At 42.1% G+C, this 138,855-nt stretch overlaps 11 protein-coding genes across 23 annotated transcripts in view; 5 read left to right on the plus strand and 6 right to left on the minus strand.

The window, feature by feature from the left end:
* The first annotated feature begins 23,232 nt into the window (after positions 1–23,232).
* On the plus strand, positions 23,233–38,750 carry LOC115106181 (circularly permutated Ras protein 1-like). 2 transcript variants are annotated; one of them, XM_029628744.2, is made up of 21 exons: positions 23,233–23,295; positions 29,670–29,775; positions 30,102–30,224; positions 30,488–30,724; positions 30,918–31,022; positions 31,171–31,245; positions 31,421–31,494; positions 31,732–31,911; positions 32,141–32,182; positions 32,373–32,462; positions 32,748–32,899; positions 33,059–33,140; positions 33,235–33,365; positions 33,565–33,649; positions 33,800–33,906; positions 34,227–34,345; positions 34,454–34,571; positions 34,823–34,963; positions 35,318–35,411; positions 35,538–35,567; positions 35,791–38,750. In XM_029628744.2, the coding sequence occupies exons 2-21, from the start codon at positions 29,685–29,687 to the stop codon at positions 35,875–35,877; spliced, it is 2,163 nt and encodes a 720-aa protein (XP_029484604.1). In that variant the 5' UTR covers positions 23,233–23,295; positions 29,670–29,684; the 3' UTR covers positions 35,878–38,750. The 2 variants fall into 2 exon arrangements, with proteins under 2 accessions (XP_029484604.1, XP_029484606.1); XM_029628746.2 differs by lacking the exons at positions 35,538–35,567; positions 35,791–38,750 and having other exon boundaries at positions 34,852–34,963; positions 35,318–35,407.
* gjz1 (gap junction protein zeta 1) lies at positions 38,349–41,265 on the minus strand. 2 transcript variants are annotated; one of them, XM_029628747.2, is made up of 2 exons: positions 39,807–41,265; positions 38,349–39,560 (listed from the first exon to the last, which is right to left on the minus strand). In XM_029628747.2, exon 2 carries the CDS (start codon positions 39,529–39,531, stop codon positions 38,824–38,826), a length of 708 nt encoding a protein of 235 aa, XP_029484607.1. In that variant the 5' UTR covers positions 39,532–39,560; positions 39,807–41,265; the 3' UTR covers positions 38,349–38,823. The 2 variants fall into 2 exon arrangements, with proteins under 2 accessions (XP_029484607.1, XP_029484608.1); XM_029628748.2 differs by having other exon boundaries at positions 38,349–39,557; positions 39,807–39,887.
* On the minus strand, positions 40,251–44,006 carry znf668 (zinc finger protein 668). Its single transcript, XM_029629388.2, has 2 exons — positions 43,906–44,006; positions 40,251–43,288 (listed from the first exon to the last, which is right to left on the minus strand). The coding sequence occupies exon 2, from the start codon at positions 43,262–43,264 to the stop codon at positions 41,291–41,293; it is 1,974 nt and encodes a 657-aa protein (XP_029485248.1). The 5' UTR covers positions 43,265–43,288; positions 43,906–44,006; the 3' UTR covers positions 40,251–41,290.
* A 92-nt stretch (positions 44,007–44,098) lies between these two features.
* On the plus strand, positions 44,099–53,979 carry znf646 (zinc finger protein 646). Of its 3 annotated transcripts, none has more exons than XM_029629387.2 (4): positions 44,099–44,203; positions 45,830–48,618; positions 49,014–50,141; positions 50,405–53,979. In XM_029629387.2, exons 2-4 carry the CDS (start codon positions 46,034–46,036, stop codon positions 51,303–51,305), a joined length of 4,614 nt encoding a protein of 1,537 aa, XP_029485247.2. In that variant the 5' UTR covers positions 44,099–44,203; positions 45,830–46,033; the 3' UTR covers positions 51,306–53,979. The 3 variants fall into 3 exon arrangements, with proteins under 3 accessions (XP_029485247.2, XP_029485245.2, XP_064864050.1); XM_029629385.2 differs by lacking the exon at positions 44,099–44,203 and adding an exon at positions 44,499–44,607; XM_065007978.1 differs by lacking the exon at positions 44,099–44,203 and adding an exon at positions 44,499–44,607 and having other exon boundaries at positions 49,014–50,172; positions 50,405–50,494.
* A 661-nt stretch (positions 53,980–54,640) lies between these two features.
* si:rp71-1c10.7 (tumor necrosis factor receptor superfamily member 12A) lies at positions 54,641–61,642 on the minus strand. The gene is made up of 5 exons (XM_065007979.1): positions 60,611–61,642; positions 57,561–57,659; positions 57,315–57,458; positions 57,096–57,144; positions 54,641–56,901 (listed from the first exon to the last, which is right to left on the minus strand). Exons 1-4 carry the CDS (start codon positions 60,690–60,692, stop codon positions 57,104–57,106), a joined length of 366 nt encoding a protein of 121 aa, XP_064864051.1. The 5' UTR covers positions 60,693–61,642; the 3' UTR covers positions 54,641–56,901; positions 57,096–57,103.
* Positions 61,643–63,706: 2,064 nt separating this feature from the next.
* rnf40 (ring finger protein 40) lies at positions 63,707–78,151 on the minus strand. Of its 2 annotated transcripts, none has more exons than XM_029629389.2 (20): positions 78,097–78,151; positions 76,866–77,014; positions 76,596–76,763; positions 76,256–76,481; positions 75,807–76,004; positions 75,222–75,343; positions 74,863–75,009; positions 74,417–74,491; positions 74,080–74,199; positions 72,064–72,243; positions 71,251–71,386; positions 70,792–70,913; positions 69,658–69,917; positions 68,547–68,664; positions 68,190–68,339; positions 67,527–67,739; positions 67,130–67,255; positions 66,806–66,946; positions 66,472–66,573; positions 63,707–66,324 (listed from the first exon to the last, which is right to left on the minus strand). In XM_029629389.2, the coding sequence occupies exons 2-20, from the start codon at positions 77,001–77,003 to the stop codon at positions 66,148–66,150; spliced, it is 2,919 nt and encodes a 972-aa protein (XP_029485249.1). In that variant the 5' UTR covers positions 77,004–77,014; positions 78,097–78,151; the 3' UTR covers positions 63,707–66,147. The 2 variants fall into 2 exon arrangements, with proteins under 2 accessions (XP_029485249.1, XP_029485251.1); XM_029629391.2 differs by lacking the exon at positions 78,097–78,151 and adding an exon at positions 77,947–78,087.
* Positions 78,152–78,425: 274 nt separating this feature from the next.
* On the plus strand, positions 78,426–93,619 carry phkg2 (phosphorylase kinase, gamma 2 (testis)). Of its 3 annotated transcripts, none has more exons than XM_029629394.2 (10): positions 78,426–78,644; positions 81,841–81,949; positions 90,661–90,836; positions 90,946–91,000; positions 91,134–91,199; positions 91,305–91,468; positions 91,607–91,697; positions 91,835–91,988; positions 92,169–92,294; positions 92,479–93,619. In XM_029629394.2, exons 2-10 carry the CDS (start codon positions 81,855–81,857, stop codon positions 92,722–92,724), a joined length of 1,173 nt encoding a protein of 390 aa, XP_029485254.1. In that variant the 5' UTR covers positions 78,426–78,644; positions 81,841–81,854; the 3' UTR covers positions 92,725–93,619. The 3 variants fall into 3 exon arrangements, with proteins under 3 accessions (XP_029485254.1, XP_029485252.1, XP_029485253.1); XM_029629392.2 differs by having other exon boundaries at positions 78,426–78,636; XM_029629393.2 differs by lacking the exon at positions 78,426–78,644 and adding an exon at positions 78,651–78,794.
* On the minus strand, positions 93,524–95,713 carry cfap119 (cilia and flagella associated protein 119). Of its 4 annotated transcripts, none has more exons than XM_029629398.2 (9): positions 95,539–95,713; positions 95,289–95,323; positions 95,126–95,186; positions 94,887–95,050; positions 94,705–94,775; positions 94,424–94,540; positions 94,238–94,316; positions 94,055–94,147; positions 93,524–93,916 (listed from the first exon to the last, which is right to left on the minus strand). In XM_029629398.2, the coding sequence occupies exons 3-9, from the start codon at positions 95,167–95,169 to the stop codon at positions 93,756–93,758; spliced, it is 729 nt and encodes a 242-aa protein (XP_029485258.1). In that variant the 5' UTR covers positions 95,170–95,186; positions 95,289–95,323; positions 95,539–95,713; the 3' UTR covers positions 93,524–93,755. The 4 variants fall into 4 exon arrangements, with proteins under 4 accessions (XP_029485258.1, XP_029485256.1, XP_029485257.1 ...); XM_029629396.2 differs by having other exon boundaries at positions 95,126–95,191; XM_029629397.2 differs by having other exon boundaries at positions 94,887–95,186.
* A 445-nt stretch (positions 95,714–96,158) lies between these two features.
* si:dkey-220f10.4 (tubby protein homolog) lies at positions 96,159–106,352 on the plus strand. Of its 2 annotated transcripts, none has more exons than XM_065007981.1 (12): positions 96,159–96,419; positions 96,809–97,014; positions 97,280–97,522; positions 97,807–97,947; positions 98,665–98,811; positions 100,153–100,322; positions 100,549–100,710; positions 100,866–100,978; positions 101,170–101,284; positions 101,404–101,502; positions 101,684–101,855; positions 102,081–106,352. In XM_065007981.1, the coding sequence occupies exons 2-12, from the start codon at positions 96,870–96,872 to the stop codon at positions 102,212–102,214; spliced, it is 1,641 nt and encodes a 546-aa protein (XP_064864053.1). In that variant the 5' UTR covers positions 96,159–96,419; positions 96,809–96,869; the 3' UTR covers positions 102,215–106,352. The 2 variants fall into 2 exon arrangements, with proteins under 2 accessions (XP_064864053.1, XP_064864052.1); XM_065007980.1 differs by having other exon boundaries at positions 96,858–97,014.
* A 12,908-nt stretch (positions 106,353–119,260) lies between these two features.
* LOC115106185 (interleukin-21 receptor) lies at positions 119,261–124,689 on the plus strand. The gene is made up of 7 exons (XM_029628751.2): positions 119,261–119,404; positions 119,750–119,952; positions 121,607–121,767; positions 121,853–122,021; positions 122,133–122,220; positions 122,330–122,408; positions 122,503–124,689. The coding sequence occupies exons 2-7, from the start codon at positions 119,937–119,939 to the stop codon at positions 122,923–122,925; spliced, it is 936 nt and encodes a 311-aa protein (XP_029484611.2). The 5' UTR covers positions 119,261–119,404; positions 119,750–119,936; the 3' UTR covers positions 122,926–124,689.
* Positions 124,690–134,828: 10,139 nt separating this feature from the next.
* Positions 134,829–138,855, minus strand: part of ube2ib (ubiquitin-conjugating enzyme E2Ib) — a 9,869-nt gene continuing 5,842 nt past the window's right edge. For both annotated transcript variants that reach the window (XM_029629401.2, XM_065007982.1), the window contains 6 exons: positions 137,154–137,233; positions 136,887–136,970; positions 136,568–136,640; positions 136,114–136,223; positions 135,945–136,024; positions 134,829–135,820 (listed from right to left, as the gene is read on the minus strand). In XM_029629401.2, coding sequence (XP_029485261.1) covers positions 135,757–135,820; positions 135,945–136,024; positions 136,114–136,223; positions 136,568–136,640; positions 136,887–136,970; positions 137,154–137,219 — 477 coding nt within the window. In that variant the 5' untranslated portion in view covers positions 137,220–137,233 and the 3' untranslated portion in view covers positions 134,829–135,756. The remainder of the gene's footprint in view (positions 135,821–135,944; positions 136,025–136,113; positions 136,224–136,567; positions 136,641–136,886; positions 136,971–137,153; positions 137,234–138,855) is intronic.

Below are 138,855 nucleotides of genomic sequence, written 5' to 3' on the forward strand. Positions count from 1 at the left end.
ATTTGGGGAGTTTCTCCCATTCTTCTCTACAGATCCTCTCAAGCTCTGTCAGGTTGGATGGGGCTATGTTGCTGTATAGCTATTTTCAGGTCTCTCCAGAGATGTTCAATCAGGTTCAAGTCCAGGCTCTGGCTGTGCCACTCAAGGACATTCAGAGACTAGTCCCGAAGCCACTCCTGCGTTGTCCTGGCTGTGTGCTAGGGTCGTTGTCCTGTTGGAAGGTGAACCTTCACCCCAGACTGAGGACCTGAGCACTCTGGAGCAGGTTTTCATCAACAATCTCTCTGTACTTTGCACCGTTCATCTTTCCTTCGATCCTGACTAGTCTCCCTGTCCCTGCTGCTGAAAAACATCCCCACAGCATGATGTTGCCACCACCATGCTTCACCGTAGGGATGGTGCCAGGTTTCCTCCAGACATCATGCTTGGCATTCAGGCCAAAGAGTTCAATCTTGGTTTCATCAGAACAGTTAATCTTGTTTCTCATGAGAGTCTTTAGGTGCCTTTTGACAAACTCCAAGCGGCCTGTCATGTTCATTTCACTGAGGAGTGGCTTCCGTCTGGCCACTCTACCACAACGGCCTGATTGGTGGAGTTCTGCAGAGATGGCTGTCCTTCTGGAAGGTTCTCCCATCGCCACAGACAAACTCTGGAGCTCTGTCAGAGTGACCATCAGGTTCTTAGTCACCTCCCTGACCAAGGCCCTTCTCCACCGATTGCTCAGTTTGGCTGGGCGACCAGCTTTAGGAAGAGTCTTGGGGGTTCCAAACTTCTTCCATTTAAGAATGATGGAGGCCACTGTGTTCTTGGGAACCTTCAATGCTGCAGAAATGTTTTGGTACCCTTCCCCAGATCTGTGCCTCGACACAATGCTGTCTCGGAGCTCTACGACAATTCCCTCGCCTCATGGCTTGGTTTTTGCTCTAACATGCACTGTAAACTGTGGGATCTTCTATAGACAGGTGTGTGCCTTTACAAATCATGTCCAATCAATTGAATTTACCACAGGTGAACTCCAATCAAATTGTAGAAACATCTCAAGGATGATCAATGGAAACAGGATGCACCTGAGCTCAATTTCGAGTCTCATAGCAAAGGGTCTGAATACTTCTGGAAATAAGGTATTGTGTGTAGATATTTTTATTTATTGAATATTAGAATAAGACTGTAACGTAACATGTGGAAAACGTCAAGGGGTCTGAATACTTTCCGAATGCACTGTATAGCAACACAGAACAAGCCATCTCCTATGCACACATTTAGTTCAAATCAAATTGAATTAGTCACATGCGCCGAATACAACAGGTAGACCTTACAGTGAAATTCTTACTTACGAGCCCCTAAGAGGACTGAACACCCCTCAGAGCCTGGTTCCTCGGTCCCCTCTTTGTTGCTATAACAGCCTCCACTCTTTTGGGAAGGCTTTCCACTAGATGTTGGTACATTACTGTGGTGACTTGCTTCCATTCAGCCACAAGAGCATTAGTGAGGTTTGGCGCTGACCCTATTACAGGGGCTGAGTCACTGGCTTACTCATGCTCTTCCATGCCATCCCTAGGAGGGGTGGGTTGAGTCACAGTCGTGGTCTTTCTGTCCGGTTTTACGCCCCCTCGGGCTCATGCGGTGGAGATCTTTGTGGGCTATGTCTCAGGGTAGTAAGTTGGTGGTCTGTGGATATACCTTGAGTGGTGTAGGGGCTGTGCTTTGGCAAAGTGGGTGGGGTTATATTCTGCCTGGTTGGCCCTGTCCGGGGGTATCGTCGGACGGGGCCACAGCGTCCCCAGACCCACTCCTGTCTCAGTCTCAAGTATCTATGCTGCAATGGCTGCGGCTAGGGAACCCTGACCTGTTCAACTGACGTGCTACCTTGTCCCAGACCTGCTGTTTTCGACTCTCTCTCTCTCTCTCTCTCTCTCTCTACCGCACCTGCTGTCTCGACCTCTGAATGCTCGGGCTATGAAAATGCAACTGACATTTACTCCTGAGGTACTGACCTGTTGCACCCTCTACATCCACTGTGATTATTATTTGACCCTGCTGTCATCTATGAACGTTTGAACATCTTGAAGAAAACTTTGTTGTTCCGCTCTAGGTTTCTTCCTAGGTTCTTGCCTTTTTAGGGAGTTTTTCCAAGTCACTGTGCTTCTACATCTGCATTGCTTGTTGTTTGGGGTTTTAGGCTGACTTTCTGTATAGCGCTTTGTGACAGGGAAGGGAATTATAAATACATTTGATTGATTGATGTCGGGCGATAAAGCCTGGCTCGCAATTCGGCGTTCCAATTCATCCCAAAGGTGTTTGATGGGGTTGAGGTCAGGGCTCTGTGCAGACCAGTCAAGTTATTCCACACCGATCTCGACAAACCATTCCTCTATGGACCTCGCTTTCTGCAAAGGGGCATTGTCATGCCACAAAAGTGGAAGCACACCTCAAAGTGTTGCCACAAAGTTGGAAGCACAGAATGATCTAGAATGTCATTGTAGCATTAAGATTTCCCTTCACTGGAACTAAGGGGCCTAGCCTGAACCATGAAAAACAGCCCCAGACCATTATTCCTCCTCCACCAAACGTTACAGTTGGCACTATGCATTGGGGCAGGTATTTATTCATTTCTTTTTTATGTAACCTTTATTTAACTAGGCAAGTCAGTTAAGAACGAATTCTCATTTACAATGACGGCTTACTAAAAGGCAAAAGGCCTCCAGCGGGGACAGGGCCTAGGATTAAAAAACCCATTAAAAATACAATATAAATATAGGACAAAACACACATCACCACAAGAGAGACAACACAACACTGCGTAAAGAGAGACCTAAGACAACAACATAGCAAGGCAGCAACACATAACAACACAACATGGTAGCAACACAACATAACAACAACATGGTAGCAACACAAAATGGTAGCCGCACAAAACATGGTATAAACATTATTGGGCACAGGCAACAGCACAAAGGGCAAGAAGGTAGAGACAACAATACAACACACAAGCAGCCACAACTGTCAGTAAGAATGTCCATGATTGAGTCTTTGAATGAAGAGTTTGAGATAAAAACTGTCCCGTTTTGAGTGTTTGTTGCAGCTCGTTCCAGCCGCTAGCTGCAGTGAACTGAAAAGAGGAGCGACCCAGGGATGTTTGTGCTTTGGGGACCTTTAACAGAATGTGACTGGCAGAACAGGTGTTGTATGTTGAGGATGAGAACTGCAGTAGATATCTCAGATAGGGGGGAGTGAGGCCTAAGAGGGTTTTATAAATAAGCATCAACCAGTGGGTTTTGCGACGGGTATACAGATATGACCAGTTTACAGAGGAGTATGGAGTACAGTGACGTGTCCTATAAGGAGCATTGGTGGCAAATCTGATGGCCGAATGGTAAAGAACTTCTAGCCGCTCGAGAGCACCCTTACCTATCGTTCTATAAATCATGTCTCTGTAATCTAGCTTGGGTAGGATAGTCATCTGAATCAGGGTTAGTTTGGCAGTTGGGGTGAAAGAGGAACGATTACGATAGAGGATACCAAGTCTAGATTTAACTTTAGCCTACAGCTTTGATATGTGCTGAGAGAATGACAGTGCACCGTCGAGCCATATTCCCAAGTACTTGTATGAGTGACTACCTCAAGCTCTAAACCCTCAGAGATAGTAATAACACCTGTGGGAGGAGGGGAATTCTTCTTACCAAACCACATTACATGGTTAAGGGTAGAGAAAGCTTATTGGACACCAATAAATCTTTGTTGTAGAGCATTTAACACAAAATCCAGGGAGGGGCCGGCTGAGTATAAGACTGTATCATCAGCATATGAATGGATGAGAGAGCTTCCTCCTGCCTGAACTATGTTCTTCATGTAAATTGAGAAGAGCGTGGGATCTAGGATCGAGCCTTGGGGTACTCCCTTGGTGACAGGCAGTGGCTGAAACAGCAGATTTTCTGACTTTATACACTGGACTCTTTGAGAGAGGTAGTTAGCAAACGAGCCCAAACACCCCTCAGAGGCACATGTCTTCACTACTATTCTACAATGGAGAAAATACCAAAAAAAATCAGAAAAACTCTGGAATGAGTAGGTGTGTCCAAACTTTTGACTGGTGCTGTATGTGGTAAGTGTCAATGTTCAAACCTGTCTGATCTGTGCTGATACCCTCCCTGAACATAAACTTTTACAAACATGAATATTCACAAGGTGGAACAACGCAATGTCCACTGCAATCTCTACACTGACTGTACTACAGTGCTGTGTGCGTGTGTTTTGTTTCCATTCCATGTTAGATAATGTATACACTGCATTGGACAAACTTGTTAAACAGGTTTTTTATTTTTACATTATAACACAGAGAATGAGTGATGTCATCACTCACTCACTCCTAACACTTCAGACTGGGAGTAACTCAAGTTTGAACTGTCACTGTTCACGAGGCTTTGCATACGTAAGTAAGAATCATTTGTATGACGGAGTAAGCTCGCATTGAATGCAATCTTATCCTGCACTTGACCGTTCTTTCCACAGAGGTGTGTTAACATTAGTTACTGTGTTACCAATATGTCTTCTGGAGCTTGACTGGTACTGCTACATGGACAGTGATAGCATTGTCAGGGACTAATCCTATGGGTGTGTTTGCATCAGTGTTTTAATCTAGTTGTAATTAGCTTGCATCGGATGCAATAAATTAAGATTTATTCAAGATCACAATGACATACAAAGGCTTAGAAATAAGAGTTTGACAATGTGATAGAAGTGTCTACATCCTGGTGACTGGTTTGATGTGTTTTAATGTCCATGTCCTTACCTTAGGTTAGGGTACCCCAACTGGCGGCCCGGTGGCCAAATTTGGCCCGCTATGATTTTATTTGGCACCCCAAGTTTTCTCTATATATAGTACCTTCAGAAAGAATTAACACCTTTTCACTTTCCCTACATTTTGTTGTGTTACAGCCTGAATTTAAAATAGATTAAATTGAGATATTTTGTCACTGGCCTACACACAATACACCATAATATTAAAGCGGAATTATGTTTTTCAAAAGCTTGACAAATTAATAAAAAATGAAAAGCTGAAAGATCTTGAGTCAATAAGTATTCAACCGCTTTGTTATGGCAAGTCTAAATAAGTTCAGGAGTAAAAAATAGATTAACAAGTCACATAATAGGTTGCATGGACTCATTCTGTGTGCAGTAAGAGTAAAAACTTTTCTTACATTTTTTTTACTTTTACCCCTTTTTCTCCCCAATTTCGTAATATCCAATTGGTAGTTACAGTATTGTCCCATCGCTGAGAGAGACGAAGGTCAAGAGCCATGCATTCTCTGAAACACGACCCTGCCAAGCCGCACTGCTTCTTGACACACTGCTCACTTAACCTGGAAGCCAGCCGCACCAATGTGTCAGAGGAAACACCAACCAGCTGGCTACCGGATTCAGCTTGCAGGTGCCTGGCCCGCCACAAGGACTTGCTAGAGCGCAATGGAACAAAGAAATCCCGGCCGTCCAAACCCTCTCCTAACCCGGACGACGCTGGGCCAATTGTGCGACACTTCATGGGTCTCCCGGTCATGGCCGGCTGTGACATAGCCTGGGATCAAACATGGATCTGTAGTGACACCTCAAGCACAGTGCCTTAGACCGCTGAATCACTCGGGAGGCAATAATAGAGTTTAACATGATTTTTTAATCACAACCTCATCCCTGTACCCCACACATACTGTCACGATCGTCGTAAGGAGCGGACCAAAATGCAGCGTGGTATGTGTTCATGATGATTTTTTAATTAAAGAATGCACTGAACACTGAATACAAACTATATAAAACAATAAATGAATAACGACCGTGAAGCTATAATGAGAACTGTGCTGACACAAGCAACTAACATAGACAATCACCCACAACCCACAATGACAAAACAGGCTACCTAAATATGGCTCCCAATCAGAGACAATGACTAACACCTGCCTCTGATTGAGAACCATATCAGGCCAAACACAGAAACAGACAAACTAGACATCCAACATAGAATGGCCACTCAGATCACACCCTGACCAAACAAAACATAGAAACATACCAAGCAAACTATGGTCAGGGTGTGACAGTACAGATCCTGGCTGACTGGCGGCTCTGGCAGAACCTGGCTGACTGGCGGCTCTGGTTTAAAAGGTTGGAGATAGGCTTGGCGATGATAGGGGCAGCAACCTTAAAGAAGAAAGGTTCTAAACCATCTGACCCAGATGGTTTTTGGGGGTCTAGTTTAAATCAAATCAAATCCAATCAAATTTATTTATATAGCCCTTCGTACATCAGCTGATATCTCAAAGTGCTGTACAGAAACCCAGCCTAAAACCCCAAACAGCAAGCAATGCAGGTGTAGAAGCACGGTGGCTAGGAAAAACTCCCTAGAAAGGCCAAAACCTAGGAAGAAACCTAGAGAGGAACAAGGCTATGTGGGGTGGCCAGTCCTCTTCTGGCTGTGACGGGTGGAGATTATAATAGAACATGGCCAAGATGTTCAAATGTTCATAAATGACCAGCATGGTCGAATAATAATAAGGCAGAACAGTTGAAACTGGAGCAGCAGCACGGTCAGGTGGACTGGGGACAGCAAGGAGTCATCATGTCAGGTAGTCCTGTTGCATGGTCCTAGGGCTCAGGTCCTCCGAGAGAGAGAAAGAGAGAATTAGAGAGAGCATATGTGGGGTGGCCAGTCCTCTTCTGGCTGTGCCGGGTCGAGATTATAACAGAACATGGCCAAGATGTTCAAATGTTCATAAATGACCAGCATGGTCGAATAATAATAAGGCAGAACATGTTTTCCAGTACTTCTTGGGGTTAGACCCACAGAGCGAGAACTGCTCCTTAAAGTAACTAACTTTGGCCTTCCGGATAGCCTGAGTGCACTTATTTCTCATTTGCCTGAACGAAAGCCAGTCAGCCATAGTATGCGTGTGCCGAGCCTTTCGCAAAATGCAATTCTTGAGGTGGAGTAACTCTGCAAGATCACGGTCGAACCAGGGGCTGAACCTGTTTATCATTTTCATTTTCTTTATGGGGGCGTTTTTGTTAACAATACCACTGAAAATATAAAAAAAGAAGGTCCAAGCGTCTTCGACAGAGGGGATCAAGCTGATTCTATAACATTTTACAGAGGCCAGTTCATGAAGGAAGGCTTGCTCATGAAAGTTTTTAGCAAGAGTCCATGACAAATCAGGACAGGTCGTTTCACTGAGCAGCCATTACAACACAGGCTGTAAAACAGTGATCATTATGGTCATTACAGAAAACACCAGACTGAAACCTATCAAGATCATTTGTGAGGATAACATCGAGGAGAGTAGCCTTTTCTGGGTGTTTGGAGTCATACCTTGTGGGATTGGTAATAATCTGAGAAGGATTTAGGGAGTACCAGTGCTTTAGGACTTGGCCAGGTGGTTTAAGCATGTCCCAGTTTTGGTCACCAAGCAGGACAAATTCAGACTTAGTGTAAGGGACCAAGAGAGAGCTTAGGGCAGGTAGGGTACAGGACGGTGCTGATGGAGGACGATAGTACCCAGCAACTATCAACAAGGAGCTATTTGAAAGTTTAATGCTTAAAACCAGCAAATCAAATTGTTTGGGGACAGACTTGATGGAGACAACCATGCACTGAAGGTGATCCTTGGTAAAGATTGCCACTCCCCCACCTTTGGAAGATCTGTCTTGCCAAAAAAGGTTATAACCAGAAAGGTTAACATCAGCATTCAAAACACTCTTCCTTAATCACGTCTCAGTAATGACCAACACATCTGGATTGGAGTTGTGAACCCACACTTTCAAATGATCCATTTTAGGTAATAAGCTTCTAGTCTTAACGTGCAGAAAACCCAGGCTTTTACGAGAGCAGATATCAGTGAAGCAGATATCAGAGCACAAGTCAGAATTGGGGCTAGCACAGTAGATGGGCCAGGGTGTACATGCACATTTCCAGATATCATCAACAGTAATACAATCAAGGCACAGCACAGGACAGGGAGAGCTCTGCAGTGTTGATTTATGACATCTGAATGTGCATCAGATGGCAACAAGATCATATTGTACAGCAATTTCATCAGGTAACATGACTTTTTAAAAAGTCTGCAAAATAATAGTCACTTTTTGCTATGTAAAAATTCTAACAAAAGCGATCAAAGTTAATTCAAGTTGCCTTTTCGTTAATTATCCTGCCCCCACAAAAAAGCGTAATGTGAAAAACTTGATGTTATTGGTGTCATTTAGTAGTGGTTTCTTTGCAGCAATTCGACCACGAAGGCCGGATTGATACAGGCTCCTCTGAACAGTTGATGTTGAGATGTGTCAGTTACTTGAACTCTATGAAGCATTTATTTGGGCTGCAATTTCCAAGGCTGGTAACTCTAATGAACTTATCTTCTGCAGCAGAGGTAATTCTGGGTCTTCCTTTCCTGTGGCGGTCCTCATGAGAGCCAGTTTCATCATAGCGCTTGATGGTCATTGCGACTGCACTTGGAGAAACTTTCAAAAATTCCTGACATGTTCCATATTGACTGACCTTCATGTCTTAAAGTAATGATGGACTGTTATTTCTCTTTGCTCATTTGAGCTGTTCTTGCCATAATATGGACTTGGTCTTTTACCAAATAGGGCTATCTTCTGTATACCACTCTACCTTGTCACAACACAACTGATTGGCTCAAACACATTAAGAAGGAAAGAAATTCCACAAATGAACTTTTAACAAGGCACACCTGTTCATTGAAATGCATTCCAGGTGACTACCTCGTGAAGCTGGTTGAGTGAATGCCAAGATTGTGCAAAGCTGTAATCAAAGCAAAGGGTGGCTACTTTGAAGAATCTCAAATATATCATATATTTTGATTTGTGTATTGGTTACTACATGATTCCATATGTGTTATTTCATAGTGTTGATGTTTTCACTATTATTCTACAATGGAGAAAATACTAAAAAAAAATTAAAAACTCTGGAATGAGTAGGTGTGACCAAACTTTTGACTGGTGCTGTATGTGGTAAGTGTCAATGTTCAAACCTGTCTGATCTGTGCTGATACCCTCCCTGAACATAAACTTTTACAAACATGAATATTCACAAGGTGGAACAACGCAATGTCCACTGCAATCTCTACACTGACTGTACTACAGTGCTGTGTGCGTGTGTTTTGTTTCCATTCCATGTTAGATAATGTATACACTGCATTGGACAAACTTGTTAAACAGGTTTTTTTTTTTACATTATAACACAGAGAATGAGTGATGTCATCACTCACTCACTCCTAACACTTCAGACTGGGAGTAACTCAAGTTTGAACTGTCACTGTTCATGAGGCTTTGCATACGTAAGTAAGACTCATTTGTATGACGGAGTAAGCTCTCATTGAATGCAATCTTATCCTGTACTTGACCGTTCTTTCCACAGAGGTGTGTTAACATTAGTTACTGTGTTACCAATATGTCTTCTGGAGCTTGACTGGTACTGCTACATGGACAGTGATAGCATTGTCAGGGACTAATCCTATGGGTGTGTTTGCATCAGTGTTTTAATCTAGTTGTAATTAGCTTGCATCGGATGCAATAAATTAAGATTTATTCAAGATCACAATGACATACAAAGGCTTAGAAATAAGAGTTTGACAATGTGATAGAAGTGTCTACATCCTGGTGACTGGTTTGATGTGTTTTAATGTCCATGTCCTTACCTTAGGTTAGGGTACCCCAACTGGCGGCCCGGTGGCCAAATTTGGCCCGCTATGATTTTATTTGGCACCCCAAGTTTTCTATATATAGTACCTTCAGAAATAATTAACACCTTTTCACTTTCCCTACATTTTGTTGTGTTACAGCCTGAATTTAAAATAGATTAAATTGAGATATTTTGTCACTGGTCCACACACAATACACCATAATATTAAAGCGGAATTATGTTTTTCAAAAGTTTGACAAATTAATAAAAAAATGAAAAGCTGAAAGTTCTTGAGTCAATAAGTATTCAACCGCTTTGTTATGGCAAGTCTAAATAAGTTCAGGAGTAAAAAATAGATTAACAAGTCACATAATAGGTTGCATGGACTCATTCTGTGTGCAGTAAGAGTAAAAACTTTTCTTACATTTTTTTTACTTTTCCCCTTTTTCTCCCCAATTTCGTAATATCCAATTGGTAGTTACAGTCTTGTCCCATCGCTGCATCTCCCCTACGGACTCGGGAGAGACGAAGGTCTAGAGCCATGCATTCTCTGAAACATGACCCTGCCAAGCCACACTGCTTCTTGACACACTGCTCACTTAACCTGGAAGCCAGCCGCACCAATGTGTCTGACCCAGATGGTTTTTGGGGGTCTAGTTTAAATCAAATCAAATCAAATCCAATCAAATTTATTTATATAGCCCTTCGTACATCAGCTGATATCTCAAAGTGCTGTACAGAAACCCAGCCTAAAACCCCAAACAGCAAGCAATGCAGGTGTAGAAGCACGGTGGCTAGGAAAAACTCCTAGAAAGGCCAAAACCTAGGAAGAAACCTAGAGAGGAACCAGGCTATGTGGGGTGGCCAGTCCTCTTCTGGCTGTGCCGGGTGGAGATTATAACAGAACATGGCCAAGATGTTCAAATGTTCATAAATGACAAGCATGGTCGAATAATAATAAGACAGAACAGTTGAAACTGGAGCAGCAGCACGGCCAGGTGGACTGTGGACAGCAAGGAGTCATCATGTCAGGTAGTCCTGGGGCATGATCCTAGGGCTCAGGTCCTCCGAGAGAGAGAAAGAAAGAGAGAAGGAGAGAATTAGAGAACGCACACTTAGATTCACACAGGACACCGAATAGGACAGGAGAAGTACTCCAGATATAACAAACTGACCCTAGCCCCCCGACACATAAACTACTGCAGCATAAATACTGGAGGCTGAGACAGGAGGGGTCAGGAGACACTGTGGCCCCATCCTAGTTTAAGGAGCTCCTTTAGCACATTGGACTCAGTGACTGCCTGCAGGGACAAACTTTGTAGCGGGGCAGGGGAAAAGTGGGAGAAGAATAGGGGATAGTCGCATTAGAAGGGGTGGGAGATGAGGAAATGTTGGACGGGCAAGGAGGCATGGCTGAGTCAAATAGGAATCCTGACTTAATGAAGTGGTGATTAAAGATCTCAGCCATGTGCTACTTGTCAGTAACAACCACATCATCAACATTAAGGGACATGGGCAGCTGTGAGGAGGAGGGTTTATTCTCCAGGTCTTTAACTGTTTTCCAGTACTTCTTTAGACCCACAGAGCGAGAACTGCTCCTTAAAGTAACTAACTTTGGCCTTCCGGATAGCCTGAGTGCACTTATTTCTCATTTGCCTGAACGAAAGCCAGTCAGCCATAGTATGCGTGTGCCGAGCCTTTCGCAAAATGCAATTCTTGAGGTGGAGTAACTCTGCAAGATCACGGTCGAACCAGGGGCTGAACCTGTTTATCATTTTCATTTTCTTCATGGGGGCGTTTTTGTTAACAATACCACTGAAAATATAAAAAAAGAAGGTCCAAGCGTCTTCGACAGAGGGGATCAAGCTGATTCTATAACATTTTACAGAGGCCAGTTCATGAAGGAAGGCTTGCTCATGAAAGTTTTTAGCAAGAGTCCATGACAAATCAGGACAGGTCGTTTCACTGAGCAGCCATTACAACACAGGCTGTAAAACAGTGATCATTATGGTCATTACAGAAAACACCAGACTGAAACCTATCAAGATCATTTGTGAGGATAACATCGAGGAGAGTAGCCTTTTCTGGGTGTTTGGAGTCATACCTTGTGGGATTGGTAATAATCTGAGAAGGATTTAGGGAGTACCAGTGCTTTAGGACTTGGCCAGGTGGTTTAAGCATGTCCCAGTTTTGGTCACCAAGCAGGACAAATTCAGACTTAGTGTAAGGGACCAAGAGAGAGCTTAGGGCAGGTAGGGTACAGGCCGGTGCTGATGGAGGACGATAGTACCCAGCAACTATCAACAAAGAGCAATTTGAAAGTTTAATGCTTAAAACCAGCAAATCAAATTGTTTGGGGACAGACTTGATGGAGACAACCATGCACTGAAGGTGATCCTTCGTAAAGATTGCCACTCCCCCACCTTTGGAAGATCTGTCTTTCCAAAAAAGGTTATAACCAGAAAGGTTAACATCAGCATTCAAAACACTCTTCCTTAATCACGTCTCAGTAATGACCAACACATCTGGATTGGAGTTGTGAACCCACACTTTCAAATGATCCATTTTAGGTAATAAGCTTCTAGTCTTAACGTGAAGAAAACCCAGGCTTTTACGAGAGCAGAAATCAGTGAAGCAGAAATCAGAGCACAAGTCAGAATTGGGGCTAGCACAGTAGATGGGCCAGGGTGTACATGCACATTTCCAGATATCATCAACAGTAATACAATCAAGGCACAGCACAGGACAGGGAGAGCTCTGCAGTGTTGATTTATGACATCTGAATGTGCATCAGATGGCAACAAGATCATATTGTACAGCAATTTCATCAGGTAACATGACTTTTTAAAAAGTCTGCAAAATAATAGTCACTTTTTGCTATGTAAAAATTCTAACAAAAGCGATCAAAGTTAATTCAAGTTGCCTTTTCGTTAATTATCCTGCCCCCACAAAAAAGCGTAATGTGAAAAACTTGATGTTATTGGTGTCATTTAGTAGTTGTTTCTTTGCAGCAATTCGACCACGAAGGCCGGATTGACATAGGCTCCTCTGAACAGTTGATGTTGAGATGTGTCAGTTACTTGAACTCTATGAAGCATTTATTTGGGCTGCAATTTCCAAGGCTGGTAACTCTAATGAACTTATCTTCTGCAGCAGAAGCAACTCTGGGTCTTCCTTTCCTGTGGCGGTCCTCATGAGAGCCAGTTTCATCATAGCACTTGATGGTTTTTGCGACTGCACTTGAAGAAACTGACTGACCTTCATGTTTTGAAGTAATGACGGACTGTCGTTTCTCTTGCTTATTTGAGCTGTTCTTGCTATAATATGGACTTAACAAATAGTGCTGTATACCACTCCTACCTTGTCACAACACAACTGATTGGCTCAAACACATTAAGAAGGAAAGAAATTCCACAAATGAACTTTTAACAAGGCACACCTGTTCATTGAAATGCATTCCAGGTGACTACCTCGTGAAGCTGGTTGAGTGAATGCCAAGATTGTGCAAAGCTGTAATCAATGCAAAGAGTGGCTACTTTGAAGAATCTCAAATATATCATATATTTTGATTTGTGTATTGGTTACTACATGATTCCATATGTGTTATTTCATAGTGTTGATGTTTTCACTATTATTCTACAATGGAGAAAATACTAAAAATTAAGAAAAACTCTGGAATGAGTAGGTGTGTCCAAACTTTTGACTGGTGCTGTATGTGGTAAGTGTCAATGTTCAAACCTGTCTGATCTGTGCTGATACCCTCCCTGAACATAAACTTTTACAAACATGAATATTCACAAGGTGGAACAACGCAATGTCCACTGCAATCTCTACACTGACTGTACTACAGTGCTGTGTGCGTGTGTTTTGTTTCCAATCCATGTTAGATAATGTATACACTGCATTGGACAAACTTGTTAAACAGGTTTTTTTTTACATTATAACACAGAGAATGAGTGATGTCATCACTCACTCACCCTAACACTTCAGACTGGGAGTAACTCAAGTTTGAACTGTCACTGTTCATGAGGCTTTGCATACGTAAGTAAGACTCATTTGTATGACGGAGTAAGCTCTCATTGAATGCAATCTTATCCTGTACTTGACCGTTCTTTCCACAGAGGTGTGTTAACATTAGTTACTGTGTTACCAATATGTCTTCTGGAGCTTGACTGGTACTGCTACATGGACAGTGATAGCATTGTCAGGGACAAATCCTATGGGTGTGTTTGCATCAGTGTTTTAATCTAGTTGTAATTAGCTTGCATCGGATGCAATAAATTAAGATTTATTCAAGATCACAATGACATACAAAGGCTTAGAAATAAGAGTTTGACAATGTGATAGAAGTGTCTACATCCTGGTGACTGGTTTGATGTGTTTTAATGTCCATGTCCTTACCTTAGGTTAGGGTACCCCAACTGGCGGCCCGGTGGCCAAATTTGGCCCGCTATGATTTTATTTGGCACCCCAAGTTTTCTCTATATATAGTACCTTCAGAAATAATTAACACCTTTTCACTTTCCCTACATTTTGTTGTGTTACAGCCTGAATTTAAAATAGATTAAATTGAGATATTTTGTCACTGGTCCACACACAATACACCATAATATTAAAGCGGAATTATGTTTTTCAAAAGTTTGACAAATTAATAAAAAATGAAAAGCTGAAAGTTCTTGAGTCAATAAGTATTCAACCGCTTTGTTATGGCAAGTCTAAATAAGTTCAGGAGTAAAAAATAGATTAACAAGTCACATAATAGGTTGCATGGACTCATTCTGTGTGCAGTAAGAGTAAAAACTTTTCTTACATTTTTTTTACTTTTCCCCTTTTTCTCCCCAATTTCGTAATATCCAATTGGTAGTTACAGTCTTGTCCCATCGCTGCATCTCCCCTACGGACTCGGGAGAGACGAAGGTCTAGAGCCATGCATTCTCTGAAACATGACCCTGCCAAGCCACACTGCTTCTTGACACACTGCTCACTTAACCTGGAAGCCAGCCGCACCAATGTGTCTGACCCAGATGGTTTTTGGGGGTCTAGTTTAAATCAAATCAAATCAAATCCAATCAAATTTATTTATATAGCCCTTCGTACATCAGCTGATATCTCAAAGTGCTGTACAGAAACCCAGCCTAAAACCCCAAACAGCAAGCAATGCAGGTGTAGAAGCACGGTGGCTAGGAAAAACTCCCTAGAAAGGCCAAAACCTAGGAAGAAACCTAGAGAGGAACCAGGCTATGTGGGGTGGCCAGTCCTCTTCTGGCTGTGCCGGGTGGAGATTATAACAGAACATGGCCAAGATGTTCAAATGTTCATAAATGACAAGCATGGTCGAATAATAATAAGACAGAACAGTTGAAACTGGAGCAGCAGCACGGCCAGGTGGACTGTGGACAGCAAGGAGTCATCATGTCAGGTAGTCCTGGGGCATGATCCTAGGGCTCAGGTCCTCCGAGAGAGAGAAAGAAAGAGAGAAGGAGAGAATTAGAGAACGCACACTTAGATTCACACAGGACACCGAATAGGACAGGAGAAGTACTCCAGATATAACAAACTGACCCTAGCCCCCCCACACATAAACTACTGCAGCATAAATACTGGAGGCTGAGACAGGAGGGGTCAGGAGACACTGTGGCCCCATCCTAGTTTAAGGAGCTCCTTTAGCACATTGGACTCAGTGACTGCCTGCAGGGACAAACTTTGTAGCGGGGCAGGGGAAAAGTGGGAGAAGAATAGGGGATAGTCGCATTAGAAGGGGTGGGAGATGAGGAAATGTTGGACGGGCAAGGAGGCATGGCTGAGTCAAATAGGAATCCTGACTTAATGAAGTGGTGATTAAAGATCTCAGCCATGTGCTACTTGTCAGTAACAACCACATCATCAACATTAAGGGACATGGGCAGCTGTGAGGAGGAGGGTTTATTCTCCAGGTCTTTAACTGTTTTCCAGTACTTCTTTAGACCCACAGAGCGAGAACTGCTCCTTAAAGTAACTAACTTTGGCCTTCCGGATAGCCTGAGTGCACTTATTTCTCATTTGCCTGAACGAAAGCCAGTCAGCCATAGTATGCGTGTGCCGAGCCTTTCGCAAAATGCAATTCTTGAGGTGGAGTAACTCTGCAAGATCACGGTCGAACCAGGGGCTGAACCTGTTTATCATTTTCATTTTCTTCATGGGGGCGTTTTTGTTAACAATACCACTGAAAATATAAAAAAAGAAGGTCCAAGCGTCTTCGACAGAGGGGATCAAGCTGATTCTATAACATTTTACAGAGGCCAGTTCATGAAGGAAGGCTTGCTCATGAAAGTTTTTAGCAAGAGTCCATGACAAATCAGGACAGGTCGTTTCACTGAGCAGCCATTACAACACAGGCTGTAAAACAGTGATCATTATGGTCATTACAGAAAACACCAGACTGAAACCTATCAAGATCATTTGTGAGGATAACATCGAGGAGAGTAGCCTTTTCTGGGTGTTTGGAGTCATACCTTGTGGGATTGGTAATAATCTGAGAAGGATTTAGGGAGTACCAGTGCTTTAGGACTTGGCCAGGTGGTTTAAGCATGTCCCAGTTTTGGTCACCAAGCAGGACAAATTCAGACTTAGTGTAAGGGACCAAGAGAGAGCTTAGGGCAGGTAGGGTACAGGCCGGTGCTGATGGAGGACGATAGTACCCAGCAACTATCAACAAAGAGCAATTTGAAAGTTTAATGCTTAAAACCAGCAAATCAAATTGTTTGGGGACAGACTTGATGGAGACAACCATGCACTGAAGGTGATCCTTGGTAAAGATTGCCACTCCCCACCTTTTGGAAGATCTGTCTTGCCAAAAAGGTTATAACCAGAAAGGTTAACATCAGCATTCAAAACACTCTTCCTTAATCACGTCTCAGTAATGACCAACACATCTGGATTGAGTTGTGAACCCACACTTTCAAATGATCCATTTTAGGTAATAAGCTTCTAGTCTTAACGTGAAGAAAACCCAGGCTTTTACGAGAGCAGAAATCAGTGAAGCAGAAATCAGAGCACAAGTCAGAATTGGGGCTAGCACAGTAGATGGGCCAGGGTGTACATGCACATTTCCAGATATCATCAACAGTAATACAATCAAGGCACAGCACAGGACAGGAGAGCTCTGCAGTGTTGATTTATGACATCTGAATGTGCATCAGATGGCAACAAGATCATATTGTACAGCAATTTCATCAGGTAACATGACTTTTTAAAAAGTCTGCAAAATAATAGTCACTTTTTGCTATGTAAAAATTCTAACAAAAGCGATCAAAGTTAATTCAAGTTGCCTTTTCGTTAATTATCCTGCCCCCACAAAAAAGCGTAATGTGAAAAACTTGATGTTATTGGTGTCATTTAGTAGTTGTTTCTTTGCAGCAATTCGACCACGAAGGCCGGATTGACATAGGCTCCTCTGAACAGTTGATGTTGAGATGTGTCAGTTACTTGAACTCTATGAAGCATTTATTTGGGCTGCAATTTCCAAGGCTGGTAACTCTAATGAACTTATCTTCTGCAGCAGAAGCAACTCTGGGTCTTCCTTTCCTGTGGCGGTCCTCATGAGAGCCAGTTTCATCATAGCACTTGATGGTTTTTGCGACTGCACTTGAAGAAACTGACTGACCTTCATGTTTTGAAGTAATGACGGACTGTCGTTTCTCTTTGCTTATTTGAGCTGTTCTTGCTATAATATGGACTTAACAAATAGTGCTGTATACCACTCCTACCTTGTCACAACACAACTGATTGGCTCAAACACATTAAGAAGGAAAGAAATTCCACAAATGAACTTTTAACAAGGCACACCTGTTCATTGAAATGCATTCCAGGTGACTACCTCGTGAAGCTGGTTGAGTGAATGCCAAGATTGTGCAAAGCTGTAATCAATGCAAAGAGTGGCTACTTTGAAGAATCTCAAATATATCATATATTTTGATTTGTGTATTGGTTACTACATGATTCCATATGTGTTATTTCATAGTGTTGATGTTTTCACTATTATTCTACAATGGAGAAAATACTAAAAATTAAGAAAAACTCTGGAATGAGTAGGTGTGTCCAAACTTTTGACTGGTGCTGTATGTGGTAAGTGTCAATGTTCAAACCTGTCTGATCTGTGCTGATACCCTCCCTGAACATAAACTTTTACAAACATGAATATTCACAAGGTGGAACAACGCAATGTCCACTGCAATCTCTACACTGACTGTACTACAGTGCTGTGTGCGTGTGTTTTGTTTCCAATCCATGTTAGATAATGTATACACTGCATTGGACAAACTTGTTAAACAGGTTTTTTTTTACATTATAACACAGAGAATGAGTGATGTCATCACTCACTCACTCCTAACACTTCAGACTGGGAGTAACTCAAGTTTGAACTGTCACTGTTCATGAGGCTTTGCATACGTAAGTAAGACTCATTTGTATGACGGAGTAAGCTCTCATTGAATGCAATCTTATCCTGTACTTGACCGTTCTTTCCACAGAGGTGTGTTAACATTAGTTACTGTGTTACCAATATGTCTTCTGGAGCTTGACTGGTACTGCTACATGGACAGTGATAGCATTGTCAGGGACTAATCCTATGGGTGTGTTTGCATCAGTGTTTTAATCTAGTTGTAATTAGCTTGCATCGGATGCAATAAATTAAGATTTATTCAAGATCACAATGACATACAAAGGCTTAGAAATAAGAGTTTGACAATGTGATAGAAGTGTCTACATCCTGGTGACTGGTTTGATGTGTTTTAATGTCCATGTCCTTACCTTAGGTTAGGGTACCCCAACTGGCGGCCCGGTGGCCAAATTTGGCCCGCTATGATTTTATTTGGCACCCCAAGTTTTCTCTATATATAGTACCTTCAGAAATAATTAACACCTTTTCACTTTCCCTACATTTTGTTGTGTTACAGCCTGAATTTAAAATAGATTAAATTGAGATATTTTGTCACTGGTCCACACACAATACACCATAATATTAAAGCGGAATTATGTTTTTCAAAAGCTTGACAAATTAATAAAAAATGAAAAGCTGAAAGTTCTTGAGTCAATAAGTATTCAACCGCTTTGTTATGGCAAGTCTAAATAAGTTCAGGAGTAAAAAATAGATTAACAAGTCACATAATAGGTTGCATGGACTCATTCTGTGTGCAGTAAGAGTAAAAACTTTTCTTACATTTTTTTTACTTTTACCCCTTTTTCTCCCCAATTTCGTAATATCCAATTGGTAGTTACAGTATTGTCCCATCGCTGAGAGAGACGAAGGTCAAGAGCCATGCATTCTCTGAAACACGACCCTGCCAAGCCGCACTGCTTCTTGACACACTGCTCACTTAACCTGGAAGCCAGCCGCACCAATGTGTCAGAGGAAACACCAACCAGCTGGCTACCGGATTCAGCTTGCAGGTGCCTGGCCCGCCACAAGGACTTGCTAGAGCGCAATGGAACAAAGAAATCCCGGCCGTCCAAACCCTCTCCTAACCCGGACGACGCTGGGCCAATTGTGCGACACTTCATGGGTCTCCCGGTCATGGCCGGCTGTGACATAGCCTGGGATCAAACATGGATCTGTAGTGACACCTCAAGCACAGTGCCTTAGACCGCTGAATCACTCGGGAGGCAATAATAGAGTTTAACATGATTTTTTAATCACAACCTCATCCCTGTACCCCACACATACTGTCACGATCGTCGTAAGGAGCGGACCAAAATGCAGCGTGGTATGTGTTCATGATGATTTTTTAATTAAAGAATGCACTGAACACTGAATACAAACTATATAAAACAATAAATGAATAACGACCGTGAAGCTATAATGAGAACTGTGCTGACACAAGCAACTAACATAGACAATCACCCACAACCCACAATGACAAAACAGGCTACCTAAATATGGCTCCCAATCAGAGACAATGACTAACACCTGCCTCTGATTGAGAACCATATCAGGCCAAACACAGAAACAGACAAACTAGACATCCAACATAGAATGGCCACTCAGATCACACCCTGACCAAACAAAACATAGAAACATACCAAGCAAACTATGGTCAGGGTGTGACAGTACAGATCCTGGCTGACTGGCGGCTCTGGCAGAACCTGGCTGACTGGCGGCTCTGGTTTAAAAGGTTGGAGATAGGCTTGGCGATGATAGGGGCAGCAACCTTAAAGAAGAAAGGTTCTAAACCATCTGACCCAGATGGTTTTTGGGGGTCTAGTTTAAATCAAATCAAATCCAATCAAATTTATTTATATAGCCCTTCGTACATCAGCTGATATCTCAAAGTGCTGTACAGAAACCCAGCCTAAAACCCCAAACAGCAAGCAATGCAGGTGTAGAAGCACGGTGGCTAGGAAAAACTCCCTAGAAAGGCCAAAACCTAGGAAGAAACCTAGAGAGGAACAAGGCTATGTGGGGTGGCCAGTCCTCTTCTGGCTGTGACGGGTGGAGATTATAATAGAACATGGCCAAGATGTTCAAATGTTCATAAATGACCAGCATGGTCGAATAATAATAAGGCAGAACAGTTGAAACTGGAGCAGCAGCACGGTCAGGTGGACTGGGGACAGCAAGGAGTCATCATGTCAGGTAGTCCTGTTGCCTATGGTCCTCCGAGAGAGAGAAAGAAAGAGAGAAGGAGAGAATTAGAGAACGCTTAGATTCACACAGGACACCGAATCAGGAGAAGTACTCCAGATATAACAAACTGACCCTAGCCCCGACACAAAACTACTGCAGCATAAATACTGGAGGCTGAGACAGGAGGGGTCAGGAGACACTGTGGCCCCATCCTAGTTTAAGGAGCTGGCACATTGGACTCTGACTGCCTGCAGGGACAAACTTTAACAGAACGGGGCAGGGGAAAAGAGGGAGAAGAATAGGGATAGTCGCATTAGAAGGGGTGGGAGATGAGGAAATGTTGGACGGGCAAGGAGGCATGGCTGAGTCAAATAGGAATCCTGACTTAATGAAGTGGTGATTAAAGATCTCAGCCATGGCTACTTGTCAGTAACAACCACATCATCAACATTAAGGCAGAACATGTTTTCTCAGGTCTTTAACTGTTTTCCAGTACTTCTTAGACCCACAGAGCGAGAACTGCTCCTTAAAGTAACTAACTTTGGCCTTCCGGATAGCCTGAGTGCACTTATTTCTCATTTGCCTGAACGAAAGCCAGTCAGCCATAGTATGCGTGTGCCGAGCCTTTCGCAAAATGCAATTCTTGAGGTGGAGTAACTCTGCAAGATCACGGTCGAACCAGGGGCTGAACCTGTTTATCATTTTCATTTTCTTTATGGGGGCGTTTTTGTTAACAATACCACTGAAAATGTAAAAAAAGAAGGTCCAAGCGTCTTCGACAGAGGGGATCAAGCTGATTCTATAACATTTTACAGAGGCCAGTTCATGAAGGAAGGCTTGCTCATGAAAGTTTTTAGCAAGAGTCCATGACAAATCAGGACAGGTCGTTTCACTGAGCAGCCATTACAACACAGGCTGTAAAACAGTGATCATTATGGTCATTACAGAAAACACCAGACTGAAACCTATCAAGATCATTTGTGAGGATAACATCGAGGAGAGTAGCCTTTTCTGGGTGTTTGGAGTCATACCTTGTGGGATTGGTAATAATCTGAGAAGGATTTAGGGAGTACCAGTGCTTTAGGACTTGGCCAGGTGGTTTAAGCATGTCCCAGTTTTGGTCACCAAGCAGGACAAATTCAGACTTAGTGTAAGGGACCAAGAGAGAGCTTAGGGCAGGTAGGGTACAGGCCGGTGCTGATGGAGGACGATAGTACCCAGCAACTATCAACAAGGAGCTATTTGAAAGTTTAATGCTTAAAACCAGCAAATCAAATTGTTTGGGGACAGACTTGATGGAGACAACCATGCACTGAAGGTGATCCTTGGTAAAGATTGCCACTCCCCCACCTTTGGAAGATCTGTCTTGCCAAAAAAGGTTATAACCAGAAAGGTTAACATCAGCATTCAAAACACTCTTCCTTAATCACGTCTCAGTAATGACCAACACATCTGGATTGGAGTTGTGAACCCACACTTTCAAATGATCCATTTTAGGTAATAAGCTTCTAGTCTTAACGTGCAGAAAACCCAGGCTTTTACGAGAGCAGATATCAGTGAAGCAGATATCAGAGCACAAGTCAGAATTGGGGCTAGCACAGTAGATGGGCCAGGGTGTACATGCACATTTCCAGATATCATCAACAGTAATACAATCAAGGCACAGCACAGGACAGGGAGAGCTCTGCAGTGTTGATTTATGACATCTGAATGTGCATCAGATGGCAACAAGATCATATTGTACAGCAATTTCATCAGGTAACATGACTTTTTAAAAAGTCTGCAAAATAATAGTCACTTTTTGCTATGTAAAAATTCTAACAAAAGCGATCAAAGTTAATTCAAGTTGCCTTTTCGTTAATTATCCTGCCCCCACAAAAAAGCGTAATGTGAAAAACTTGATGTTATTGGTGTCATTTAGTAGTGGTTTCTTTGCAGCAATTCGACCACGAAGGCCGGATTGACACAGGCTCCTCTGAACAGTTGATGTTGAGATGTGTCAGTTACTTGAACTCTATGAAGCATTTATTTGGGCTGCAATTTCCAAGGCTGGTAACTCTAATGAACTTATCTTCTGCAGCAGAGGTAATTCTGGGTCTTCCTTTCCTGTGACGGTCCTCATGAGAGCCAGTTTCATCATAGCGCTTGATGGTCATTGCGACTGCACTTGGAGAAACTTTCAAAAATTCCTGACATGTTCCATATTGACTGACCTTCATGTCTTAAAGTAATGATGGACTGTTATTTCTCTTTGCTCATTTGAGCTGTTCTTGCCATAATATGGACTTGGTCTTTTACCAAATAGGGCTATCTTCTGTATACCACTCCTACCTTGTCACAACACAACTGATTGGCTCAAACACATTAAGAAGGAAAGAAATTCCACAAATGAACTTTTAACAAGGCACACCTGTTCATTGAAATGCATTCCAGGTGACTACCTCGTGAAGCTGGTTGAGTGAATGCCAAGATTGTGCAAAGCTGTAATCAATGCAAAGGGTGGCTACTTTGAAGAATCTCAAATATATCATATATTTTGATTTGTGTATTGGTTACTACATGATTCCATATGTGTTATTTCATAGTGTTGATGTTTTCACTATTATTCTACAATGGAGAAAATACTAAAAAAAAATTAAAAACTCTGGAATGAGTAGGTGTGACCAAACTTTTGACTGGTGCTGTATGTGGTAAGTGTCAATGTTCAAACCTGTCTGATCTGTGCTGATACCCTCCCTGAACATAAACTTTTACAAACATGAATATTCACAAGGTGGAACAACGCAATGTCCACTGCAATCTCTACACTGACTGTACTACAGTGCTGTGTGCGTGTGTTTTGTTTCCATTCCATGTTAGATAATGTATACACTGCATTGGACAAACTTGTTAAACAGGTTTTTTTTTTTACATTATAACACAGAGAATGAGTGATGTCATCACTCACTCACTCCTAACACTTCAGACTGGGAGTAACTCAAGTTTGAACTGTCACTGTTCATGAGGCTTTGCATACGTAAGTAAGACTCATTTGTATGACGGAGTAAGCTCTCATTGAATGCAATCTTATCCTGTACTTGACCGTTCTTTCCACAGAGGTGTGTTAACATTAGTTACTGTGTTACCAATATGTCTTCTGGAGCTTGACTGGTACTGCTACATGGACAGTGATAGCATTGTCAGAGACTAATTGTGACAATACAGAGGCGGATGCAAGATGCAAGCAACGATGGTTTAATGAATACAGTTTACAGCAGCAACAGGACAGACAGACTGTACTCAGACGGAATCCGACCCAGGGACTAGGGCGCATCTTCCGATGATAGCGTGCTGAGAAATCCAGGGGAGTGTGTCCGGATGGGTAGGAAGGAGCACAGCAGATAATCCACACAAGGGCGGCGAGAGATGAGCACGGACACACGACACAACCTCAGGGAAGTAACAACGATCTGACAACAAGAAACACTGGTTACAGAACATATAAAGGGAAGATAAGTGATTCCAGCTGGCGCAGACAATCAGGCCGAGATTGGGAACCACGCCCACACAAACACGGGAGAGAGAGAGAGAGAGAGAGAGAGAGAGAAAGAGAAAAGGAGGCAGTGGATTCATGAACCGTGACAATACCCCCCCCCCTAGGAACGCCTCTTGGCGTTCCCAGGCGAATTTACCTGTCGATTGAAATCATCGATAAGGGAGTGATCCAGAATGTCCCTAGCAGGTACCCAACTTCTCTCCTCCGGGCCGTAACCCTCCCAGTCCACCAGGTACTGGAATCCGCGTCCCCTCCTTCTAGAGTCCAAAATACGATTGACAGAAAAGGTGGGTTCCCCATCAACAAGTCGTGGCGGCGGGGGAACCGGGACCGGCGGGTTAATGCGTGCCTGAAACACAGGTTTTATTTTAGACACATGAAAGGTAGGATGAATTCTCCTATACGCCGGAGGAAGCTTGAGCCGGACCGCCACCGGACTAATGATCCTGGTGACTTTGAACGGGCCGATAAATTTGGGGGCAAGCTTGTTCGAAACGGATCGGAGTGGAATGTTCTTAGTAGAAAGCCACACTCTTTGGCCAACGACGTATACCGCAGGCTTCGACCGGTGGCGATCGGCCTTAGCCTTGGTGCGCGCCCCCACCCGGAGAAGAGTCTCACGGGCTCTGCTCCATGTGTGACGGCACCTCTGGATGAAAGCGTGAGCGGAGGGAACAGTGACCTCGGACTCCGTACTGGGAAAGATAGGTGGCTGGTAACCTAAACTACACTCAAACGGAGAGAGACCCGTGGCTGCCACTGGCAACGAATTGTGAGCGTACTCAACCATAGAGAGTTGTTGACTCCAGGAAGAGGGATTCTTAGAAACCAAACATCGCAACACTCTCTCCAAATCTTGGTTGGCCCTCTCCGTTTGACCGTTGCTCTGGGGATGAAACCCTGAAGACAGGCTGACACTCGCTCCCAGTAACCTTCAAAACTCTTGCCAAAACTTGGACACAAATTGGGGCCCCCTGTCAGAAACTACATCCATCGGCAGGCCATGTAAGCGAAAGACGTGATCCACGACAGTTACCGCTGTCTCCTTGGCAGATGGTAATTTAGGCAAGGGAATAAAATGAGCCGCCTTCGAGAACCGGTCCACCACGGTCAAAACAACCGTCTTGCCCTGGGAGGGCGGGAGGGCGGTAACAAAATCTAGCGATGTGGGACCAGGGTCTCGAAGGGACCGACAGCGGTTGGAGTAACCCATCTGGGGGTCGATTAGAAGTCTTCCCAGTGGCACAAACCGAGCAAGCCAAGACAAAACTGTGAATGTCACGAGCCATCAGTGGCCACCAAAAGCGTTGCTTAACCAAAAGCTAGTGCGGCTGACTCCTGGATGACACGCTACGTTGGAGCAATGCCCCCACCGAATAACATCGGACCGACACCCTCCGGCACAAACAACCGATTAGGCGGGCAACCGGGCGGAGGCGTTACCCTTCTAAGGCCGTTTTCACCCTCGATTCAACCTCCCATGTGAGTGTGGAGACCACTAGGGTCCCGGGTAGGATGCACTCGGGAGTGGATGGGCGTTCGGAATGGTCAAAAATGCGAGAAAGGGAATCGGGTTTGACATTCTTGGAACCCGGGCGATACAAGAGAGAGAAGTCAAAACGTCCGAAAAGAGTGCCCACCGCGCCTGCCTGGAGTTGAGTCGCTTGGCGGTTCTGATATATTCCAAATTCTTGTGATCGGTCCAAACTATAAAAGGTACCCCGAACCCTCTAACCAATGGCGCCACTCCTCCAGTGCTAACTTCACTGCCAACAACTCTCTGTTGCCAATGTCGAGTTGCGTTCCGCAGGTGATAACCGATGGGAAAGGAACGCGCAAGGGTGCATCTTGTCGTCAGAAGAGGAACGTTGGGAAAGTACCGCACCTACCCCCACCTCTGAAGCGTCCACCTCCACCACGAACTGACGCGAGGGATCGGGAGCTATGAGGATGGGAGCCGAAACAAAGCGGCTCTTGAGTTTGGCGAATGCAGCCTCGGCTGTATCGGACCACCTGAACGTCACTCTGGGGGAGGTTAAGGCGGTAAGAGGAGCGACTATCTGGCTAAAGTTGCGAACGAAACGCCGGTAGAAATTGGCAAATCCCAGAAACCTCTGTAGGGCCTTACGGGAATCTGGGCTTGGCCAATCCACCACAGCCTTAACCTTGTCAGGATCCATGCGAATACCTTCAGTCGAGACGATGTAACCTAGGAATGGAACGGATTGTGCATGAAAAATGCATTTCTCCGCCTTGACAAAAAGTCCATTCTCCAACAACCTCTGAAGCACTCGTCTGACGTGCTGAACGTGTTCCTGGAGAGAAGAAGAAAAATCAGTATGTCATCCAGGTAAACATATATGAACTGATCAATCATATCTCTCAGCACGTCATTGACGAGTGCCTGGAAAACCGCTGGGGAGTTGGATAGCCCAAAAGGCATGACCAAATATTCGAAGTGCCCTCTGGGGGTGTTAAACGCGGTTTTCCATTCGTCCCCCCCCTTATGCGAACCAAATGATATGCATTACGTAAATCCAACTTAGTGAACACGGATGCTCCCTGTAACCTTTCAAAGGCTGAGGACATCAACGGTAAGGGATAGGTATTCTTCACTGTGATGTTATTCAACCCACGGTAATCAATGCAAGGACGCAGAGATCCGTCCTTCTTCCCCACAAAGAAGAACCCCGCCCACGCTGGAGAAGAGGAAGGACGAATGAATCCAGATGCCAGAGAATCAGAGATGTATCTCTCCATAGCCTCCCTCTCAGGAACAGAGAGTGAATATAACTTGCCTTTAGGCGGAGACTCACCTGGCAATAATTCTATTGCACAGTCATAGGGACGATGCGGAGGAAGAGAAGCAGCACGGGACTTACTGAACACCTCCTTCAGGTCGAGGTATTCAACGGGCACGTTAGACAAATCCACTGCCTCCTCTAGAAACACAGAATCAGACACAGACGAACAAGCAGACACTAAACAGGACTCAAGACACTTGTTACTCCACATGGATATAGAGTTATGACCCCAGTCAACTCTGGGGTTGTGTTGGGTGAGCCAAGGGTGGCCTAGAACTAATGGTGCAAGGGGTGAGTCCATGAGTAGAAATGATAGTGTCTCAGTGTGATTGCCAGAAGTGATGAGTGTGATAGGTTCAGTGGTGTGAGAAATGTTGGGGAGTTCTTGACCATTGAGAGCGTTGACGGATATCTTGTGCGTGAGTGAGGTGATAGGAATCTGGAGTTTGTGAGCGAGCTTGAAGTCCATGAAATTACCCTCTGCTCCTGAGTCCAGTAAGGCTTGGGTGTCGTGCGTGGGGTGGCCCATCTTAGTCTTACCGGGAGGAGAGTAGATGATGAGGTCTTCTCTGTGGTGACACCACCCGATAGTAGCCTCATGCTTACTACCGGGCCTAATCTTTTACCGGGCAGGAGTGGATAAAGTGGCCCGCTCTACCACAGTAGAGACAGAGTCCTTGGGATCTCCGCCTCCCCTCTCTTCCCGGGAGAGGCGAGCTCTCCCAGCTGCATGGGTTCGTGAGCGGAGGCTGAACTGGCCGTGTTCCCGCCGCTGGCATGCCAGCCCTCCGTGTCGTTATACGGTCTGTTAGGGCATGCTCGGCGGCCAACACGACTCAGACGAGCGTCGACCCTCAAGGCTAGTTCCACTAGTCCATTTAAACTCTTGGGAAGGTCCAGAACATAAATCTCCTTCTGGATCCGGTCCTCCAGCCCATGCAGGAACATGTCCCACTGCGCCTCCTCGTTCCACTGACACTCTGCGGCCAGAGTGCGGAATTGGATGGAGTATTCCGATACTGAACGGTCTCCTTGGCGAAGGTCAGCGAGTAGTCTGGCCGCCTCCCTACCCGCCACGGCCCGATCGAAGACCCTTCTCATCTCCTCGGAGAGTGTCTGGAAAGAGGTGCAGCATGGGTCCTGGTTCGCCCACACCGCCGTTCCACAAAGAGCCGCTTTGCCTGATAGCAGTGTGAGTACGAATGCTACCTTAGACTGTTCACGGTTGAAGGTCCGTGGCTGCAACGAGAAATGCATGGAACATCTCGTAAGAAAAGCTCTGCAATAGTCAGGATCACCTGAATAACCCTCTGGTGTCGGTAGCCGTGGCTCTAGCTGGGAATCCGGCTCTGGCGGGGCGGGTTGAACTGCCGGTGTAGGTGGCGCAGCGAGACCCCTCAGATGTTGTAATTGTTGGGTCAGCTGGGATACCTGCGTCGCAAGGGCTTGTACTGCCCGACCTGTGCTGGAGATGTTCTCCTCTTGTTGATCCATTCTCGTGATACTGCGGGAAATGAATTCGGTCAGACTCGTTGAACTCGCTGCATCCATGGTCTGGTCAGATCGTTCTGTGACAATACAGAGGCGGATGCAAGATGCAAGCAACGATGGTTTAATGAATACAGTTTACAGCAGCAACAGGACAGACAGACTGTACTCAGACGGAATCCGACCCAGGGACTAGGGCGCATCTTCCGATGATAGCGTGCTGAGAAATCCAGGGGAGTGTGTCCGGATGGGTAGGAAGGAGCACAGCAGATAATCCACACAAGGGTGGCGAGAGATGAGCACGGACACACGACACAACCTCAGGGAAGTAACAACGATCTGACAACAAGAAACACTGGTTACAGAACATATAAAGGGAAGATAAGTGATTCCAGCTGGCGCAGACAATCAGGCCGAGATTGGAAACCACGCCCACACAAACACGGGAGAGAGAGAGAGAGAGAGAGAGAAAGAGAAAAGGAGGCAGTGGATTCATGAACAGTGACACTAATCCTATGGGTGTGTTTGCATCAGTGTTTTAATCTAGTTGTAATTAGCTTGCATCGGATGCAATAAATTTAGATTTATTCAAGATCACAATGACATACAAAGGCTTAGAAATAAGAGTTTGACAATGTGATAGAAGTGTCTACATCCTGGTGACTGGTTTGATGTGTTTTAATGTCCATGTGCTTACCTTAGGTTAGGGTACCCCAACTGGCGGCCCGGTGGCTTGATAGTTTTTGCGACTGCGCTTGAAGTAATGACGGACTGCCGTTTCTCTTTGCTTATTTGAGCTGTTCTTGCTATAATATGGACTTAACAAATAGTGCTGTATACCACCCCTATCTTGTCACAACACAACTGATTGGCTCAAACACATTAAGAAGGAAAGAAATTAAACAAATTCACTTTTGACAAGGCACACCTATTAATTGAAATGCATTTCAGGTGACTACCTCATGATGCTGGTTGAGAGAATGCCAGGAGTGTGCAAAGCTGGCATCAAGGCAATAGTAGGGGGAAAGGGAAGTGAAGGTGTTTTTTATGTGTTTTTGTTTGTTTTTTATAGATGGCTATATTTTGATTTGTTTTAGACTTTTCAACTTTTTTGGTTACTACATGATTCCATATGCGTAATTGTATATAATTTTGATGTCTTCACTATTATTCTACAATATATAAAAACCCTTTAATGAGTAGGTGTACCCGTACGTTTTACTGGAACTGTGTGGATATATATATATATATATATATATATATATATATATATATATATCAGTGAAGGCTGCTGAGGGGATTTTTAAATTATTGTTGGACATAAAAGACTGTAAAAACACCATCAAATCAGCTCCAAGTTCCAAAGTTTTCACACACATAATAGAGAGATGTATGTGATCATATACAAATGTAAGTAAGGTTTGAAATTATTATGTTTTAGTCAAATATCATATCTGTTTGGTCTTCTTGGGGTCAATTTGCAGTGTACAAATGATTTGTAATTATGTTCCTGCGTCCTGACCATTGGCCTGCGGCTGAATCTAGTTGATTATCCCTGTTTAGGTGGTAGGACCACCAATGGAGTTTGCCTGTGGGTTTGTTTATGTCCCTTCATCAACCTATCAGAGGGAAGTCCACACGAAACCACAAATTGCAGTTAAACGTTCAGGTGAGTTATAATTTTTCAGACACACTTCAAATTAAATCTAGCTAACATTGTCCGAATGTCCGTTGCTGCCCAAACACTGTCCTGTCAGTGAATGTCCTCTCAGTGAATGTCCTCTCAGTGAATGTCCTGTCAGTGAATGTCCTCTCAGTGAATGTCCTCTCAGTGAATGTCCTGTTAGTGAATGTCCTGTCAGTGAATGCCCTGTCAGTGAATCCCCATCCTGTCTGAATGCCCGTTGCTGCCCAAACACTGTCCTGCCAGTTCATTAATGAATCCTGTGTAGTAGACATTAACATTAACAATGCTCTGTCTCTCATCTCTCCCAGCTCTCCTTCCTCCCCCAAAGAGAATCCGTCCCCGCAGTCCTCCCCCTCCTCCTCCAGCACAACTACAAAAACAACAACACCACTCTCCAGAACAGAGAATCACTGAGAAATGTTTTAAAAATGGTGAGGTGAAGACAGCTCCCAACCCCTTGCCATTGTATGAGAATTCAGCCTTCCGTATTAGAAGAGGAGGGAATGTTCCAGACTCGCCCCAACAGCTCACATCTCAAACAGCTCAATGGACAGTTTTTCCTAGCATCACTGTACTGGGGAATTCAATGTATAATGTCATTTTTAGGATATACAGTTCAATTTCAGTGTCTCAAAAGTCATGAGTGAACTCTTGAGATTGTGGCTAACATTGTGTCCATTTCCACCTTCCCCAGCTCTGCTCCCCCCATTCATGCGATCTCAATCGCCTGCTTGCGTCCAGCCAATCCCAGGCCCACCTTCCCTTCTCCCTTCCAATAGCCAGAGGCTGACCTATGACCTTCCAAAGAAGGAACCAGACATTGGGAGTCATCCATGGGATCCAGACTACTCATACAATATCACAGAAGGCAGTGGGGAAGAGATGAAGCATCCAAACACCACCGGCAGCAGTGGATCTGCACAGAAGTCAGGTAACTGGTTAATGTCCTGTCAAGAGACATTCATTGTTAGGCTCAAAGCTAGTATTGTCAGACCATACCACCATTCATGCAATTCACATCTTAAGATGCCAACAAAACAAACAGTCTTGCGTGTGATGATAAAGATGTGATGAAGATTATGACTACAACCAGAGTTGAAAAACATGATTCTCTCTACTTCTAGCTCCAGCCTTGCCACCAAGACCTTCCTTTATGAAGTCCTGTCCAGAATACCTAGTTCTGTTGCCTGATTCTTTCTCCTCCTCAAAGTCCTCCTCTTCATCCTCCAGTAAATCCTGTTTCATTATGGACATCCATTAGTATACAGTATCTTCACAGTTCATTAGATAATTCCTCATTGAAAAGAAAAAATGTAGGCGCTCATGAATAAAGATACAAAGCACAATTGCAACTACTAATGGCCATTTACTACACAGGATCAAGGGAACCATTGGTGGGGAATCCAAATGTTATCCTAGTCAGTTTGGGGGAGCTGATATCAGAGGAAAACGGTTAGTGGACTATTCCTGCTATCATTCTGAGATAATGTTTGGTATATGATACTCAATGCCTTTGACCTGACTTTTCACTGTCTCTCTGTGTGATACTCCTGACTTTTATACTGTCTCTCGGTATGTCACAGTCTAACTTGCTTGTCTGTGTTGACCAACGTGTGTCCAATCACAGTGTTCCCCATAGAGGGAGAGCCCACCTGCTGCTCCCAGTGTGGCTCTGTGCTGGACTCCTTCTATGACAATGTGGTAGTTTGACCTTTCACACTCTCTTGAATATGAATCCTACGCAATATGATAAAATAATCACAGTGGTAATCCCTGTTATGATTCTAACTTCATGCCTTCCAAATTATTCAACAATAATGGTAGACCTACAGTAAACCTCAGTGAAGTTACACCTACTACGTATTGTAATTCATGACTACTGAAGGTACAATTTCTCTCAAACAACTGCATTTCCATCATCCCTCTGTTGCTCTACAGGTGAATGTCTGTTATTTTTGCCAGTCATCATTGGAACCACCTACCTCCTCATCTGCCACCTGTCTCGGTTGCCGGGACAGTGTCTTCCTGTTGACCCCTGGTGACAAGGCCCTGGCCCTTACAGACACCCTGCTCCTGTTCTGTATCGACATCTCAGCGTCCATGAGTATCACCTCCCAGGTTTGAACACAAGATCATTAGTGTTATTTGTCAGTGTTTTCCCCAGGCTCTGTACGGTTAGATTAGAATACATGTGATTAGGGATACCTCTATAGTCAATTTTGTTCTGTAAAATCCATATTTTTCTGTTTTAAGTAGCTTCACATTCAGTGCTGGTTGAAGCTGTATTTCTGACCATTTCTACTGGCCACAGTATATACTGTGAAATTCTCTCTTTTTCTTGTGCCAGGTGTTGGAAGGAAAACAGCCAATCTACAGGTCACGTCTTCAGGTCAACCATCTTTGATTATTTAAATGGGCATAAGTGGATACATTTGGGAGATATTGTGATGATCGTAGTAACTACCAGTAAATTAAATATGCAGTGGCAGATTCACAATCATTTGCTTGGCTAGAATTGATAATGGTCTGTGGTTGTGTACATGCTGGTAATGATAACACCAATGCGGATTTTAAACCAGTTTGTTCAGGAAGCAGTGTTACAGAGTGTTCGGAAGCTGAGCGAAACACAACCACACATGCGAGTAGGACTCATCACGTTCAACAATCAGGTTCAATATTACACCCATTTCACATTGACATGATTGACTACTTATGCATGTTGATATCTAATGTAATGGTGTTTTCATGCTCTTTACATTAAAAAAAAATGTTTTTTGGGGGGCGGTGGGGCTGTAGGTATCAAATCTATGTTTTGTGTGTGACATTTCATATTCACTGATTTGGATTCAATATTTGTTTTGATCTGTTGTTGTGATCTGTTGTTTTGATCTGTTGTTGTGATCTGTTGTTTTGATCTGTATCTTAAGATCATCCACTGATGTTTGTCTTGACAGGTGACTCTGCATGGATATGACGACTTCACCTCACGTTTTTTGCGGGGTGCGGAGTTGATTGACAGTGAATACCTTAAGGAAGCAGCGTTCGGCTTCCCCAGCCCACAACCCCTCTCCAGGACCAGGGACTGTCTACAGAGAGAGATTCTAGGGTAATGTTGAAAGGGGCAATAAAAAACAAACTCTACATTTTAATTCAAGGGCCCATGTGGTCCAAGAGCAAATAAGCCATGGACTCATTCAAACTGGTCCAATGAAGTCATAATTGTATTAAATAATGGTATGTTGTCACTTCCTCTTTTCATTAAAAGATTGTCTGAGAGTGGTGCCACGGCTTTAGGTCCTGCTTCTCTTGTAGCCATAGCGATGGCTTCTCGGCAACCAGGGTCAAAGGTCAGTCAGTCCCATAGTTCCAGTGCTCTGAATACATACTGTATCTGTTTTGTTTATGATGTAGTACCAATATAATGTATTGCCCTCTTCCCAGGTGATCATCTGCACAGATGGAAAGGCCAACACAGACCTGGGGAATCTGGAGGTGGAGGGCATTGATGCTCGACCTTGCCTCTCCTCCACTATCTTCTACCACGACCTGGGGGAGTACGCTGCTAGCCAGGGGTCGGTGCAACTCTGTACTGTCTTCACTAGCTACATTTTCACTTCTATTTGAGCATCACAGTGGAGAACCTATTTTACCTTGAAATAGCTCATTTTCTTACAGACTATGTTGATACCCTTTTAGGTGTTGTCATAAGTGATTTTCAGTTATTGAATATTATAAGCAAGCGCTTACAGTATGTAACCCTTTCTCTCCTAGGGTGACGGTGTCAGTGTTGGCTATCGAGGGGACAGACTGCAGACTTGATGAGCTGGGGAGACTAGCAGACTGCACAAGTGGAAAGGTATGTGATACAATAAATCATCTTGTATTACTCTCCTTTGTGCTGTGTATGTCATTGAGCTACAGTCCTATTTGGCCCATATATGATCAGAGTCCATTGTTCAATATGTGTCTTTTAATATGGTACTGTACGTGTCATCCTTCCCCCTAGGTGGTGATAGCAAGTCCACATGAACTATACACTGAATTTGAGGAGATTATTGAGAACAGGACGATAGCGACACACTGTAGTGTCACTTTGCTGCTCCCCACAACACTGTAAGTGTTGAATTAAACATCTGTATATTCATGTGTATTTTCAAATATAGTATATGTGTGTGGGTAGATGTTTGTATACTGTATAATGCATTCGTAATGTGTATGTACGTCACCATCTGTATCTAAAATTAAGTGGTTTAAATGCTTAGGAACCCCAGTTGCATGCTCATCCTCAATCATTTTTGGGGGGGGGTGAATTGACAATCCTAAATTGTGAATGGGAAATCTAGCACTGTCACACCAGCGACACATTTGAACAGAGATCCCTGATTTGACTGGAAAAGGCCTTCATCTCTCGCCCTCATTCGCTCTTCCGCCAGGTGTGTGAAAGGAGAGAGGGAGGCTGGGAACAGGGTGACCAGAGAGGTGGGCAATGTGGCATCAGACACAGAAATCACCTTTCAATTTGGAGCGAGGGAACACGGCTCACAGGGAGAGGGTGAGAACGGTGGGATGAGGAGAAGACCCAGTCAAAGATTTAAGGATTGGGGACCAAGTTCACTGAGGAATACATTTGTAATATTTTTTTTCTTTCTCTGACGTTTAGTGTCAGCCCCAGTGGCAGGTGGCCGTGTGTCTGTTCAGCTGCAGCTGAGATACAGACGGAAGGATGGACACAGTATGCTCAGAGTGCTGACGGCTGATAAAGAGGTGACGGATGACAGGTAATGGGACACGTCCAGAACTCACTCCAGCGTTTTCCAGCATTCATGACATGTGAATTCAGAAATGCCTTTTGTTGCCAGTTTATCTACCAGAAAGACTAGTTCAAGTCAAAGAATTATAGAAATGTGTTTACACATCACAATCCACTCCATTTGCAAAACAATGTGATAGGAGAATAATGATGATGACAACCATGTTAGGAGTCATGATAGTAGCCTAACACTGTATGCCTCTCTCCTCTCCCTCTCAGCTCAGTGGTCCTCTCCTCTCTATTTCTAGCTATAATTCAGCTCAACTCATCCCAGGCCAGCGCCGCTCTAGCTGTCAGGGGCCGCTTCCAAGACGCAAAGAGTGAGGGGGAGACACAGAGGGAACTGATGGAGAGAGCCCTGTGAGTGAATGATTTAGTGAGAAGGTTGACGGACAGCAAAACGTGTGTGTGTGTGTGTGTGTGTGTGTGTGTGTGTGTGTGTGTGTGTGCCTGTGCGTGCACGTGCCTGCATGTGCGTGTATGGAGGCAGAGCCTCAGAATGGGCGCTAATTAGTGAGTGAGACTGACAGCCGGATTCACATGAGTGAACAAGGCCTGTTTTTGTGTGTGTGGGTGAGAGCGAGAGTGCGAATATGTGTATCAGCATGCGCACGTTTGTGCTTGTGTGTTGGCTGGTCATTTCTGCTGTACATGGGCATTTGTCAACTTGTATTCGTGTATACGTGACAACATGCTTGTCTTTTACCTTTTCAGAGAGTATGATAGAAGTGCAGAAGACAAACTGATTTATTCAAAATGGCTTAAAACCATGGACCCTATACACAACAGCCTACAAAACTACACAAGGGTAGGTCTGTGTGTGCAGTATTGAGATGATTGTGAAAGAGAAACTGTGTGAGATGATGGTGCAGTCTTCAATACATTCTGTTTAGTAATTGAAGACTAATTGTCATTGTTTTTTTTCCCGTCTTAGAGACAATCCATACGTTCTGATACACTGCAGGTAATGTATAACATATCCATCGATATAGAACCCTGATATGAACATTACAACATATTTTCGCCCAGACTACAATTGCCTCTATGGTAATATCTAACGTACAATGCAGATGCACAAATCATGCTATTTTACCTTCGCAATCTCATGCTCCTATCCAAATATTACCCCCTAACTTCCTCTAGTCTACCCTGCTAATCTCCCTCCTTCATATCTCTCTCCGCTTCAGTCTCTAACAGACATGGGTGCTGCACTGTTGTACAGCATGAAGAACAGCAACAGGTCTATTTCACTGAAGGAAAAGCACCAACACTGATTGGTGGCTACTGTCTATGCCTGATATCCTTGGAAGTTATTCAAGTCCTACCGACTTCTGAGGAATGTTCTTATCGATGCACACTGTCAGAACGTCATGTCAGAACTGCGATGGCACATAGCAAGTGAAATGGGTTTGTACCTGCAGTGCCTTCAGAATGTAGTCATACCCCTTGACTTATTCCACAATTTGTTGTGTTACAGGCTGCACTCAAAATGTATTCATCTACACACAATACCCCATAATGACAAACTGAAAACATGTTCTTAGAAAATGTTGCAGATGTCTTGAAATTGAAATAAATAAATATCTAATTTACATAAGTATTCACACCCCTGAGTCAATACTTTGTGGAAGCCCCTTTGGCAGCAATTACAGCTGTGAGTCTTTCTGGGTAAGTCTCTTAAGAGCTTTCCATACGTGGATTGCGCAACATTTGCCCACTATTCTTTTCAAAATTATTCAAGCTCTGTCAAATTGGTTGTTGATAATTGCTAGACAACCATTTTCAGGTCTTGTCATAGATTTTCAAGTAGATTTAAGTCAACTGTCACTCGGCCACTCAGGAACATTCACTTTCTTCTTGGTAAACATTTCCAGTGTAGATTTGGTGTTGTTACAGGTTATTGTCCGGCTGTCCTTGTTCCGTTCATCTTTCCATCAAGCCTGACCAGTCTTCCAGTTCCTGCCCCTGAAAAACATCCCCACAGCATGATGCTGCCACCACCATTCTTGACCGTAGGGATGGTGGCAGGTTTCCTCCACGCGTAACAATTGGCACTTAGGCGAAAGTGTTCAATCATGGTTTCATCAAGACCAGAGAATCTTGTTTCTCATGGTCAGAGAGACATTTAGGTGCCTTTTGGCAAACTCTAAGCGGGCTGTCATCTGCCTTTTTTCCAGAGGAGTGGTTTCCGTCTGGCCACTCTACCATAAAGGTCTGATTGGTGGAGTGCTGCAGAGATGGTTGTCCTTCTGGAAAGTTCTCCCATCTCCACAAAGGAACTCTGGAGCTCTGTCAGAGTGACTCTCAGGTTCTTGATCACCTTCCTGACCAAGGCCCTTCTCCCACAAACTTCTTCCATTTAAGAATGATGGAGGCCACTGTGTTCTTGGGGACCTTCAATGCTAGAGAAATGTTTTGGTACCCTTCCCCAGATCTGTGCCTCGACACAATCTTGTCTCGGGGAGCTCTACGGACAATTCCTTTGACCTTATGGCTTGTTTTTTGCTCTGACATGCACTGTCAACTGTGAGACCTTGTATAGACAGGTGTGTGCCTTTCCAAATCATGTTCAATCAATTGAATTTACCACAGGTGGACTCCAAGTTGTAGAAACATCTCAAGATGATTAATGGAAACAGGATGCACCTGAGTTCAATGTTGAGTGGGTCTAAATACTTATGTAAATAAGGTATTTCTGTTTTTAAAAATTTAAATTTTTCTAAATATTCAAAAAGCCTGTTTTCGCTTTGTCATTATGGGGTATTGTGTGTATATTGATGAGAAAATGTTTTGTTTAATCAATTTCAGAATAAAGTTGTAAGGTAACAAAATGTAGAGAAAATTTAAGGGGTCTGAATACGAATGCACTAAAAGTGAATTGCTTTGCCAATTTCTTTTGCAGTATTACGTTAGTGCCTTGTTGCAAACAGGATTTTTATTTTATTTTTTATATTTTTACCTTTATTTAACTAGGCAAGTCAGTTAAGAACAAATTCTTATTTTCAATGACGGCCTAGGAACAGTGGGTTAACTGCCTGTTCAGGGGCAGAACGACAGATTTGTACCTTGTCAGCTTGGGGGTATGAACTTGCAACCTTCCGGTTACTAGGCCTACGCTCTAACCACTAGGCTACCCTGCCGCCCCGTGGATGCATGTTTTTGAAAATTTGTACTCTGTACAGGCTTCCTTCCTCCTTCCTTATTTTCCCTCTGTCAATTAGGGTAGTATTGTGGAGTAACTACAATGTTGTTGATCCATCCTGTTTTCTCCTATCCCAGCCATTCAACTCTGTAACTGTTTGAAAGTCACCTTTGGCCTCATGGTGAAAACCCTGAGCGGTTTCCTTCTTCTCCGGCAACTGAGTTAGGAAGAATGCCTGTATCTTTGTAGTGACTGGGTGTATTGACACCATCCAAAGTGTAATTAACTTTATGCTCAAAGAGATAGTCAATGTCTGCTTTTTTTAAAATTTTGACCCATCTACCAATAGGTGCCCATTTTTGCGAGGCACTGGAAAAGCACTGGTCTTTGTGTTTGAAATTCACTGCTCGACTGAGGGATATTACAGATAATTTAATGTGTGGTGTACAGAGATGAGGTAGTCATTGAAAAACCATGTTAAACACTATTATTGCACACAGAGTGAGTCCATGCAAGTTATGTGACTTGCCAATCAACATTTTACACCTGTACATATTTAGACTTGCCCTAACAAGGGGGTTGAACACTTATTGACTCAAGACATTTCATCTTTAAATGTTTTATTAATTTGTCAAATGTTAAAAACATAATTCCACTTTGATATTATGAGGTATTTTGTTTAGGCCAGTGACAAAAACAATCTACATTTAATTCATTTTAAATTCAAGCTGTAACACAACAAAATGTGGAAAAAGTCAAGTGGTGTGAATACTTTCTGAAGGCGCTGTATCACTCCCTCTCTAGCTTAGCATCACCCTGACCAGAAAGCACTAGAAATGCCTGACTCAGACACACCATCAGATAGGTGTTTCTACACCCATAAACATAGGTTGAACAGTAAAAACTGCTGCCAAGAATGAGAATGTAGGAAACTTGGACAGATTATTTAGCATTATTAGCCTTTTAAGCTGGCACAGACATGACACATGATTTTTTTTTTTTAAACAGTAAATCCAATGTTACACCTACACATTACACATTTATAGTTAAAATGGTGCAGTATGGGTTCCCTGCAGGCTCAACATTTACAGAGGTAGTGGAAAATAGAGTAAAAACAGAACAAGACAGAAGTTACAATGACCAGGCCTGAAACAGAGGCTAAAGCATAGATAGACATACGTTTCTCTGGTGCCGCCCTCACCAAGCAAATATGTATCTCTGGGCAGATACCTGATTTACACTTGAATGGTCCTTCATCTACTTTAGGTAGGTTCCAGGACAGAAGCATATAGACAAACCAGACCTCCACCATAATACGCAGCACGGTGCTGAGCAGGTAGAAGCCCACAGTGCCCCTGTCTTTGTGGAGGTCAATCACCATCTTCCCTGGGGGTTCCAATTCAGGCACACTGACACTCTTCCCCTGGGCCTCCAACTCCCCGGTAGTTTTCCTCTGCCGGGAGCTCCTCTTCTGGGCAGCGGAGCGGAGGTGGGAGGCAAAGAGCTCCATGAGGAGGACAGACATAATGAGGAGGATGAAGAAGAAGTTCCAGGCCACCATGATAGGCTTGTCAAAGTGTTGATTGAAGCAGCTTCGGGTGCACATGTCCTGGGTGGTGTTACAGCTGAAGTCCGAGTCCAGCTTGAACCAGGGCATTTCGGCCACGAACAGAACCACCAGGCGCATGCAGAGGAAGCCAAACCACAGCGAGCGGCACTTGTAGGTGGTGGTGGTGTCCACTGCCGTGCGGAGGATTGGGATGAGCCCTGTTACGATGGCTGCCATTATTTCTGCTCGTCTTTGTTATGAATCTACTGTAGCAGTGATCGAGCAAGAGAAGAAAGGTACCACATCAGGCAATGTATCAAGATAGATGTTCACATATTTGCATTGCAGAGCAATAAATATTTATTTTGTCAACAATAATATTCAACGTTAAAAGAAATGTTGTAAGATTACAGTAAATATTCAAATATGGTTACAACTATACTTTAATTTCAACACTTTTCCCTGGTGTATTTGACATAAAGCTGCTGTAATAATAGGAGATGCCAACTTACCGTTAAAAGGAATTTCCATGAACCTCATAGTATGTCAGTTGAAAACCTTTTATTGGGTTGTAAAATGGCATTGTCATCAGCATCAGTGTTACCATGTCTCACCTTTTATTCTGCTGACTCCAACCCAATGGTACTTCTCTTTTTTCCTCAGTGACCCTCCCTTTTTAAACTATTGTTTGTATAAGTCTGTGTGTAAGGTGTTCTGGTTGAAAATATGGTTCTATTCTCTGTTATCATCATACTTTTGATGATACCATAGGCAACTATTATATGTATTTGAGTCGAACTGTAATATAATGTTATCATATACCCTGAATGTATGTCATATGTAATTGCATATTATTAGGCATAAGACATGATGATTCTTCTCCAACAGTTCAATTTAGGCATTCAGGTTTTTCATAAAAAGAGCCATTTCACAGGAAAGCAACTTCAGTCCATCAATGCTATTAAGTCAATTGTTTACTTACATATTCCATCGCAAAAATGACGAGAAGTGAATAGAAATCAAAATACCCAACAGTCCATGGAAAACAAAAACATGACAATATCATGACTCAAACAATGTTATAGCCTATGTTTAGACATAAATGACCTAACCGTGGAATTAAGATTAGTAGTTTAGCCTACACACTAATCAATATACACTGAGTTCACAAAAAAATAAGAACACCTATGATCCCTTATTGATGTCACTTGTTAAATCCACTTTAAATCAGTGAAGATGGAGGGGAGGAGACAGGTTAAAGAATGACTTTTAAGCCTTGAGACATGGATTGTGTACGTGTGCCATTCAGAGGGTGAATGGGCAAGACAAAATATTTAAGTTGCCTTTGAACAGAGTATGGTAATAGGTGTGAGGTGTACCGGTTTGTGTCAAGAACTGCAACGCTGCTGGGTTTTTCACTCTCAACAGTTTCTCGTTTGTATCAAGAATGGTCCACCACCCAAAGTTCATCCAGCCAACTTGACACAACTGTGGGAAGCATTGGAGTCATCATGGGCCAGCCTCCCCTGTGAAACGCTTTCGACACCTTGTAGAGTCAATGGCTGACAAATTGAGACTGTTCTGAGGGCAAACGGGGGGGGTGCAACTCAATTTAGGAAGGTCTTCCTAATATTTGGTATACTCAGTGTATAGCCTATGACACAAAACAATACATTCTTATGAACAAATCATGACAATGAAATTTGAAATAAGTTGATGACAGATGTCAGGTATCGTATAGTATAAAACATAATGTACGTTATATAGCATAAATAACACATTTTAAATCACAAATACATGTCATCCTACACACAAGACAGTTGAGGGCAATTTAAAGTGAAAAGTCTCATTATTTCAAATTGTTATCAATAGGCTATCAATAACCTTTGTTTAAGGATGGGAACTAAGCTGTTTTATAACCATACTATTGTTAAAAATATTCAAGGCATCTGGCTGTTGAGTCATAATTCATTCAACACAAACAGTTACGGTCTATTCAGAGTCGGTCTTCCTTATCAATATACATAGGCGTGGTCTGAAAGGTTACAGGAACAGTCACAGGAATCGTCACCGGTATAGTCAGACAAATTGCACCAGGTTCAAGAGTGGACGAGGAAACTTCAATGGGTGGAGGTGGCGAGGGAAGAGGCTCCGTGTGTGCAATGTGTGTGTCAGAGAGGGGGAAGGTGGGCAGGGGGTCGCGGTGGGTGCGTAAATGCTTGCGGAGATAGGCGGCAAACAGAAAGGCTTTGCTACAGTGGGGGCAGACGTGGTTGCGGTTGGTCGAGTGGATCCTCTGGTGTTTCCGCAACCCGGCTTTGTTGAGGAAACCTTTGCCGCAGCTGTCGCAGACGTGGGGTCGCGGTTTGGGGTGCATCTTCTCGTGGGCTTGCAGGTCAGACAGCAGTACAAACTCCTCCCGGCAGGTGGCGCACACGTGTGGGCCCATGGGCAGGGGGGCCACGGTGGTGGAAAGAGGGGAAACGGTGTGAAGAGCCTCATGGGCCTGAACCTCCTCCCAGGTCCCAAAGGTGACGTCACAGTGTGAACAGGAGAATTGGGGGAGGGAGGTGTGAGCGAGGAAGACTGCTGCAACTGTCTCGGGTACCGCCTGCTGCGGTAGCAGCGCAGGCCTCTCAGCCAGGTGAGTGCGCTCATGCTTCCGTAGGCTGGAGGAGACCACGAACGACTTGAAGCACAGGTCACATTTGAATGGGCGCTCGCCAGAGTGCACCCTTCGGTGCTTGTTGAGACTGGAGCGCTCGGCAAAGGACTTGCCGCACTCCGTGCAGGAGAAGGGCCGCAGCCCTGTGTGCACCAGCATGTGACGTCGCAGGTCCCAGGACGCCACAAACGCCTTGTCGCAGCTCTGACACTTGTAGGGCCGCTGCCCGGAGTGCACCCGCTGATGTACGGCCAGGTCGGCAGGCTGCCGGAATCTCTTGGCACACTTATCACAGGGGTAGGGCTTGAACCCTGAATGGGCCCTCTGGTGCCGGCGGAAACTGGAGGGGTCTGAGAACATCTTCCCACACTGCGGGCAGAGGAATGGCTTCTCACCCGAGTGAGTGCGCAGGTGAGACTGATAGGAGGAGAGCTGAGTGAAGCCTTTGCCACACTGCTCACACTGGTAGGGTTTGCTCTGGGAGTGAATGCGGAGGTGACAAGCCAGGGAGGAGGAACGGGAGAAGGCCTTGCCGCAGTCTGAACACAGGTAGGGCTTCTCTCCTGTGTGAGACCGTTCATGGTTCTTCAGGTCTTTCAGCTCAGTGTACGTCTTCCCACACTTATCACAGGAGTAGGGCCGGTGGCCCTGGTGGTTGCGCCTGTGCTTCCGGTAAACAGAGGGGTCGGCAAAGCTCTTCCCGCACTCGGCACAAAAATAGGGCTTCTCCCCCGTGTGAGAGCGCAGGTGCACCTTCAACTTGGACAGAGTGGGGTAGCTCTTGGAGCAATGGGGGCAAGAATATGGCCGCTCGCCGCTGTGCTGCGTCATGTGAATACGCAGGCATATGGCCTGCATGAAGGTCTTGCCACATTCGGTGCAGACAAAAGGCTTCTCCCCTGTATGGGAGCGGCTGTGGTTGCGTAGCTCCGTTGGGGTCTTGTAAGCCTTGTGACACTGATCGCACTGAAAGGGGCGCTGAGCAGAGTGAGAGCGCTGATGCTTGGAGAGCTGGGCTCTGCTGGGGAACGTTTTGCTGCACTGAGAGCATGTGTGCTGTTTTTGCTCCTGCTGCTCCTTACTGTGGGCAGACAGCTTATGGCTCCGGAGAGCCAAGGGGCTACTGAAAGCCTCCTGGCAGGCAGAGCATTTGAAAGAATGCTTGGATTTCTTTGGAGGTCTGCCTTTGCCTCTCTTTTTTACAGGGGGCTCCTCTACCTCCAGCTCTTTGCTCTCCTCACTCGGTTCAGCAAGGGGGGTGTCTTGCTCTGTAGGCGGTGGGCTGCCAGGCTGGGGAGAGGCCATCCTTTAAGTTATATGCTTGTGATGCTAAGGAAATTAGAATATAAGGAAAAGACATAAGTGAATCTGAAGATGACACATTCAATCATGCATTTCTTAAACAAGCTTGGGAAATGTTCAGTAGGCAGTAATGATTTTACAATCATATAAAATAGTGAGCAGATTGAAACTCAATCCAAGATCATTTATATCATGTTTTCAAATATAATTTGTACTGGCTGAGAGGACATGACAAAGGCACTTAGGTAGCAGTGGAAAACTAGTGAAGCAACGTTTCATTAATAATGTGGAGGGATACATCTCAAAATGGCTGGCATTAGGACCTCAGGGACAATTAAACTAAACGCTTGTTATAAAAGGAAGTTGGCATGAAAAACACGGATCTCAAATAAATCTAATTTCTTTGAAAAAATAACGTGCGTTTTCCAAGTTAAATTATTACTGGGGCGCATATATCAGGAGACAATAATTCAACAAAAATGGGCAATTGAAGCGATTTTAGCGTACTTGTGCTAAACTCAAAATGGCTGGCTTTAGGACCGGCTGAACAAGCTCATTCGCCCTCTGGGGTCATCCTCGCATGAGATGGCTCCGCATCTGTATTTGGAATAAATGTGTATTATAATATTAAAACGATTGCTTACCTTTTTATCTTCTTTCGGGCATTCAGGATCAGTTAAAATGTCCAGATATGAAGCCCCAATAACTGCGTTTACAGTGAAGCCCTATGATTGGTGTTGGTGGAGGAGGACGGCTTTAGGACCATGACGAGAGCGCTATTCTCGAGCGTGCAACAGTGCAGCACTTGCGTGGGTCACAATTTCATGTAAATATTAAACGTTGGCTTTATGGATTTTCTCATATTTGACCAACTGTAGTGTATTTTACAGTTAGCAAGTTGTCGGAGAACCGCATGAATGGCTTTATTTTGAAGAACTGCAGGTAAGAGGTGTTCTATTGAGAGGGGAAATAATTAAATAGCACGCTCCTGTTTTGCCAAATGTGTGGATGGATGGTTGATGTCGCGCAGATGGGTTGTTAATTTTTGAATGAGCTAGTGCCTAATTGGGATGGAAAACATTTTAGTCACCTAAGAAGTGTTTTAAATTTCAGTTTACGTACCAGTCCATCTTATAATTTTACATGACAAATCCACAAATAGTTTTGTAGACAACGCACAGTTATGTGCGTATGACAGAACGACGAAGGGGGACTTATTTTAGTGGTACACATATCCTGTTTCCTAGCAACAAGAGCAGGAAGAATGTGTAATGGAATGGAATGAAGGAGGAAAAAAAGACAATTGAGGAAGACTTGTCCATTATCAATAACATTTTAGCTTTGTGGTGAGGAAAAACATTGACCTGGATTTAAATGCCATAGGTTACATCAGAAACTACAGAATATATTTGACAGGACGCACGAATCAAATGGATGGTAAAACAGAGTATCGCTTTTTGCTGCAATGTTTGTTTAGCTAGCTAAGCATGATGATGCTACTTGCTAACGTTACCTAGCAGTTATTGTATCCAGCATTGGATTGCTCGCAAAACAACAGCTTTTCCATGGTGGTGCGTGTTTTGACCTAACATATGAAATGTAGCTACTGGAATTCAACCATTTGACATTTTAAGTTGTTTTGACCAAGGCATTGTTTTTCCACATTATTGACATAGCTATGCGGCTGGCTGTCGCGCTAGTCAGGTTATTGTTGTGTGTGCTAGCTAGCTAGCCACTTTCAACTTAGATCGGACAAAATCTTTTTGGGATAGTTTGAGACCGAGCTAGCAAGCAAGTAACAAACACGTTAAATTCCTAAATGTAGTAAACTCGGATATATATACATTTAAATTGCATGTAAATAAGTAAGAATTGGTCATTCAGTTCACGGTAACGTTAACGACATTTTATGTCGCTAGGCCAAACAGGAAAAGTATTGCTGCTGTACACTGCATGTAGCTGCATATGGAGAGTTTGTCATGTTGCGTTACTGAACCGATTAACGATATTTGAGCGGAGTTAAATATATTAAGCCTTGTTTATTAGCCACATTCCAATCTGTGATTAGCTACCCTATGGTTCTTCAAAATTCGTAATAATTATAATAATAATTTTCAAACCACAACTGTCCAGTTTACAGTAATATGGTCTACTTCATCTCTAATGTATCATTGCCTGCTTGAATTGTATACTTCCAGATGAGAGACAACCCTTGTTTCAATATTAAGTCTCACACCAAGCCTTTAACATTTTATCATTTAGCAGATGCTCTTGTCCAGAGCGACTTACAGGAGCAATTAGAGTTAAGTTCCTTGCTCAAAGGGCACATCGACAGATGTTTCACCTAATCGGCACGAGGTTTCGTACCGCTCGTAACCGCTAGGCTACCCACTGACCCCTTTAACATGTTAATAATAATACAGGTGTGGCATCAGTAAACTACATTTTGAATAGAAGTTTGTGCCAATTGCGTTAGTAGGCCATGATTATCCCATTGATAAATAAATAATACATTGACTTTGCATATTATGCCAAATGATCAGATCTGTTTTACATTTTTTCCCACAGCCCTCATGGTGTACCTGCAGCCTTTCTACCCCATAAATTAAATTCATTTTCAATGGAGTGGTACTAAATGATCCAATCACATTATTGTGTTGCCTTCCTATTTGGACCGTACAATAGATACGCTCTTGTTATACGGAGGAGCTGGGAATCTGATGTATTTTCCCCACAATTGTCTTGCTCAAATATGTGCAGTACTATCCTGTAATGGCTATGCAGGAGCCTGGCAGGACCAAAGGCTTCCCTTGCAAACACTGTGGCACAGTGTGCTCCAACATGCCAAGCCTTCTGGAACACATGGATAGTCACTCCCAGCAAGAGGAAGATCGCAAGTTCAAGTGCGATGAATGTGGGCGGGGTTACAGGCATGCAGGTAGCCTCGCTAACCATAAGAAAACACACGAGTTGGGTTCTTTTCAATGTCCAGTATGTGCTAGGAAGCTCTCAAACCCTCTGGCCCTGAAGAGCCATCTGCGCATCCACACATCTCAGAAGAAGTACTCCTGCATGGATTGCGGGAAGGCCTTTAGGTTAGCTACTCAGCTGGCCACCCATCAAAAGGTCCATCTATCCAGGCAGTCAAAGAGGAGAGCCGGTAGGAGGGCAGCTGCAGAATATTCTCCAATTGAGAATCAAGATGAAATTGAGGATAATGAAGACCTTCATGAGCAGTTGGTCTTTGTGGCTGACCAGCAAGACACAAGGATGGATATTATATCTGATAATGGCCTTAGTCAGGGGGGGGCAGAGATTATCCCCATCTCAGCAAATTACAGTGAAAACCTAGGCTCTGATGAAGCAGGGGATCGACCTTTCAAATGTGATCAGTGTGAAAAGTCATATAGACACCATGGAAGCCTGATCAATCATAAAAAGTCTCACCAAGTAGGGATGTTTGAGTGCCCTATCTGTTTCAAACAGTTCAATAATCTTGCTGCCCTCCATAGTCACCAGAGAACCCATAAGTCCAGAAGTGGGCCAGATACCCGTTCCACGGAAGTCACTTACACAGGCACAGCACAAGAGCAGTTTTCGCCCTCAAACAGGGAGGCTGCTGTACATTTCTGCCACCTGTGTCAAGTGATGTTTCCTAATGATGATGAGTTCCAGGAACACATCCAAATGCATAATTCTTCCTCTATGTCATTTGGGCACATTCAAAGTTCATCTGAGGGTTATCATGGCACTTATGACCATAGTGTCACTCATTCTCCTGACTCAAACTTTCATTCACCCCCTCTAAACAATACTCCATCGATGGATAATCAGGGGGAGCAGATCAACGATGTTCAAATATACTCTGACCACTCCAGTAACGAATCCATCTTAAACACTCAGCAAGAGCCCTCAATCTTGGATTCTGAGATTTCTGCTGACGATCTAGGGAAGGCAGAACAGTCCTCAGTTTCAGAAAATGTTGAGCGCCGCTTCAAGTGCCAGGTCTGTGGCAAAAGCTACCGGCACGCAGGGAGCCTCATCAACCACAAGCGGTCTCATCAGACGGGCATTTATCAGTGTTCCATCTGCCGCAAGACTTACCCACACATGGCTGCCCTCCGCAGCCACATCCGCATCCACAGGGCCCATCCGTCCTCCTTCAACCTCAGCTCTGAAGGAGACTGGCTGTCGACCGAGCCCCTGACACTGGAGAACCAGCAGGCCTGCTTTTCCTCTCAGGATGGTGATGCTAGCAGTATGATGGCGCTCGCTCAGGAGACCAAGGGTGAACACGACAATGGAGGATCATTCCACGAGCAGTTTGACTCCACCTTTCCCCAGGAAAGAACTGTGCACCTACCTCACGACGAACACCTGATGGAGAGGCACATGTGCGCCGACTGTGGCGAAACATTTGCAGACATCGCAGGGATCAAGTCGCACATATGCCCCCAGCTACAACAGCAGCAGGAGGCCATGTCAAATGATTGCGACAGTAACCTAACCTTCCAGGACACAAATGGCCAATGCTCCATGGAAAATCCAGGGGATCATGTCAAATTCCAGGGACTGAATGGCGGCCCTGGGCATCGGTACTTTGGTGAACACAACTTCCAGGAAGTCATGAATGGGGAGCAGTTAAATGGTGGTGATGGCGAGGAGGAGGATGAAGATGATGACGGAGAGCTCTATCAGTGCTCAGTGTGTGGGAACCGCTACACAAGCATGAGGGCTCTGAGGAGTCATCTTCGTGGCCACACTCAATCCCATGACACTCCTACAAGCTCCGGCCCCTCCTCCATGTCCTCCCTCGAGGCTGAAAAAGAGGAGGACCCTGGAGAGAGACAGCAGGTGGATGGGGATCTGATGATCTGCAGTACTTGCGGAGAGAGTTTTGCCAAGAAGCAGGACATGCTTGCCCATCAGCTCTCGCACCATAAAGCACAGGCAGATGACGCTAAACACGTACATATGGACAATAGTAATGGAGCTAGGCACAAAGAGGAAGTTGACAGCATCATCTGTGGAAATTGTGGTACATTTTGCACCAGTTACCATCATCTTGAGACACATCAATGTACAGCAAATGGGCAAAGTGAATCTAGTAATGAGAGAACTGAAATGGGCAACTCTGTCAACCGTAAAGAATTAGGACCCATGAAAGAGGATTTAGACAATGGTGATCGCCAGTACAAGTGTGATCAGTGTGGAAGAGCATACAGACATGCTGGCTCCCTTCTCAACCATAAAAAGTCCCACAAAACTGGAGTATTCCGCTGCATGGTTTGCCAGAAGCGCTTCTACAATCTACTGGCCCTTAAGAACCATCAAAGGACCCACTTTGATGTTAAGAGGTAATTGCTCAACGTAATTGCGAACACAGAAAAAAGTTGTCTTCGACTGATAAGTGTCCCTGTAATTTGACATATCCTGTATATAACCAGAGAAGCTACATTGTACACATGTGGTAGACCCAATTAATTTGTACTACTACATACCAAGGTTTAGGTTATTACACTGTTATAGTTGAATTTGCCTAAATGCCAACAAATGGTGATTGGACCCTGCCCTAACAGCAAGCATTTTCTTTTACAAGTGCTTACGTACTTGTAGAAGAATCCAAGGATATATTGCCTATAAAATTGCTATTGCCATAGATGTATTTTGTGTCTTGTCATAACTTCATTCATGCTCAAATGTTCTGTGCTTTGTAAACAGGATTATCCTCACTCTTTGTCCCCTCGTCTAGGCATACTTGCAATGAATGTGGGAAGGCATTCAAGATACAGAAGCAGCTATTGAACCACCTAAGAATTCACAAGGAGAACAAGGCCAAAATACAGGAGCTCAACAATCAGATTCAGGCCCTCATGCAGATGAATGGGAACGGGTCAGAGGGAGGAATGCACACGTTAAATGCACCTGCCAACCAAGCCGCCACCACCACCCGCAGAAAGCGTAGACCAACCGTCAACCTAAAGAAACCCAGTGTGGGGGAAGGGGCTCTTACAGCGTCTCAGACTGAGGTCAAATCAGAGGGGGCAGGCGACCCTCGCCCCTACTCCTGTGACCAATGTGGGCGAACGTATCGGCACGCAGGAAGTCTGGTCAACCACAAGAACTCTCACAAGACGGGTGAATACTACTGTTCTGTTTGTAACAACACCTACTCCAACCAACTGGCTATGAAGAACCACCTGCGCATCCACTTCTCAGTCAAAAAACACAGTTGCCAACACTGTGGTAAGGCCTTTAGGGGAAAGAAGCAGTTGTCTAACCATATTTGCGCACACCTCCGAAAGGATATGCCTGGAGGGGTCAGGGGAAGTGGTCGCAGACGCGCTAGAAACATTAAATGTAAGCAGTGCAGACTGACATTTGTATCGGCAGACCAGCTCACAGCCCATACCTGTGGGTCACTGGCAAATTCATCAGAGGGCAGTGATGGACAAACGAGCATGTCCTTGAAAAAAGAGGAGCGACCATTCACCTGCAACATCTGCAATCGCAGCTATCGCCACGCAGGCAGTCTCCTGAATCATAAAAACACCCATAAGTCCGGCCACTTCAGCTGCACGTTCTGCTCTAAGCCCTTCTCCAACCCCATGGCGTTACGCAACCACACACGAATTCACACACAGAAGAAGAAACATGTCTGCCTGACCTGCGGGAAGGCGTTTCGGCTGGCCAGTATTCTCCATAACCACCAGAAAGTCCACACCAGGGTGGCCAGCCACTTCAGCTGCCCAGACTGTGGCAAGAGCTTCCAGGGCAAGTCTGGGCTGAAGAGGCACCGCTGCCAGAGCAGGGGTCAGGATGACTCTGCTAAAGCTGGTGACAGCTATCACAGAGATGGTGGTGGAGACAAGTGCTTCATGTGAGTTACTGTCTCATAATCAACTCGTTATGTAAGTCCTACTTCTTCATGGTTGTTATTAGAATGATCCCCCTTTTTTTTTGTCTTGTCCCTTCTGTTTTCATGGTTTTAATGGCTATTTTTTAATGTTTAGTTTTAGGGTAAATCTGTAATTATTTCCTCTGTTTATATTCGATTAGTAAAAGCAAGGTTTTCTTTGCCAATTAATGCCCAAGGTAAATTATTTTCATGAACAGGGATTTTAATATGTCTCTCTACTGCAGGTGTGACCTGTGTGGACGCTCATACCGCCACTCTGGCTCCCTGCTCAACCATAAAAAGACGCACTCCGAAAACCTCCACCACTGTACCTTGTGCCTCCAGACTTTCCCCGACCCCATCGCCCTCCATGTCCACTCCCAGATGAAGCGCCACTGCTGCCCAGACTGTGGCAAGACCTTCTGTCTCGTCTCCCACCTGCAGAGCCACATGGAGGTGCACTCCAAGGAACGCACCCTGGTCTGCAGTCCCTGCCATCAGAGCTTCCCCAACCCGGCCAGCTACCAGCAACACCAGGACCTGCACCACCGGGCCCAGGAGCATTACCAACAACACAGCATGCAATTAAAGGACAACCTAGGCTGGGGCTCGGAACTGGACCAACCCGTGGGGATCCAGGGCATGCCCAAGCTGGTACCGGCGTTTGCCCACATGCACGGGGGCATGCCCGACCCTCAGGACCAGCAGGAGAGCAACGAGGCTCACTGCACAGGGGTGAAGAGCCACGTGTGCGAGCACTGCGGCCGCACCTACCGCCACGCCGGCTCCCTCCTCAATCACAAGAACAGCCACAAAACGGGCTCCTTCTTCTGCTCCGTGTGCCAGAAGGAGTTCACTAACCTGATGGCCCTGAAGAACCACAGGCGCATCCACACAGAGCCCAAGCGCTACCAGTGCCTGGAGTGTGGCAAGGCCTTCCGCGTGTCCACCCAGCTCATCTGCCACCGGAGGATGCACACCAAAGAGAAGCCTTTCTCCTGCCTGCTGTGCGACAAGAGCTTCTCCAGCAAGTCAAATCTGCGCCACCACCAAAAGATGCACCAGAGCGGTGCCCAGGTTTATGAGTCCTCCTTCAGCATGGATGCTAACAGTTTCATGGACTTGGACATGGGCTCTTTTCTCTGAGTCGAGTTGGGATTCAAAAGGTGAGGGTTTTCTTCAACCCCTCAGACCATTGTAGAGTCGAATACTTCTTATATTAGTCTCCCCTGGGCCCCTATCAGTAATTGTAAAGTGACGGGTGTTCCTCAAAGCCCCAGTAGAGACAGTGTTTAGTCTTGATGCTGAGCTCTTCAAAGCTGCCTCACAAACGTTTCATTTTTTTTGTTTTGGTCATACACTTTTGGACTCGTGGAAGGAATTCCGATCTTACCTCTAGTAGGGATTGTGACACTAAAAAGTCCCAGATTGGATTGAATGTTTGCACAAAGCCATTGAATCGTTTAGCGCTACAGGAGTTAGGACTATAGGACATGATTTATTTCCTCTTGCTATCTATTACTGTGTTTTGTGCCTCCGTAGGTTAATTTCTCTGCTGTGCTCATCAAAAGTGTGGGCTGTATATTTGCCCTTGAATCCTGTTCAGTGTTGCCATAGGTTAGAGAGATGTGGTCAATTGACCTTTTGTGATGTGGTTTCAATAAGGACAACCCTGTCGCTTTAAAGGAGATGACCTCTAGTCCTACCCAGAGGATAATATCAAAGGTATTTACTGAAATCATGAAATCAAATATATGGTTTTAATAATGATAATATTTGGGTTCATGTTTGAGGCATTGTATGCTAAATGGACGTATTTAATAATTTATTCCTGTTCTTTTGATTTATTTTTCTGTGTATACTTTGATAGATCACAGTTTTCAATTAATGTTAACATGTAAAGAGAACATTGACTCTTTAAAAAAAAAAAAAAAAAAAATACTATGTAGCGTCTATGGAAATTCCTCAATCTATAATTCCATTATTCTCAATTGGTGCAACTCCAATACAGGTAGGAATGCATAAACCCAGGATAATGGTCCTGCTAGCACTCAGGTTTTTCATCTTTAAAAGGAAAATATCTGACGTGCAAAACATTGTAGATGATCATCGGTGTCTGGGTTGGGCATGACTTGTTTCTTTTTTACATGCGCCATTTCTCACCCATGTCTTGTTCAAATAAGAATTGTAGCCTTTTGTCCATAATCCCCCCTTAAAAATTGCATGAATGTTGCAATACCATACGCATGCTTTTGACTTCTCAAACTTTTAAAAACAACGTTTGAGTGCTAGTTCTTAAAATATAAGTCAAAAGTGTAGCATTATTGTGGCGTGAAATCCTAGTCTCCTATTTCTCTCATTTTAATGGTTTATTTTATTTATGTTGCAATGGTATTATGGATTATTTTATAACTTTGAAAATGTGGAGATGAATCTACGGAATCTTGTTCTAACCACTCACCTATCACGAGCTTTAAGTGTTAGCAAAGTCAATATCGTTGGTTGCTAACTTCAACCATGTTGACCTCAACGTTTATCAAGAAGCAGGTGTTGATGACCACTATTTTGCGAAATGGTTTGGTGTCTTTGGAATCAGCAAATTCTGGTCATAACTTAACCTTTACATAAACGTGCAATTATCTTTGGTTTACTATTCCTACCAGAAAAAGTTTAGAAAACAATAAGGTGCCTATCATACACAAAACAGTTATTTTTCAGTCACACTGTACTGTCAAATGTTTTGGAAAACACAAGTAGGACGCAGAGGCCCTTTTTTAGGTTTAAAACAGTGGAGGGCCTTTGTTTGAGGGTGTTGTATCAGTACACCACAAGGTGTTTTTCTTTGCTTTCTTTATGCCTTGTATTTCATATATTATGAATTGTAAATATTTTTGGGACCGGTAAGGTGTATAAAATACCTCATCAAAGAGCCTTGCCAATTCCTGAAACTGATATTTAAAGCTATCACAGTTTATTTAAGAGAAATTATAGCATATAGCTACAATACACTGTAATAATTACAACTTTTATAGTTCTCTAGGCCTGTATCATGAGCACATTGTTAATAAGGCGTCAGCTCCCAACACCTCAAATTCTAATTGCACGTGAGCAGTCGAGATGCATGCAAGTTGTTCTCCCCATTCTACCGATATTGTAAGCAATAGGTTGCCATTTTAGAAATGTTTAGTGCTCATTTTGCCAATATATTTTAGTAAGTTCACATCTTGTGGTTAACATTTTTTTTCTTCTCATTGTTGTATCAGACATGCTTGTCCACTGGGTAAAATTATATTACTTGATTCAGAAGACAAACCACATGGCCATCCTGACACAGAGATTCTACAACTCACACAAAAGGTTACTGCAGAAGTCAGAACTACTGTACACTTAGAATAGCTTGCATGGTGATGGCAGACTTACCAACATCTAAACAGAGACAGTCTTTTTTTTGTGTGTGTGTGTGTTATTTGAATTGGCAATAAATACATTATGGTTCATTTCTGTAATTCGGCTCTCATACCCTAATTACATGAAATTGCAACATGTATTTTAAGCCGTGAACATTTGAAATGGTCTGCATGTAGAGAATGATGCCAGTTGATCTCTGTTTAAACCTTGCAAGCGGGAAGGTGTCAGATTTACTATGATCTCTTCTGGCACTTGTTAATGTACGCCTCATTTTGTGACATGACTACATGTGTCATGTGCATCTCCCACAGTTTTGTCAATATTTTAAATAAGACATTGGCTGGGTTCTCTACATTCATAGCAAGAATTTCCTTTACATGAAGTTACTGTATAATAAAAATCATATGCCACATTTGATTTGAATTTAGTGTTTGAAAACTCAAGTCTGAAATATTTTATTTATATAACCTTGTATATATTTTGTCACTTTGAAATGTAGATTTTTACTTCCTTGTTAGTACTATGAACTTAGCTAATTAGAAACTTAACAAATCACTTATTAAAATTAAATGACTTAAAATACATTGTGTTGGTCATTTTTTTTGAGTTCATGTCCTTTTCAAACTTGGTTTTAAACAAGTTTAATTTTTATCAAGAACCTGGTTCCAAACCAACACCTGTCTCTTACACACAATAGTACCTGGTTCCGAAACGTACTGCTTCCTACACACTAGTACCTGGTTCCAAACCAAGGCCTGTCTCATACACAATAGTACCTGGTTCCAAACCAAAGCCTCTATCCATGCAACACAGTACATGGTTGTAGTGAGTGCAAAATGTGTGCATTTGGACAGTTGTTGAACAACTTTGCGAGATTCAATCCGTAGAGTGGAGGGTTCGTGTTATAGCACAATTTAAATGTAAAGGTCATTTCAGATTGAGTTGACATATGCAACGTTTACGGTGAAGGTGACTGCGGGATTATTGCCTTTAAATTTCAATCGTGCTAGAGTGTGGCTCTTCTGCGCTACGGATTGAATCTAGGCCATAAAGTTTATACATCAACAAATCTATGGGATTCATAATTTTATTCTGTATAACACAAAAGTCAGTTCATTTGTAACCATGCTTATTACTACACTAACTCATGTACATAACCCAAACAGACAAATTACATTCACTAGGGCAATATTCAATCCAAATACGGAAGTTTAGCGTTGAAATTTAAAGGCTGTTTCCGCGTTAGCGGAGACTGCATTCATGGTAAATGCTGCATATGACGGCTCAATCTGAAATGACCTTTACACTGCTATTGCACAATCTGTACCACTTCACCGATTGAATAGAGCCCTAAATGATTGCTCAGTAACAAATCTAATTGGTCAGCTGGTGTCAGAGGTTTTACAAACAACTTTACCTTTGTCCCTTCGTCAGTATTTATTCATACATTTAGCTGTTACCACATGTAACTATAAACATTAGAAAATATATAATTCAAAATAAATAGATATGAAAACAATATCTGTATAAAAATTGTCCAATGACCCTTTTCTTGCTGCTGGTATACATATCCACTTAATATTGATAAGAAAGTAATATTGTCAGTAATGTGAATTAAGTCATATTCAGCCACCCACATTATCCTGACACACAAGCCCTAAAATTGTGCTCTGAGTTAGTTTGAAGATGAGTACACAGTTATACCATGGTTATACATTTCAATAGGGTTCAGTTTGTTTTTCCCTAAATTGCAATGTTCCTTCCTGGGTTGGCAGTCAGTGTCTAATAGTGTTTAAAAAAAATGTCACACAAGCATTGACTCATCTCCATTGTTTCAACTGTGGAGAGCACAACGCTAAAGTTTCCCTATTTGTCCATCGGGAATGGATTTAATTGCAAAAAGAAGAAAAAAAACAGTATAAACTATACCAGGGATTGGCAACAGGTGGAAGGGCGTAGTCGGGGTCTCAACTTACTGTTGCGAGTTAGAATAGTAGAATACACAAGGTGCCATTTAGAAATTTGGTTGTGCATCGGGCAGTTTTTCTTGTTCCTCAATTAGTCCATGTCAGCTAAAATTTTTTAGATTGGTAAATTAGTCTAGTGCTCATTGATTTTGTTAGTCAGTCTCAGTAAGATATCATTAAAACTGCAAACATTTCTCTCCACCATATTGCGAGATATGTAGAATTGGGTGGCGGCACAACAGTGGCCCCTCATGATTGTGTTCAGATTTTTTTGTGGCCCCCCACCCCCATCAAAGTTGCCCATCCCTGAACTATACAAACACATTCCCACAGGATTCTGGACCACCTTGAACTTTTCCATCACGACAGTTTGCAAGCCCCTGTGTTATACTACTTATCCTGCATACACACATACTACAGTATAATGGTTAAATGACCTGTGTAAGAATGTCCAATACGCAGTTTCATAATCAGTTCACTTATTTTCCCCTTTGCCTCTTTTGATTGGAAGATCCTAGAGAGTACAGTGCACGATACTGTTAAAAGAATTCTACTCCTTTAAAAATGATGTGTTAAAAAACAACTAGCTCTAAGTAGCTCTAAGTGCATATAGTTCCTACATGGAAACACAGACTGGATAAATTGCCCTAAAAGTACATTCAAATTGCCAAAATGTGCCCAACATGAATTTATAATCTAACATTTCCCTTTTACTTTTCATTATCACGAGGATGTTGAATAGAAACGTTACTCTTATAGAAGTACAGTATGTGAAACCTGGCCCAGGAAGCACGATTGTGCTGTATTCCCTTTTATCCTGCTGATGGCAAGTCGAGACAGTCCGGTGGTTGGTATTCGTCCTAATAAGCTACAATAAAACAATAGGTGTTCAAGCATTGACAGAAATGGTTGGAAATCCACATCATTCAAGATGTGTCTCATGTTCACTACTGTTTTTTAAACTACTTATTGATTGAACAACTTACTTATCGATAGATAGATTATTGGAATATCTAGACAAGCTCAACCTAGCATCACTACTCAAAGGCCATCATTTCAAAAAGAGCTGTGAGAGATACTCTTTACTAACTACATTGTCTTACTCAGAGTACAGTCTGACTGCAGACAAGGTAGGGGATTGACAGTGCTTGTTAACACAGTTCTATGTGAGAGCTCCGTTCCGTAACACACTGAGTGTATGTGAACACATCTTTACTAACAGTATAATAAATTAAATGGTCAAACTCCACTCAAATAATACCCTGTGGTCAGAGTATAATCCATTGTACAAAAATGATTCTGTTTCGGTTGGTCATCCAAAGATGTTCCCTTGGTTCTGTCACATCAATGTCAGAAGGAAGATGAGGCTGAGGAAGTAATGAGAGATTTGTTAGTTAATTCCCTCTGAGCATCCCCATTATTTCAAAACATAATTACAACTCGTACAGAAATATTTACATATACTTATGTAGGCTACTTACATATGTAATTATGTATAATGATTGACAACCGTTATCATCGACTAGTCACACATCAACAAATTTGAGGAACGCGCACTTACTGAAATGTTTACGCTTGGTAAAGAGGTCCCGTTGTCTCTTCAATGGGTTCTGCAGAACAAGAAGACGATGCTGATTTTCTTTTATGTATTTTCACCGGAACCCAAAGAGGTCAATGTGTCTTAATGCTACAAACATATGTATGCCTCTATCATCGTGCTACAATACGTTTCATGACTGACAATGTTAGTTTATCATGAGATGGTAGCCTTGAGCCCTACCACGGAGGGGCCTCTTCTGTGCCTTGCGTCGATGCACCATGACTCCAATGATCAATACTGCAGCGACCAGAATAACTGCCAGCACAGAGAAGCTGGAAATGGCTGCCAGTCTCCAGACATCAGATCTTTCCTTGGTAAATGTGCCTGAAAGGGGACATATTGGTCAAAGGCATACAATTAAGCATGGGCATGATTTAGTTGTAGGATACAAAGGTTGAATGTTCCTTAGCTAAGGATTTGACTTACAAGTGTTACACGAAGGGGTCTTTGGATACTGCTTGCACGATGAGCAGGATACGCATTGGTCTATGTCCGAACTCCAGAACTCTGAACTACTGCATAGGTCTGTGAGAAAAACATCAAATGGAGAGACAATGCTTAATTCTCTTAGAGCTTTTACCCGTTTGAATGACAACAATTTGTGACTCAATATGCTCATTGGGAAATGTTCCTCTACCTCACCAAAACAAATGAACTATTGGAAGAGAGAGAGTATATATTATTTTCCTTCAACATTGGTCAATGAGAACAACGGATCTGCCTGAATAGTCTTTAGACAGCAACCTAAATATGATTTATCTTATTGTAGATGTTTTTAAAACCTGACAATAAAAAGGTATGCACTTAGTCCGCGGTCTGAGAAAGGAATTGTTTTTGCCCAATGATAAAGAAATCGTATGACATCAAGTCCAAAGAAATAGAGAAGATCCGAGAAACTGTGTGCTTCCTCTTCTTATGAAATGAGTTGGGGAATTCCTTTGATTTTCTCGTACTGATGCACTTCATATGCAAATCAACATTACTCATTGGCTTTGCGTGCACAAGCATGGTGAGACGCTGTGTGTGAATGGCAGGATGTGTGTTATCAAGATGAGGTTCTGACACATTGTTTTGGTGTGTTTGACTTCTAGAGAAGGTGTGGTGAGACTGGGAGTAAACATTACCATAACAGCAGTGAACTGACAGACATACAAGACACAGACTGGAGAGAAAATGTCTACAGTGTGTCCCCTGAGAGACACTACACCGGAAACCTCATATCCTTTTAGAGAACCCACAGGCAGCAGTACCAGACTCATTTCGAAGAGGCATGTGTCCATTTATATCTAAGGTGATTAAGTACGGAATAAAGGGTCTGCAATGTTAATTCAACCCGGTAAAGAATAAAGCCGGATGGTAAAATTCAATGTAGTGATCACAGCACTTAACATAGTTCATGTGATGAAAAACCTGTTACTTTACAGAGTTAGGGTTACTCTGACACTGCTTGGCAGGTTTGACATCTCTACGTCAATAGCTTCACTCATTGAAGTGATGTAGAGTATCAAATGAGATAAAGCCTACAGTTTCCTCTTCCTTGAGCTCGAAGGCCACACAAGTGGTTAGAGGTCTAGCCAGTGATTTGTGACTTTGTCATTCAGAATATAAACCACATGGACAATGTACTTTGAGAAAATGGTTTGTTTACCGGACCAAATCTGAACCAATCATAGACGTTTATGTTTTACAGTAGAGTACAGTGCAATAGAGTACAGAGAAGTAGAGTACCGTACAGTACAGCAAAGATAAGTAGAGTATAGTAAAGCACAGTAGATTACAGTAAAGAGAAGTATAGTACAGTACAGTAGAGCACATTAGAGTAGAGGACAGTATAATGTACTGTACTGAACTATACTTTAGTGTACTGTATTGTACTGTACTTTACTGTGCTGTACTGTGATGTCCAAACTTGTGAAACATGGACGTCTATGATTGGTTCAGATTTGGTCTGGTCCGGACCAACCAAATTGGGTCTTGTTTGGGGGCGGATCTTTTTAGAATAATAGCTAGTGTGTAGAATATTACCCATATATGCCACGGATGATATTGCGTATTTCTACCTTTGTGTACCTTTTTCAGGATACATCAACATGAAGAGAATGCATAATTCTGCATTTCTGTGTAGTACAGACCCATGATACAAATCCATTACCATAATTCTGTTAACGGGTGTAAATCCACTTCACTTACTAAAGTTTAATAACCAAAATAGTTTTTTTCTAACTCAAGGTGTCATGTAATAGCTGATACCCCATTCGTTCTGCAGATATCTTTGAATCTTAATTCAGGGCAGATATTTAACAGTTTCTGGAAAATTTGGTCGCATAAAAAAACGGAGGGAAATTTTGCTGCAATTCTGTTACCAAACTTTGCATCTGCACAGTTCTTCCAGTAAATGTGTTGTTGTGAAATGTTGTATGTAAATGGTTCAATGTACAATGTTGTCCTTGTGCATCAACGGCTTTTGCTTGGCATACATTTGAAAGTGAAAAATCAGCGTCGGAGTGGTGTTCCGTGGAATTGCCCATCAGCTGCTTTGAAGCTAAATGAAACAATAGCATAAAGGTCAGAACTGAGTGGCACAATGATGTAAGACAAAAAGGTGTGCAGGAAATTGGAGACAAGTCAACACTTGCATTAAATCTACAGTATCAAACAATCAGTTGGAGTTTCCATGGTCAAATACTATTCATGAAGAAGCAGATTGTGCATGTTATCGGGAATTGCTGTGGATTTCTCATCTGTGTCTGACTTCCAGGACTGGTAATGTTAAAATTGATGTGTGAACATAAGCAATCAACACATTTTGGGTGACAGCATCACCACCTGCAAAATCCTAAATTCACCCGTGGGGCCTGGATGAAAGCCCATTTCAGCATTAGCTATATTGTTGCCCTGGTCAATAACGAAACAGTCTCACATGCATTTAAGACATAACACAGTTTTGTCTGATGTCCACTCAGCAATAAGAGCCACCCTAGAAAGTAACCTCAATAAATGAATTATTCTTGTGCTGGGAATGGGAAGAATTATATTAATGTCAAGAGTCCACAATTTTACTTTACTTTTACCCCCCAAGAAAGGAAAGAAATGATAATGATTTGCCAACTATAAGTGTCCCCATCAATCAGGTCTGTCCTTTTCACCCATGGGCATGGATGGAGTGAAATAAGGCGATTGGAATGCGGAACCGGTGAGAAGGCAGCTGGTAGAGGAAGCAACTCCATAAGCAACCCTTTCTTTTATCCGACTCCATTTGAGTAGCCATGCGATGATTCCATGATGGTCAATGAAACACGAATTCCCATGCGATTAAAAGTTTGATGAAATAACGTCTCTTCGCATTTAAAATATATTATTGAGATCGAAAAGTATATAAGCATTTTTCTTTGTCTTACATAGATCAAGAGATAATACTTCATATGATTCAAGTTTATCTATATCCATACAAGTTCAATAAAACATATTTTACTTACTTTGTTGCCCGTTCGCGCCGTTTAGGTTCGCTACAGTCGCAATGACAAGTCCACAAAGCGCACAGATAATGTTTGAAGCCATGTTTCTTGTATAAATGAAATTCCCGAAAGTTCATCTGATGAAAAGCCCGTTTTGTTTTTCACCATGGAAAAGCTAGCCTCACAATGAGTCACCCGGAGTAGTCTGAGCCTTGTTTTAATAGAGTACACACCCACGCTAACAGTTCAACTCCTATGAGTCATTTCCTATGTACTGTACTCACATTCTGAGTACTGCCGTCCGGACAGGCAGGAAACTTTAGAATGATAAAATATTTTACTTTCGTTTATTGTAGTAAAGCGAAAAATGTCAATGATCATTCACAATATGTATATTTGAACCAGCAGAACTAAAATACCATGACCGCACCCTTTTTGATTTTCCTTTAGCCAACTTCGGAGTGCAAAGTCTGTAAAGATCTGGAATTAATTGTGTTCTCATTGTTATTACCACGCCTGTCACGTCATTCACTGAGCACTGCCAAAAAATACAAGTATCCGGCAGTTGCATATGGATCCCATAAGCAGTGAAGAAAAGCACTTTTACACTGGGGTTGAATACGTTCAGGGTTGTTTAAAACTTCACAGAAGAGGAACTTTTGTGATGCAAAGTGGTATTTTTCTGAGAAACACCACAGGGAACTTAATACAATTACAGAGAGGGATCCTCATCTTGGTTCACATGAGTAGGTTCTGGAACTGTTGCAGTGTTTTGTTTTTTTAACATAAAAATAAAAAAAATCTCACCATCTCATATTTGTTGTATACATGTATGGTATATATTATTTTGTATGGTCATATGGTTGTATGCAAATGTAACACTTGACTGTCAAAGCTTTTTCTTTTTACCATCCTCAGGAAGGAGCAACATCTGTAAAAACACAACGCAAAACCCCTCCTCCTATATACAGTATTGGGCAACCAAATGTTAGGCGCACAAGTGGGAACTGCAACACTCGCGTGCATTTGATACTTCTGCTTTTTTAGCAAGATCAAATGCTTTCCCATTATTGACCTCCCAAAATGTTGAGAAGAGGTCAGAAAACCCTAAGATGAGGAAATGTATTCAACATTCAACTCATGATGCACAAGTTCAAGTTTTTACTAGGAAAACAACTTCTACACTGTGAAATACAAAATGATCACTAGTATGTTCCGAATGACATGTATGTTCATATCACACAATCAGAGCCCACACACTCTACTCATTTATACCAATCCCAATACCCAGACACAACATTACATCAAAATATTACAGAGGTCTTATTTTGAACCAATACATAAACATGTTTTTTGCCATTGACTTTAGATCACCAGAGTCTCACTGTGGTTTTTTGAGGCCAGTTATGATTTTAGTTCTCACAGGAGCCATCTTCAAACGCATTACCAAGCTCTCATTATACTGTTAACATCATCAGAACAGAGAACAGAGGAAAATGGTGTTCAGAGGTTCCATTAAAGGCTTATTATATGGTTGTAACAGATGTTTTGTGACTAATGTACAAGTCAACTTTAACAAAGTAGTCTTGGAGGACTTGGATGGGACAGCCCACTTAGTATGACACTCATGAGCTGACTATTCCACTGAAATGATGTCATCAGTAATGAGGCACTAAAACCTGCAGATGTTGTGTGTGACTGAGTCACTAGGTGGTAGCAAGAGGATTGGTCATAACTGGCTTAACACACGAAGATCTAGCCCAAGGTGATCCTTAACACTCCTTTCTGTGCTGATTCGGAGACAAACTACAAACTGCCTACTTTGTGTCGAATGATTCCTATTGACAATAGTGAGGCTTGACTTTCAGATTGTCCGGGGCAAGTAAAAATAAGTGTCAGACAAGCAGAAGATGTGTTAAAAAAAGACACGTAAAAATAATAATCACAATATCAACAAAAATAATTTGAATAAGAATGTGCTTTTGAGCAGATCTATCTGTAGCCACATGTGCACATTTGTTGATATTCCTTGCTGGTTAGGGAGTTATTTGCCCAGTTATAGCTAATTGTTGGTCAGCACACAGGTACGGTCATGAAAATCCTGGAAATGTAATGTTGTGCGCATCGATCACCTGCATGTGTGCCAATGTGCTTGGGCCCGAGAAGAGACAGAGAAACAATGAAGTGTTTGTAATTAACTAAGCTTAACCAAAAACCAGCATTTTCTAATCATCCTACAGGTTCTTGCAGGTCATTTTTATCTATCAGAAAGACCTTTATTTGCCAAATAACCAAGATGAGCTCTATTTCAAAATATAACTTTTCCCAACCAAAAACGCTGTTCCATGCACTCCACACAGAGTACTGGAGGTAGCATAGCCGAGGCTACTAAGCAACAACTTCTAGTAATAAAATAAAACTGAAAATATTTTTACTCTGTTCTTTTGAAATACATTTTCTTTGTCACTTTTTTTCTTAAAAAGTTCAAATTCAGCCATGTTTATATCAACATCAAATCATTTCTGGATAACAAGTACGTTACTGTAACAGTTTTCCATTCAAATGAACAACAATATTTTTTGCAAAAAACTTTCTCAAGGAAGATTTTTTGTTAATTAAGACTGTCTGGGAGTGGTCTAAGTGGGGAGGGAAAAACTTGCTGTTATTAGCAGAGGTTTGGAACTCTCTTTGTTATTGGTTTATTAACCAATTTCCCACCAGGCAAGCAGAAACTCCCACTCATGCAAACAGGCTGATTTGAAGGTCCTGTGTATATTGTATTTTCAAGCAGGAACTATCAGAAAACAACACTTATCAATTTTGTTCACACTTTTACAGTGTTTGTTTCATCAGCTGTTGTACAATGATACGAAAAACAGGAAAAACAAAATTTGGACTGTTTTTGGACTGCACTGCACTGTATAAGACCTTCCAAAATGTACTTATAATGTATTTCTGTGTGATGACTTAACACTTCAATTGCGGTGCTTTGTGGTTTCCCCCCTCATTCTTCCAGATAACCTACAGTAAAATAAATGAATGAAAATGCTACTGTGTTCTTAAAAAATAAAACTCAGTCTAATGTTAGCAAAGACCTTCATAAACACAACCAAATGATTATTTTGGGGATAGCATATCTGAAATGTATTTATTATTGGAAGTTGAGGAATACATCTAACACCATTGGAAAGCTGGTATACCCCCTCTATTCAACATTGGCAATGTCATTCTGACGTTAAAATCTTAGAATAGCTTCATAGTAGCCTCCGCCGGATGTTCGGGTTTCAGGTGAAATGGAAAGAGCCTGGGAAGTGACTTGCGCTTTTGGACGTTAACAAGGTGACATTCCATCGTAACTCTTCCTCCACATTTATTGGATTGGTTGAACAGTGCGGTCAATAAACCTCCACTGAAACCTGAATATTTCAGCCTTACAATGTTATAAACATGTCTTTGTTAGTTACCGTTCTTTTAAGAAACCTACTGTAGCCATTTGATTCCCAATTCATTAAATGAGTCAATTATTTATTAAAGACAAAAAGTATTCGGTTGGAATTGTAACTGTGCAATATTTTTGAGGGCTATTTAAGGGTTGCCAATCATCCTCCAGGTGCATCTAAAAGGGGCAGTGTTCTATTTTGAGACAGGCTTGAATATGCAAAGAAGCCCATAATGCAGAGGGTAGCCTACATTTGTCTGATTCTCTATACGGTAGCAACAATGGTCATTTTTATATTGTAAAGTGGTTCCTTGAATCATACGACAATTTTAAGTATCACTCTTTGGTGACTTGAGCTTTCTGACCAAAAAAAACAAATCTGTCCTACTTGTCTGAAGGACAAGTGGCAAAACAAATGTTCATGTCAAAGCGCTGCAGTATTATCTGGTGAAATCTCTGCACAGGAACATAACGTGATCGTTACGATAATGAAAGAAAGTCCATTTTTACTGAATTGAGTCGCATTTGTACACAACTCAACTAGAGATTGAATCTCAGTTCTTCAGAGTGGTCTTTTCTTAGAATACTGGAAACAAGCACATACAGGTGTTTGTCAAGGACGATTCTGGGGAAGTCCATGTACACTACCGTTCAAAAGTTTGGGGTCACTTTGAAATGTACTTGATTTTTTAAAAGGAAAATCACATTTTTTGTCCATTCAAATAACATCAAATTGCTCAGAAATACAGTAAAGACATTGTTAATGTTGTAAATGACTATTGTAGCTGGACGCATTAGTGTCTAGTTTGAGAAACAGACGCCTCACAAGTCCTCAAATGGCAGCTTCTTTAAATAGTACCAGCAAAACATCAGTCTCAACATCAACAGTGAAGAGGCGACTCCGGGATGCTGACCTTCTAGGCAGTTTCTCTGTCCAGTGTCTGTGTTCTTTTGCCATCTTAATATTTTATTTTTATTGGCCAGTCTGAGATATGGCTTTTTCTTTGCAACTCTGCCTAGAAGGCCAGCATTCCGGAGTCGCCTTGTCACTGTTGACATAGAGACTGGTGTTTTGCGGGTACTATTTAATGAAGCTGCCAGTTGAGGACTTGTGAGGCATCTGTTTCTCAAACTAGACACTAATGTATTTGTCCTCTTGCTCAGTTGTGCACCGGGGACTCACACTCCCATTTCTATTCTGGTTAGAGCCAGTTTGCAATGTTCTGTGATGGGAGTAGTACACAGCGTTGTACGAGATCTTCAGTTTCTTGGCAATTTCTCGCATGGAATAGCCTTCATTTCTCAGAACAAGAATAGACTGACGAGTTTCAGAAGAAAGGTAATTGTTTCTGGCCAGTTTGAGCCTGTAATCGAACCCACAAATGCTGATGCTCCAGATACTCAACTAGTCTAAAGGCCAGTTTTATTGCTTCTTTAAGCAAAACAACAGTTTTCAGCTGTGCTAACATAATTGCAAAAGGGTTTTCTAATGACCAATTAGCATTTAAAAATGATACACTTGGATTAACTAACACAACGTGCCATTGGAACACAGGAGTGAGGGTTGCTGGTAATGGGCCTCTGTACGCCTATGTAGATATTCCATAATCATTTTTTATTCTTTTTAAAATCAGCTGTTTCCAGCTACAATAGCAATTTACAACATTAACAATATGTACACTATTTCTGATCAATTTGAAGTTATTTTAAAAATGGACAAAAAAAAAAGAGCTTGCCTTTCAAAAACAAGGACATTTCTAAGTGACCCCCAACTTTTAACGGTAGTGTAAACAAATCATACAGGGCCACGACAAAGACCTAGTTAAAAGTTAATTACCACATGGGCAAGACCTGATCCAAAAACAAAGACGTGACAGAAAAACAAAAACAGAGTATCCAGAAGTATGAATACCTTGGTATGTGCACTTCGGTTTTTAGACTCTCACTCAGTCACAACTATCTGTTTGGTCACTAGCACCAACCGGCAATGACGCAATATAAGAAAGTCCTTCGAGAAAGCAAAGACAAAACTAAGCTCTCCAACCACACTCACTTCCATCCATTTTTTTCATTTTCTTCCTCCCCTCCCTTATCCCTGTTCTCTTCTTTTCCTCGGCAGTTAGGTGATGTAGATGCGGTGGAAGTCGTTGGCCCCGAAGGCACAGTTGCACTTGGGGCACTTCCTTTGTCGGGTGTCGTAGCGCGTCTTCAGACACTCGTAGCAGAAAACGTGGAAACACTTGGTGAGCACCGTCTCCTTGTCGCGGGTGTTGCAGCACGGACAACGCAGCTTCGCCTGCCAGGTGTGGAGTACAGAAAATGTACAGTTAACGCTGTAAAATAAAGTGGCACCCATGTCCCGCAACATGTGAACCTTCTCACATGTAACTGATCGAACAAAAGCAAGGCCGGGCCATCAGGATGTGTGTATTTGTTTAATTACCTTGTACTGGTTGATCTCCTCCTGCAGGATCTCATCAGCATCAGTGTACACCTCCACTTTCTTCTGCTTCTCCAGCTTTCGTCGTAGCCTGGACAGGTCCTCCTAGAAGTCAGCCAGACACAGTCGAATACTTTAGGAGCCTAGACTAAAACGACAGTTAACATTCACACTCAAAATGACCCTTTCCCACAGAAGGCTTTTAGGGGTTTGACAAATTAACATCAGGGCTCCCTCGGGGGAACAAAAAAACATTCACGTTTACAAAATGAGACTCACCTGGTTAAATAAAGGATACATATGTGGAAAGGACAGACTTGTCAGTAGTTGTGTGTACCTGCGCTCTTTTGAGGTTGCCCAACTCCCGCTCTCTGGCGTTGCGGTTCTCAGACACAGATACCTGGATCTTCCTCAGCTTGGACTGGGTGTGATCCAGCTGCACCTTAAGGTCCTCAGCCAGCTGGGCTGCCTCCACCGCCTGAGATGGAGGGGCAAGAGACACTCAGATAGTATTGTCCTTAATAACAGTGGTATTGTTATTCCTTTTTGTGATATTATTACAATACCAATAGTAAAAGTAGTAGTACTATGAGTAGTAGTATTGGTAAGGTAACTGTGGAAGAAGGGGAGTTTAAAATTGTAAGTGGTATTGTTTTGCTACCTTCCTCTTGTTGAGTTCTAGTGCTTGTATGCGAACTCCTAACTCTTTCTCCAGATTGGTCAGTGAGCTCTGGAGGATGCCCTCTTTCTCCTCCAGCTTCTGTACAACCAATAACTGGGCTTCCACCTGTGACAGACAGCAAGGGGAACCAATCAATCAGACCTTTTTCCTCATTAGCTCAGAAACACAAGCATTATCAGGACTACAATCAAATGTTTTTTATTTTTTTATTTCAATAGTCATCAGGGATGAACAACATGCAGCCCAAGATATGCTATTTTTTGACCCACTGGTCTCTTAATAAATAAAACAGTCTGCCTTGCCGAATGAATGAGTAAGTTGCCCTGAAAATAAACACACACGATGCTGACAGTTCATCCTCCACAGTCGCGCTCACCTGGGTCTTGAAGGTGAGCACCTGGTCAGCCAGCTCCTCCTTCTCCTCCCTCAGCAGCTTGTAGATCTGGTTGGACTTGATGCGTTCCGACATCAGCTTGAAGTTGGCGTCGTCCTTCTCCCTCAGCTGCTGCATCAGCCGGCTGTTCTGCTCCTGCATGTCCTCAAAGGCCTGGCCCGTCACGTCCATCTCACTCAGTAGGGCCTCCTCCTCCTGGACAGAATGGAGCGGTACGGGGGGGGAGGTTGGAATAGAGTTGGCATTTGTTTCGGTTTTTTTCCATTTTACTGTCAGTTATGTAGTTTAATTTAATTGAGGTCAAATCTCTTTGAGAGAGAGACCTGGTACAATATGGCGGATGAAAACACATTAGGTCACACAGTGTTACCTTGCAATGTATCCCGAACGGATCACACAATGTGATTGTAACTAACATGTATCAACTGACTTCACAATGACACCTCATCTAATGTAATTCAAATACCACTGAATAGCATCGTAACACCTCACTTATCGGCATCGAGATTGCTTAAGAAATCAAATTCCATTGAAATCCCTGGTAAAATAAAATAAAAAGCAATGGCAAAACCAAGACAAACCCACTGCAATTGTGACATTTAACAACTCTGCAACAGTTTTGATTGCGTAGTGGCTATACAGTACTTGTTTGGTGGCCGTGAGCTTCTTCTGTAGGTGGTCGATTGTCTCCTCTGCCACACGGATCTTCCTGAGAGCGTCCTCATCAGCCAGCTTCTTGCTCTCCTTCCTCTCCCTCTCCTCCAGCTCTCGAACACGCACCCGCAACTCATCCACCTGGGACACGGGGGGAGGGATTTAGATGTAACACGTGGACAAACACATAGGCACTCTACCACCTCATAATTTATTTATTTTTTATGACCAAGATTTTATAGACAATTCAATTTTTTTTATACAGAATACAAGACATACAAAGTAGCAGGACCCAACAAATACCATTTAACTTTACATGTGAGATTCTTGATTTTTTTTAAATATAACCTCGGCTTTAGACTTGCGCTCTGCTGCCATAAGCTGCACTTTGTCCCTCTGCTCTTTGGGAGCTGATTTGTACATGTCCAAAAGTAGTTTCATCTCCTTCTGAGACTCCTGGGCTTTCCTGAGTGAAAAGGAGAATGAACAGTAGAAGAGTTAGCACTACCTAACTTTAGAATGAGACAATGTGTTAAGGTCTTCTACTATATGAGAGTAAATTTTATTTTAGGGGTGTGCCGAGTAATCGGACAAAACGAGTACCTTAACAGATATGGTGAATTTTCTGAATAGGATTATGATGAGTATTTTTTGTAATTATCAGTGATTGGGGGGAACAAAGTCATTCTCAGCTGCCAGCACGCATCTCTCAAACAGTGTGAATGAAGCGTTGTGTACTATAAATTGTACTACTCAATTGGCTAGTTTGGCTGTCTGTCAAGAAATGGGCGGGGTGTGGGTTGAGCCTGCTGCCATAACTGGATTAGAACAAGTCGCCGCTCCCTCTGTCTTTATGTCGCGTGCTAAGCCCATTCTTGCTTGCTATTATAATTTGTTCCTCGCCCAGGCATTTTCCCATTTGAAAATGACAAATGCAGATAGTTCATTTTCATGGTACAAATGTTGTGACATAAGTGTAGGGAGAGAACATTTTTGCTCCTTTTGAAAGCAAAAATATATATAAATAATACGGGGCAAGCAAATTACCTTCAATTAAATCTGGGTCTGGAATAAATGCAGGCAGCAGTAGCCATCCACGCATTATATAGTAGCCTATTTTGTTGATAATTGAATAGGACTAAGTCAGTCAATCATATGCATTTTCAGCTGTCAGGATCATTTCTTAACTTTGAACAATGTGTGAAGGAACATAACGATGTGCTCTGAGATGCACTCTGAATGATAGTACAGTAATGTGCACTTGTGGTATAGGCTTTACCTGCATTTAAAGGTCACTTCCTGGTTTTCCGAACGCAAGTAAATCTGATAACGAGTATCACGTGAGATAAAACGGATCGAATTACGAATACGAGTATGAACAGATCTGCACACCCCTACTTTATTCAGTATAATATGAAAAATGGGAGTTGTGGGTTCTATAATCAAAAACAAAACATACTTAAGTTCCGCCCTCAGCATCTTCAGGGTGTCCGAATCTTTCCTCTTCAACTCCTCGCTGCGCTGTCGCTCTCTTTCTCGCTCCCTCTCTCGTTCCCTCTCAGTCTCCCTCTCTCTCTCCCGGGCCCGCTGTCTCTCCAGCTCCCTCCTCCTCTCCTCCTCCTCCTCTTGGTCTTCATCCTCCTCTTTCTTCACCTCCAGGCTGTCGCTCACCGGCTCCTCCAACGACAGAAGCCCGGTGTCACCACTCTGACACCGCAACTGACATAGGGGCAGGGATAGAAAATGGATTTGAGACATCAATCGCGTGGATCACTGATTTTCATAGCAAATATCATGATTCAAATAAGTCACGTTGATCCTCATCTACTAACCAAATATTGTGCAACTCAAGTTTTGTTGAACCACATGACCGAATCACCTCACCAGGGCAAACTCAAGGTTCTAGTTAGCCTATAATAAGGGTCCAGAGTAGAGCCTTGCAAGGGGATTCATTTTAAGCGAGCACTACCCTACCCAGGCCGATTGATTCTGGCAAATTCAAGGCCCTGCCCGTAACCAGAAATAACTTCCTCCAATACTAAATCCATTAGCTGCTCCCTGCACTCAGCTCACTCTGCTCATTGCAGCTCTGAGTCGGAGTATCCATAGCAACGGATCCGATTGGGTTGCTCTGCTCAACGAAGAGACACGAGAGAGCAGTTAGCATTTTGCTACTTTCAGTCACTCTAAACTCAGACACAACTCAAGGACCATTAGTTTCTGTGAAATAATCTCTCCCGTCTTATATTTGACGAGGATGAAGTACTTCTGACACCATGTTACTATCTTAGTCAGATATGACTGTACTGCGCTGCCGAGCACACGCAAGTGGCTCAGCATCAAAATGTTACTGATGAAAAAAAAACGGGGCCCTACCCTAACCCGATGTATAATGTCAGGGCCCTGTCGGGCTCAGGTCAGGTAGCAGCACTCTAGTCCAGAATTTATCCTGACCTGGTCAGGTCATCTGGTTAGAAAAATTGCCGGGCTCTTTCCGCATATTGATTAAATATGCATAATTTAATTTAATATAAAAATATTATATATTGAGAAGAAAGTCTATTGGTCTCACGTAGAGGATCCGCTGCCCTACCTTGTTGATCTCCATCTGTGTTTCTCGGAGCTTCCGCTTGTAACGCTGCACGTCACCTTTCAGCTGGTGGTTGTGGTTCTGGAGGCTGCTGATGAGGTGGCGCATCTCTCTGTTGATTGGGCCTGAGGGAAAGATCAAAGGGGGACAGAAGGGTTGATGAGGAAACAACGACCGTGCGTTTCAGTCAGAGCCTCTGTTTTGTCTGACTGTAGTCTGCGTGTGCTAAACTTGTGAAGTATCGCCAAACTAGTGAGCAATATGGATAGTGATAACAGGATAGGACATTCATCCCAAACACAGTCAACATCCTTGGTTAGAGGGTGGGGGGGCGAAAAAAGGAATAAGACTGACAATCATCCATTCAAGATTCTCACTGAGAAACTTTTGCTTTCTATGGGAAACTGTTAATGATAGAAACGAGCCTCGGGAGTGAGAGGTGTTGTGGAGATGAGACGTTACCTGCTTGCTCGTTGGCCGCCAGGTTCTGCTCAAACTCGATGCGCAGCATCTCATACTCCTTGCGCACCTGGGCCAGCGTGTCTTCCAGCTGGATGACCTCTGTGCGGAGCTTCTTCTGTAGGGACAGCTCGTCACTCTGAACAGATGACAAGCGCCACAGCTTTTGTTGGCGGCAGTCCAACGGCAACGTCACACCAAACCTCTGACGTCCTGACTAGTTTCGGCCAGTTTTTACTGATTGTGACACGATCCACTTTCCAAACATACAAAGAGAGCCTGTCTGTTTCTGCTTACACCAAATTGGTCATGTTTTGCCCAAACACAAGGCACTGTAGCCATGGCAATGACACACCATTGTGGAATGCAGAGCTAGTCAGCTCCCCGGGCCGCTGTAACCCGGGCTGTACAAAATACCTTTCTAACCACATATATTCCTAGTGTATTCATGATATACATGCCAGACCTGGGTTCAAATAGTATTTGTTTTCTTTCAAATACTTTAGCTGCGCTTGATTGAGTGTGCCTGGCACAATGGAAACAATGGAATAGTCCCAAAATTGCAAAACCCATCCACCTGGTACCCCAAGCAGGGGTGGGTGGATACTATTTGAACCCAGATCTGATACGCTGAAATGTTTGTTACTTTAAAATCAGTGGCTCCCTCCTACACTTCAGTAATTTGTCAGATTATTTTATGCAGAGCGACAATCAGTCCATTCAACTAAGGGAGGTAAATTAACCATGGATCATAATCATTGCAAGTAAAAAACCTTCTTCTAAATAGCCGCTCTCTGCAAAATCAGTGCTCCTGACCTCCATGTGCTCTATCTGTCGGAGGTGGGCGTTCTTTGCGGTGAGGAGCAGGGCCCGGGCCTCATCCAGCTGGGTCTTCACCCCCAAAGACTCGTTGTAGAGCAGGGAGAATTGGGACTGCAGGCACTTGTAGTCCGCGGTCTCTTTCACCACATCCTCTGGAATATTTTTCAGGTCCAACTGAAAAGGTAAGTGAGTGAATTAACCCCCCCCTCCATACACTGTAAGACACCTTGGGACATGGTGAAAAACGAAATGACTGCAATTCATTTGGGATAGAGCAAACAGACAAGGGAACATTGGCCAAGAAATTACATACAGAGTATACATTCAGTGATCATAACATAAAACAATTATAAACACTAACATTTGTTTTAAGTGTTTACAGTGCCTTATGAAAGTATTCATACCCCATGACTTATTCCCCATTGTTGTGTTACAGCCCAAATTCAAAATGGATTACATTTATATTTTTTCTCACCGATCTACACACAATACCCCATAATGAAAAAGTACAAACACGTTTTTCGAAAATGTTGCTAATTTCTTGAGAATTAAATAAATCTGTAATTGACACCGGAGTCAATGATTTGTAGAAGAACCTTGGCAGCGATTACAGCTTTGAATAATCTTGTGTATGTCTGTATCAGCTTTGCACATCTGGATTTCGGGATTTCCTCCCATTGTTCCTTGCAGATTTTCACAAGATCTGTTAAGTTAGATGGGGAGCGGCGGTGAACAGCAATCTTCAAGTCTTTCCACAAATGTTCAATGGGATTCAAGTCTGGGCTTAAGCTGTTCCACCTGTTAGATTCTGGGATAAACTTGGAACATTGTTTAGAACCTTGTTTAGAACCTAACACACCCAACAATTTCCACATTTTTGTTCTGAAGCCATTCCAGCATTGCTTTGGCTTTATGCTTGGGGTCATTGTCCTGTTGGAATGTAAATCTTCGCCCCCAGTCTAAGGTCGTTTGCACTCTGAAGCAGGTTCTCATCAAGGATTTGCCAGTATTTGGCTCAATTCATTGTTCCCTCTATCCTTACCATCCTTATGACGCTGCCACCACCACCATGCTTCACGGTAGGGATGGTGTTAGATGGGTGATGAGCTGTGCCTGGTTTTCTCCAGACATAGAGCTTTGCAATCAGGCCAAAGAGTTACATTTTTGTCTCATCAGACCAAATAATATTTTGCCTTATGTTCTCAGTCTTTCACAAGCCTTTTAGCAAACTCCAGGTGTGCTGTCATGTGCCTTTTTATCAAAGCCCAGATTGGTGAAGCGCTGTAGAGTCTGTTGTCCTTCTGGCAGGTTCTCCCATCCAAGCCAAGGAACTCTGTAGTTCTGTCAGAGTGGTCACTGGGTTCTTGGTCACCTCCATGACCAAGGTCCTTCTTTGCGGTTGCGCAGTTTGATCGGACGGCCATATATTCCCAATGATGGAGACCGCCGCGCTTTTGGAAACTTTCAACACTGTCGAAATTGTTTTATACCCTTCCCCAGATATATGACTCATCACAATTCTATCTCAGAGATCTATGGACAGTTCCTTGTACTTCATGGTTCCTTGTACTTCATGGTATAGCTTCTGCTCTGACATGCTTTGGCCCAAAAAAATGAATTGGCCACAGGTGCACTCCAATCAAGTTGTAGTGACATCTCAAGGATGATCAAAGGAAATTGGATGCACCGGAGCTGAATTTGGAGTGTCATTGAATTTTGAATAAATTTGAAAACATGTTTTCACTTTGTCATTATGGGATATTGTGTGTAGATGGGTGATGTTTATGTTTTAATCAATGTTGAATTTAGGCTGGAACAACATCATTTGGAATAAGTCTAGGGGTATGAATATTTTCTGAAGCCACTGTGTCCATTCTACAATTATAATCATCCTTGACATGACATCTGACTCATGACTGTCTGAATAGTGAGCATCTCCTTTGTTAAGCTGACATAACAGAATGCACAGCGTATTGTCTTGTATTCTCTCAGAGGGGGATGCTGTTGTACCTTGAGTTTCTCGCTCTCCCTGACAGCCTCCTGGAGCTCCTGCTGTAGTTTCTCCAGGTCTGCCATGCGGTTGTTGGCCAGCTCCTGGTTCTGCTCCAACTCTGCATTCAGGCTCTCAAACTAACAGATATAATAATTACAATATGGAGTTAATTTGTATCACTTTGGGCACTAGACCGTCATTGTAAATAAGAATTTGTTCTTAACTGACTTGCCTAGTTAAATAAAAATTAAAATAAATTGGAATGGTTGGAAACAACAATGTATCAAAACAAGAAGGAAGGGAAGCTCAAAGATGAATGGACAATAGGATGGTTGGACAATAGTCTGCACTCACCTTCTGTATATTGAGGGTGATCTGGCCACCGGGTAGCCCCCCTGAGCTGCCAGTGGTGTAGTAGCCCGAGGTCAACTGGACAGAACAATCAGAGATGGTTTAGCGAACTTGGCCCATACATTAGTACACAAACCCAGACATATTACAATAGCTATATAGACGTGGTTACAGTCCTCATTTCCGCAATAAAACATCAAGACATTATTTTACCCATGTACATACAGAAGGGCATCAATAAACCCCCCCCCCCCCCCCTCCCCACACACACACACAACTGCTATTCAATGGACGGCATGCTCTGCTGCTTCAGCCTTGTCGCTGGCCATCGATGCATAACGGAGTGACATCAGCGATGACAAGACACTAGAACCTCACACACACCTGCTCCATTACACACACAAAGTAAATTAAGTACACACCCACCGACGCACACAAATTACACACACCTGCTCCAATGCCTCAGCCAGATGCTTGTTGAGCTTCTGTTCCCTCTTACGGAGCTTCTCGATGTCCCACTGTAGATCCTCCACAGCAGTCTCCATCTCAGACACCTTGGTCTCCGAGCTTGTCACCTTATCCACAAGCTCGTTGTACTGTTAAAGAGGAGCAGAGATGAGAGCAAAAATGTGATTATGAAATTGGTTGGATGAGTCCACACAAATCGCCATGTATTACCACCGATGAGAACTAGCAGACATTCACATTGAGGAGGATACAAAAGCTTGAAAGACGACACTATGGAGATGTGGGCATACCAATCACACACACACACACACACTATACATGACAGGGTGAGGTAACATACCTCCATAGACATCTTGTGGTGTCTGCCCTGCAGGGAGGAGGCCAGGTCTTGCAGTCTGCCATTCTCCTCTAGCAGAGTACGATTCAGACGGAGCATCTCTTCCTGGCTGTCATCGTCACACGCTGACAAAGACATCACAGTCACTATGGTTACTCAACTAGTGATTACATTTGCCACGTAGCAGATGCTTCTATCCAAAGCGACTTACAGGAATTTAACACGAGATCAAAGTGAATGTCACACTAGGCACCAGAGTGAATGTCACACTAGGCACCAGAGTGAATGTCACACTAGGCACCAGAGGGAATGTAACACTAGGCACCAGAGTGAATGTAACACTAGGCACCAGAGTGAATGTCATAGTAGGGAACAGAGTGAACGTCATAGTAGGGACCAGAGTGAATGTCATAGTAGGGACCAGTGTGAATGTCACACTAGGGACCACAGTGAATGTCACACTAGGGACCACAGTGAATGTCATAGCTGGGAACCCCTCTACATAATTATGCTAAATGTAGAACCCACATGATGCTACAAACAGAAAGTGAAAAATTCCAGTCATGATAAGCGAGTCTGAATAGTGACCTGAGGACAGGATCTGGGTGCATAGGCCGTCGATGCGGCTGTGCAGCCTGTCGAAGACGCAGACCATGCAGGCAGCGGCCTCCTTGCTGAACTGCATCCTGTCCCGCAGCTGCAGGCTGAGCTCCTCCTCACTGCTGTTGTCCAAAGTGGAGAGGAAGACTTTGGTACTCTCACTGATGGTAGTAGTGGGCGGCGGGGCTAAACAGTCAGGATGAGAAGACTTAGGATGTGTTTTTTTTATTTAACTAGGCAAGTCAAATTCGTATTTACAAAGACGGCCTACAAGTAAGTGATAAGTGACAGAAAGGTTTAGTGCTTGATGTTGCCGTACCTCACACCAGTTATTACCGGCGGCAACGCAATGGACTCAGAGGTATCATTACTTCTGATCAGAGGCTAGATATGCGTAGATGAAAAAGGTTGAGAGAGAGAGCAGGAATCCTCTTTACCGGTTGTCGAATCCTGCTGTGGTTCACGGGCTATCTCCATACCGTCGGGTGGTGGAGGCCGTTTCTCCTCGGGTTCTGGCACTGGGAGTGGGGCTGAGGGAGGGGGTGGTGGGATCATCATGCCATCCGCGTCCATCGGGGTAGGGGTAGAAACAGGAGTAGCGGGGGGTGCCGGGACCACCGTGGGGTCAATGCGTTGGCGCAGGACGTGAACATTTTCTTCCAACTGGAAGTTAGAGAAAGAGGGTAATAGACTGTGTGTGTGGGGGGGGGTTACACTTTAAGTTGAGAATATGTCTATGTTCCTTCACGGCAGCAAATGATTGTAGGACGTACGTACCTGGGACCAGTAGCGATTCACAATGAGCAGTGTGGTATCGTCAGTAGCTTGTCGCTTTTCCAGCTTCTCGATCTTCTCCCGCAGCTCATCCTCCATGGTCTGCCTCTGCTCCAGACGCTCACTCAGCTTTTTGTTCTTAAACTGGATCACCTTCATGTCCATCTCCTCCTGCAGACGTCACGTGACAATAAAGAAGATCAATTAAAACATCCCTCCTGTATGGTTAAGCACAGACAAGACCCAGTTGTGGGGGACAAAAAGATGACTAACCGTAGAGGACACTCCCCCAATGCGTATGGGCTCAATGAGAGTGGTGGTGGTCTTTTCCTCTTTTTTACACTTCTTCTCAGGTGGACCAGGGGAGCTGTCCCCACCTGAGGCTCGCTTCCCTCCCCCGGTGCCAGACATGGTTGCTGCTTCTGCAACAAAAGCGTGACAGCCGTTTTAGGACACAAAGCCGATGAAAAGGGGGCGTTTCATTTGAACAACTTCATTTGTCAGCTGCCTATGGCCTCTACGAAGAGATATTTATGATGACAAGACTAATCACTTCCCCGTGTCAACACCAGGGTTTTGTCATTGTGTCACCAACTTTTGAAGTTTAATTTAGAAAATGATACTGAAACTCTCTACTATTTGGTATACAACTACAAATAATTGATGTGGATTGCTTACAATTGCCCAAGTTGGCAAATTAATTCAGATTTGTATATGCCAATTCAATGAAGGCCAGGATGTCCCGCTAGCTAACTTGCTAGCTATCCCATTTCTGAAGTGTGGAATATGTAAACCTGCAAGTGGGCATCCAAAACTTGGCAGAGTAGCTATCCATGTTAGCTACCTAAATAGCAGTAGTTGCATGCTTAACGTACACTACATGACCAAAAGTATGTGGACACATGCTCGTCGAACATCTCATTTCAAAATTATGTGCATTAATATGGAGTTGAACCATTGTTGCCCTTAAGTCATTTTCACTTCACAATAACAGCACTTACAGTTGACCAGGGTAGTTCTAGCAGTGCAAAAAAATTGACTAACAGACTTGAAGGAAAGGTGGGATCCTATGACGGTGCCACATTGAAAGTCACTGAGCTCTTCAGTAAGGCCATTCTACTGCCAATGTTTGTCTTTGAAGAATATATGGCTATGTTCTCGATTTTATACACCGGTGTGGCTGAAATAGCCGAATCGGCAACGGGTGTGGCTGAAATAGCCGAACCCACTAATTTTAAGGGGTATCCACATACATTTTTATACAGTGTATATTTTACTAGCTAGTATAACTAACGTTTGAAAGAATCTAGATAGCTAACAGGCTAATGCTAATTGTAATGAATGCTAACGTTACCCGGCAAGCAGATTAGAGTTATACGGCCTATGCACTCGAATCACTTTGATGTTTACTAAATGCAATCACACGTGTTTATTTAAAGATCACTACCAACTATCACAAACCTTCACCAGCAAAAAATATAATTTGTAAAACATTGTCACTAACCGGAGATGACGACGGCAATTTTTAAGCAGTTTCCTGTACGGCACGGTAAGTGTACCGATGAGAAAGTCGTTTTATTAAAATCAAAGGTCCTGTAGTCCGTTTCTCGCTGTTTTTTTACTATGTAGTTCCCTACATGCCTAATAGAATGCATGCGATACACATTTTCTCATTATTCAATAACTATCCCAATGTTGTGTTATACGATTAATTATGTGAAATATTGTTTAGTCCATGCCACGCCTCACTCCGTCCTCATGATGGCACTACAGTCTACAGCCCCTTCATATGCATTGTTGTATGTAAATACATGTTCGTGGAGAAGAAGTTTAAGAAAAGTTGAACTCATTGTGAATGCAGCGGGACGATTTTTGTTAGTTGGTATGCCTAAATTTTGTATTTTGTATGTCGTTTTCCCGCAATGTTTTTGTATTTTCTCATTCAATACTCCGTCCAACTGGTGGCGGTAATGCTCCATTAACATTGGATGCCAACAACAGTTAAATCCCATTGAAGAAGAACCATTTTTGTTCATGTGTTAAGGTAAGGAGGTAAGAATGTAAACAATCAATTTGGTAGCTTAACGTTAGAAACCCTGGAAATATTTGCAATGACATAGTTGCCCCTCAGTTTGGTAGTATTATCAGTCGGATGCTCGACGCTATTTATCTTCTATCAATCTTGTAGTTTGATCGCATTTGGTAAGTAACGTTACCGCGTGAACCAATTTAAACGTGTGCAGCTAGTTAGCTGATGGCTAACGTTAGCAGCTAGTTAACCTTGCTGTGATCAAATCGGTCAAAATTAAAATATGTTGCCTTCTTATGTGTAGCTAGCTACAGTAAGTATCTATGTCAATTGCTGGTGGTGTATTGCCATACATGTTTTGCCAAGTTACAGCACTCGCCGGCTAGCTACATCATCCGGCTAGAGGTAGCTACAGTAACTGGCAAGTGGCAACCTAGCCGAGTTTACCGAACTCTACATACGATAGAGTTGTGTGGGCTGGCTGGAGTCCGACTACATCGAGTCGCTGTCAGTCGATACTTGTAAAAATGTCAATTATTTAATGCTTTCCTTGCACCTATGTTTGTCCTTTGTAAATGCAACTTTTATTTGGTTGTTGTAGCCGACTAAACACAACTCCACGATTTGTGATGGAATTGAAATGCGACTAGTAGTGTGGACCGACTGGATCTCCGGCATCACATGAAATTATGTTTTAAATAAAAAACGATTGTTTTCAGCACCCAAAGAATAGACCGCAATTACGTAGAACAATGTCGTATAAAATGTGGGCTATTTTGGGGGTATTAAAACCTGTAGTTTTTAATAAAAACTTAATTTTATGTGACATCGGAGATCCAGTCCGTCCAAACTAGTTGGTGCTCAACTCCATCATAAATAGTTGAGTTAAACCGGTTATGGGTGCTGAATTCCATCGTTTCTGTACTTGAACATATCGTGAATTTGAGAAACTCAGCTAGTGGCAACTTAGTCTGATTAATCAGGCTAGACAATTTAATTGGTGTGTGTATATATACAGTACCAGTCAAAAATTTGGACACACCTACTCTTCAAGGGTTTTTCTTTATTTTTACTATTTTCTAAATTGTATAATAGTAGTAAAGACATCAAAACTATGAAATAACACATGGAATCATGTAGTAACCCAAAAAGTGTTAAATAAATAAATAAAAAATAAAAACATTTTAGATTCTTCAAAGTAGCCACCCTTTGCCTTGATGACAGCTTTGGACACTCTTGGCATTCTCTCAACCAGCTTCACCTGGAATGCTTTTCCAACAGTCTTGGAGTTCCCACATATGCCGAGCACTTGTTGGCTGCTTTTCCTTCACTGTGCGGTCCAACTCATCCCAAACCATCTCAATTTGGTTGAGGTCGGGTGATTGTGGAGGCCAGGTCATCTGATGTAGCACTCGTCACTCTCCTTCTTGGTCAAATTGCCCTTACACAGCCTGGAGGTGTGTTGGGTCATTGTCTTGTTGAAAAACAAATGATAGTCTCACTAAGCGCAAACCAGATGGGATGGTGTATCGCTGCAGAATGCTGTGGTAGACATGCTGGTTAAGTATGCCTTGAAATCGAAATAAATCACTGACTGTCAAAGCACCCCATACCATCACACCTCCTCCATGCTTTACGGTGGGAACCACACACGCGGAGATCATCCATTCACCTACTCTGCGTCTCACAAAGACACGGCGGTTAGAACCAAAAATCGCAAATTTGTACTGATCATACCAAAGGACAGATTTCCACCGGTTTCATGTCCATTGCTTGTGTTTCTTGTCCCAAGCAAGTCTCTTCTTATTATTGGTATCTTTTAGTAGTGTTTTTTTTCAGCAATTTGACTCCTCTGAACAGCTGATATTGAGATGTGTCAGTTACTTGAACTCTGTGAAGCATTTATTTGGGTTGCAATCAGAGGCTGGTAACTCTAATGAACTTATCCTCTGCAGCAGAAGTAACTCTGGGTCTTCCTTTCCTGTGGCGGTCCTCATGAGAGCCAGTTTCATCATAGCATTTGATGGTTTTTGTGACTGCACTTGAAGAAACAAAGTTCTTGAAATTTTCCGCATTGACTGACCATCATGTCTTAAAATAATGCTCTTTGCTTATTTGAGCTGTTCTTGCCATAATATGGACTTGGTCTTTTACTAAGTAGGGCTATCTTCTGTATACCACCCCTACCTTGTCACAACACAACTGATTGGCTCAAATGCATTAAGAAGGAAAGAAATTCCACAAAGGAACTTTTTAACAAGGCACACCTGTTAATTGAAATGCATTCCCATTGACTACCTCATGAAGCTGGTTGAGAGAATGCCACGATTGTGCAAAGCTGTCATCAAGGCAAAGGGTGGCACCTTTGAAGAATCTCAAATATAAAATATATTTTGATTTGTTTATAACACTTTTTGGTTACTAGATGATTCCACATGTTATTTCATAGTTTTTATGTCTTCACTATTATTCTACAATGTAGAAAATAGTAACATTAAAGAAAACCCCAGGAATGATTAGGTGTGTCCAAACTTTTGACTGGTATGTTATATAGCCTGATATGTTTTGTGTGCAAAGTCATATAAATGACCGGTTGTCTGTGCAGTTTGTCCTTCTGCTGCTTGAAATTTGAGACAAAATATCCTCAGGAAAGTATGGTTTACCCAACTTTTCATATCTCCAGTAGGTATGTGTTAGGCAGCTAGGTAAAATGTGTTTTATATTGGATATTCAGATTTAAATCTTCAAATGTGTCGATTGTTCTATATCCTCACCTGATTCAGAATATAAAATGTTCACTGTCATGGCATACTTGGTTCAATAGCTATTGATGAGAGAGCCGAATATCCCATATAAAACTAATTTTACCTAGGTGCCAAAAGAATCATATATTTACCTGCTCTCTAAAAAGTTGTGTAAACCATACTTTCCTGAGGATATTTTGTCTCAAATTTTAAGTAGCAGAAGGCCAAACAGCACAGACAACCGGTAGAGCACGTTAAATTAAATTTTATTCAACATTCTGGTTTGTAAGGAACATTTACACGAGTTTGCACACAAATGTCTCAGGCTGTATATAATATACCAATTTGTTGTGCATTAGATAAATTCAAGCTAAATGTAGCCTGTCACCCTTGATCAATTTGATTATCTTGTCAAAGCTCTCAGAGCATCCTGTCCAAGTAGCAATAACACGGTAATGTTCTGATCATGTTATAGATTAAGCTGTCACCATGACTCGAGATATAGTGATTGGAGATGAACTACCTGACTGGGTGGGAGCCAAGGAGTTCTACCAGAAATATGACCCGAAAGAGGTGATTGGCAGGTGAGTTACTAAGTCACACTTCACACAAGAATAGATCCTAAGCACATTATAGTCCAGCGGCTAAGCGTCACATTTTAGGGGGACGTGTTCTTGGCTATAGTGCCATCACAGATTTTGTCACATGGCCATATCTCCATAATTAATAGGTAGACACAGCTCAGTGATGGCTTACAATGTTTGAGAGGGTGTTGAGAACACAATAAAAGCATTGCGGTTCTTGAAGCACGCAGACTGATGCGCCTGGCACCTACTATCATACACCATTTTAAAGGCATTTATATATTTACATTTACATTACATTTAAGTCATTTAGCAGACGCTCTTATCCAGAGCGACTTACAAATTGGTGCGTTCACCTTAAGACATCCAGTGGAACAGCCACTTTACAATAGTGCATCTAAATCTTTTAAGGGGGTGAGAAGGATTACTTTATCCTATCCTAGGTATTCCTGAAAGAGGTGGGGTTTCAGGTGTCTCCGGAAGGTGGTGATTGACTCCGCTGTCCTGGCGTCGTGAGGGAGTTTGTTCCACCATTGGGGGGCCAGAGCAGCGAACAGTTTTGACTGGGCTGCGCGGGAACTGTACTTCCTCAGTGGTAGGGAGGCGAGCAGGCCAGAGGTGGATGAACGCAGTGCCCTTGTATGGGTGTAGGGCCTGATCAGAGCCTGGAGGTACTGAGGTGCCGTTCCCCTCACAGCTCCGTAGGCAAGCACCATGGTCTTGTAGCGGATGCGAGCTTCAACTGGAAGCCAGTGGAGAGAGCGGAGGAGCGGGGTGACGTGAGAGAACTTGGGAAGGTTGAACACCAGACGGGCTGCGGCGTTCTGGATGAGTTGTAGGGGTTTAATGGCACAAGCAGGGAGCCCCGCCATTTAGTCATGCCCATACACCCTCTGAATGGCACACACATACAATCCATGTTTTAATTGTCTCAATTGCTTAAAAATCCTTCTTTAACCTGTTACCTCCCCTTCATCTACACTAATTGAAGTGGATTTAACAAGTCAATAAGGGATCATAGCTTTCACTTGGATTCACCTGGTCAGTCTATGTCATGGAAAGAGCAGGTGTTGTGTAAACAATGATTATGGATGAAGACTGAATAAAATAACCATCATAACAATTGTAACATACATTTTAGAAAATATTAAGTAAATATATCCAATAAACCCAATTGCAGTAGTGTAATTGTGTTTCTACCTTAATCCGTAGAGCAAAGTGCTCTGGCTCAGTGACATCATTTCAGATAAGCCTAGGGTATGGCAAAGTGTATAAATTAAGCTTATTTACTGCACCGCAAAAACAAGCAGAATTGACTCCAGCCATTATCACCTTGCTGTAGCTTATTTCACCTCATTCTCCAAACACGTCATACAAGAATTAGCTGCCATGCACTAGCTCAGCACTGGGATTAACACTCTAGTTTAGTTTAATGTCAAGTCAAACAGCAGTTGCCTAGCCAAAGCCGTCTACTGCAGCCATATCTGCAATGTTTTGAGAAAAACTTGCGCTGATCCCTATGATATGTATCCTTTAAAATGTATGCAGAATAGTGGTCAAAAGGCGCCCTCAAATTGCCATTTTGTAATGCACAGCCCCAAATGCTGGCTTACAATGTTCAAGGGGGGGCTGTGACGGCATTTTAAAGGATACATATCTGGCATACTCGGGCCATTTTCTTGTGTTCTCCACACTACCTCAAGCATTTTAAGCCATCATTGGCCTTTTATGTACCAATTATTTATGACATATGGCCATGTGAATCCTGTCCATTGGAGCTGGTTAGCAGCCATTTTGTAAAACTGGTGCCCTAGAGTAAAATAAGTTCAATCTGCATTGGCACTATAGCTATAACGTCATTATTTAGACCTTTACTTGCTGTTTGTAAAGGTTGAATGGTCTCACAAAGGCATTTAGTTCAAATGGTTTCTCTTTCTGTCGACTCTGTTTTGACATCTCACATCGTGCTTTTCATTCGCTGAAGCCTTATTCAATTACACCTAACATGCCAATCAGCGCTTTGTGGGTGTAAGCACCACAGTTCTATATACAGTGCATTTGTAAAGTATTCAGACCCCCTTGACTTTTTCCACATTTTGTTACATTACAGCCGTATTTAAAAATGTATTAAATATATATTTTTCTCTCATTAATCTACACTAAATACCCCATAATAACAAAGCGAAAACAGGTTTTTAGAACCTTACATAAGTATTCACCCTTTGCTATGAGACTTGAAATTGACCTCAGGTGCATCGATTCCATTGATCATCCTTGAGATGTTTCTACAACTTGATTGGAGTCCACCTGTGGTAAATTCAATTAATTGGACATGATTTGGAAAGGCACACACCTGTCTATATAAAGTCCCACAGTTGACAGTGCATGTCAGAGCAAAAACCAAGCCATTAGGTCGAAGGAATTGTCCATAGAGCTCCGAGACAGGATTGTGTTGAGGCAGAGATCTGGGGAAGGGTACCAAAACATTTCTGCAGCATTGAAAGTCCCCAAGAGCACAGTGGCCTCCATCATTCTTAAATGTTAAATGGAAGAAGTTTGGACTCTTCCTAGAGCTGGCCGACCGGCCAAACTGAGCAATCGGCGGATCAGGTCTTTATGGTGGAGTGGCCAGATGGAAGCCACTCCTCAGTAAAAGGCACATGACAGCCTGCTTGAAGTTTGTCAAAAGGTACCTAAATGACTCTGACCATGAGGAACAAGATTCTCTGGTCTGATGAAAATAAGATTGAACTCTGGCCTGAATGCCAAGTGTCACGTCTGGAGGAAACCTGGCACCAACCCTACGGGGAAGCATGGCGGTCGTAGCATCATGCTGTGGGGATGTTTTTCAGTGGCAGGGACTGGGAGACTAGTCAGGATCTAAGGAAAGATGAACGGAGCAAAGTACAGAGAGAGATCCTTGGTGAAAACCTGCTCCAGGGCACTCAGGACCTCCGACTGGGGTGACGGTTCACCTTCCAACGGGACAAAAACCCTAAACACACAGCCAAGACAACACAGGACTGGCTTTGGGAAAGGTCTCTGAATGTCCTTGAGTGGCCCGGACTTGAAAACCGATTTTAAATCAACAGAGACATTTTTATGTGTTCTGGAAAACAACCTGGTTTTACCTGCATTCCATAACTTTTTTTTTTTTTTAACAGACAAACTCATATTGTTAATGTAATTAGTGAATAGTACTGGACCAAGAATTGACCCCTGTGGGACACTTTTTTTTGTTATGTCCGATTTAACACCATCAGCGGATATACACTGAGTTCTATTTGTTATATACAGCCAAGTTACACGGAGCCCGGGCTAAGCCAATTGATGAAAGCCTCTAAATTTGCAGTGAGTAATCAATAGTATCGATGGCCTTCGACAGGTCAATGAAGACGGCAGCACAATGTTGCCGTTTATCCATACAATTAACCACATAACGTATGACCAGGGATACAGCAGAGATTGTGCTGTGACCTGGTCTCAAACCTGACTGATTTTACATTTATAATATATTCCATAGATATCAGCTGAGATTGAATCAAGTGTTCTAATATTTCAGTTTGGCAATAACGTTTTTAAATAGGGTGAGTTATTAAGGTCATAAGGGTCACCACCTTTACATGAGCCGCCTTCCAGGCCCTGGGGATAGTACCAGATAAAAAATGTGTCAATTATTCCGCAATCGGGGGCCCAGTGCCTCAGTGGAGGCGAATATAAGCCTTGTGACATTTGAACACAAAATGTCTCACAGAATTGACTTATCAAGCATAAATGTTAATGTGTATTTTTGTGTAAACACAAAATTACAATGTTCTAAGCAATACTACTTTGAAGTAACGGAACAACAACTTGCGTTATGGATGTGACGGAAATGGACAGACATTTTTGGGAGAACAGACACATCGGCAAGTCTGAATCTCAAAGTCTTAGGGTAAAATATTAACAGACGCTTTGAATGGAAGGCTTGGCTACACACAAAAACAATGATGAAAATATGAGGCCATGTACTAAACAACCAAAGATTTCAAGACTAAATGCTGGTTTATACTACGCGTGTGTTTGTAAATTCAATCTGCGCTCTGGGCGTTCGTAAACTCAGAGTGTTGTCAGATTGTCTGTAAATTCAGAGCGCACACTGGACACTGGTCGAGGAGTAGGGTTGATCCGAGCGTTCTGATCTAACAACATCAGTCAAGCACCCAAGCTAACTGTCTAACGTTGGCTAGCTTACTAACGACTTCCAGATACAAATGAGAGAACAGCTCACTCTGACCATTTTACTCGCCCTAGCAGAGCTGGTTAGGCTATTGTTATGTTATCCAGAGCGTTGGTGATTGTAACTGTGCTGCTGGCAACAATTTAATTATGTTTTTTTTGCCAACGTTTACTGACCGGTGTTGTTTGTTTGTAAATTTGTCAGTTATTCTGCGCTCTGAATCTGAAATTAGAGTAGATTGCCAGAGCAAATTTACCAGCTATGTCTATTGACAGTTGTCGCAGTGACATAATGAACATTCTATTGAAATGGTTACTTGCATAGTGGAGCCTTTTCTTTAGACATGTAGCTAGCTAGCTAGTTAGTTAAACAATGAACCATAGTCCCAACTCATATGTTTACTACCCTGCATGAATCTGCAGGTAACTAACCAACCAGGTTCAATGTTTGTTAGCCAGCTAACATTAGGCTATAACTAGCAATGCTAATGGCTCTGAGGTATGAATAAAATATTACTACACAGATCATATCATGCACAATGTTAGCTAGCTAACAGTGCGCTTTTACTTAAAATGAAAACTACTTACTGACAAAATTAGAAACCTGTAACATCTGAAAATGTACTTAGCTAGACTATCTTATCCGTATTCATGGATGGATGATTCTCCCTCTGTCATGGATTCCATTGTTGCCCTTAGTTTGAAGATGTAATCCAGAGACAGGTGATTTATACAACAGCGTTCCGTGTGTTCTCTTTTCGACTCACTCTGCATATTTGCAATCAAACGCCAGAATTTTCTCCATATCTTTAGCTCTCATACTGATTCCACTGGGTATTTCACTGATTTTAATGCCAGACCAATCCAAGCTCATCTCTCGGCATGTCCAACCCACCCATTATCTCAGCCACTCATGGCTAGCGGGAAGGTTCTTGACTTTTTCCATGGCTAAACCAACTAGGCTCTTTAATTTAACAATTATATTTGTATTTACAGATGGCATATAAGTTTGTTATTAAGGCACGTTGAAGTTCACATGTTCCAGAATGCATTTCTGCAAAAAAGAACGTGCAACATACACCTAGTTTCCTGAAACTAGTCATATATATATATATATATATATGTGTATGTATGTGTGTGTAGTTTAATGTACCACTGGTGGACTCCAAGTTGTAGAAACATGTAAAGGATGATCAATGGAAACAGGATGCACTTGAGCTCAATTTCGAGTCTCATAACAAAGGGTCTGAATACTTATGTAAATAAGGTATATTTTTTATATATATATGCAAACACTTCTAAAAACTGTTTTCACTTTGTCATTATGGGGTATTGTGTGTAGATTGAGGATTTATAATTGTTTTAATCTATTTTAGAATAAGGTTGTAACGTAACCAAATGTGGGAAAAGGGAAGGAGTCTGAATACTTTCCGAATGCACTGTACAGTGGGGCAAAAAATTATTTAGTCAGCCACCAATTGTGCAAGTTCTTCCACTTAAAAAGATGAGAGGCCTGTAATTTTCATCATGAAATGAAATGAATGAATGAATGAAATGCATCAAACACATGTTTCTGTGATAAACTCCTAACCTTAAGTTTGGCAATTGATACTTTCATTTCCATGTTTATTTGAGCTATTTGCACTTATTCCTCACTCATCTCTACTATATCTTGACATATCTCATTATGTTGATGTCTTTTGTATGAAGTGTTAAACTATTTTTTTATTATGTGAAAGGGTAAAAAAAATAAGTTTTATAACCTACCAATGGCACAGGGTTCGCACTTTCGTAAATTTCTTGTCAGAGAAATGTTCAAAGTTAAACATATTCAACATCTCAGATGCATTCAGATTCAGTTTTCAACATCCTGATACTTTGCCAGCCAGGAAAGGTAGAGGAGAACGGATATAATCAAATGCTTTCTATGGTTAACAGAAGCTTCTGGCGTCTTCTGAAGCCAATGTGGCATGAAGCTATTATATGTATATTTTCATTCAACCTTATTTATACAGGTTTTTCTCATTGAGATAAAAATCTAATTTTTTAAGAGAGACCTGGTCCAAGAGTTCTTTGCAAGGAACACACAACACTATGTGTGGAGAAAAAAAGGCACAGCACACCAACATCAAAACCTCATCCCAACTGTAAAGTATGGTGGAGGGAGCATCATGGTTTGGGCTGCTTTGCTGCCTCAGGACCTGGACAGCTTGCTATCATCGACGGAAAAACGAATTCCCAAGTCTATCAAGACATTTTGCAAGAGAATGTAAGGCTGTCTGCCAATTGAAGCTCAATAGAAGTTGGGTGATGCAACAGGACAACGACCCAAAACACAGAAATAAATTGACAACAGAATGGCTTCAACAGAAGAAAATACGCCTTCTGGAGTGGCCCAGTCAGTCCTGACTTCAACCCAATTGAGATGCTGTGGCATGACCTCAAGGGAGCAGTTCACACCAGACATCCCATGAATATTGCTGAACTGAAACAGTTTTGAAAAGAGGAATGGTCCAAAATTCTTCCTGACCGTTGTGCAGATCTGATCTGCAACTACAGAAAACTTTTGTTGGAGGTTATTGCTGCCAAAGGAGGGTCAACCAGTTATTAAATCCAAGGCTTCACATACTTCTTCCACCCTGCACTGTGAATGTTTACATGGTTTGTTCAATAAAGACACAAACGTATTGTTTGAGTGTTATTAGTTTAAACAGACTGTTTGTCTATTGGTGGGAATTATAATTGGATTTGATCTTCATCTATGACCAATTTTATGCAGAAATCCAGGTATTTCCAAAGGGTTCACATACTTTTTCTTGCCACTGTAATTGACAGAGTGAAAAGAAGGAAGCTTCTACAGAATAAAAAAACATGCATCCTGTTTGCAACAAGGCACTAAAGTAATACCGCAAAGAATGTAACGAAGCAATTCACTTTTTGTCCTGAATACAAAGTGTTATGTTTGTGGAAAATCCAATACAACACATTACTGAGTACCACTCTCCATATTTCCAAGCATAGTGGTGGCTGCATCATGTTATTGGTATTCTTGTAATCGTTAAGACTACTGCGCCACTCGGGAGCCCTAAGGCACTGCATCTCAGTGCAAGAGGCGTAACTACATTTCCTGGTTCGAATCCAGGCTGTTTAACATCCGGCCGTGATTCAGAGTCCCATAGGGTGGCGCACAATTGGCCCGGCATGGTCCGTGTTTGGCCGGGGTAGGCCGTCATTGTAAATAATAATTAGTTCTTAACTGACTTGCCTAGTTAAATAAATAAAAAAGGGACTGGAGTTTTTCCCCTTTCAGCATGACAATAACCTAAAACACAACACCAAATCTACACTGGGGTTGCATACCAAGAAGACGGTTATTGTTCCTGAGTAGCCGAGTTACACTTTTGACATAAATCTACTTGAAAATCTATGGCAAGACCTGAAAATGGTTCTTGCAACCAATTTGACAGAGCTTGAAGAATTTTGAAAAGAATAATGGTCAAATGTTGCACAATCCAGGTGTGGAAAGCTCTTAGACTTACCCAGAAAGACTCACAGCTGTAATCGATGCCAAAGGTGCTTCTACAAAGTATTGACTCGGGTGTGTGAATATGTATGTATATTAGATATTTCTGTATTTCATTTTCAATAAATTAGCAACAATTTCTAAAAACATGTTTTCACTTTGTCATTACGGGGTGGTGTGTGTAGATGGGTGAGAGGAAACAAATCTATTTAATACATTTTGATTTCAGGCTTTAACACAACAAAATGTGGAGTAAGTCAGGGGGTATGAATACTTTCTGAAGGCACTGTAGTTTAATCTTGTTCATGATACCATGCCTTGTTTTTAGGAGTTGACTGATTTTATGTCAATGCTAATGTGACTAAAAATGCACTAACTAGCTAACCTGTTAAGATGTATTTGATAGACCACAAATGCTCATTGTGCAAATGTATTTATGTTTTCAATAAACATTGGAGACTAAATATTGTTTACATGTTGTCAACATTCTAAGCCAACCCTGTCTGTTTTGCCCCATAGTTGCGCATGTGTCGGTTCTGTTGCTAAACAATCAACCCGTCTATGAAGCTGGTTTGCAGCCATTTTGGAAATGGCTGCCAGGGGGGAATGGACAAAATCTGTGTTGGGACTGTAGCCAAAAATACTTATTTAGACATGCCCTAGCTGTGTGTGAAATTTGGTGCCTCTATCACAAAAGCCATTTTTTTTTCTCCCTTAGTCAGGAGTACTTTTCAGTTGCCCGAAATTATGATCCCTCGCCCAGAAAATGTAGCTGTTTACAAACAGCAATGCCATAACTTGTCTGTCTTTTACTTAAAAATACTGCATTTATTGTGCAATTTGGTTGTTTTCAGGGAAAAATTATGATAATAATTGCCCCATGTGGCAAACACAGATCAGGCTCATCTGGCCTGACTACTCAGCCAATTTGAATTGACACTTTACGATATCTATTTCTTTGTCCTTGCAGAGGTGTGAGTAGTGTGGTGCGCAGATGTGTGCACAAGCACACAGGGCAGGAGTTGGCAGTGAAGATTATAGAGATCACAGCTGAGAAGATGACCGCACAGCAGCTGGAAGAGGTGAAGAGCTCCACACTGAAGGAGATCCAGGTTCTCAACATGGTCAAAGGACACTCCTCTATCAGTGAGTTTGTACTACCTTCACCAATGTACCGAAGGGCATTAAAATAGCTTACTTGTGTCTCTTGAAATGCAATATGCTAATGATAGACTTTTATTTCTCTTTCTCCAAGTCACTCTCATTGATTCCTATGAGTCAACAACCTTCATATTTTTGGTATTTGACCTGTAAGTATGCATTTATATAGCCTAATATATTATTACATGTGTAGCTGTGTTTTGTGATGCGTTTGAACTATCCTGTCTTTTCGTAGTCTTCGACCTACTCAAGAGTTTTCTATCGTTATTGTTCCTTTTGCAGCATGAGGAGTGGAGAGCTTTTCGACTACCTGACAGAGAAGGTCACTCTCAGTGAGAAGGAAACTAGGTGAGTGTCTAGCTTTTGGTCCGTTATAACCCAAGCCAGAAATACACTCCAGATCTTCTCAATTCTCTCTCTCCCTCTCTCTCTCTCTCTCCCCCTCTCTCTCAGGTGTATGATGCGATGTCTCCTGGAAGCTGTCCAGTACCTCCATTCCCTCAACATAGTTCACCGGGACCTGAAACCTGAAAACATTCTGCTGGATGACCAGGGACACATCAAACTCTCTGACTTTGGCTTCTCTGTCCAGCTTCAGCCAGGCAAGAATCTGAGAGGTGAGAGGGAAGAATGAAATGAACTCGCTGCATTTTGGATTTACACTCTCATCAACAAAATAAAAAGTTGAAGACAAAATCCATTAATTGCCCACATAGCTCAAATGTGTAATTGCTTTCTTCTCTCCAAACGGCTAGAGCTTTGTGGGACACCAGGTTATTTGGCACCTGAAATCCTGAAATGCTCCATGGATGAGACGCATCAGGGATATGGGAAGGAAGTTGACCTGTAAGTCTTAAAAGGATCACTTTCAGTAATCAGATAGTCCTAAGAACATTTTGTTATTTATAATATAAGAGCACCAAACTACTTTATGAATCCGTGAAGATTCTGTTCCTGACACTGTATCTGGTTTTCTGTGTTAGCTGGGCGTGTGGGGTGATTCTGTTCACCCTGCTGGCTGGCTCTCCACCCTTCTGGCACCGCAAACAGCTGCTGATGCTCAGAATGATCATGGAGGGCCGTTACCAGTTCAGCTCCCCAGAGTGGGATGACCGGTCTGACACCGTCAAAGATCTGGTGAGACCTCATCCTGTCTCTAGTTCCGATCTATGATGCATGGGCTGATTTTGTATATTTCAAGGTGGATTTTAATACCATCTGTCATCAAAGAATATGTTGAATATGAACATTGATACACTTTCTCCGACTGGCATTGTTTTAGGACTTATCTTTTGTTCTCTCTTTCACAACTGTTAGATTACCAGGTTGCTGGTGGTGGACCCAATTGTCCGTCTCAACGCTGAACAAGCCTTGGCTCATTCCTTCTTTAGGCAGTACCAAAGGGACGAGGTGCGTCACTTCAGTCCCCGGAAGACATTCAGGGTAAGTTTCGATGTATTTTGTGTTATTTGGCTCCAGTGACCGTAAAATAAACTGCTGAGCCAGAATTAGATTTCCGTTGCATCCAATTGGATTCGTGCTTTGACTGGAAGATGGGGATCTTCTGGGATGTTGTGAAGTATTAATGTGTCTGTTTTAATTCACGTCCCTTTCCATGTTCCTGTAGGTACTGATCCTGAGTGTGCTAGCCTGTATCCGCATGTACTGTCGCTACCGCAGAGCCAGGCCACTGACGCGGGAGGTCCTGGCCAGAGACCCCTACTCCTTGAAGGGAGTGCGCAAACTAATCGACGGCTGCGCCTTCAGGATCTATGGACACTGGGTTAAGAAAGGGGAGCAGCAAAACAGGGCTGCCCTCTTCCAGAATACGGCTAAAATAATGCTTCTTGGTTTAGAGGACTTTGAAACTTAAAAGATCATACTTGTTCTAGTAACCGCATTAGCTTTATGTAGTTTAACAGGTTTGACATTTTGGTGTGCATATTTTTTCTTTGTGAATGCTAGGTCTCGTTACATAGGATGAGGAATTCATGGTCCGGTGACCTGTTCGCCTTAATGCGAATAATGGCTCATTATTATTTATGGTTAAGTGGAATTTGAGATCGTTGTGGATCCAGAGATGAGAATTTTGTGTTAATTTTAGGGTCCAAGAGAATGCTTTTTGAGACTACTCAAATCAGCTGGCAATGGTTTTAGGAAGCAAAAGTGACAAAGCCACTTCAATGCACTATATTGTACACATAGGGCAAAAAAAGGTGAACATATATCCATACCGATGGTGTAGTTAATGCTTGAAAAAGTTTTTTTTTTTTATTGCTATGACATCCTCTATTGAGTTGATATAACATAATTTTTTTCATTGTTTACTTCTATTTGCTACCTAAACCTGTATTTTAGCAATCATATATTCTTACTGAATCTAAAATAACACAGCGGAAAGTTAGTGATTGCAGAAGAAACATTAAACATTCCAAATATAGTTTTCCAATTTCCACTGATAGTTTGAGTTAAGGGTATAGGAAATGACGAAATAACTGTTACCCCAGTCAGATTAGTTTCCTTTCTGTGTTTCGTGTTTAGTGCAATACGACAATTATTGTAACCAATAGCATTCCTTTTCAGTCCAGTTTGAGATTTACTCAACTAAGTGTTCCTTTGCCTGAATTAAAATGGCATTCCTCAATAAGTGGTGTACAATAATGTTACAACTGTGAAAGACCAATGTTTTATTGATAATGAAAGTAACCTATTTACTTTGTAATATTTGTGTGTTGATTTTGTGTTTAAAGGAGTTAACAAAAACATGATTACGCAATCAACCTCTTTACTGACAGACACCCACAAATAACCTATATCTCAAATTTGACTAACGTGTTTTAGTGCAAAGAACAGCATGTGCAAAGAACAGAATGAAATGCATAGATAAAAATCAGGCTTTGATGTTTACTTTTTGCCTTGGAGATTGGTCTCCAGTGAAGTCAGTGCGCTATTTAGCCGATCTGCACTTTCCTTCAATCGTTGCTCTAGTTGCCTTGACATATGTATCATCTCCTCTCTCATTTCCTGTTGTATTATCGTCCTCAACTCTGACTTGGGCGATGGATCTAATAGAGAAAAGAGACACTTTTACAAACAGGAAATTTCACAAGTTGCAACTGAAGTGTCGATATTTAGAACCAGGCGTGTTACAACACAATTTCTCTAGTCTATACAGGTGCCTCGCATGAGCAACCATGTAATACCTGTAGTAGCCACCTCTGGACCTGTGTTCATTGCTTCAATGGGCTGTTCCCCTTCTGCAGTCTCTGGCTCATTTTCCTTCTTGTCGTACCCATCTGGTGCACGCAGATAAAACATGAATTCATACTGTTCCTCTGATCACATGGGTATGGTGGATATTTCAGAGCTTGCGCAATAACACCGACCTGATGATACTGCGTCAGTCTCAGTGACAGGGTCTTCGTCTGGCATGCCAGAGTAGGAAAAAGACAGATCCAATCTAACCTAAGAGCAAAACACTAACTTCAAGTCACAGTTTAGCCCCAAAAAAACAATGTGTGTGTTATTTAGAAAAATATATGGCTCCCAGATATCTAATGTGTGGAGATTACCTGAGGGGTGAATATGTACTTGTACAGATTGTAATGTCTAAAATAGGTGTTAAGGAGAAACTTCAAGATCTGGGTCACGTCCTCAGAGCTGAACAGGCTGATACTGAAGGGAGGCCTCTGTGGCAGGTAGAAAACAATAGAATAATGGTGAAATGTAAGAGTTTGTCCATGAAAATGTCCAAAACACAAGACTGAATTACAATTCATACATTGGTGAGATTGTGAAGTAAATAGAACATGTGGGAATAAACAGTATTGCCTCTTCGGATACACAAACTCACCCTGACAGAGTGACAGAGCAGAAGTTCACTGCAGTATGCGTAGCAATGGCCCATATTGTTGAGTGGAGTTTCTGAACAAAGAAATGCAAAGTTATTAACATTGCAGAGTCAATTCTGCTGACATAACTGTCTTCCTCTTACTAAAACAGCACAAGACCAAACTATGAGCAGTAGACCATTACCAGTGTTAGCCTGATGCATGCTCTTGACGATGGAGAGGAGGACAGATGTCTGCTCCCTGTTGAAGTTGTTCTCTCTACAGAACAGCACTGTGTGGACATAGAGCTCCAGCAGGACTCCCCTCCTCGGCTCAGGAATGTTTACTCCCAGCACACAGCATAGAGTTCTGAGTAAAAAGTAACCAGTTAACCACAATGTCAGGGATTTTGTGTGTGTGTGGCCACAAACAAGGATTAGAGACCTCTCTAGCTCTGGTATGGCCTTGTTGTTTTCAATTTCCTCCATGTCACTGTAGCTTACATCTGCCCTGCGAACACACACAAATAGAGGATTTCAATCGAATTGTAAGCCTATAACGTTAGTTTGCAGAAACCTCTTGAATACGGCTGTACGTGCCCCCCTACCATAGCAAGACTTTTGGGTTCAGGGGGTCAGGTTCCTATAAAAGAAGGTACTCAATTAATTAAGATGTATCTACAATATAGCAATGGAAGAAAAATGCCCCCAATTGAGTAGCAATGAATTCGGGGCATACAGCTACATTAACAGTTAGCTAGCTTGCTACTGTACCTAGAAAGCTAAATGTCCAAGCTCTTTCAGTTGACAGCTAGCTAGCTAGCAAAGCTAACATTAGTTGGTCAGACCCTCTCTTACCTTTATTTTCCCAGCCAAATTCATTTCTCTGGTTAAATATAAATGAATAGATTTGAAACTAATTTGCATCAGCAAAAAAATGCTAGATGACACTTTTTTTGTTTACTCTAACGTGTCCTAGCAACACCGTTTTTTTTCCCTGTTTTTTTTTCCGGTGGCGCACCAACAGTAAAGATTTCCCAATGCATTGCGCGCACAGTATAATAAACTCAAGCCCCCTCATAATACAATCAAGCACAAAAGCTTGAAATAAATACTTTTCGCTGCTTCTGTGCGGTAGCAATGTAATTCGTTTGAAGTATCATAGAAATAGAAGACCAATAGCCTATAGGGATGTCTTTGCTTCATTATAGCAAATTAATAATAGGCTACAATCAATTAATATGCCTACTTTTCGTATAGATGTATGTGAAATAAGTTATATATCAAATGCATGACACATTATGCAAGGTTTTTTTAATGCATTTATGTTTCTTCTTACACATTAAACATGACTCTTTCAATGACTCAATGTTATTTGTCACTGGTCACCACTCACCAGTCCATACTGCATGTGCTATGCCATGGAGTTTAAGAACATTATCCCTCTTAATCCACTTTACCTTCTGTTGCATGCAGGTGCATATGCTTATGTCAGACAGAGAGAGAGAGAGAGATAGAATGAAACACGTTTCATGTTTTTACGTTGAGAATCTGTCTGTGCGCATTAGTTGTATTATTTGTCTGCAGGCTGACCATTTGTCCAGGTAAATCTATTTCGATAGTGTGGTATCTTCTCCTCAGCAGACGGTCATTAGCGGTCCTATTGGAGTGTTATTTACAGTACAATTACTTTAGCCATGGAGGACCCAGAATTGCGTCAACTAAAGCTGGACAATCAGGTAAGGAAATCAAAATGGTACTATAATTCAGATGACTTCCTCTAAACTGACATTCGTGGCAATATTGTGTAATAAAGGCAAATGTCACCAAATATGTGGTCTACAGATCCAGTGTATAAGCCAAATAAAAGCAACCAGTCTCTCTAGATACTAGTCTATATAAACCTCAATTTATTAACCTATTCGAAAGAAAATCATGTGTGGTTTAAATTGTGAATATTGAAACAATGTAACATTTTACATTTAGTGGTATAGATGAAACATGACAATCTTACAATAAGAATTAACTCTTAACCTATATGAAAGGGTAACTAATCAAAGAAATAGGTCAACTTCTTTTGAAAGTGATGCAAGTGGTTGTTGTGTTTTTGAACCCGATGGAGAGGCAGAACATTGATGCAATCTTGGAATTAAGATTAAGCCCAGAATCTCCCTCAGCGTTCACTTTTGATGAAGAAGCAGCAGAGAAGGAGGGCCGATACCCAAATGGTCACAGCCAATAGGGACGCTCGACCCAAGAAAAGCAAGCAGAAGACTGGAGCAGATGACACAGACCTGTTGATTACTCAATCCCAGAGCAACAACTCCTTAAATGGTTGGTGATATGAACATTCAATGTATAGTACTCTCACAATACAGTATACTGAACCACAGAACAGTCACACAACTGTGTTGGCTGCATTAATCAGCCTTACAAATACATATCCCCATATTGACACCATTCTTATCAAGAATAAAATATTGTTGAATGGTTACAACCTCTGTCAAGATGTAGGCGAGAACTATTAGTTGTACATCATTTACCAATAACCATCTAGTACTGTATGCCTGACTTGTAATGGCCATGTTATACTCTTCAGCTGAAGAAGCCCATGATAACCCACTGGAGGAAATTACTCTGGGAGAGCTCAGCCTAAAAACCACTGATGCTACAGATGAGATGCCCCCCGAGAAACCCATCATCACCAAAACTATGGACGTGGAAATTGACAGCCTGCCAAAGCCTAAACTTAGTACAGAAAATGAAGGCCCAGCAGAAGTGAAAAAGAAAGAGAAGGAGAAGAAAGAGAAAGGTGTGAAAAAGGAGAAGGCGCAAGCAAAACGTGAGATAATTTTATCCTATGAGATATGACACACACACACACACACACAAACACACACACATACAGCAAAAACAGCAGCAAACACACAGCAAAAATACACAACACACACACATGACACATACAGGATATTGTGTGTGTGTGTGGGTTGTGTATTTATGCTGTGTGTTTGCTGTGTGTGTGTGCGTATCTTTGATTGTTTGTCAGAGGAGGCTTCCTCAAGGAGGAATAGAAAGATGGTCCTCCTCAAAATGTAGTAAAAAATACTATTCTGTCTTATGTTTTAGAGTTAGAACAGAATGAGGATAAGGGAGAGGAGAAAGAGAAGGAGAAAGAGAAGGAGAAGCGAGAGAAAAAAACAAAGAAGGACAAATTGAAAGGACACACTCCAAGTAAAGAGAAAAAAAACAAGACTGATGAACAAGAGGGTAAGAGATACAAATGTCATACACAATGCTGAATGTGTGATGATAACCTCTGCCACCGTATATGAGATGTGCACAGACATGGTTACAAATGCTTGCTCAGAAGGCTTGGTTTTGAAGGCTTTGTCATTGGTTTGTGTTTTATAGAAGAATGTGAGTTACAGCTAAAGGCATCTGTAGGCCTTGGCCCCTTGAGACATAACTTTGGCTCCAATGCCACTGTTGTGCTATGAAAGGGCAAACAGTAAATGGCTCACGATAGCCTGACTGCCCTGTTCAGTGGGCATCGGGTACGGAACCGAGCCAGATAGACCCAGGTATTCTGATCCTCTTCAGGAGGGCAAGGTGTATGTCTATAACCCATTGATCAAGCATGTTTGTTGTCGTCCTATCAAACTGATGTACTCTAGAACTATCAGCAATGCACTTGGACTAACCTTAAAAAGTACCCAAAGTTATGTACTGTATAACTCATTCTCTTCATGTTCTGTAAAGACATGACATAAGGCTGCTTTAATCTGTTTCCTGTGACTAACTAGTAGATATGATTTCCAGAAAAAACAAAACATATTCAGAACAAAGTTGATCTGACTGCAAAGTTATTTGGATGCTGTAGCTACATACTTTACACAATATGCAGAGCAACACAAAATATTTTATAACACATTTCATTACTACCTTTCAGCATTACCATATTTTTATATTTCTCTCAATTTCCAGCAAACACTATCACTAAGTCTCCAGCTATTCAGATAGATTCCGTAGTAGAGTTTGAGACGCCAGAATGGGACAGTGATGGTGAGAGAAAGGATTGGTCAAAAAGCCCCATCCCAGGAACACCCAAGAAAAAACAACACCTCAACACATGTGAGTCATACGTTTGCAAGGTATACTGAACAAAAATATAAACGCAACATGTAAAGGTTTGGTCCCGTATTTCATGAGCTGAAATAAAATATCCCAGAAATGTTCCATATGCACAAAAAGCTTATTTCTCTCAAATTTGGTTTACATCCCTGTTAGTGAGCATTTCTCCTTTGCCAAGATAATCCATCCACCTGACAGGTGTGGCATATCAAGAAGCTGATTAAACAGCATGATCATTACACAGTTGCACCTTGTGTTGTGGACAATAAAAGACCACTCTAAAATGTGCAGTTTTTTCAGAATTGAATGTTAATTTCTCTACCATAAGCCGCCTCCAACGTCATTTTAGAGAATTTGGCAGTATGTCCAACCGGCCTCACAACCGCAGACTACATGTAACCAGGCCAGACCAGGACCTCCACATCCAGCTTCTTCACTTGCCGGATCGGCTGAGACTAGCCACCCGGAAAGCTGATGAAACTGCGGGTTTGCACAATCTAATCATTTCTGCACAAACTGTCAGCAACTGTCTCAGGGAAGCTCATCTGCGTGCTCGTCATCCTCACCAGGGTCTTGACCTGACTGCAGGTCGGGGTCGTAACCTACTTCAGTGGGCAAATGCTCACCTTCGATGGCCACTGGCATGCTGGAGAAGTGTGCTCTTCATGGATAAATCCTGGTTTCAACTGTACCGGGCAGATGGCAGTCAGTGTGCAAGGCATTATGTGGGGGCGAGCAGTTTGCTGATGTCAACTTTGTGAACAGAGTGCCCCATGGTGGAGGTGGGGTTATGGTATGAGCAGCAGTAAGCTACATACAACGAACACAATTGCATTTTATTGATGGCAGTTTGAATGCACAGAGATATCGTGACGAGATTCTGAGGCCCATTGTCGTGCCATTCATCCGCCGCCATCACCTCATGTTTCAGCATGATAATGCAAGGCCCCATGTCTCAAAAATCTGTACACGATTCCTGTAAGCTGAATATTTCCCAGTTCTTCCATGGCCTGCATACTCACTAGACATGTTACCCACTGAGCATGTTTGGGATGCTCTGGGTTGAAGTGTACGACAGTGTGTTCCAGTTCCCGACAATATCCAGCATTTTCACACAGCCATTGAAGAGGAGTGGGACAACATTCCACAGGCCACAATCAACAGCCTGATCAACTCTATGCAAAGGAGATATGTCGCACTGCATGAGGCAAATGTTGTGTTTATATTTTTGTTCAGTGTACAATTACCGGTATAAAATAAACTGATCATCCGTTATACTGCAAAGAGTTTCCCTTTTGTGTACATGAAATAACTTTGAATATGTTGTTTCCACTGCTACAGCAAGGTGCCAAATAAGTGACAATGAGAGGGAGGAAGATGAAATTCTTGAAAGAGAGAAAAAAGAGAAAACTCCAAAAAAGACAAAAAAAGCTGAGAAAGCCAATCTCGCACTGCTTAACTCCAACTACAGGCAGCAAGACACCTCAGACAGCGACGACAACATTGGAAGAGTAAGAGTGTGATAAAAACGTCACTCTAAAAGAACAGTGTTTGTCCATTTTAGAAATGAACCATTTTCCCTTTAACCTAGATATGGTAGCCATTACCTTAGAAATATCTCTTTCATTCAGACAATTTATGTCTGAAAAAAAATCCTTTCCTCCCATCTCTTCCTCTTTCTTGTCTCTCCTTCCCTCTCCCTACCCTTCCCATTTCCTTCCTGTCTCTGTCTCTCAGGTGACAACTCCTGTCTCAGTTGAAGATCTTGAAAAGTTTGCCCTGCATCCAGCCCCTAGAGATACGACAATCCAGTGCAGAATCACTCGGGACAGGCGGGGCGTGGAGAAAGGAATGTACCCCACTTACTATCTCCATTTGGAGAAGGAGGATGGGAAGAGGGTAAGGGTGCTAAAGAAGTATGTGATTGGCCAGCCTTTATGTCAGTTTGATCATCAGAATAATTGCACTCATGTAACTGCTGTTTTCTCATTGTCCATTCTTGATTCCTCCCTCCATCCTCCCTTAATACCCCTCTTTCTCTCTACCTCTCTCAGGTGTTTTTAATGGCAGGCAGGAAGAGGAAGAAGTGCAAAACCTCCAATTATCTCATTTCCATTGATCCAACAGAACTTTCCAGAGACACAGACAGTTATATAGGCAAACTAAGGTAACTAACCCCCAACCGATCTATGTTCAACCATACTTTTAAAAAAACAAAAAAAACATTTGTGACCAACTTTTAATTATGTTTAGTATTTTTTTCCATTCTGTCTGTCTGTTTATATATTGTGTCCATCTGTCCCGTTCTTCTGTTTAACTTCACAGTACTATGTAAATCGTATGATCAATCTCTTTCAGATCAAATGTGCTAGGCACCAAATTCACAGTGTTTGACGGCGGGGATAACCCAGATAAGAAGCCTTTCGTCAAAGAGTGTGAGTCAGTTCGGCAAGAGCTTGCCGCAATCTGTTATGTGAGTCAAACCTAATTTTACATCTTTACAATGACTTCCTTAAGAGGCTTTTACCTCCTGATAAAAAAATTAATCCGACCAATAACTATGACCTTCTCTTCTGTATTTTTGTCTTTCAGGAGAAGAATGTTCTAGGTTTCAAAGGCCCCAGGAAAATGACGGTGGTTATTCCTGGCATGATGGAGAATGATGAGAGAGTGTGCATTCGTCCAAAAAGTGTATGTTTATCGACACCTAAGACTCCTGAGATTGAGACCTAAGGTTAAATTCATCAGGCCACTAAACCAATACATATGATGCAGAATAGAATAAGAGAATAGAATGAGTACCTATATAAATAAAGATATGGTACGGCCAGTCTGTTTACCACTCTCTCCTTCATCTACTGTTATCTCTCAGGATATAGAGTCTCTGCTCTCCCGCTATGAGAATGGTAACACTGACAACCTAGTGTGCCTCATGAACAAGTCCCCCAGCTGGAATGAACAGACACAGTCCTACGTTCTCAATTTCCACGGCCGAGTCACACAGGCCTCCGTCAAAAACTTCCAAATCGTTCACCCTGACAACGGTAAGATAGAGCCATTGTTTGCTGAGAAATAGAGGTGCTTTAGGCCGCCCGATTGGCTATAAACTGTCTTAGAATACCCTTTCTATATTTCTGCATGTAGTGGCTTAAAAATGCCTTAATTCACTTAATTCACCCGCCTCCAATGCCAACTAACCCTTTTATAATGTACTGCTATCCAACTCCCCACCACCCTGCTGACTATGGGACAATTACACTCCCTTCCAGAGGACTACATTGTGATGCAGTTTGGTCGGGTGGCAGAGGACGTATTCTCCATGGACTATAGCTTCCCTATGTGTCCCCTGCAGGCCTTCGCCATCACGCTCTCCTCCTTCGATGGCAAACTGGCTTGTGAGTGATACCAAGTGTGGACAACTCAATCAAGCAGAAGCAGAGCCTTAATGGCTTACCATTACAATTCTATCACAGTATTAATTGTCAATGTGCATTCCAGGTAGTATTGGATAAGTGTTTGATATTTTTCAACACCTGAGATTACAGAAAGTATTTTTTAGACTAATCAACGTCATTGAGAATAGGCTATGATTCAGTCTCAATAAGGAACACATATGACTAAATGTTATCTGAAAAACAGCAACTAGGTCCTCTGAATTATATATTGTGCTTAGATGTCTGGTAGATGTAACCACTAGAATGACAATGTTGCACAGCATACCTGTTTTGTGCAGGCTGTTTGATCATATTTGAACTGAAACATTTTTATAAGAAATATATATAAGAAATATGTCCAATGAATTTATTTAATATTGATTGCAGTCTTAAGGCTCCGCTCCACATTATCAAAGTGTAACGTATTCATGTTTTCCAGTTTTTTCTACATTCCACATAATCTCATATGTGCAACATACACTGAGTATACCAAATATTAGGAACACCACCCCTGTTGCCCTCAGAACGGCCTCAATTCGTCAGGGCATGGGCTCTACAAGGTATCGAAAGCATTCCACGGGGATGCTGGCCCATGTTGACTCCAATGCTTCCCACAGTTGTGTCAAGTTGGCTGAATGTCCTTTGGGCGGTGGACCATTCTTGATACACACAGGGATCATCTGCACTGATTGAAGTGGATTTAACAAGTGACATTAATAAGGAATCATAGCTTTCACCTGGATTCAAATGGTTAGTCTATGTCATGAGAAGAGCAGGTGTCCTTAATGTTTTGTATACTCAGTGTAACAAGACAGCTGCAGGGCTCGAGACTGCAACCATTTAGTCGCATTTTGAGATCTTCCCAGCGAACGTTTCCATAACGTTCCCTAAAGGTTCTCCTTTGGTTCTTAGAAAAATAACCTTCCCAAAAACGTTCCCAGAAACAACATTTGTTATCTGGGCTTTGACTTGGCTTTGCGAGTTACATTTGAATTGGTTGCATCGGTGCGAGCTGCCATTTCTAGCTGGTCACTTCACTTCTCTCAAAATGTTCTATTTGGGGGGCGGCAAAAACCACGATTTGGTCAGATCTAAAGTGCACCATTTTTCTGATCCCTGAATGAAATAGTCAGGTCCGCCCTGTGCTTGTTTCTCCCTTGCTGCTCCCATGTGGGTTAGTTGGAGAGCAAAATGCATTCTGATTGTAACATTTCAAAATTCAATTGTGGGAAAATAAAAGTTTAGAAGCTGTTGTGGCTGTTGGAGAGAGGAGGGTCTAAGGTTTCTGAAAGGTATTACATTTATTTCTCAAGTCTCAATATTGGCTGTTTAAGCACAGTTTTTAACCAAACTATCTGGCAGGCTATATCTTTTAGATATACGGAGTGGAGTGCGGGAAGCACACATCTGCCATTTGCGGTGATTGCATAGGCCTATATATTATTTATTTATTTATTTCACCTTTATTTAACCAGGTAGGCACGTTGAGGACAAGTTCTCATTTACAATTGCGACCTGGCCAAGATAAAGCAAAGCAGTTCGACACATACAACGACACAGAGTTACACATGGAGTAAAACAAACATACAGTCAATAATACAGTATAAACAAGTCTATATACGATGTGAGCAAATGAGGTGAGATAAGGGAGGTAAAGGCAAAAAAAAGGCCATGGTGGCAAAGTAAATACAATATAGCAAGTAAAACACTGGAATGGTAGATTTGCAATGGAAGAATGTGCAAAGTAGAAATAAAAAATAATGGGGTGCAAAGGAGCAAAATAAATAAATTAATTAAATACAGTAGGGAAAGAGGTAGTTGTTTGGGCTGCAAAGTTTTTAGGAAATTACAATTACTGTTAGATTAATCAATTACACAACTAACTACCGGCATATTATATTTAGCTATCTAACTAATGCATTTTGAGTTTACAAATTAATTAGCCTATGTGATATTTGTACACACAATAGATGCAAGCAAATTTATATCTATTTAACAGAAGAAATCTGCAGTTCTGGATCCCTATTTTGAGAGTAAAATATAGCAACAATAGACTAAATGTCAACCCATTCATGACAATCACTGGTTTAAGGTGCATGTCAAAATATATTGATCATGCATTCCTGCTTGGACATGTTCCATTTTCCGTTGACATTTTAGTCATTTAGCAGACGTTCTTATCCAGAGCGACTTACAGATTGTGCATTCATCTTAAGACAGCTTTTTCTGAATCATATCATCTCAGTAGCACTGTGAACGTCTTTTTCAAATGGCTGGTCATTTTTTCCTATTGCGTGATGCTGCAACAAGTTTGGTACGACCAAATGCTGCAACAAGTTTGGTACGACCAAATTATGGGCTGGTGCCACCAACCTAAAATGTAAGTAGCACCGGTGCCACCAGGAAATTAGTCTGGATTCCTGAAGCTGCAAAGAGACTCTATTTAAGATAATGATGTGGAATTTGCCATAAATTGTTATTGATAGAATGTTTACTGATGTATAAAACTGTCATGTTGATTAATCATTTTTATACTACGGCATTGTTGAATACTTGTTTCTGATTGGCTTGAAGGACAATTTAGAGCGTGCATTATTTTCCTGTAATGCATGGTATATCAGCACGGTAGCGTTCAATGGCTATAGTTCATCCTTACATGTTCTATGTTTGAGCTGCTTTTGAAGGCAAAGGTCGAATTGAAAACATTATTGGCATTGATGAATTCGATTTTCAGCCACGTCTATTTCTATGGGCACAAGCACTGTTCATGACACAAACTATTCACACCCCTATTGTTGGTGGAGAGAACATTTTGCAAGTTTGAAGTCTATTTCCTGAAATTATAAAAATGTTCTCATGGGATGCAGAGAACATTTAGCAGTTTTAAAGCTACTTTTCATGCAATTCTATAAATTTTGCCATGTCTAATGTGCATTCATGTGATATTTGACTGACTCAAACATTACAACAGAATGTATGGTCTAAAAAAAACTACCTAAAAAAACGTTAGCTGACATGGGCTAGTTGATCTGGACATTTCTGACACATTATAGCTCTCTAAGGTATGCAAAGACTGGTTTGACAAGAGCAAAACTGTTGATGCATTACCCAATTTCAAAATTACACCTTGTGCATTCTACTATTATAACTTTCAAGAGAAAATTTAAAGCCAGACTGAGTTCCGTTAAAAAAAGGCAGGGCGCGCCCCACAGTTTGAGAACCAATGATCTAAACAAGCAAGTCTGTTTGTTTAGTTACCAAGGCAACTACTGTAGCTATCTAGTAAACTTGCTAGCTACTTCAGTGGATGTTGAATGCATTTCTACCTGTAAATGAACACATTTCTAGGGACAAATGTGTTAAATGTGTTAAATTATAGCCATGGCATAAAACATCTTGTAAACCCATTAATCTGTGTTGATGTTGTTTTTGTACAGGAAGTTAGTATCTTCTCTCCCCACTATCTCCTTTTGGTCTCTTTATCGCAGTCAAGGACGGAAATACTTTTAGTCAAAGAACTTAATGAATATACCAATCTTCACTGCTGATCTGGAAACACTACATCCAGCAGATTCAGATGTAGATAAAACCAATGACTCATGATTTCTCCTCTTGCACAACAATTACAAAAGTAATTTCGATAGCGATAACAGTCAAGCTTTCAGCACTTACTGTATTGCTGAACGCAGAGAGCAATTGAGTTTCACAGATATAAGAATAGGCCACAGTTAAGCCCTGTGGTAAATTAATTTGACCACAAAACATGTTTTCTGATCTATCAATTCTGTTTCTGAGTGAAACCTTATACCAAAACTAACTTTAGACGTTGTCTGCGGAGTTAAAAGATGCCTTTCCTCTCAATAAAGAAACACACTTCCTGTGTTAATGATGTTTACTTTGAACTGACAATAATATTGGCAATGATGACTGAAGACATTTATAAGCATCTTCCTGTGCGATAAAAGTGTTTCCTAATAACCTCTACTGTTCCTCTGCCACAAACTTGTCACTTGATTAGTGAAAGTTGCTCACAAACTTAGGTTACCATGATTTAGGCCCAAGTTATATTAGTTATCCCAGTTTGCTTGCTGTATGGTGAGGATATTAGTTTATTTTTCTTGCCTCCCTGTAAAAAATAAAAAAAAAAAAAAAAGGTGTATTACCTATTATTGTCAATTACTAATCTCTCACACTTTAGGACAGGAGTATTTCCTGGTGAGGTCACATGGTCAGGAAAAACTCTTATCCCTAAAAATAAGTAGTCAATTCACAAGTTTAGATCAGAGCCATATAGAGAGGGAGTTCGGTCAGGTTTTAGAATGGCTGCCATGTAAAGTCTTTATTCTCTAAATGTTGGTGACGTAACAATACGAGAGCGTGTCTGATAATTCCATATGAAATGACCTGCTGTGAACAAGCAAAACCGAGCAGCGAATTTAGCAGACGTTGTTAGTGATTAGCATTCAGGATAATGTGTATCTAAGTCTGTACTGTGTTGTGGTGTCAACAAATCTATCTTTACTGGACATCTTCATAGGTTTTGAAAACTATCAGAAATAAGCAGCACAAAGCAGAAGCATCAATTATCACTTAGCAATGTCTATGTAGGTGAAAGTGGCTCGCTCGCAACTATCAGACTGAAACCGCATTGGCCCAACTCTCTATATATACACAGTATGACTCTTTAGATAGCTCAGTGATGTAACAGGTGAACTAACACAACACTGTCATTATGTGTTCACTATGTGTGCCAATGTGTATATACAAACTCGATGATAGTCAGATATGACCAACTTTGACACATGACCAGGAGCTCTGTATCTGCACTTATCTTCTATATACACTGAATTAAATAGATTATGCAACATGCAACTATTTCAAAGATTTTACTGAGTTCATATAAGGAAATACATTCATTAGGCCCTAATCTATTGATTTCACATGACTGGGAATACAGATAGGCATCTGTTGGTCACCAATACCGTTAAAAAAGAAAGTAGGGGCATGAATCAGAAAACCAGTCAGTATCTGGTATGACTAGCATTTTCCTCATGCAGCACAACACATCTCCTTTGCATAGAGTTGATTGTGGCCTGTGGAATGTTGTCCCACTCCTCCTCAATGGCTGTGCGAAGTTGCTGGATATTGGCGGGAAATGGAACTTACATGTTGATCCAGAGCATCCCAAACATGCTCAATGGGTGACATGTCTGGTGAGTATGCAGGTCATGGAAGAACTGGATCATTTTACATTTTTTACATTTGAATCATTTAGCAGACTCTCTAATCCAGAGAGTAACGGAGACGGTAAGAGTCGAGAAGCAGGTGCAGGTGAAACATTTAATTAAACAACAAACATGGAACAAGACAATATAACAGTAGGGTCTACGCATAAACACAGGAACAATACTGACTGGGGAAAGAACCTAAGAGAGTGCCAGATATAATCAAATCAAATGTTATTAGTCACATGCGCCGAATACAACAGGTGTAGACCTTACAGTGAAATGCTTACTTACGAGCCCCTAACCAGTAATGCAGTTTTTAAAAAATACAGATAAGAATAAGAAATAAAAGTAACAAGTAATTAAAATAGTCTGGGTAGCAATTTGATTAGGTGTTCATGAGTCTTATGGCTTGAGGGTAGAAGCTGTTTAGAAGCCTCCTGGACCTAGACTTGGTGCTCCGGTACCATTTCTGTGCTGTAGCAGAGAGAACAGTCTATAACTAGGGTGGCTGGAGTCTTTGACAAATTATAGGGCCTTCCTCTGACACTGCCTGGTATAGAGGTCCTGGATGGCAGGAAGCTTGGCCCCAGTGATGTACTGGGCAATACGCACTACCCTCTGTAGTGCCTTGCGGTCGGAGGCCGAGCAGTTGCCATACCAAGCAGTGAGGCAACCAGTCAGAATGCTCTCAATGGTGCAGCTGTAGAACATTTTAAAGATCTGAGAACCGATGCCAAATATTTTCAGTCTCCTGAGGGGGAATAGATTTTGTCGTGCCCTCTTCACGACTGTCTTGGTGTGCTTGGACCATGTTAGTTTCTTGGTGATGTGGACACCAAGGAACTTAAAGCTCTCAACCTGCTCCACTGCAGCCCCGTCGATGAGAATGGGGGCGTGCTAGGTCCTCTTTTTCTTGTAGTCCACAATCATCTCCTTTGTCTTGAACACATTGAGGAAGAGGTTGTTGTCCTGGCACCACACAGACAGGTCTCTGACCTCCTCCCTGTAGGCTGTCTCGTCGTTGTCATTGATCAGGTCTACCACTGTTGTGTCATCGGAAAACTTAATGATGGTGTTGGAGTTGTGCCTGGCCGTGCAGTGATGAGTGAACAGGGAGTACAAGAGGGGACTGAGCATGTACCCCTAAGGGGCCCCTATGTTGAGGATCAGCGTGGCGGATGTGTTGTTCCCTACCCTTACCACCTGGGGGCCGCCTGTCAGGAAGTCCAGGATCCAGTTGCAGAGGGAGGTGTTGTCACGAGCCAGGGCCTTGGTCACTGACCCGTCTGGAGCTGTGTTATTAAAAAATAAACGTACAGCAATGAACCCCAATCATTCTACATACCCCGCCTTTTTCTGCCAATTAACATATCGAGAGTCAGTCTATTTTACCAGGTCATGAGGGAGGTGGTGGATAATTGGTTAGAGAACCCCTTTACTGTATCCACAGTATCATTCACAAATCTCTGTTGATTATAATAGATGTCATTAATCCAATCCACATTTTTATTTATTGTCAACCACCAAAAGAACGTAGTGGTAAAGTCTTCACCTATTTGATTCATAGCTTTGTATTAATCTGTAACTTCCCTGAGGATGCCAATAACATCCATCTAGACAAAGCTACTCCCATCCTGGTCAAAACTACTCCTGTGCCTACTTTAGCCTCCTATAACTGGCCTCTGATGACTAACTCGAACTATTTGGACCAATAACACCGGGGCACAAGTTCCTAACCACCCTTTCTGGTAGTTTATATCGTATGCGTCCTTTGCTGGTATGAGCCCACTCTACATCAGTTATAGGTGCTGTTAGGTTAACAATTTTCTCCTGTACTTCCAAACCTAAGTCAGTCACATTGACGATTACCTTTCAGCCATTGAAATCATCTAAGTTCTCAGTGCCATTCTTGTATCCATAACACTGGTACTCATCAGGAGTTAAAGTAAGCCGAGGTGAGTTGGCCGAGTACTTCAATCTGACCAACCTAGTCCCTGTAAAGTTATTTGCTTTCCTAGGGAAATGTTTAATGTTTACCTTAAATCCTACATCTTGATCTTCTTTGACTCCTTATTCTGTAAGACACTCATCAGTGTATTATATAGTTTAATCTTTTACTTTTTATCAATGACAATGGCGTCATATAATTAGTCCCGGCAGGTGGTGGATTTGGATGTATCAGAAAGATTACCAAGACTATGATGCAGCTCAGAGTCCCTACTCTTCCCAAAACCCGCCAACCCTCTCTTGCCCTTAGTCGATCTGCTAGGTACCACCCCATATTCACATCTCTAGGGGCACACACAGTGATGAACGGTCGGGATAGGGAATCTTTGTTAAGGAGGTAACCCCCGGACCCTGTTGGTACTCGGTTCTTCTCCTAACTCTGTGTGTGAGCAGCAGTGCTTGTATGTGTACATACCCTTTTGCAGTGGGTAACGTGGACCCAAGTAACTCTCTCAGCTATTCTAATGGCAAAGGCGGTGGTATTTAGTCAGCCATCCATTCTGAAAGTTCTCCCACTTAAAAAGATGAGAAAGGCCTGTAATTTTCATCATAGGTACACTTCAACTATGACAGACAAAATGAGGGGGAAAAAATATTTTTAATGAATTTATTTGCAAATTAAGGTGGAAAATAAGTATTTGGTCACCTACAAACATGCAAGATTTCTGTCTCTCACAGACCTGTACCTTCTTCTTTAAGAGGCTCCTCTGTCCTCCACTCGTTACCTGTATTAATGGCACCTGTTTGAACTTGTTATCAGTATAAAAGCCACCTGTCCACAACCTCAAACAGTCACACTCCAAACTCCACTATGGCCAAGACCAAAGAGCTGTCAAAGGACACCAGAAGCAAAATTGTAGACCTGCACCAGGCTGGGAAGACTGAATCTGCAATAGGTAAGCAGCTTGGTTTGAAGAAATAAACTGTGGGAGCAATTATTAGGAAATGGAAGACATACAAGACCACTGATAATCTCCCTCGATCTGGGGCTCCACACAAGATCTCACCCCGTGGGGTCAAAATGATCACAAGAACGGTGAGCAAAAATCCCAGAACCACACGTGGGGACCTAGTGAATGACCTGCAGAGAGCTGGGACCAAAGTAACAAAGCCTACCATCAGTAACACACTACGCCACCAGGGACTCAAATCCTGCAGTGCCAGATGTGTCCCCCTGCTTAAGCCAGTACATGTCCAGGCCCGTCTGAAGTTTGCTAGAGAGCATTTGGATGATCCAGAAGAAGATTGGGAGAATGTCATATGGTCAGATGAAACCAAAATATAACTTTTTGGTAAAAACTCAACTCGTTGTGTTTGGAGGACAAAGAATGCTGAGTTGCATCCAAAGAACACCATACCTACTGTGAAGCATGGGGGTGGAAACATCATGCTTTGGGGCTGTTTCTCTGCAAAGGGACCAGGACGACTGATTCGTGTAAAAGAAAGAATGAATGGGGCCATGTATCGTGAGATTTTGAGTGAAAACCTCCTTCCATCAGCAAGGACATTGAAGATGAAACGTGGCTGGGTCTTTCAGCATGACAATGATCCCAAACACACCGCACGGGCAACGAAGGAGTGGCTTCGTAAGAAACATTTCAAGGTCCTGGAGTGGCCTAGCCAGTCTCCAGATCTCAACCCCATAGAAAATCTTTGGAGGGAGTTGAAAGTCCATGTTGCCCAGCAACAGCCCCAAAACATCACTGTTCTAGAGGAGATCTGCATGGAAGAATGGGCCAAAATACCAGCAACAGTGTGTGAAAACCTTGTGAAGACTTACAGAAAACGTTTGACCTCTGTCATTGCCAACAAAGGGTATATAACAAAGTATTGAGATAAACACTTGTTATTGACCAAATACTTATTTTCCACCATAATTTGCAAATAAATTCATTAAAAATCCTACAATGTGATTTTCTGGATTTTTTTTCTCATTTTGTCTGTCATAGTTGAAGTGTACCTATGATGAAAATTACAGGCCTCTCTCATCTTTTTTTTTGCACAATTGGTGGCTACGTCTACCTGTTCTGGTCTCCCTAACTCTGGCATTCTATGTTTTCTACCTGATTAGCTAGAATGTCATCCATTATTTAAAGAAATATATCTTAGTAAACCAACTCTAGGGATAATATCTTGACCTAATATTTTACTAACTATAATCGTGTCCGCCAAGAAAGTTGGGAACGCTTCTACCCATTTGCTATATTTATCTATTATATATATTTTTTTAAGTAGTTCATTATCACATAGACCACAACGTCTGCTATATTTATCTATAAAAAAAATGTTTTAAGTAGTTCGTTATCACATCGGCCACAACGTCTTTCCTAACCTGCAGTGTTTCCTAACCTGCTCCACCATCCCTATTCTACAAAGTGTTGTCTAATTACCTGTACCATCCCTCCGGTTGATACGTGCCTCAGCCCATGTATCAATATTGCTGCATACCTAAACAATGACTTAGGTAGTATGGGCAACTTATCCTTGTAACAAAACTCTTCTGAATCCCCCTATTCCTGTCTTAGGATGTGCGACTCCTTCTAATGCCCTTGCTACATCCCTCTGTGTCCATGCCCTATAGACTTCTATCGTGTCTGGTGTGTGTGTGGGAATTGGGGAATTGGGGTATCTGCTCATCGTCTTCTAATTATTCTGTGTCGCTTCTGTCTTCTCTCAATCCTGGCTTATTATGAGATTCTAACCTTCGTAATGCTCCAGGTCTCCTGCTCCTCACTCCCAGTCTCTCCCTTTCATTCTCCTCAAATTCCTTCAGCTTTCTCTCTATCTTGCTCATTTCCTGGCCACCCTCCCTCCTTCTCCTCATCCCAAACCATCAAGGTCACCTTAGGCCTCCGCATAGGGCGAGGGAGCCCTTCTCCGTCTGCCTTTTCTACTATCTGTCTGTCGCTCCGTCCCACAACCGTCAGTATCAAATATAGGTTGTTTCCAAATATTTACTAAATGTCTCACTGTCTCCCTGTCTGAACTCATGGATTTGAGAAAAATCACGTCTATGGTAGTAATCTCTAAGTGTCAAATTTCTTACCCTGCATACAACAACAGCTGACTACCTAAAGGAAAATACAACTTTGCTTGATTTCTAAATATTACTTAAGCCACCTTAAAATCATTATTACAAATTACCTTAAATTCATTATCCAAATGGCCCTCCCATGAGGCTGATCAGACCACAAAGGAAAGCCATGATAGAGGTCAAAAGTCATACCACCCTTTCACAGTAATGTTTCTTACTATATTCGACAAATTAAAGAAAAACCATCAAACATTTTCTACATGTTGTATCCCAGGTTCCCAAAACATTCCTTTATCAAAATAATTCCAGTGTTTAATTAAATTTCAGAAAATAAAACTTTTACAATTCCATATGTGTGTGTACCCCCTTTAAGATATCGTCTCTCTAGGAAAAATGGAAATCTCCTCAAACCCCTAGGTTAAAAACAAACAAAACATTTCCAGACCTTTTCAATTTAGAAGAAACATGCCTCTATCTCACTCCCTCCCTTCAAGATTACAGCCCTCAGAAAACATGTCCAAAGAGAGACAATGAATCACTCCTTTTCCCAGAAAAAAACACTTGGTCAGCATTCATTATACTACCCCGATTCAGAAACCCAAACGCTGACTACAAACAAAACCTAATAATAATGATAATTCCATTGTACTCTCTCCAATCATTAGTTTTACATCTCCTCAATGGTTATATGTACTTAATTGAACATGCGCTACCCTTGGACACAATACTGTACTTTAACTGTATGAAATTCCCCTACTACTAGTTTGGCCCAAGCTTGCTTTGCAACATTAAAACCCATTCAGTCTGTCTGCAAACAGTCTCTCAAAATGCTGATAGGAATACCCTGCCATTAGACACACACGACTGAGATTAATGTGCACTGTCCCTTTAAAATAAAATGAACTCAACCTGCAATCCACTTTGCTGACCTGACATTGTTCCATGTAATGGAAACAGATTATAATGTTAGAATTCATAAACTTTCTGTTCCAATTCACTGGTGTTACCTAAACAATCAAACCAAAAATCAATAACCAGAAACTATCACAAAACTTTTATCCGACACCAGTCAATCCATAAGAAGAAAAACACATTTCGATGGGCACAACTCTATCACAATTATCTTTCCGCTATTATTTAGAATTCACAGGTTATTCCAGCAGACCATTTATGTCACGACTTCCACCGAAGTTGTTCCCTCTCCTTGTTCGGCCGGCGTTCGGCGGTCGACGTCACTGGCTTTCTAGCTGCCACCGATCCATGTTTCATTTTTCCTTTTGTTTTGTCTGTTTACACACCTGGTTCCCATCTCATAATTATGTTCCTTATTTAACCCTCTGGTTTCCCTTTCTGTTTGTGCGTGATTGTCTTTCGTGTGTTGGAGTTCTATCCTGTTTTGTCCTTGTTTGATAACGGGATTTTTGTTAAATTCTTGGATTGAGTAAATACAGTGTTTTTTTTTTACTCTTACCTGTGTCCTGCGCCTGACTCCTTCGCTATTTTCTAGATAGACTCTGACAATTTAGGCAAGACAACGTATTACATCGAAATCGTCTCGTTATTATTTAGAATGAATTAGTCTTTCAATTGAACCTAAACAAGCTATTAAAATGTTCAGTTCATATCATAAACAAACACTAGCAACTGTATCTTTCCAGGCAAAACATATCCATAGTTCAACTACTATCCAAAACACAGATTTTAGTCAATTGGTGCTTAAGCTGAGATATGAACCTGAGTCTCACGCATGGTAGGCAAGAAGTCTACCGTTGGACCACCAGCACTTTTTGAAATGATAGAGACTCCACGTAAATAACTATTTTTATGATTGTCTGTAGTCGTAAAATCAGGCATTATTACCGAGACAATTCCCCGAAAATAGCCCTAATTTAAAGGTCCAAGCATTTCCCCAGCGAGGATTCTCCTTACTCTCTCTCTCTCTCGTTGTCTCTGCCTCTCTCTTTCTCTCTGTATGTCCCCTTATCTTCTCTTTTCCTTTCCTCTCTTCACTCTTGTCATTCTCTCTATCTCCTAAGTTATTAGGTCTCACACGCACATCATTTTTTCCCTGCTGATATCCTTCCTGTAACTTTCTCTCACCGATTCTCTACACTTGCCTTTTTGCTCCTACTACTCCTCTCGCTCTCTCATTCACTTACGTTCCCTCTTCTGTCTCTCCCTTGGTGGGGCCTTACAATCCTCTGCCATGTGGCCTATTGTATTGCAGTTGTAGCACTTTCTGTCCTCGGGTTCTATCCACTTTCTACTCTCCCTGTTTCCCCCTTTTCTTTTTAAAATCCTTCCTGCTCTTTCCTGCAATTTCCCCAAGAGTGGCGATCAAATGTTCTGCTCCTGTCTGTTCTTTCTTAGTTTTCTTTTCCTTGCCATTATGCTCATGGTGTATAGCATACCTCTTTACTTCGGCTAATGTGGCTGTTCCCCACCCTATCAGAGTCTCTTTTATGATTTGGCAAATGTCAGGCTTCATACCACTCAAGAAGGCTATTTTTAACTGTTGGTGGTAAGGTCCGTCCTCTCCCTGTCTAGGATCTACCAGTCCACTATTAGCATTGAACACGTCTCTCCGTCTCTATAAATACTGGCTAACTGTTTCCCCATCCCCTTGTTTACACTCATGTATCTTTGAAAAGTCTGCATATCTATGGTAATAGTCCCTAAGATTATTACAGAGCTGTGTCAATTTGTCTGCATAATCCCCATCTCCTGCCCATGGTAAAACCGGTTCTCCTCCTTGCCCTGGAACCCAGGCTCCCCTCACTGCTGCCCAGTCTTTCCCCACTATCTGTCGGACAGCCATTTACAATTCTCCAGCATTTAGTTTAAAACTCTCGGTCAGTCCCTCCATATCTCTCCTAAACCCTTCTATTATTACCTTCTACTATTTTCCGGGCCTCTGACAGCCACACCCTGGCTGTATCCAAACATTCTGATTGTTTCTGGATGTTATTACCACAGGTTTCATGCATCTGTTCTATTATAACCTCCAGCTTGTCCACATCTAGACGCCCCATAAACCCGTATTTCTGTCTCCATTTCGGACCATAATACCCATTCCTCTTATCCTCAGACTGCATATACACCATTATCTGGTTAATTCTATACTATAAATATAAATATATTGTACAGATATATTGTTTTACCCTAATTCTGACTAAAACTATACACATCATTAATTATAATTTTACTGACTATAATCAATTTCGTACAATTATATGGTTTCAGGGTGGAATATTCTAAATCAGTCATTTAAACATATAAATTCCATTATCAGGTGTTTAGTCCCAGGGTCCTTAGCTTATTGATGAACTTTGAGGGCCCTATGGTGTTGAATGCTGAGCTGTAGTCAATGAATAGCATTCTCACATAGGTGTCCCTTTTGTCCAGGTGGGAAAGGGCAGTGTGGAGTGCAATAGAGATTGCATCATCTGTGGATCTGTTGAGGCGGCATGCAAATTATTCTGGGATAATGGTGTTGATGTGAGCCGTGACCAGCCTTTCAAAGCACTTCATGGCTACAGACGTGAGTGCTACGGGTTGGTAGTCGTTTAGGCAGGTTACTTTAGTGTTCTTTGGCACAGGCACTATGGTGGTCTGCTTAAAACATGTTGGTATTACAGACTCAGACAGGGAGAGGTTGAAAATGTCAGTGAAGACACTTGCCATTTGGTCAGCGCATGCTCGCAGTACACATCCTGGTAATCCGTCTGGCCCTGTGGCCTTGTGAATGTTGACCTGTTTAAAGGTCTTACTCACATCGGCTGCGGAGAGCGTGATCACACAGTCTTCCAGAACAGCTGGTGCTCTCATGCATGTTTCAGTGCTATTTGCCTCGAAGTGAGCATAGAAGTTGTTTAGCTCGTCAGGTAGGCTCGTGTCACTGGGCAGCTCTCGTCTGTGCTTCCCTTTGTAGTCTGTAAAGGTTTGCAAGCCCTGTCACATCTGACGAGCGTCAGAGCCGGTGTAGTACAATTCGATCTTAGTCCTGTATTGATGCTTTGCCTGTTTGATGGTTCATCGGAGGGCATAGCGGTATTTCTTATAAGCTTCAGGGTTATAAGAAAAAAGCTGAAAGCAGCAACTCTAGCCTTTAGCTCAGTGCGGATGTTGCCTGTAATCCATGGCTTCTGGTTGGGGTATGTACGTACGGTCACTGTGGGGGACGACGTCATCGATGCACTTATTGATGAAGCCAATGACTGATGTGGTTTACTCCTCAATGCCATCGGAGGAATCCCGGAACATATTCCAGTCTGTGCTAGCAAAACAGTCCTGTAGCTTAGCATCTGCTTCATCTGACCACTTTTTTTATTGATCTAGTCATTGGTGCTTCCTGCTTTAATTTTTGCTTGTAAGCAGGAATCAGGAGGATAGAATTATGGTCAGATTTGCCAAATGGAGGGCGAGGGAGAGCTTTTTTTTATATTGTGTTATTGATTGTATGTTTGTTTATTCCATGTGTAAGTCTGTGTTGTTGTTTGTGTCACACTGCTTTGCTTTATCTTGGCCAGGTCGCAGTTGTAAATGAGAACTTGTTCTCAACTGGCCTACCTGGTGAAATGAAATAAAATAAAATTATTTCAGCTCATGAAACCAACATGTAAAGGTTCATATTTTTGTTCAGTGTAAAATCATGCACCACCACAAAAACACATTTACTCACCCTATTTCACTCACACATCCCCGCTCTCTACAGAGCGCAAACATCTCCTTCTTATTCTATATCTTTCTTTCTACTACAATATGTGCTCGTTCCTCTTATCCAGTGCCATATACATATGAAAATATATAACTACACAATTTTGAGTGCTTTTTTTTATCCAATATCGTTTTTGTATCTTCACAAACAAGCAGCCTTGGCATGGCATGATGGCTGAGATAGTGAAGCAGCAAGAAGAGACTGAAGATACTGTGGTGACAAGAATAGATTAAAGATACAGATCACAGTCATTCGAACAGGAACACTCCCCTCACTGCAATTACTATGGATAGTTACAGAAGTGTGTTTATTGGTAAGAGACTGAATGTAAGTATATAGTAGTACAGACAGTATGATCAATGTTATTATTGTTTATGTAATTCCCACCAAGAATAGAGGAATATCAGGCTTGCCCACAAAAAAGATCACACAGTTAATTATCATTTTAACCAAACTAAATGTCAAAGGTCAACAGAACATTTTTTATTGAATAAAATATAGATATTATTTAAACAAAGTGGATGATAAACTCTTAATTAAAGCAGGCAACTGTCAATCATCTGACAACTCAATAGTTCTTTGCTCTACACATTTTACACTGTATGTTAGTGTTGAATCTATTTAAAGTTGAATGACGGTTACAGAGCACACCACCCACTTAATCAACTCTTCAAGTCCCCTACAAACTGCTCTTATAAAAAAAAAAACACACATCCTCCACCTCATACGACAGCGGCGGGTGATAGCTATCCGAATAAAGTCACAATCTGGATCCTCCTCCCACTTTCAGTTTCAGGCATCAAGTTGTTTTGTCATAGAGACCTCAGTCAAGCTCCTTTGGTACAAGACCAGGTCAGGTCAAAGTAGAGCAACGTAATGCCATACCTGGTCAATGTTAACAACAGACGTGTCCCAGGGAATACAGAAGTATGTGGCTGCTCCTCACCATTGTCCTGTCTTACAGTATCGTCTGCCTGAATGGGAATCATACCACAACAGGTAAACACCTCATTTACAATTAACATTTAGCTAACTTGATAAACAGTTCTACTGCTTGTATAACACCACATTAGCAGAAGCCTACAAGACATACCCTTTTGAAAAACCTGGCACACACCTGGGCCACGTTCAGTTGCTAAACGTTGTCGAATGTTGCAGACAGAAATGCCACGAATAGAGCAGTCATGATTCCTTTGTTCTACATGTCAGAGATGCATGTTTGTTCTACGTAACCTATTTCTATCTGAACATTCCAAAATGTGTCCTGCTGAACTCGCCTCTTTTTTGTAAGCTTTGTGTTAATTAACTCACTTATCACCATCACATGTGTCAGGTTTAGTTCCACTGATCAAGAACAAGAGTAAATCTTTTAAAAATATATATATAACAACAAATGGCATGGGTTTACAGTTAAACAATTTGGAGAATAAATGATCAACTTTAAATATGAGAAACAAAATATTACCATAATTTGCTCGATTATCAAATAAATGTAATATTGACTGATGACTATTGTAAATTGAGGGTGTCTGTGTGTAGTCTGTAATGGTTCGCAAGCCATTACAGATTCTGTGTGAAATAAATGCGATGTAACATACATGTAATTCATTCTTTGCTAAATACATTTTGTGTTTCTTGGTAAGGAAGCGTGTTAATTTGGTCACACCTCTGTTTAATCCTACAGTGCATCAAAACATGTAATTTATATATTTGACATATTGTGTTGAATTTGTGTGTGAAATGTGTATTTCTCTGTGGTGTGCGAGATAAGGATATTGTGGTTAGTGTGGCAGGGTTTTCCAAACTCAGTCCTGAGGCCCCCCCCCCCCTTGGTGCACGTTTTTTGTTTTTGTTTGCCCAAGCACTACACATCTTATTCAAATAACCAACTCATCATTAAGCTTTCAAAACTAAACGTGCACCCAGGGGGGGGGGGGGGGGCATGACCTAGTTTGGGAAACCCTGGTGTAAAGCACCATTGTGTGATTTCAGTGCTTATACAGTTGTATTTCATGTGGACTCTTCCAGGTCATGAATATAGCCTTAAATGTGTAAGTGATTACCTGTTCACCATTAACTGTTCCCTGAGCATCCTGCCAGAGGTTGCTCATACAGACCAGTCCTCTTACTGGCTGCGCATTGAGGACCTCTCTTTCGGGACGGTATTTGATGGGTGAGACCCCCACTATTTCATATTGCTAAAAATTTGAGTACATTCATTTAAATGTATTAGTATAGTGGTTCTCAACCTTTTTTGGTTAATGTACCCCTAGTCTACCCCCCGTACCACATTTGCTCTGCCTGGAGTACCGACTAAGTAACCCCTCATGTGCATTTTAGCAGTGGGCTATGTTCTTATTATTCTTCCCAAGTACCCCCTGTGGATAGGCCATGTACCCCAGGTTAAGAACCACTGTATACACAGTACACACTGAGGCAATGTGTGTAAATGACATGTTATGACTTCATATTGTTCCCCGCCTCATTTGTTTCCTGTTCACTTCCACTCATTCCACAGTGGGAAGCTGAAGAAAACCCATGGCTATTACTCCTGTTCATTGGACACTTCCCATCCAGATTCTGCTGTTGATCCAGATCCTGATGAGGAGCCCGATTTTTTTTTTGACACTTCAAGATTTAAGATCACTCTCTATCACAACAGAAGCAATGGACATGTAAGCGCCACCTTGCTGGATAAGGAATACATGCCAGTGAAGCATAGTAAGTGCTTATTACAGAATTACAATACAAACATGACTTTGTGATATGCCTACCCATATGCAATTGACAAGCATAGCTACTTGTTGAAGTTGTTGTTTCGAGAAGCTAGGTAACACTTTACTTTACAGTGTCATTATTACTGTGCAACTAACTCAAGTAATTACAGTATAACAAGTATTGTAACTACAGCGTAATAATGAATAATGACAATACTTGGTACACTGTAATTACAGGAATCATTACACAGTAATAAGGGCACTGTAAAGTAAAGCATAACCGGCCAGTCCTTGCAATTCTGCCACCCTAGGCTAGACCAAAAAATGCTGCCCCCCAAAACCAGAATAGTCCCAGTAAGCAAAATTAAGTTGAAAAGATGTCATAAAGACGTATTTTCCAGACGTTGAAGTTAGGTTCAATTTAGGTCTTGAATGAAAAGTGAAAAGGTATTTTTCATATGTTTAAAATACATATTTTCCAGGACGTTGACATCAGGTTAATTTTGTGGTTCTGAATAAAAGTTGGATACGGATACAAACTTGAAACCACTGATCATGACAATGGGGTGAAACTCTTGGACAAAAGTTGTGGTTGTCCATTTTACCTTGACCTGTCCTGTTTGTAGGATATGATGTTTGTTGAGGCATCTGTGGCAAAACCAGGAGACATCCCGAAAATTGGTGATGAAAACATTGTCTAAAGGTAACCCACACAAATGAATGGAAATATGGAGGTAGTTTTGTGCCAACAAAATTAAGGGGTTAAATATGTGTAAAAAAACAACAACATATATTATATATAATGAACAAAAATATAAATGAAACATATAAAGTGTTGATCCGATGTTTCATGAGCTGAAATAAAGGATCCCAGAAATTTTCCATATGCACAAAAAGCTTATTTCTCTCAAAATTTGTGCACAAATTTGTTTACATCCCTGCTAGTGAGCATTTCTCCTTTGCCAAGATAATCCACCTACCTGACAGGTGTGGCATATCAAGAAGCTGATTAAACAGCATGACCATTACACCTTGTGCTTGGGACAATAAAAGGCCACTGCTGTTTTGTCACACAACACAATTGTTTTGCCACAGATGCCTCAACAGCGCATTTTGTATTTGATTGAGCACCATTTACGTCAGGCTATTTGATCAGAGAAACCTGCATGATGTAAAAAAATGTCCATCTCATTACATTGTCATACATTTTATCTCCAGCCTGTGGGCTAAAGAAAAGTCTCCATACTCTTTCAACCATATCCTATATCTGCTACATGATTTATGTGGGATTATTTTTTTGCGGAACGTTGGTGGAGCCGCGCAGCCATGCTTCTCTTCAACAGCACCCTGGATAGGCGCGCTGGGAATGGACACTGCTTATCACAGAGCGGCATCAGCGCTCACCTAAAAAACACATATGCCACTGGTTGAGAGAAATTGTCATTGTTTTTGGGCAGAATTATGTGAGATTTTAAATGTTGTTGTTGGAGGTGCGTCTTGGGTCAGTTTAGCTCAGAAAATGCCGCCCTCGTCAACCTGCTGCCGTAGACGACCGCTTAATGCTGCCTAATGAGCAGACCGGCCGTGGGAAGCTTTTCTTTTTGTGGACATTTTAATTCCATCCCAAAGCTTTGACATAGGTGTCTTTCTCTCCCCAGTCAAACCCAATGCACCATTCAATCTCACCGTCAGCCGGATGTCAAGTCAACACCGTGTTACCTGGATGAGTAGCTATGAGAAATATCTACAATTTGGCAATCTTCTGTCTGACAACCTGAAGTACCAACTCTGGTTCTACAGAAGTGGCCACCAAGCCAACGTAAGACACTCAAATACGGCTAAAGATGTTTCTAAAATAAAGCCGGAGAATAAATGGGTCTATTTCCTCGTATTTTTCCCCACAGGTTATCGAAGTTCCACACTCAACTAATATCTCAGTGAACAATGAAAATTTTGAGCCAGACACAGAGTACACTGTAAACGTGAGGTCCATCCCCAACCAACAACAGTATCAAGGCCAGTGGAGTGAATGGGCAACGGAGGTTCGTTGGAGGACTGATCCCACACAAAAAGGTATGGTTCCGTCAAGACATTAGGCACTTTACTAGAACAATTTGAGCCCACTCCTTGCCTGTGCTGTGTTTCTACAGGCTAATGCTGTTCCAATGTTCTTTGTCCCCTTAGTCGGAGAATTTCCAACAAACACATTTACTGTCATCTTATGTGTGCTGGTTCCAGTACTGCTAATTCTGTGCTACATTCCAATTGTAAGGTACGTTTGGATTACCTTACCTTTGGTGACATCTACAGTGGGTGGAAGAACAGATGCATGTCATTTACCATGTAATTCATGGGGTGTGGAAACGTCTCATATATTGCAGGTTGAATAAATCCATCTTCATCCCAACTCCAGCACCATACTTCCAGTCCCTTTACACTGACTGTGAGGGGGACTTCAGGGTAAGGAAGACTTATATCACCCTTGATGCATTTAATACTTCTCAACGAGACGTGAACATTACAATAACACACTCTGTGGTGATTGTGGTTGTAGAGCTGGGTTGTGACCCCAGGCTCTGGGGCAGACTTATTCAAGACAGAGGAAACCTTGCAAATCGACACCCTGACTGAGACCATACCGGTCCGGGATAATGACCACTCCTCACTGGTGCCCCATCACATGATCCAGGAGGGCCCCAGCAACAACCTGTCTAACCCAGCGTCTGATGCGCTTTTCCTGGGCATTGCTTATGCTGTATCTCTGGGGTCACCACTCCCGGCACCCAGAGGCCCACTGAAGAGTGTGTCTCTGAGTGAGCCAGAGAGCACCATCGAAGCAGACTCGGGGTGTTGGCTGCACAGCACCACATCTCTGGAGCGGGAGAGTGCCTGGTACAGCAACGTGAACAGCAGCAGTGACTACTGCACCCTATCAGACACTGGGAATTGTCAGGATGTTACCCCTAGAGTCTATTGACGCACCGGTGCGTCAATCTAAGCAACATAATACAAAATCCTCATCCAAATCAGTCAGTTTAAGTTAGAGATATGTTTTTTATATGGGCTGCGTCTCAATCCGCCAGATCCGCCCATGTCTCCCTTCCACATCTGCGGTGGAAATTGGCAGAGCTACAGCGCTGTTAGTCAGACCAGGAGACATCCCGAAAATTGGTGACGAAAACATTGTCTAAAGGTAACCCACACAAATGAATGGAAATATGAAGGTAGTTTTGTGCCAACAAAATTAAGGGGTTAAATATGTGTAAAAAAACAACAACATATATTATATATAATGAACAAAATTATAAATGCAACATATAAAGTGTTGATCCGATGTTTCATGAGCTGAAATAAAGGATCCCAGACATTTTCCATACGCACAAAAAGCTTATTTCTCTCAAATTTTGTGCACAAATTTGTTTACATCCCTGCTAGTGAGCATTTCTCCTTTGCCAAGATAATCCACCTACCTGACAGGTGTGGCATATCAAGAAGCTGATTAAACAGCATGATCATTACACCTTGTGCTTGGGACAATAAAAGGCCACTCTAACATCTGCTGTTTTGTCACACAACACAATTGTTTTGCCACAGATGCCTCAAGTTTTGAGGGAGCATGCAATTGGCATGCTGGCTGTAGGAATGTCCACCAGAGCTGTTGCTAGAGAATTGAATGTTCATTTCTCTACCATAAGCTGCCTCCAATGTCATTTTAGAGAATATAATAAATTAATAAATTTAGAATTTGGCAGCATGTCCAACCAGCGTTACAAGCACAGACCACGTGTAACCATGCCAGCTCAGGACCTCCACATCTGGCTTCTTGACCTGTGGGATTGTCTGTGACCAGCCACCCAGACAGTTGATGAAGAGGAGAATTTCTATCTTGTTAGGAAAAACTCATTCTGATTAGCTGGGCCTGGCTCCCCAGTGGGTGGGCCTGGCTCCCTAGCTGGTGGGCTTATGCCTTCCCAGGCCCACCCATGGCTGTGCCCCTGCCCAGTCATGTGAAATCCATAGATTAGGGCCTAATTAATATATTTCAAAAGACTCATTTCCTTCCTCAGTAAAATCATTGAAATTGTTGCATGTTGTGTTTATATTTTTGTTCAGTATATATATGTATTTCCTAAGCTTTCTTATATCTCCTAGATATAGGACAGACACTTCAAAACCCTATTCCTTATGATACCTTTTTTGACTGTCTTTTTATCCATTTATGAATGTTATTTGATGTGTTTCTATGGGCTGTCGTAGTAAAGGCCAAATTCAATATTTTAACAAATACATAAAAAAAGATAGGACCCTAAAGGGGTCCTAAAATTCTAATTCAAATGGCTAAATGATCCATGGTATGACCTCACCCCAACAGCACTTTTTTTTGCCCCAGCACGACACAGCTGATTCAAATAATCAAAGCTTCATGATGGGACCGAGTTTGGGAAAACCCTGGTCAAGACACTTCTCTAATTCAATCAATGATGTATATAAACCCTGGATTGCTGATGCCATGTATTGGTCATTGAGAGGCTTTGAAGCCACCGGTCGGCCATATTGCCACTCCCTAAAAAGAGCAGTCCTCCATAGGAATTAATGGAATTCTACAGTATTTCAATTAAATGTTTCAAGGAAAATGTTTTATATTTTGTTGTAGTGGGGACAGTAACATCTAAATATATATATATATATATATATATATACATACATACACTGCTCAACAAAATAAAGGGAACACTAAAATAACACATCCTAGATCTGAATGAATGAAATATTCTTATTAAATACTTTTTTCTTTACATAGTTGAATGTGCTGACAACAAAATCACACAAAAATGATCAATGGAAATCAAATTTATCAACCCATGGAGGTCTGGATTTGGAGTCACACTCAAAATTAAAGTGGAAAACCACACTACAGGCTGATCCTACTTTGATGTAATGTTCTTAAAACAAGTCAAAAGGAGGCTCAGTAGTGTGTGTGGCCTCCACGTGCCTGTATGACCTCCCTACAACGCCTGGGCATGCTCCTGATGAGGTGGCGGATAGTCTCCTGAGGAATCTCCTCCCAGACCTGGACTAAAGCATCCACCAACTCCTGGACAGTCTGTGATGCAACGTGACGTTGGTGGATGGAGCGAGACATGATGTCCCAGATGTGCTCAATTGGATTCAGGTCTGGGGAACGGGCGGGCCAGTCCATAGCATCAATGCCTTCCTCTTGCAGGAACTGCTGACACACTCCAGCCACATGAGGTCTAGCATTGTCTTGCATTAGGCGGAACCCAGGGCCAACCGCACTAGCATATGGTCTCACAAGGGGTCTGAGGATCTCATCTCGGTACCTAATGGCAGTCAGGCTACCTCTGGCGAGCACATGGAGGGCTGTGCGGCCCCCCAAAGAAATGCCACCCCACACCATGACTGACCCACCGCCAAACCGGTCATGCTGGAGGATGTTGCAGGCAGCAGAACGTTCTCCACAGCGTCTCCAGACTCTGTCACGTCTGTTACATATGCTCAGTGTGAACCTGCTTTCATCTGTGAAGAGCATAGGGCGCCAGTGGCGAATTTGCCAATCTTGGTGTTCTCTGGCAAATGCCAAACGTCCTGCACGGTGTTGGGCTGTAAGCACAACCCCCACCTGTGGACGTCGGGCCCTCATACCACCCCCATGGAGTCTGTTTCTGACCGTTTGAGCAGACACATGCACATTTGTGGCCTGCTGGAGGTCATTTTGCAGGGCTCTGGCAGTGCTCCTCCTGCTCCTCCTTGCACAAAGGCGGAGGTAGCGGTCCTGCTGCTGGTTTGTTGCCCTCCTACGGCCTCCATCACGTCTCCTGATGTACTGGCCTGTCTCCTGGTAGCGCCTCCATGCTCTGGACACTACGCTGACAGACACAGCAAACCGTCTTGCCACAGCTCGCATTGATGTTCCATCCTGGATGAGCTGCACTACCTGAGCCACTTGTGTGGGTTGTAGACTCCGTCTCATGCTACCACTAGAGTGAAAGCACCGCCAGCATTCAAAAGTGACCAAAACATCAGCCAGGAAGCATAGGAACTGAGAAGTGGTCTGTGGTCACCACCTGCAAAACCACTCCTTTATTGGGGGTGTCTTGCTAATTGCCTATAATTTCCACCTGTTGTCTATTCCATTTGCGCAACAGCATGTGAAATTTATTGTCAATCAGTGTTGCTTCCTAAGTGGACAGTTTGATTTCACAGAAGTGTGATTGACTTGCAGTTACATTGTGTTGTTTAAGTGTTCCCTTTATTTTTTTGAACAGTGTATATATATATATATTACCAATCAAACGTTTTGATACACTTACTCATTCGAGGGTTTTTCTTTATTTTTACCATTTTCTATATTGTAGAATAATAGCGAAGACATCAAAACTATATAATAACACATATGGAATCATGTAGCAACCAAAAAATGTTTAAAAAATCTAAATATATTTTTTATTGGAGATTCCTCAAAGTAGCCACCCTTTGCCTTGATGACAGCTTTGCACACTCTTGCCATTATCTCAACCAGCTTCACCTGGAATGCTTTTCCAACAGTCTTGAAGGAGTTCTCACATATGCTGAGCACTTGTTGGTCGCTTTTCCTTCACTCTGCGGTCCAACTCATCCCAAACCATCTCAATTGGGTTGAGGTCGGGTGATTGTGGAGGCCAGGTCATCTGATGCAGCACTCTATCACTCTCCTTCTTGGTCAAATAGCCTTTACACAGCCTGGAGGTGTGTTGGGTCATTGTCCTGTTAAAAAACAAATGATAGTCCCACTAAGCGCAAACCAGATGGGATGGCGTATCGCTGCAGAATGCTGTGGTAGCCATGCTGGTTAAGTGTGCCTTGAATTCTAAATAAATCCCAGACAGTGTCACCAGCAAAGCACCCCCACACCATCCCACCTCCTCATCCATGCTTCACGGTGGGAACCACACTGGCGCCTCCGCAAGGCAATCAAACAAGCAAAGCGTCAGTACAGAGACAAAGTAGAGTCGCAATTCAATGGTTCAAACACGAGACGAATGTGGCAGGGTCTACAGACAATCACGGATTACAAAAAGAAAACCAGCCCCGTCGCGTACACCAGTGTCTTGCTCCCAGACAAATGAAACAACTTCTTTGCGCGCTACCAAAGACTGTGGGCTCTCCTTCTCTGTGGCCGATGTGAGTAAAACATTTAAACTTGTTAACCCTCGCAAGGCTGCCGGCCCAGACGGCATCCCTAGCCGCATCCTCGGGTCATGCGCAGACCAGCTGGCTGGTGTGTTTATGGACATATTCAATCAATCCCTATTGTTCCTGTTCCCAGGAAAGCTAAGGTAACTGAACTAAATGACTATTGCCCTGTAGCACTCACTTCTGTCGTCATGAAGTGCTTTGAGAGACTAGTCAAGGGTCATATCACCTCCACCCTACCCGATACCCTAGACCCACTCCAATTTGCTTACCCCCAATAGGTCCACAGACGATGCAATCACCATCACACTGCACACTGCCCTATCCCATCTGGAGAAGAGGAATACCTATGTAAGAATGCTGTTCATTGACTACAGCTCAGCATTCAACACCATAGTACCCTCTAAACTCATCATTAAGCTTGAGACCCTGAGTCTTGACCGGCACCCTCTGCCACTGGGTCCTGAACTTTCTAATGGGCCACCCCGCAGGTGGTGAAGGTAGGTAGGAAACAACATCTCCACCCCGCTGATCCTCAACACTGGGGCGCCACAAGGGTGCGTTCTCAGCTCTCTCTTGTACTCCCTGTTCACCCATGACTGCGTAGCCATGCACGCCTCCAACTCAATCAGTAAGTTTGCAAAATACATTACAGTTGTAGGCTTGATTACCAACAATGACGAGACAACCTACAGTAAGGAGGTGAGGGCCCTCGGAGTGTGGTGTCAGGGAAATAACCTCTCACTCAATGTCAACAAAACAAAGGAGATGATTGTGGACTTCAGGAAACAGCAGAGGGAGCACCCCACTATCCACATCGACGGGACAGTAGTGAAGAAAGTGGAAAGTTTTACGTTTCTCGGCGTACACATCACAGGCAAACTGAAATGGTGCACCCACACAGACATGGTGGTGAAGAAGACGCATCAACCTCAGGAGGCTGAAGATATCTGGCTTGTCACCTAAAACCCTCACAAACCTTTACATATGCACAATTGAGAGCATCCTGTCGGGCTGTATCCCTGCCAGGTACGGCAACTGCACAGCCCACAACCGCAGGGCTCTCCAAAGGGTGGTGCGGTCTGTACAATGCATGACCGGGGGCTAACTATCTGCCCTCCAGGACACCTACACCACCCAATGTCACAGGAAGGCCAAAAGATCATCAAGGACAACAACCACCCGAGCCACTGCCTGTTCACCCCGCTATCATCATCCAGAAGGCGAGGTCAGTAGAGGTGCATCAAAGCTGGGACCGAGAGACTGAAAAACAGCTTCTATCCCAAGGCCATCAGACTGCCAACATACATACTCAAATCACTAGCCACTTTAAGAAATGGATTTAATAAAGGTACCACGACTCACTTTAAATAATGTCACTTTAATAATGTTTACATATCCTACATGACTCATCTCATATCTATATACTGTATTTTAAACCATCTATTGCATCTTGCCTATGCCGCACGTCCATCGCGCATCCTTATATTTATATATGCAGCACATATTCTTATTCCATCCCCTTACATTGTGTGTATAAGGTAGTCGTTGTGAATTTGTTAGATTACTTGTTAGATATTACTGTCAGAACTAGATTTCGCTACTCTCGCATTAACATCTGCTGACCATGTGTATGTGAACGATCAAATTTGATTTGATTTGTTCAGAAAGACAAATATTTACCTTGTCAGCTCAGGGATTCAATCCAGCAACCTTTCAGTGACTGGCCCAACGCTCTAACCACTAGGCTTCTGGCAGCTACCAGTCTCATTCTATATCCTGGTTCATATACTACATTCCTTTGAAAAGTATCATTCTATATCCTGGTTCATATACTACATTCCTGTGAAAAGTCTCATTGCATTAAGACATACAGTCTACCTGTTGGTTCTAGGTAAAGTGTTACCTTAGTATTTTCAGGTCTCTGTCATGAATCCTCTGAACTGTGTCCCTCTCTGGCCACTTTAATAATGTTTACATATTTTGCATTTCTCATCTCATATGTACAGTTGAAGTCGGAAGTTTAAATACACTTAGGTTGGAGTCATTAGAACTCGTTTTTCAACCACTCCCCAAATTTCTTGTTAACAAACTATAGTTTTGGCTAGTCATTTAAGATATCTACTTTGTGCATGACAGAAGATATTTTTCCAACAATTGTTTACAGACAGATTAATTCACTTATAATTCACTGCATCACAATTCCAGTGGGTCAGAAGTTTACATACACTAAATTGACTGTGCCTTTAAACAGCTTGGAAAATTCCAGAAAATGATGTGGCTTTAGAAGCTTCTGTTAGGCTAATTGACATCATTTTCGTCAATTGGAGGTGTACCTGTGGATGTATTTCAAGGACTATATTCAAACTCAGTGCCTCTTTGCTTAACATCAAGAGAAAATCAAAAGAAACTAGACCTAAGAAAAATAATTGTGGACCTCCACATGTCTGGTTCATCCTTGGGAGCAATTTCCAAGCGCCTGAAGGTACCACGTTCATCTGTACAAACAATAGTACACAAGTATAAACACCATGGGACCACACAACCATCATACCACTCAGGAAGGAGATGCACTCTGTCTCCTAGAGATGAACGTACTTTGGTGCGAAAATATGCAAATCAATCCCAGAACAACAGCAAAAGTATGCTGGAGGAAGATTGTGAAGATGCTGGAGGAAGATGCTGGAGGAAACAGGTACAAAAGTATCTATATCCACAGTAAAACGAGTCCTATATTTACATAACCTGAAAGGCCTCTTAGCAAGGAAGAAGCCACTGCTCCAAAACCACCATTAAAAAAGCCAGACTATGGTTTGCAACTGCACATGGGGACAGAGATCGTACTTTTTGGAGAAATGTTTTGTGGTCTGATGAAACAAAAATAGAACTGAAGAACACCACCCCAACCATGAAGCACGGGGGTGGCAGCATCGTGTTGTGGAGGTGCTTTGCTGCAGGAGGGACTGGTGCACTTCCCAAAATAGATGGCACCATGAGGAAGGAGAATTATGTGGATATATTGAAGCAAGACCTCAAGACATCAGTCAGGAAGTTGAAGCTTGGTCACAAATGAGTCTTCCAAATGGACAATGACCCCAAGCATACTTTCAAAGTTGTTGCAAAATGGCTTAAGTCAAGGTATTGGAGTGGCCATCACAAAGCCCTGACCTCAATCCTATCGAAAATGTGTGGGCAGAACTGAAAAAGCATGTGTGAACAAGGAGGCCTACAAACCTGACTCAGTTACACCAGCTCTGACAGGAGGAATGGGCCATAATTCACACCAATTTATTGTAGGAAGCTTGTGGAAGGCTACCCGAAACATTTGACCCAAGTTAAACAATTTAAAGGCAATGCTACCAAATACTAATTGAGTGTATGTAAACTTCTGAAGCACTGGGAATGTGATGAAAAAAATAAAAGCTGAAATAAATAATTCTCTCTAATATTATTCTGGCATTTCACATTCTTAAAATAAAGTGGTGATCCTAACTGACCTAAGACAGGGAATCTTTACTAGGATTAAAAGTCAGGAATTGTGAAAAACTGAGTTTAAATGTATTTGGCTAAGGTGTATGTAAACTTCCGATTTCAACTGTATATACTGTATTCTATTCTATTCTACTGTATCTTAGTCTATGCCGCTCTGACATTGCTCGTCCAGATATTGATATATTCTTAGTTCCATTCCTATACTTTAGTTTGTGTGTATTGTTAGGTATTACTTGTTAGATATTACTGCACTGTTGGAACTAGAAACACAAGCATTTCACTACACCTGCAATAACACCTGCTAAACACGCGTATGTGAACAATAACATTTGATCTGATGCAGGGATCATCCGTTCACCTACTCTGCGTCTATTAAAGACACGGCGGTTGGAACCAAAAATCTCAAATTTGGACTCATCAGATCAGATTTCCACGGGTTTGATGTCCATTGCTCGTGTTTCTTACCCCAAGCAAGTCTCTTCTTCTTTTTGATGTCCTTTAGTAGTGGTTTCTTTGCAGCAATAAGACCATGAAGGCCTGATTCACACAGTCTCCTCTGAACAGTTGTTGAGATGTCTCTGTTACTTGAACTCTGCAAAGTGTTTATTTGGGCTGCAATTACTGAGGCTATAATGAATTTATCCTCTGCAGCCGAGTCTTCCTTTCCTGTGGCGGTCCTCATGAGAGCCAGTTTCATCATAGCGCTTGGTGGTTTTTGCAACTGCACTTGAAGAAATGTCCAAAGTTCTTGAGATGTTCCGCATTGACTGCTGTTCTTGCCATAATTTGGACTTGGCCATTTACCAGAAAGGGATATCTTCTCTATACCACCCCTACCTTGTCACATGACAACTGATTGGCTCAAACACATTAAGAAGGAAAGAAATTCCACAAATGAACTTTTAACAAGGCACACCTGTTCATTGAAATGCATTCCAGGTGAATGCTGATGCTGGTTGAGAGAATGCCAAGAGTGTGCAAAGCTGTCGTTAAGGCAAATGGTAGCTATTTTGAAGAATCTCAAATATAAAATATAGAATACAGTTCAAAAGTTTGGGGTCACATAGAAATGTCCTTGTTCTTGAAAGAAAAGCACATTTTTTGTCGATTAAAATATCAAATTGATCAGAAATACAGTATAGTTAATGTTGTAGATGACTATTGTAGCTGGAAATGGCTGGAATATCTACAGTGGGGAAAAAAAGTATTTAGTCAGCCACCAATTGTGCAAGTTCTCCAACTTAAAAAGATGAGAGAGGCCTGTAATTTTCATCATAGGTACACTTCAACTATGACAGACAAAATGAGATTTTTTTTCTCTCCTGAAAATCACATTGTAGGATTTTTTATGAATTTATTTGCAAATTATGGTGGAAAATAAGTATTTGGTCAATAACAACATTTTATCTCAATACTTTGTTATATACCCTTTGTTGGCAATGACAGAGGTCAAATGTTTTCTGTAAGTCTTCACAAGGTTTTCACACACTGTTGCTGGTATTTTGGCCCATTCCTCCATGCAGATCTCCTCTAGAGCAGTGATGTTTTGGGGCTGTTGCTGGGCAACACGGGCTTTCAACTCCCTCCAAAGATTTTCTATGGGGTTGAGATCTGAAGACTGGCTAGGCCACTCCAGGACCTTGAAATGCTGCTTACGAAGCCACTCCTTCGTTGCCCGGGCGATGTGTTTGGGATCATTGTCATGCTGAAAGACCCAGCCACGTTTCATCTTCAATGCCCTTGCTGATGGTAGGCTTTGTTACTTTGGTCCCAGCTCTCTACAGGTCATTCACTAGGTCCCCCAGTGTGGTTCTGGGATTTTTTCTCACCGTCCTTGTGATCATTTTGACCACATGTGGTGAGATCTTGCGTGGAGTGCGTGGAGCCCCAGATCGAGGGAGATTATCAGTGGTCTTGTATGTCTTCCATTTCCTAATAATTGCTCCCACAGTTGATTTCTTCAAACCAAGCTGCTTACCTATTGCAGATTCAGTCTTCCCAGCCTAGTGCAGGCCTACAATTTGGTTTCTGGTGTCCTTTGACAGCTCTTTGGTCTTGGCCATAGTGGAGTTTGGAGTGTGACTGTTTGAGGTTGTGGACAGGTGTCTTTTATACTGATAACAAGTTCAAACAGGTGCCATTAATACAGGTAACAAGTGAAGGATAGAGGAGCCTCTTAAAGAAGAAGGTACAGGTCTGTGAGAGCCAGAAATCTTGCTTGTTTGTAGGTGACCAAATACTTATTTTCCACCAGAATTTGTAAATAAATTTATTAAAAATCCTACAATGTGATTTTCTGGATTTTTTCTTCTCATTTTGTCTGTCATAGTTGAAGTGTACCTATGATGAAAATTACAGGCCTCTCTCATCTTTTTAAGTGGGAGAACTTGCACAATTGGTGGCTGACTAAATAATTTTTTGCCCAACCGTACATAAGCGTACAGAGGCCCATTATCAGCAACCATCACTCCTGTTCTCCAACGGCACGTTGTGTTAGCTAATCCAAGTTTATAATTTTAAAAGGCTAATTGATCATTAGAAAACCCTTTTGCAAATATGTTAGCAGAGCTGAAAACTGTTGTGCTTATTAAAGAAGCAATAAAACCGGCCTTCTTCAGACTAGTTGAGTATCTGGAGCATCAGCATTTGTGGATTCGATTACAGGCTCAGAATGGCCAGAAACAAAGACCTTTCTTCTGAAACTCGTCAGTTTATTCTTGTTCTGAGAAATGAAGGCTATTCCATGCGAGAATTTGCCAAGAAACTGAAGATCTCGTACAATGCTGTGTACTACTCCCTTCACAGAACAGCTCAAACTGGCCCTAACCAGAATAGAAAGAGTGGGAGGCCCCGGTGCACAACTGAGCAAGAGGACAAGTACATTAATGTATCTACCTTGAGAAACAGACACCTCTCACAAGTCCACAACTGGCAGCTTCACTAAATGGTACCCGCAAAACAAGTCTCAACGTCAACAGTGAAGAGGCGACTCCGGGATGTTGGCCTTCTAGGCAGAGTTCCTCTATCCAGTGTCCGTTTTCTTTTGCCCATCTTAATCTTTTATTTTTATTGGCCAGTCTGAGATATGGCTTTTTCTTTGCAACTCTGCCTAGAAAAATGTTATTTCCTTTCAAAAACAAGGACATTTCAAAGTGTCCCCAAACTTTTAGTAGTAGTGCATTTTGATTTGTTTAACACTTTTCTGGTTACTACATGATTCCATATGTGTTATTTCATAGTTTTGAGGTCTTCATTATTATTCTTCAATGTAGAAAATAGTAAAAATAAAGGAAAACCCTGGAATGAGTAGGTGTCCAAACTTTTGACTGCTACTGTATATATTAGTGTCTGTAAAGAATACACATGAAAAAAAAAAAAATGTAGACATTAATAAATGCATTTCTATAGCTTCCAAAATATGTTTTACAATGGTAGGGGTGGCAAGATTGAGGCAGGGCAGCACCCCTATCAGTAATCTAGTCTATATATAAATAATTGAATACAATACAGTCTAGAAAAGTCATTGTAAATACACTGCATTTGCTCATCTACAGAAAACGTGTTTATTCTTACTGGGATAATAAGATCCTCAATTCTTGTTTTAACATGTTTCTGTAAATTATAAAGCGCAAATCAGAGACGGCTGGAGCTTTGAGGCCAGGCTCATTGTAACAGCTCACTACAATGAGCCTGTCCTCCTGTAGCTCCTCCCACCAACCTCTGGTGCAAATATCCTATATTATAATCATGTTCTTTTAATTTTACCTCTATAATCTGGAAATCAAGTGTGATGTCTTACTCTGAATCCCGATGTTCAAACACAGTTTAATAAACTCTCAATAAAATGATATATTGAAAGTGTCTTTAATCGTTTTTGGCGTGGGGGTTGTCAGTTACAGCCATTAAAACATTTCCACTTCAGCATTTGTTAACCACCAGTATATTCTAACCTGCTTGATGGTGATTGCTGGTCTCCAGTCCTCGTCTTCAGGTATTTTGTGCCTGACAGATACGCGTTAGGATTGAAGAGGCTAGAAAACATATTGTACATAAGCCACATTTCCTCTTCATCTACAGACATTGTGCTCATTCTTAATGAAGGGATAAGAATATTAATTTTTGTTTTAAAATGTGAGAAAATAAGTGCAAATATACTGTATTTTGATCATTATCATGTAAACAAAATACATCCACTCAAGTCAAAAATCAAATTTATTGATTAAGTGTGATGTTTTACTGTATTATGATGATCAAACATCTGTACAAAATATGGTATATAAACAGTGTTTCTTGTGGGGGGGGTCCAGCTATAGCTTTTATAACAATTCTATGCCAGCATTTGTTAAAACACTAGTTTTACTGCGAGACAAAAAGTATAACAATGGCTTTATAGAAACGGTTTATTTAGTCTAACACGTACATGAACAAAGCACCCTATAAATAGAGTTTAATACAGAAGTAAGCCTACCTGCATTGAGACGAGGCCATAAAAAAATTTGCAAACACTACAAATAACAAAAGAAAAAAAGACAGCCAAGGCAGCAGATTATTTTATATTACAGCATGCTGAATAGAAAACCTGCATAAGAGAATCAGACCGAGCATTCTAGAGAAACTAGTGAGATAATACAGTATAAAAAGTGCCACTAATTATACAGCAGTTGAAATACTGACATTTAAGTAAATAGCTAATTTTACAGAATTAAAAATCAAGGAAAATACAAGAGGGGTGTTTTTTTTTTTTTTAAAGGAACAGACCCTGTGAGAGAAATTAAACAAAAGACAAAGACAACCAAGATGTTCTCTTCCTCAAAAGAGGCTTATTTTGAGTCGATGGCAAAACCGGTACTGTGCTCTGTCCCTCGCACCACAAGACAAGTAATACGGCTAAAAAAAGGAAGCGGCCGGGGTGCTACGGCTCCCATTTCATCCCAGCGCCTGCCACACTCCAACCCAGAGGTAAAGAACAAAAAAAGGAGAAGAGGATGGCACAGAATGTATCAGTTTTAAATAGAAGTCCTTATAAGCAAGTCCCGATGTGAGAGGGGCACATTCATAGAGAAACAGAGGTGAGGTGATCCGCGTTTGACCCATTCCTTCTGCCGAAGCCAAGCCTTCACCCTTACGAAGGGGAGAATTTTTTGGCCTGTGCTCGAACTCTTTTTTCATATTCTACTCTGTTTTGGCTGAAAAGAAAGAGGGGTTTAGTAAAACAGAAAGATCAGAATCTAGTGTTAATTCCACCATATCCCTATCTGAAAAACAACACGGCAAACAGGAAGGCATCCCGTCGATACTAGCAGAACGCACCAGTAAATTGTGTATGCCTCTGCTTGGGCTGGATCCTGGATATTTGGCTCATTTAAGAGTTCCTGTATTCCTAATAGGATCTGTAAGAAATTACAAAACATAAAAATCACAGTTGGGCATAGCCATTTGGTGGCTATAGCTTGTAAGTTGATCCCCAGCATATCCTAACCTGCTTGATGGTGATGGCGGGTCTCCAGTCCTTGTCCTCTTCTAGAATGGATAGGCATACTGTGCCTGACGGATACACGTTAGGATGGAAGAGCGGAGGCTCAAATTTACCTATTAAATAAAAATCAGTACAGTTAAACTAGAACTACTCTCACGACTTAAGGTCTGTTCCAATACATTCTTCCTACCTTTGCGATCACCTGACCTGACTGAATTGGTGAAAAAAAACCTTGCACCAATCAAATTAGTGTCAGATCAGTGACTACGTCAAGGAAGAGGGAAGGATGCATTTTTAAAGTATTGGGCCCGAATACTGAGCTGTTCCCAACGTTCTGTATTGTGCCATGTTTTATGTTGCCCCAGGAAGAGTAGCTGCTGCATGAGGAAGAGCTAATGGGGATTCTAATAATAAAAAATAAAATTAAAAACAGAAGACTGGTTAAAAGGAAACTCACACTTTGGGGGCGAGGAAGGATAGTCATCCTTGAACAGCATCCGCAGTTTGAACAAGCCTCCTTCCCATGGGGTCTGGGGAGGAGTCGTAAGTGTTTATAATTGATCACAAACACTTGCAGACTATGAAGATCAAGGATGAACTATGACCCATCCTAGCCTTCTTTGGTTTCATACAAGATGCCCACTTCATAGTATTGGTGCAAAAACATTTCTAGAAATGATCTAATACTAACTATGCACAGGCGAAATGCTATAAACAAAGTCACTCGGCACCACTTTGAAACTGTATTGCATGTGTAGATAAATGGCTGTACTTACCCCCTTCTTCCCAGGAATGGCACATTCCCAGTTCATCAAGTTCATTGTTCCATCTGGATTTTTCGTGGGCACAGCCACAAAGCCCTTAGATGGAGGTGCATCAAACAGTAAAACAGTGAGATTAAGCAAAAATAAACCTTTATTTCAGAGCTCTTGAATAATGGATAAAACACTTCCCCAATCCCTATCATAGTTTAAAAAGAAAAGGAAAAAAAAGTACTGTTAGAAATATAAATAAAAAGTCTAGAACTACACACTGCTACTCACAAAAGGGTGGTCTTTCCGCCACGCTTTGCGCTCCTGAGCAAGCCGGCTCAATGCAATACCTGACATGACTGGTGGGCTTTCTGAAACAGCAGAGGTGACAAACGTGTGCTTTCAAAGACGTGTACATACATTTGATCTAATTTCTTAGGATTGTGTCATTATGGCATACACCAATTGTACAACACATTAGGAACACCTGCTCATTCCATGACGGACAGACAAGGTGAAAGCTATGATCTTATACCGACTTCACTTGTTAAATCCATGCCAATCAGTGTAGATGAAGGGGAGGCAGGTTAAAGGATTGTTAATGCCTTGAGACATGGATTGTCTAGGTGTGCCATTCAGAGGGCAAATGGACAAGGCAAAAGATTTGTGTTTTTGAACGGGACATGGTAGGTGCCAGGTGCTCCAGTTTGAGTGTCAAGAACTGCAACGCTGCTGGGTTTTTCCACGCACAACAGTTTCCCCATGTGTATCAGGAACGGCCCACCATACAAAGGACATCCAGCCAACTGTTGGAAGTATTGGAGTCAAAATGGGCCATAATCCCTGTGGATTCCCTGTGACAAATTGAGGCTGTTCTGTGGGGAAAAGGGGGTGAAACTCAATATTAGGAAGGTGTTCCTAATGTTTTGTACACTCCGATGCACAAAGGTACCAAACGCAATCAGATTCCTGGAAGGCCGAAGTTGATATCTGGTTTACAAAGTCCAGCCTAAATCAGTCAAATTTAACATATTACAGTTTATCAGGGATACAATGTGATATAACCAAAGATTCTTGGTATTTTATAAGAAATGTTTTCCAGCATCGAGAAAGAAGATTGTATTGCCAATACCAGATTAGCTGAAGAATCGATGGTGGTGGTTTGTATGGGGCTTTCCTGTAACGTCCAGTAATGGACACCAACAATCTTTGGTTATATAAAAATCACATTATTTTCCAACTATAGCAAGCATAAACTGTGTCCCTTGTAGACTGGGGTTTGACATTTATGTAATTAGCAATTTAGCTACTTCCATCTCCCCTCTTTACATCCTTAGAAACCTCCCAGTGTGTATTGTAGGCTTTTAGTTTTATGCATCCAAAACTCTGGTCCTCGCGGGCTGCATACTTGTTGTCATGCCTTTCGTAGCAATAGCTAGCTAGCGAGCTAATGTTACATCGTTTTAAAACACGGCAAACAGAGTAAACCAGCCGTTGTTATGAAGGGGTAAGATAACGTACTAGCTAGCTAAGTTCATTAGGCATACGAGTTGTACTCTTCAAGAATAAAATGGGTAAATGGAGAGCAACAAATAAGTATTACAGATGGCACATTTCCTGAACTGACACTTTGGGGTTTGTAATCTAGTCTGATATTGTCATTGACTGAGCACAGCTATCATCATAGTAGTGATTTTACTGACTGATCTTTGACTCGTTCTGTACAAAGAGCAAATCTTGACTCATTTTGTTAATTTGAGTCACTAATATACTGAACAAAGATATAAAAACAGTGTTGGTCCCATGTTTCATGAGCTGAAATAAAAGATTCCAGAAATGTTCCATACCCACTAAAAGCCTATTTCGCTCAAATTGCGCATAAATTTGTTAACATGTCTGTTAGTGAATATTTCTCCTTTGCGAAGATAATCCATTCACCTGACAAGTGTGGCATATCAATAAACTGATTAAACAGCATGCTCATTACACAGGT

This window comes from Oncorhynchus nerka, linkage group LG23, assembly GCF_034236695.1.
Source record: "Oncorhynchus nerka isolate Pitt River linkage group LG23, Oner_Uvic_2.0, whole genome shotgun sequence".
NCBI lineage: Eukaryota > Metazoa > Chordata > Actinopteri > Salmoniformes > Salmonidae > Oncorhynchus > Oncorhynchus nerka.

Excerpts from the sequence above, each read along its gene's own strand:
- LOC115106181 (XM_029628744.2), top strand. The coding sequence starts at position 29,685 with ATGGAGTTTGCCTGTGGGTTTGTTTATGTCCCTTCATCAACCTATCAG. Across the intron at positions 30,225-30,487 it reads TGAGAAATGTTTTAAAAATG|CTCTGCTCCCCCCATTCATG; the intron begins GTGAGGTGAAGA and ends CACCTTCCCCAG. Across the intron at positions 33,366-33,564 it reads GAGTACGCTGCTAGCCAGGG|GGTGACGGTGTCAGTGTTGG; the intron begins GTCGGTGCAACT and ends TTTCTCTCCTAG.
- gjz1 (XM_029628747.2), bottom strand. The coding sequence starts at position 39,531 with ATGGCAGCCATCGTAACAGGGCTCATCCCAATCCTCCGCACGGCAGTG.
- znf668 (XM_029629388.2), bottom strand. The coding sequence starts at position 43,264 with ATGGCCTCTCCCCAGCCTGGCAGCCCACCGCCTACAGAGCAAGACACC.
- znf646 (XM_029629387.2), top strand. The coding sequence starts at position 46,034 with ATGGCTATGCAGGAGCCTGGCAGGACCAAAGGCTTCCCTTGCAAACAC. Across the intron at positions 48,619-49,013 it reads ACCCACTTTGATGTTAAGAG|GCATACTTGCAATGAATGTG; the intron begins GTAATTGCTCAA and ends CCCCTCGTCTAG. Across the intron at positions 50,142-50,404 it reads GGTGGAGACAAGTGCTTCAT|GTGTGACCTGTGTGGACGCT; the intron begins GTGAGTTACTGT and ends TCTCTACTGCAG.
- si:rp71-1c10.7 (XM_065007979.1), bottom strand. The coding sequence starts at position 60,692 with ATGGCTTCAAACATTATCTGTGCGCTTTGTGGACTTGTCATTGCGACT. Across the intron at positions 57,660-60,610 it reads CGGCGCGAACGGGCAACAAA|ACCTATGCAGTAGTTCAGAG; the intron begins GTAAGTAAAATA and ends TTTTTCTCACAG. Across the intron at positions 57,459-57,560 it reads GACCCCTTCGTGTAACACTT|GCACATTTACCAAGGAAAGA; the intron begins GTAAGTCAAATC and ends GTCCCCTTTCAG.
- rnf40 (XM_029629389.2), bottom strand. The coding sequence starts at position 77,003 with ATGTCTGGCACCGGGGGAGGGAAGCGAGCCTCAGGTGGGGACAGCTCC. Across the intron at positions 76,764-76,865 it reads TTGGGGGAGTGTCCTCTACG|GAGGAGATGGACATGAAGGT; the intron begins GTTAGTCATCTT and ends TGACGTCTGCAG. Across the intron at positions 71,387-72,063 it reads GACAGATAGAGCACATGGAG|AGTGACGAGCTGTCCCTACA; the intron begins GTCAGGAGCACT and ends TCATCTGTTCAG.
- phkg2 (XM_029629394.2), top strand. The coding sequence starts at position 81,855 with ATGACTCGAGATATAGTGATTGGAGATGAACTACCTGACTGGGTGGGA. Across the intron at positions 90,837-90,945 it reads CAAAGGACACTCCTCTATCA|TCACTCTCATTGATTCCTAT; the intron begins GTGAGTTTGTAC and ends TCTTTCTCCAAG. Across the intron at positions 92,295-92,478 it reads GTCCCCGGAAGACATTCAGG|GTACTGATCCTGAGTGTGCT; the intron begins GTAAGTTTCGAT and ends ATGTTCCTGTAG.
- cfap119 (XM_029629395.2), bottom strand. The coding sequence starts at position 95,607 with ATGCAAATTAGTTTCAAATCTATTCATTTATATTTAACCAGAGAAATG. Across the intron at positions 95,324-95,538 it reads ATTTGGCTGGGAAAATAAAG|GAACCTGACCCCCTGAACCC; the intron begins GTAAGAGAGGGT and ends CTTCTTTTATAG. Across the intron at positions 94,148-94,237 it reads GACTGACGCAGTATCATCAG|ATGGGTACGACAAGAAGGAA; the intron begins GTCGGTGTTATT and ends TGCGTGCACCAG.
- si:dkey-220f10.4 (XM_065007980.1), top strand. The coding sequence starts at position 96,378 with ATGGAGGACCCAGAATTGCGTCAACTAAAGCTGGACAATCAG. Across the intron at positions 97,015-97,279 it reads GAGCAACAACTCCTTAAATG|CTGAAGAAGCCCATGATAAC; the intron begins GTTGGTGATATG and ends TATACTCTTCAG. Across the intron at positions 100,323-100,548 it reads GCGACGACAACATTGGAAGA|GTGACAACTCCTGTCTCAGT; the intron begins GTAAGAGTGTGA and ends TCTGTCTCTCAG.
- LOC115106185 (XM_029628751.2), top strand. Across the intron at positions 121,768-121,852 it reads GAAGTGGCCACCAAGCCAAC|GTTATCGAAGTTCCACACTC; the intron begins GTAAGACACTCA and ends TTTTCCCCACAG. Across the intron at positions 122,221-122,329 it reads TGCTACATTCCAATTGTAAG|GTTGAATAAATCCATCTTCA; the intron begins GTACGTTTGGAT and ends CATATATTGCAG.